This window comes from Hypanus sabinus, unplaced genomic scaffold (genome assembly GCF_030144855.1).
Source record: "Hypanus sabinus isolate sHypSab1 unplaced genomic scaffold, sHypSab1.hap1 scaffold_176, whole genome shotgun sequence".
NCBI lineage: Eukaryota > Metazoa > Chordata > Chondrichthyes > Myliobatiformes > Dasyatidae > Hypanus > Hypanus sabinus.
Window position 1 is genome coordinate 131,847 of NW_026779845.1, and position 144,179 is coordinate 276,025.

Sequence of the window (144,179 nt, forward strand, 5' to 3'; positions counted from 1 at the left end):
TGTGTGTGTTTTTTTTGCTGTCTCCTGTTGAGTATGTAAAAGATTTCCATTCCTCTCACTTCCCACTGTTTTCTTGCTATATTACGTGACTCCGCTTTTGCTTTTATCAAAAACAGGAGAAAATCTGTGGATGCTGGGAATCCAAGCAACACATACACTAAATGCTGGAGGAACCTGGGAGGCCAGGCAGCATATATGGGAAATAGTAAACAGTCGACGTTTCGGGCCAGGACCCTTCATCAGGACTGGGAACAAAAAAGATGAGACGTCAGAGGAAGCAGTGTGGGGGTTGGAGGGGTGGAAGACGTGGTAGGTGATGGGTGAAACTGGGAGACGGGGAGCAGTGAAGGAAAAATCTTCTTTGGATTTTATTTCCTTAACGATTCTCGAAAGATCATTGCTAATGCCTCCACATCACTTCAGCCACCTCTTTCAGATCTCAGGGGTGTACACCATCTGGTCCCTGTGACCTATTTACCTTCAGACCATCTCTGTATCCCAAAGAACCTTCTCCCGTGTAACGTAACTTTACACATTCTGACCACTAACATCTGGGACTTCCATATTCCTGCCAGTGTCTTCGAGAGATAAGAGTGATGTACAAGATTTATTCAGTTCATCTGCCATCACCTTGCACCCCCACCCCATTACTAGCTGTCCAGCAACATTTTTCAGTGGTCCGATATACACTTCAGCCTCTCTCTTACAATATATGTACCTGAAGAAAAATTTGGTATCCTCTTTAATATTGCGGGCTAGCTCATCTATATATTCCATCTTTGCTGCCTGACAATGACGGAAAACGTAGTTTACTTTATTAAATGTCGGCTTGTTTTTTTTAATATGTTTCAATTGCGCTTAAGCCCAAAGTGCAAAGAGATATGTGGGTAATACATGATACTTATGGGGTGTTAGCCTTCACAAGTGGAGGAATAGAGTAAGTGTCGCCAGGTAATGATGCAGCTCTATAAAACTCCAGTTCGGCCACACTTCGAGTACCGTGTCCAGTTCTGGTCGCCTCACTATAGGAAGGATGTGGAAGCATTGGAATGGGTACAGAGGAGATTTACCAGGTTGGTGCCTGGTTTAGAGAGTATGGATTATGATCAGAGATTAAGGGAGCTTGGGCTTTACTCTTTGGAGAGAAGGAGGAGACATGATAGAGAAGTACAAGATATTAAGAGGAATAGACAGAGTGGACAGCCAGCGCCTCTACCCCAGGGCACCACTGCTCAGTACAAGAAGACATGGTAAGGGGAGGGAAGTTCAAGGGGGATATTAGAGGAAGGTTTTTCACTCAGAGAGTGGTTGGTGCGTGGAATGCACTGCCCGAGTCAGTGGTGGAGGCAGATACACTAGTGAAATTTAAGAGACTACTAGACAGGTATATGGAGGAATTTAAGGTGGGAGGCTATATGGGAGGCAGGGTTTGAGGGTCACCACAACATTGTGGGCCGAAGGGCCTGTAATGTGCTGTACTATTCTATGTTTTATAATCAATACATTATTTCAGATAGGACAATCCATAATAACCATTCGGATATAATTTTACAGGATTAACAAACAGGAACAACTCCCCCAATAGATAAAACCATTCCAAACACATACGTTCCTCAACCAGTGGAGCACCTCACCACAGGCATTGTTTGTGTCATCAGTCAGACAACAGAAAGATTTTCTCTATCAATCAGCTTCCAAATGTTGCTACTCTGTCATTCGTTGCCACGCCCCGCTGCTGATTCCCTTCTCCTTATCATACATTCTTACCCCGACCATCGTCCAGAGCCACAATCTCTGCCCTGTGCAGACCCGCCTCTGGTTTCTGATCCTCCTCCACTGAACATTCGACCAATGGTTTTCCATTCTGCTTTCAGTCTTTAGAGGACAGTGTGTTTTCAACAACACTTCAGAAGCAGGGAAAATGACGCATAATGTGGAAATGAGCCATGAATAAGGAGGGCAACTCCCAAATTCATTCTTCCTCAGCTCAGAGATTTCAGGGGTAAAGAACATCTCAGACAGAACTGCAGTCAGCTCAATTTCTTCAATCTGCAGAAAATTCAGGGAAACCTCTTCACCCACAGGATGGTGACTGATTGGAACCCATCACCACAGGGAGAGCAAGAGGTGAACAACAGGGGAGGACTTAAAAGGACTGTCCTGGAACAGAATCACAGGCAGGGTCCAGCCGGCATGAGTTGACCCTCTGCTGTGCACAAGGTGTGTTATAAATTCATTACGTACCGGAGACAGAGTTTAAAATAGAACAGATTTATTTGTCTCAGATGCAGAATATTAAACTCCAGTCCCATCAAAGGTGAATGGACAGCAGAAGAAACTCCTCCCATGCCCAGTGACCAGGGTGCAGAACTGGGTGTGGTGAGCAGCAGCAATAATTGCAGAGTTCAGCACCAACAGTCACTCTCGCGAAATTGCATTCAGCAACGGTGATGGACAAATATCCAGCATGCAGCTTATTGAAACTTTCTCCCCAGTGTGAACTCTGTAGTCTGTCACAAGTATATCAATGTTTAGGTTACGACTATAGCAAACAGGGATTTGGAGTGTGGGTCTATCCAATGAGAGAAATGTTCCTTCTTGTGAGTCTGGAAGAGAGATTTTCATGGTCTTTTGCTGGGGAGAGATGAGACGATGCGAATGGAGAGAGTGGGCTCTGTTTCTTTTTTTTTGTTTTCTTAACTAACCCTATAGTCAAAGTAAGAATTATAAATCTCAATTGTTTAATCACATATTGTGTACCGTTTGTTATTTCGGGGTACAGTACTGATTTGTAACAGGGGACGCATCATGCAGCATCCACCCAAATGAGATTTCTTTAGTTTGGCCAGGCTGGGGCCGGGGGCAAATTAAGCTGCTAGCTAAAGTGAGAGTTACATGCTTAGATTACTTAGTGAATCACTTCCCACATTCACCGCAGGTGAACGGCCACTCCGCAGTGTGAACTCGATGATGCACATTTTGGTTGATTTGGCTGAGAGAAACTTTTCCCAAAGACTGACCAGTTGATCGGCCTCTACTCAGTGTGATCTCGCTGGTGTCTCTGCAGTTGAGGTGACCGAGTGAATCCCTTCCCACAGTCTAAGCAGGTGAACGGCCTCTCCCCAGTGTGAATTCGCTGATGTACCTTCAGTTGGGATGAACAAGTGAATCCCTTCCCACAGTCTGAGCAGGTGAATGGCCTCTCTCCAGTGTGAACTCGCTGATGTACCTTCAGATGCGATGACTGAGTGAATCCCTTCCCACAGTCTAAGCAGGTGAAAGGCCTCTCCCCAGTGTGAACTCGCTGATGTACCTTCAGTTCAGATGAGCAAGTGAATCCCTTACCACAGTCTGAGCAGGTGAACGGCCTCTCTCCGGTGTGAACTCGCTGGTGTACCTTCAGCTTGGATGACTGAGTGAATCCTTTCCCAGTTTGAGCAGGTGAATGGCCTCTCTCCAGTGTGAACTCGCTGATGTACCTTCAGTTGGGATGACTGAGAGAATCCCTTACCACAGACTGAGCAAGTGAACGGCCACTCCCCAGTGTGAACTGACTTGTGTACCAGTAGTTCGTGTGACAGAATGAATCCCTTCCCACAGTCTGAGCATGTGAATGGCCTCTCACCAGTGTGAACTCTCCGATGTCCTTTCAGATTAGATAAGCAAGTGAATCCCCTCCCACAGTCTGAACAGGTGAACGGCCGCTCCCCAGTGTGAACTCGCTGATGTAACTTCAGAATAGATGACTGAGTGAATCCCTTCCCACAGTCTGAGCAGGTGAATGGCCTCTCTCCAGTGTGAACTCGCTGATGTACCTCCAGTTTTGATAACTGAGTGAATCCTTTCCCACAGTCTGAGCAGATGAATGGCCAAACCCCAGTGTGAGCTCGGTGATGTCCCTTCAGTTGGGATGACAAAGAGAATCCCTTCCCACAGTCTGAACAGGTGAAAGGCCTCTCCCCAGTGTGAACTGACTTGTGTGCCAGCAGGTTGGATGACCGAGTGAATCCCTTCCCACAGTCTGAGCAGATGAACAGCTTCTCACCAGTGTGAACTCGGTGATGTTCCTTCAGTTTAGATGACTGAGTGAATCCCTTCCCACAGTTTGAGCAGGTGAACGGCCTCTCCCCAGTGTGAACCCGCTGATGAATCTTCAGTTTATCTGAGGAAGTGAATCCTTTCCCACATTCTGAGCAGGTGTATGGCCTCTCTCCAGTGTGAACTCGCTGATGTTTCTTCAGGTTAGATGACCAAGTGAATCCTTTCCCACAGTCTGAGCAGGTGAACGGCTGCTCCCGAGCGTGAACTCGCTGGTGAGCCATTAGGTCAGATGACTGAGTGAATCCTTTCCCAGAAATTCAGCAGTTGACCAGCCTCTGCCCGGTGTGGTGTGAACTAATTGGTGTGTCCACTGGTGGGAAGACCGACTGAACCCCTTCTCACACACAGAACAGGTGAATGGCCTTGCCCCAGTATAAACTTGCTGATGTCCCTTCAGTTGAAATGTCCAACTGAATCCATTCCCACTGTCTGAGCAGATGAACAGGTTCCCCCCCCACCACCCCCGTTTAAAATGGCAGGCATGGCAGTCAGTCTGATAATAGAGTGAATCCCTCCCCACAGTCTGAGCAGGAAGGATGATCGAGTGAATCCCTCCCCACAGTCTGAGCGGGAAGGATGATCGAGTGAATCCCTCCCCACAGTCTGAGCAGGAAGGATGACCGAGTGAATCCCTCCCCACAGTCTGAGCAGGAAGGATGATAGAGTGAATCCCTCCCCACAGTCTGAGCAGGAAGGATGATCGAGTGAATCCCTCCCCACAGTCTGAGCAGGAAGGATGATCGAGTGAATCCCTCCCTACTGTCTGAGCAGGAAGGATGATCGAGTGAATCCCTCCCCACAGTCTGAGCAGGAAGGATGATCGAGTGGATCCCTCCCCACAGTCTGAGCAGGAAGGATGACCGAGTGAATCCCTTCCCACAGTCTGAGCAGGAAGGATGATCGAGTGAATCCCTCCCCACTGTCTGAGCAGGAAGGATGATCGAGTGAATCCCTCCCCACTGTCTGAGCAGGAAGGATGATCGAGTGAATCCCTTCCCACAGTCTGAGCAGGAAGGATGGTCGAGTGAATCCCTTCCCACAGTCTGAGCAGGAAGGATGGTCGAGTGAATCCCTTGCTCCACTTCTTAAATATCTGGACAGAGACAGCAAAACTGGCGTGTAGTGTTCGAGATTCCCGTAGACAAATTCCTTGTCATTTTTAACCTGTAAAAAGATTTACAGAATCAATCAATGGGTGTAGGACAACATTTCAGATGAGATCACTTGAGTTGTCATGGTGTGATCTGGCAACACACTCTTACAATGAAGTTCAACCCAAGTTGCAGAGAGAAATCATCTTCTGACTGGGCAGAGTGCTGGTACCTGGAATGACCATCAAACTCTCTGATGCTCTTCCTGTGTCTATAAGAATGGGGCATTTCTGCCATCTCCAATCTGTGACCTGGCTCAGTTTGACTCTCTCCAATGGTATTATTCACTGTTCCCACTGAGCTGCATGGTTTCCTGTTCCCACAGTAACTGAAACACTCTCACACAAAAAGCCAGCAGTGCATTCCATGCACCCACCACTCTCTGTGTAAAAAAAAAAGTTACTCCTGACATCCCCTCGGTATCAATTTTCAAGCACTTTAAAACTCTGCTCTCTTGTGTTAGCCATTTCAGCCCTGGGAAAATAACCTCTGGCTATGCACATGATCAATGCCCCTCATCATCTTATACACCTAAAAAAGCTCTTAACCAAAAAAAAGGACATTTTACACATTATACGTAATCGAGTTAATCTGCACTCTCACACAATCTGTGTAGCAGGCCTGTAATGGGTAATGAAGGATTTTCTCACCAGAGCTTTTGTACATTGTCCATATGTGGTTTGCTTGCTAAACTATGCTTCAAAAAGTCAGATTTGCAAACATCACTCCACTTCTTCCCACTTGCAAATTCTCCAGCAACTTTTGCATCACCACAATGCACACAGGTAACACCAGTTTCTATATTGGACATAAATATTTCCCCTGAACCCTCCTGAGGAATTGAGGATATATAAACAAAATCATTTTGAACCTATGAAACCTCTGGCCAGAAGAATAATTGGGACTGAATAGGAATTTTGAACTGATGTGAACTCAGTTTTCAGCATTTAGCTAAGACAGGCTCATTACCAGTTCTCTGAGGCTTGCAGAGAGACACACTGAGAGCTGATAGCATTATACATTGTACTCATGTTTGAGTACGTGGAGGAGGACTCCCTGATAAGGACAGGAATGAACTTGTTTGTTATTAAATCAGGGCCTTGCAAAGGGAATAACTGACAAGGACGAGACTGTACATCCATCTGTAATTAAAACCTTGATTTAGTAAACTCTCAATTCTAAGTAATTAAGTTTTGCACCAACAGACTTGGGTGTACCAGTTCGAACAACATATTGCAATAGTAATGTATGGGCTTACTATGTACTATGTACAGGCTGTAACCTGACTAAGTCAGTCCACTTGTAGACAGTGGCAGTGCTTACGTGCCTACCCTTTGACAACTGGGTCTCAATCTCCTGCAGAAGAATGCACAACAAACTGTGGTGATGATAAGAAACTGGACTCCTGAGTTTTAATTGGACTCAACTTTTAACATTTGTCATCACGAACAGGATCCCAATGCAGGGAGTGCCAAGCAGACGGGCTGAGTAAGCGGCTGGACCACTCTGGGGACTGCAGAGACTGACCGGGTGCCCAATAGGTATTTTACCTTTTGTCACTCTCCGTTACTTCATTTGGAGGTACGGTCCCTCACCCAAGGCTGATTGCTTAGCTTGACGGGATTGGGAAAGAATCTGTCGAGAGGCTCGTATAAGGATGGCAAAATTTTGCTAAGTGGGCATGTGGCAGTACCAGGTAAATTTTACTAAGTGGGCAGGAGGCAGACATGCCAGGTAATTTCATTAATTGAGCAGGAGGTGCCAGCCGGGTAAAGTTACCTGATCGATAATTGAGCAGGAGGCTTTGTGCCGGGTAGATTACTTAGAGGACAGGGGTCAATTGCAGTCGATTGATGCGAGTGGGCCAGGAGCAGCCCTACACAATATGTCTGAGAGTTTTCCAGGCAAGGAAAAAGATTTTCAAATGTTGAGTGCAGCGCTGAATAAGAAATTGGGGAACAAAATGTGGCCACTGTGGGGAAGGGAAACTGGGATATTACATCATGAGAACAAACAGTCAATTTGATATGGAAAAAGAACTGTGGAAAGAAGTGGAAATTGTTGAAAGGGAGTGAAAGGAAAAGCAGATATGAAGTGGAACAGTATATTATTAGCAAGTTGGAGTAAGAATGCATGTGACAATGGGATAGAGGTATATACTGCAAAGATTGGGAGACACTAAAAGTGAAGTGTGAATGGGTGGATGTGCGCCAAAAACGAGAGCAGGAAAAACAACGTAAGCAAACCAATGCCGGCCCAGATAGGAGAGAAGGGCAGGAACGTCAGACAGACGTACTTTATTGACCACGAGGGAAATTGGGTTTCGTTACATTCTGATAGGGAAACAAGGGATCCCAAACCCATGTCTGTCATACTGACCCTGCTTGAGGACAGTGACCGTGATGAGGAGTGGGAACCCTCCCGTACCTCTCCTACCTTACCAGGGGCCAAGTGCACCCACTGCCCCCAAACACCAACGATGGCCGCTCGGGTAAAACAGCAGGACAGGGAAGTGGGGGGGGGGGGTGGGGTTGCCACTTTACCATGAGATCCTGAAAGGGAATACAGAGGTTTATTCCGAGACAGGGAGGGAAGAATCCAATAAAACCCCAGAGTTAATGGCTCCACAAAGACAATTCCCACCCGAATGCTGCCCAATCCACGAGCAGGAGGAGGGACAGCCCTCAGTGATACCTGTGTATGCACCCTGGAAGCCTCAAGAAATGATAATGATCATGAATCAGGCCCCAGATAGAAAAGAAAAACCAGCACAGTTTGCTCAGTGTGTCCAGAGTACTACACAAATGTTTAATGCGACTCCGCAAGATTTATTCAGTCTCTGCTGCATGATTCTCTCAGCTGCTGAGGGGAGGAAATGTAAGGCAGAATTGAGATACCAAACCTATCAGGAGTTACAGGCGGGAAACCATAATGGGAATGAACAGACAGACCAGATCATTCAAGCCTTGGAAAGGGCTCTCCAGCAACCTGTAAACATTAGTAAAGTACTTGAATGCAAACCTACCCCTGGGGAATCGGGACCAGACTATTGGGAATGATTTGTGGCCTGCTATGGCACTTTCACAGGAGACCAAGCCTTTAATAATGGGAATCTGTCCCCCCAGTTTAATGCCCTACTGTTCTATCGCTTACCAATATAGATAGCCAACATGATTAAAAATAATATGGATTGGCCTGGCAATGACCGAAATCGAATGCGACGAGCTTTGACATATCATTGCGAACCGACTTTCGAATCCCGATCAACCTTGAAGAGAACTAATATTAAAGGTGAATATGTTCAGTGGAAAGAAGGATGCGAGTGGGCTATATCTGGGGATCAGAAGAAATGAAAGCTACCACGGGACAGGTGGGGAAGACAACCCGCTTAGAAATGGACAAGCAAAGATGCTTCCTACTGTGATTTCCACCCCTCAGGAAGAGCCCAATGTAATATTGCAAGTTGCTGGAATTCCAGTTCCATTTATGATTGACATGGGGCAACCACAACCACTCTCGATCAGGAAACAGTAACAGAAAAGGGATTCCAGCTATCAGACGCTACAATCACTCTGTCTGTCTTTGAAGGCATAGGATGTACGTGTTCACATAACCAGCCACTGCAGGTGGAATTCCAGGGGAACCAGTGTGAGGTTTCATTTACAGTCACCATCAGTCGGGGGTGTAATCTTGTAGGGAGAGACGCTCTGTCTGTTGGAAGTCGAGAGCCTATGCACAGATAATGGCATCACCCTGCAACTAGCGAACAACCAACAGCTTCCCCAATTTCTGACCCCCCCCCCCCACCCCCCAGTGGTGGGCACTTAATCTGGACCCAACTGAGTTTGAACCCCTCCTGCCAGTGGCCGACTCTCATGTGACTCTGTGCTTTGACACTAGGGGGTGCTCAACCGAGGAAAGCCATATTTATGCAGCCCTCGAGGGGCAGAAGTTCCCTTTCACGGTGCTTGGACAGGTTAAAGGAAGAGAGGGCAGCTCATTACTGTCTGAAGTTCTGGATTTCCTTTTGCGACAGACAGGACTGGTGGCTGCCCATACCAGCATCAGGGTTTGCCCTGGGTTCCCTGACTACACCCTGACAAAACAAGCCTCCAGCACGAAAGGAGACTGGCAAGATTTCCTGTGGGCCATCTCCGATACTTGAAGGAGTCGGAAGTGAAGACGGGACATCTAGTAAAACTCTCTTTTAATATTGACAAAACCCAAGATGTTGTACCACATCTCTGGGCAATTTCAGGCCATGAAGTCGGCCGCACCAACTGCCCCCTGTCTGGATCACAGTGAAAGAAGGACAGACTCTCCCATCCATTCTGCAATACCCCCCCAAGCCTGAGGCAACTTTTTACGAGGATGGAATCTCTTCTGTGGATCCAGCAGGGAAACGATGCGATAGTGACGGACAGTGAAGTAACTGAACAAGCCTCTTTTGAAGCAGCTGTCTCTACCCAGAAGGCTGAGCTGTTTGCTTTGACTCGTGCCTGTATCCCAGGAACAGACAACAGTGGGAACGTTTACACAGACTCCCGTTAGGCATTTGGAATTGTACATGACTACGGGGCTCTCTGGGAACATGGGGATTCCTGTCTTCCTCTGGCCACCCCATTAGTAATGCCACCTTTGTAAACAACTTACTCACCGCTCTACAGCTACCTCGAGTTTTGGCTATTATTAAATGTGCAACCCACGCCCGCATGTCTAACCTGGTCACTGCAGGCAATGCTTTAGCAGGTTAGACAGTGAAAAGTGCGGCACAATCCTCGGTAGTTGTAGTCCGCTCGGGTTTCCGTCAAGCAACCCTCCGTGACTCAAGCAGAACGGGTTTGCCGGACATGTGGGAGGTGCGTACTTTTCAGGGGGACGCCTCTAAGGATGAGCGCAAACTGTGGTCCCAGATGGGGTTCCAGAAAGACCCCGATCTAGGTTTTTGGATCACCCCAGTGGGACAGGTTTGTGTTCCTACACAGTTTTTACCAACATTGGTCAATTATGTAAATAACTGTACACACTTGGAAAAGGAGGGAATGGTTGGTAACCTGTACACTGCACATTGGGTACGACTCCCTTGACAGGTGAAACTTTTTCGTGTCTACAAGTTGATTTCATTGAATTGCTATAGATACTGCTTGGTTATTATAGATGTGTTTAGTAGATGGGCTGAAGCTATTGCAACTACCATTAATACTGCTGTGACTGTTGTGAAGGTTTTATTATGGGAAATAATTCCCAGGTATGGCCTGCCAGAGATGCTGAGCTCTGACGATGGCCCACAATTTGTGGTGAAAGCAAACGAAGGGGTATGTAACAAACTAGCTATCCAGCAACAATTCCACTGTGTACACCACCCACGGGCCGCTGGCAGAGTGGAAAGAGCCAATGGCACTCTGAAGAGTAAACTGGCCAGACTAACAGTGGAGACTGGACTCACTTGGTTGAAGGTCCGACCATTAGCCCGATTCCACATGAGGGTTACCCCACAGGGGTAAATAGGGTTGTCACCAGCTGAAATCATTTCTGGACGGCCCACGAGGACACCCTGGGAACAAAGTCTCAGGATTAAAGGCTAAATGAATAAGAATAAGGAACCTTGGTTCTCGAGGGAACTCTGATAAAGAAAAAGAGAGATGTATGACATGTATAAGAAACAGGGAGCAAATAAGGTGCTTGAGGAGTATAAAAAGAGTAAGAAAATACTTAAGAAAAAAATCAGGAGGGCTAAAAGAAGACATGAGGTTGCTTTGGCAGTCAGGGTGAAGGATAATCCAAAGAGCTACATCAGGTATGTTAAGAGCAAAAGGATAGTAAGGGATAAAATTGGTCCTCTTGAAGATCAGAGTGGTCGGCTATGTATGGAATCGAAAGAAATGGGGGAGATCTTGTTTCTGCATCTGTATTTACTAAGGAAACTGGCATGGAGTCAATGGAAATAAGGCAAACAAGTATTGAGGTCTTAGAACCTATACAGATAGAAGAGGAGGAGGTGCTTGCTATCTTGAGGCGAGTAGATAAATATCCAGGACCTGACAGGGTATTCCCTCAGATCTTGAAGGAGACCAGCGCTGAAATTTCAGGGGCCCTGGCGGATATATTTAAATGTCGTTATCTACGGGTGAGGTGCCAGAGGATTGAAGGATAGCTCATGTTGTTCTGTTGCTTAAAAAAGGCTCTAAAAGTAATTCTCGAAATTATAGGCTGGTAAGTTGATGTTGTTAGTGGGTAAAATATTGGAGGAGTACTAAGAGATAGGATCGACAATTATTTAGATAGACAAGGTCTTATTAGGGAGAGTCAACACAGCTTTGTGTGTGGTAGGTCATGTTTAACAAATCTATTAGAGTGTTTTGAGGAGGTTACAAGGAAAGTGGATGAAGGGAAGGCAGTGGATGTTGTCTACCATGGACTTCAGTAAGGCCTTTGACAAGGTCCCGCATGGGAGGTTAGGTAGTAAATTGGATTAGACATTGGCTCAATGGAAGAAGCCAGAGAGTGGTAGTGGAGGATTGCTTCTCTGAGTGGAGGCCTGTGACTAGTGGTGTGCCACAGGGATCAGTGCTGGGTCCATTGTTATTTGTCATCTATATCAATGATCTGGATAATAATTTGGTAAATTGGATCAGCAAATTTGCTGATGATACAAAGATTGGAGGTGTAGTGGACAGTGAGGAAGGTTTTCAAAGCTTGCAAAGGGATCTGGACCAGCTAGAAAAATGGGCTGAAAAATGGCAAATGGAGTTTAATACAGACAAGTGTGAGGTATTGCACTTCGGAAGGAAAAACCAATGTAGAACAGATAAGGTAAATGGTGGGGCACTGAGGAGTGCAGTAGAACAGAGGGATCTAGGAATACTGATACAAAATTCCCTAAAAGTGGCATCATGGGTAGATAGGGTAGTAAAGAGAACTTTTGGTACAATGTCCTTTATGAATCAAAGTATTGAGTATAAGAATTGGAATGTTATGGTGAGGTTGCATAAGGCATTGGTGAGGCCGAATTTGGAGTATCGTGTGCAGCTCTGGTCACCGAATTACAGGAAGGATATTAATAAGGTTAAAAGAGTGCAGAAAAGGTTTACAAGGATGTTGCCGGGACTTGAGAAACTGAGTTACAGACAAAGGTTGTATAGGTTAGGGCTTCATTCCTTGGTGCTTAGAAAAATGAGCGGAGACTTCATAGAGGTATATAAAATTATGATGGGTGTAGATATAGTGAATGCAAACAGGCTTTATCCACTGAGGCTAGGGGAGAAAAAAACCAGAGGACAAGGGTTAAGGGTGAAGGGCAAAACATTTAAAGGGAACATTTGGAGGGGGGCTTCTTCTCAACTGGTTCTGACAGAGGCATAACTGGTTCTTCTGGGCACATTCTGTCTCACTCCCAACTATTTTGTACCTTCCTTTGCACAGGTATGTAATGTCTAAAGGACCAGTGTTTTAGTAAATGAGACTCACCAACTTTCTCCTGACTGAATCACTGGAATCTCTGAGTCAGATGGGTTCTCTCCAGTTTATGCTCTCAGTCCTCGGGTTGTTTCATTGTTGCTGTTCCCTCGTCTTCAGTCGTGGTTTTTCTTCCAATAAATCTCTCACTGCAGGTCTAACTTTAACATGTAAGATGATGAAGCACATTAACAATACAAAGGAGGACTAAACATTTCTGCTTAATGTTACTAGGAACAAAACTCACTGAAATTTAAACGTTGAAGGCAAATATAATGATCTCAGTGAACAATCTTTTATTGTCCCTCACATTTCACAAAACAATATGGGATTAGAAGGGGCCATCATTCAGTCATGGTAAGACATAAGACAAAGGAACAGAATTAGGTGATTTGATCCATCTGTTCTGCCCACCACTCAACCATGGCTGATGTTTATTCCAACACCATATTCCTGTCTTCCTCCTGTAACCCTAAACCTACTTAGCAATCATGAGTATATTAATCTCTGTCATAAATATACCCAAATGGCAGCCTCAATCAGACTCTGTGGCAACAAATTCCACAGATCAGACATCTTTTGGCAAAAAAAAATTCTCAACTGAATTTTAACAGGAAGCATCTTTATTCTGAGACTGTGCTGTCAGATCACAGACTCTCTTAACCATACGTCCCTCCACCAACCCCACCGTCCCTCTGAACTCCATCGAGCACAGGTCCAGAACCATCAAATGCTCCTCATACATAACACCCATCATCCCTGAGATTATTCATGTGAACCTTGTTAGCCACAACTGTACTGAAGACATTTCCAGGAATAACAGACAAATTGGTACCAGGATAATTGACAGGGAAAAGTTATGCTTTCATTACTGTTCTACTATCACATGTGCTGGTGCGTGGCCAAGTGGTTAAGGCATTGGTCTAGTGATCTGAAGGTTGCTAGTTCGAGCCTTGGCAGAGGCTGCGTGTGTGTCCTTGAGCGACGACACCGGTGCCAAGCTGTATGGGTCCTAATGCCCTTCCCTTGGACAACATCGGTGGCGTGGAGAGGGGAGCCCTGCAGAGACTCTAATGGAGGCCTACAAACTATCACAGCCATTTTCATTTCCAGGTTAAAAAAGGTCCATTTCATGAAATATAAACCAAGAAATAAAAAGAAACTGGAATTACCAGAAACACTCAGCAGGTAAGGAACAGCTTACAATACAATTCAATTAATAACATTTCATCAGATTGAGTTCAAACATTTTCAGTTTTTAGTGCAGATCTCCAGCACAGCTGCCTGATTTCCACTGTGCACGAGCACTCCCAGTACTCTTTGCTGCCAGTAAAATGCTGCAGTGTGTCAGCCCATCACTGTTCATAAACTAGCACCTCCACAGCAATGCACAACAGAACTGGGACCTGATGACTCTCCGACATTCCAAACAACAATAACCGATTCTGGAAATGACTCAGCGAGGCCAAAGGTACAAAAGAACACTTCACAATGAAGACAAGGTTTAGAAGAAAGTTTGCTGATATATAACATTGAGGAGGTGGGATACAAGGCAGACTGAGGATGACCCAGATGGTTGATGTATATCACTGAAACGGTGGGGGGGGGGGGGTATGAGGGGACTGGACAGAGGTTGAACAAGATGAGCAGATGGAACCAGGTGGGAGAAGGGATCAAGGACGATCACTGATGGTCCTCCAGCAACACGTAGGTACTGAATGAATAGTACATACTATTGTACAAAAGATTCTAAAATGACAGAATTAGCAAAAATAACAAGAGCTTTGCCAGATATATTTTGACCCTCACCAGATTTTTGTCAACCCACCATAGGAAGTTTCCCATCTGGACACTTCACGCTTTGCATGGTAACTACTCTGCCCATGACTGCGAGGAACTGGTAAGACCTTTGGATCCAGATCAGCACATCACAGAAACCATTCTCCCCCCTAGACTTGCCAGTCCCTTGGTAAAGCAGGCAGTGAAATCAAAGATCCCCACAACCTGGGTCATTCTCCTTCCTCACCCACCCCAGTCCGGGAGGAGACATAACAGGCATAAAGCTCCAGGACAAATGTGAGGAGCCTCAGGAAGCGCGGCGAGTTCGGGGGAAGTTAACGGGACTCAGTGACCAAAATCAGATTTCCCAACACAACATGGAGGATGCGTGACCACCCATCTGGAGATTGTGAACATGCACAAAGAGATCGTTACTTCTGCGGTTAAATGGGAGGGGCAAATGAGATCATGTGACCGGTGAGGTCTAACACCCCAGGCATAGTCTCCAGCTTCCCAGCACTCTGTGGAAATAAACAAACTTGCCCCTCACATCTCCTTTCACCTTAAATGTGTCAGACATTTCAAACCCCAGGTAAAACATAACGTCTGTATCTACTCCTCTCATAATCTTGTAATCGTCCATCCAGTCTCACCCCAGCCTGGCTGTTCTGGAGAAAAGAACACAAGTTTGTCCTGCCTCTTGTTAAAGCTCATGCCCTCTAATCCAGGCAGTTTCCTGGTACACCTCTTCTGCGCCCTCTCCAAAGCCCCGATATCATTCCGAGAATGGGGGCGATCAGAACTGTATGAAACACTCCAGATGTGGTCTAACAAGTTTTACAAACCTGCAACACAACTTCATGAGTTTTGAACTCAGGGCTTCAACTAATAAAGACAACCATGCCATTTGCCTTCTTGACCATCCGATCAATCTGTGCAGTCTCTTTCAGGGAGCGATGAACTTGGAGTCTAAGATCTTTCTGATCATCAACACTGTCCAGGGTTTTGCATTTAACACTGTACTGTCTCATACATTCAGGGCTGCAGTGCTACCAGAGCGGAGTGCCACTCCAGCACCTCTGTAAAAAACAGTCAAAATAAACAAGCCGGAAATTTAACAACGGCCGCATATTAAATAGAGGGAATCTTACAGAAGCGGGGGTTGGGAAGAGGGGGTGTTGGCTGATGGGGAAAAATACCACTAATAACTTTAGGATATTTGATCATTTTTGGTGAATTTTTTTTATTTAGGTATTTGTGAAATTCCTTCTCGCTCGACCTGTTGTCCTAGGAAGCTGGGAAATACCTGTACACAAATGCGAGCATTTTTCTGCTTTTTCAAATGGGTACCATTGGATTCCTTGAAGAAGCAGGATTAGGCAAGGTATGATCATGGAAATCCAAGTTTAAAAGTTGAAAACAATGAAAGAAAAATTCACTGCTCGCTTATCTTTGTCCTGATTTTGAGCAAATACACAAGCTAATCATCCAAAATCCTCTTCTACACCTAGATAAATTAAATCTTGTTTTACAAGCCAAATGGAATAAAAGACATTCCTAGGCTTTAAGCTAGTTTTACGTCATTTCAGCTATCATTAATAGTGGATCAACTCCTTGGCCTCGCTCCACCAACTGTAGTTGATTGAAAAGAGGCTCTTTTTCTTTTTGTGTTGACAGGAAAAAGAGTAATTTAGTGAGGCAATGAACGAGATGAAATGCATTTCCAAAACTCCCAAATGGTTGCTCTCCTCCCCGTTAACATTTATCACTTCCAAAATACAATATTTTCTATTCGTATAGATTCGATAATAATGTATGTAAAGATTCAAGCCTCTTCAATTTTTTATATATTTAAAGACCAAACAGGATCTGTAAAGGTTTAACCATGTAACACCCGACCTGTGAGGATATTGTGAGTATCAACACTCACAGGTACACTTCCCATCCAATCATTTCTGCGAGAGAAATGGTACGAGGCAGTTGCCAACCTACCGCTTTTGAGACTAATATTCAGCAATATTCGTGGCTTTAGCAATAGTTCATCAGACGTTCTTTTTCATCCTTGATTACTTGGTTCCAATTTAGGTGGCTAAAAGTGTAAAAAAAATGAATGGCTTTATTTCTGTTATTTTTATACCTCTGAGGAACACTGTGGGCCCTGCTGTCTGCTTTGACTCAGTCGTATTAGTAAGGCTACATCTGTGGTGGTCCGTGGATTACTCGCTAAAGTAAATTTTTCTCACTAACAACCCTTTGGCTTCTTAGCAAACAAAGTTATTTTACTTGCGTGATAATTATATTCTATGATAATCAGTTAAGTGCAACCGTGCAATACTTTCTCAGATAATTAAATTATTATATGTTTAATTGTGCCAGTTATATACTGAAATGTAGTGACAGGCTGTAATCTTGTTAATGTCTTAGCTATCACTATATTTCTGTGGAGCTCTGGAATTCACATATTTCTTTCATCTTGGTTTACTGCTTGACATTATAAGTAGCCCTATATATGTCACACCCAATTTGTGTACCTACTCATTACACGAATGGGGCAAGGAAGTTGTTCAGTGCATGAAATGAGCAGGTAGACAAATTGGGTGTCACACACGAGAGGTCATTGATAAGTCCGTGGACTAAGGTGGAACGAGTCAATTTTACAAAACCAAGCAATTTTCATTTACCTGAAACAGAAATACCGCAAAAGTTATTAACTTCAAACTTTCTGCAGAATCACTCAAAGAGTTGAACTACACGTGCAGGTCCCGAGAGTTGTATAACTTTAGGCCTTCTAACTTAGGCCACGAACTTATCAACCACCCCTCCGTACAGCTCTGGCACCTAAAAAATTGCCACTGCACCCCTGCTCCAGCCGTCCGGCAGAGCTCGGGCCCGGCCCTTTCCCAATGCAACCGGCCCACATTTATACAATTTCGGGATCAACCCTGACTCACCCCCGGTCGAATCGGAGAACTGCCAACAGCTACAGAGAGCAGTGCGCATGCGTTTAGCAGACGTTTCTACGCAGCGCCACCCGTGGCCGGAGGCCCGCACAGCTCCAGCAGTCTCTAGGGGTCCATGCAGAGCCACCAGTGGCCGGAGGCGGGAGGAACAACGGAGAGGTAAATCACAAACACCACAAAGTCTGCAGATGCTGGAAATTCAGAGCAACACAAAGAAAATGCTGGCGGAACTCAGCAGGTCGGGCAGCATCTATCGAAAAGAGTTTTCATTTGAACCCTCCTTCAGGACTGAGATGGGATGGGAGAAATATCTGAATAAAATCGGGGCGGGCGAGGAAATGTCTCGCTGGAAGGTGATAGGTGAAACCAGGTAGGTGGGAAAGCTCAAGAGCAGAAGAAAACAGAGTATAATAGGAGAGGAGAGTGGCGAATAGGAGAAAGGGATGGAGCAGTGGACCCAGAGAGAAGTGATAAGCAGGTGAGAAGACGTGAAAAGTCAGAGAGTCAGAGTGGGAGGGAAATTTGTTCACCGGAAGGAGAAATCGATATTCATGCCATCAGGTTGTGGGGGTGGGGGTACACAGACGGAATATGAGGTGCTGATCCTGGACCCTGAATTTAGCCTCATCTTGGCACAAGAGGAGGCGATGGGTTGACACGTCGGAACGAGAATGGGAATCGGAATGAAAATGTTTGGACATCGGGAACTCACGCTCGGAGCGGATAGTTCAAAGTTTAATTTATTATAAAGCAGTTATCCATAAACAATTGTGAGTTATTTTGTTCTTCTCCGGAAAACCACGAAACAAAAAAAGAGCATGAAAGTCGCTCCGGGAGAAAAATCAAACTCCAACCCCACCCCCGCATAAAAAAGAACGTCATCCTGATCATCAACCGCCAAACCCACCCCTCCAGACAAAAGGGAACTATAATATTGATACCCCCCCCCAAAAAAAACCTACCCCACACAACTGCGGAGGAGCCGGTGTCACCAGTGTACATGCGGCCGCATCGGGAGCAGCGGACACAACGGGCGACCCCGGAAGATTCACAGGTGAAGTGCCGCCTCACCTGGAAGGATGTTTGGACAACGGAGAGAGTTCGGCCGTCCGGCCCTTTCACTGTGATACCCCGAACTCCACATCAAATCCGTCCAAACGAATCTGGGTGAACTTTAATGACCAATAAATATAATTCCTCTCAGCGATCAGCTGTCTGAGTGATCCCCTGACTCTGAGAGGAAGGGGTATCTATGGTCCACACTGTCAGGGTGTTGAGTTCACCAGGAGACAAAGACTGCATGGACGAGAGGTTTTCTGTTGACTAATAAACTATGTGTGGACCCCGCTGGCAATTCTGGTGTTGTGACCCGAATCGAGACAAACACCACGCTGCCCACTCCACCAACAACACGGCACAGCCGGACACATAACAGGGGACTTTACATCCCACAACACTGGATTCAGTGATGAAACCCGTGATTAATGTTGTTGTCCCACTGAAAAGACCATTAAGGTGCTTTTAATTGCCAGCGCTCGCCCATAGGTGACGTCAGACAGCTCCTCCCCCCACGCGCCTGACGTCACACATGGGCTCCCCACACCGGGATCTGCCCTCACGTGCGCGGTGTCTTACGTCAACAACGCGCTGCTGTGCTCGAGCTCTATCGGTTTAACGCCTGGGCTAATAATCACGTGACCAGCCCCTTCCCCACCGCTGTCAACAGAGGATTGAGGAGCTGCGCTACTCCCATTGGTGCGAAGCGATGTCAATCACTGGTTACAACCAGTAGCGGAGGCGGACAAGCCGAGTGGGCGTTACCCCGCTGTTCGTCTCCCGCTCAAGCGCCTCCTCAGAGCGGAGAGAACCTCAAAGTAAATGTCCGCTTTCCGATTTATTTCCATTTCCCTCCGAGGGAAGTTGGGGCGTTTGTGAAGCGTCTCCTGCGGCCGGTGTATCGCTGAGAGGTAGGAGGAGACCACTCGGCCCGTCGTTAATGCTGGTTCCCTGGGGAGGGAGGGAGAGGGGGGATTTTATTGAAAGGATGAAGATGGTGAGAGAGGGGGCGGACAGGATGTTTGTCCCAGTGGGGACAGGAGGGGCTCAACTGTGGAAATGCCTGAGCCCACGGTGGTGTCGAGCAGAGGGATTCACCACATGGGGGGCAAACACCGGCAGACTGTTGCACTGCAAGCGGGGCCAATGGTCCGGGCAGAGTGACAATTATTTGGGCTTTGTCGAGATTGTACCTGGAATATGGTGTAAAATCCCGCTCCCCATACTAACACGGGTTATACAGACCAAAGAACAAACTGCCGGAGGAACTCAGTGGGTCGGGCAGCATCTGTGGAGGGAAATGGACCGTCAACATTTCGGGCCGAGATCCTCCCTCTGGACTGAGTGTGGACGGGAAATAGTCAGAGAAAAGAGGTGAGGGGTGGGGATGGGGCAAGAGCCGGGAAGTGAGAGGTGGATCCAGGTGAGGGGGAGGTGGGAAGGTGGAAATAGTGACAGGGGTGGGTGGTGAGTGGTTGGGGCAACACGGGGCTGAAGAATATGGAAATTCCATAGAGGATTAACAAAGAGGTTAGAGAATATTTGTTATAGAGAGTGCAATGAAGATTCAACTGACAGATCCCTGGAGTGGAAGGGTCATCATATGAAGAAAGATCAAATGTGATAACCCTTTCATTCAGAGAATCGAGGACGGAGAGGTGAACATTGAAATGCACAACTTCATTACCGGTTGAACTAGGGATCCCAGTCTCTGAAACAGGGGTGGGCTGCCCGGGACTGAGATGAGGGGAATTGTTTCCACTCCGAGGGTGGTGAATGTCTCGTTATGATGAGTTTATTTAATATTTTACCAAAAGAGCCACACAGCCCTACTACCGGCTCGTTATTTCAAGAAACATATAAGTATCTGGGAAACGAGAGGACCTGCAGATGCTAGAAATGGAGAGAACTACACATAAAGTGCTGGAGGAGCTCAGCATGTCAAGCAGCATCTATGGATGGGAATCAACATTCCTGGCCAAGACTCTTCTTTATGACTCGTTACCCACGTATCTGGAATATCAACAAGCAAAGACAATAGAAAGTAGTGTAAAATCCATAAAACCTTTGACAAAATTTAGTTCATGGCTTCAAAAAAACCTGCCAAACAGAGCTCAATAGGTAACAAATACAACAAAGGCAATAAACACTTGCATCAATACCGAGATTGACTTTTTTAATGAAAATATCTTGGTCCCATTTCAATCAGTAAAATTTACAAAGACAAATAAGACCTGAGTAGACAACTTTAGAAAAGTCTATTTACACGAAGTCCCACTTAGATTAACGACTACCTTGGACAGAAGGAGGAACAGGAATAACACACATGAAAAAAAAATCACACAACAGTCAGATAAAACCTAAATATATATTTTCATCAAAAATATTCAGCACTCCATGTGTGTATATGCAATCATGATAAGAAATACAGACCAGAAAGCTTTAATGAGAGGCCAACTCAGACCAATAAGTCATCACTCTGGAAGAAAACATTAACCAGTGGAATGAGTATGACCCTCCATGGGAGACATCCCAATGATCTGAGCAGACTGGATGGTGTGAAGGAAGCATCGAGCACCTGACTGAGAGTTGGAGATCCCTTCCCAGAATCAGCGGGGTTCCTTGCAGAAATGCAGGACAAGGTGTTTAAGAAAAAGAAAAAAATCTGAAATACATGGAATTCAAGCAAACAAGACACTAAATGCAGAAAATGCCAAGAGACACCAGACACAATCCAATACATTCCAGGATCCTGCAGCAGTTTAACTCAGTCTGATTACTTATGCAGGTACAATCAAGTGGCAAATGTCATTCACCAAAATCTTGCTTTAAAATACAAATGGATGAATGACCACGGTAACTTCATTAAGGCACCATAAATTCAAGCCTGATTCAGTTAAGGACATAATCTCACAATTTATATGATAATCAATACATTATTAGAGATAGGATCATCTCAAATAACCATTCAGATATAATATTACAGGATAAACAAGCAAGAATAACTCCCTCAATAGGTATAACCATTCTCAACACACACATGTGCCTCGACCAATGGGGCCTCTCACCACAGGCATTGTTCATCAGTCAGACAACAAAATTATTTTGTCTGCCAATTAACGTCCAAGTGTTGCTACTCTGTCATTCGTTGCCATGCCCCACTGTTGATTCCTTTCTCCTCATCATACGTTCTTACCAGAACCATCGTCCAGAGTCCCAAACTCTGCCCTGTGCAGACCAACCTCTGGTTTCTGACCCTGCTCCTTTGAACATCCTACTTATGGTTTCCCATTCCAATTTAAGTCTTTAGAGGACAGTGGTGTTTCCAACAACCCTTTAGAAGCAGGGAAAATGAGTCATAATGTGGAAATAAGTTGTGATTAAGGAGGTTAACGAACAATGTCATTCTTCATCAGCCCAGAGATTAGAACTGCAGTCATCTCGACTTCTTCAGTCTGCAGAGAATTCAAGGGAAACAACAGGGGAGGATTTAAATGGACTGATGTGGAACAGATTCACTGGCCGGGTTCAGCAGGCCTGAGTACACCAGTTGTGTTATAAATTCACTAAGCACCAAAGACAGAGTTTATAATAGAACTGGTTTATTTGTCACAGATGCAGAATATTAAACTCCAGCCCCATTAAAGGTGAATGTGCAGCAGAAGAAACACCTCCCATGCCCAGTGACCAGGGTGCAGAACTGGGTGTGGTGAGCAGCAGCAATAATTGCAGAGTTCAGCACCAATAGTCGCTCTCGAAATTGCATTCAGCAACGGTGATGGACAAATATCCAGCATGCAGCTCATTGAAACTATCTCCCCAGTTTGAACCTGGTATTGTGTCACAAGTGTAACACACTGTAAGGTTTCACTGCTGATGTAACAGCCTCTCTGTAATGTTTCACTGCTGAGGTAATGGCTTCCCTGCAGCAGCAATGTTTAGGTTACGACTAGAGATAACAGGGTTTTGGAGTGTGGGAATATCCAATGAGAGAAATGTTCTTTCTTGTGAGTCTGGAAGAGAGATTTTCATGGCCTTTTGCTGGGGAGAGATGAGAAGACGTGAATGGAGAGACTGGGCCCTTTTTCTTTTTTTTTGTTTTCTTTACTAACCCTCTGGTCAAAGTAAGAATTATAAATCTTAATAGTTTAATCACATATTATGTACAATTTGTTACTTCAGGTGTCACACAGACGCAAACCTATAAAACTACCAGCAACAATTAAACACACTTGGAGTCTAGTTTTGCAGTTAACAAACAAAATTTTATTGGTAACTACTAATAATAGTGAACTTAAACCAGATAATCCAAGGGTTAGCAATGTTATGCATATAGAGGTGTGAATACAGGTTTCCCCCGGTATCTAAAGCTACAGCGTTCCTATGAAACCGTTTGTAAGCTGAAATGTCATGAAGCGAAGAAGCACTCACCATTAATCTAAATGGGAAAAGATTTTGGATGTTCCCAGACCCAAAGAAAACCCACCAAATCATACCAAATAGCACATAAAACCTAAAATAACACTAACCTATAGTAAAAGTAGGAATGATAAAGTAGAAATATTGTATGTACGGTGTAGTTTCACTGAAAATCGGGAAGATAGTGAACTGAAATCGATTTGGAGAGAAAAAAAATCGGCACGTGCACGCATGCATACACAACTGCCGCACAAGGCTTCACGGTCACGGTAGTCTTTCTCGGGGTAAACTCACGTATAAAGCAGTCATCATCTTTATCATAAAAGTGAAAATCCTCTTTGGTTAGCAAAAACAGGTACTAATGTAGGTCTTTCGTAACAGTGAGCTGTCGTAAAGCGAACGTCCGAAAAACGGGAGCCACCTGTATATAAAATCCAAAACCAAGGTGGTAAACGACATTGTCTTACGATGATGTGGTAGATTCAATTTAGTTCACAAGATGGGGGGGGGGGGATAATAGACTTCTCTGTAAGAAGTCGCTTGCTTGTTCTGTGTTGGTAAAGGATCATTCTGACCTTGCTTAACCACACAGAACATAAATATTAGCTGGTCACCATAGCAACCCAGCACTTCTGCAGAAATCCAACAGCGTGTCCAAGGTCAGTCTTGGTTCTCTTTGCACTTTAAAGAGACAGTCCACAGAGAGTATGAACCCCAAGGGCAGATTACACAGGGGACACATTGCTCAGTATCCACCCAAACGAGATTCTTCAGTTTGGCCAGACTGGGGGCTATAACCCCCTCTGTTAAGCTGCCAGCACAACTGGAAGTTACATAACATTAGATGACTGAGTGAATCGCTTCCTACATTCACAGCAGGTGAACGGCCTCTCCCCAGTGTGAACTCAATGATGCACACTGGTTGTTTTGGCTGAGAGAATTTCTTCCCAAAGTCCAAGCAGATTGGTCTCTACCCAGTGTGAAGGCGCTGGTGTGCCTTTAGGATGGATGACTGAGTGAATCCCTTCCCACATTCTGAGCAAGTGAACGGCTACTCACCGATGTACCAGTAAGATGGATGACTTAGTGAATCCTTTCCCACATTCTGAGCAGGTGAAAGGCCACTCCCCAGTGTGAACTTGCTGGTGTGCCAGTAGTTGGGATGACCGAGTGAATCCCTTCCCACACTCTGAGCAATTGAACGGCCTCTCCCCAGTGTGAACTTGCTGATGTACCTTCAGTTGGGATGATGAAGTGAAACCCTTCCCACAGACTGAGCAGGTGAACGGCTTCTCCCCAGTGTGAACTCGCTGATGTATCTGCAGATGGGATGAACGAGTGAATCCCTTCCCACAGTCTGAGCAGGTGAATGGTCTCTCACCAGTGTGAACTCGCTGATGTATCTTCAGTTGGGATAACGAAGGGAATCCCTTCCCACAGTCTGAGCAGGTGATTGGCCACTTTCCGGTATGAACTCGCTGATGTATCTTCAGATGGGATAACGAAGCAAATCCCTTCCCGCAGTCCGAGCAGGTGATTGGCCACTCTCCGGTGTGAACTCCCTGGTGTGCCTTCAGTTGAGATAACTGAGAGTATCCTTTCCCACAGTCCGAGCAGGTGAATGGCCTCTCCCCAGTGTGAACTCGCTGATGTACCTTCAGATGGGATGATGAAATGAATCCCTTCCCACAGTCTGAGCAGGTGAATGGCCTCTCCCCAGTGTGAACTCGCTGATGTACCTTCAGATGGGATGACGAAGTGAAACCCTTCCCACAGTCTGAGCAGGTGAACGGCCTCTCACCAGTGTGAACTCGCTGATGTATCTTCAGATGGGATGACGAAGCGAATCCTATCCCGCAGTCCAAGCAGGTGATTGGCCACTCCACAGTGTGAACTTGCTGATGTTCCTTCAGTTGAGATGACTGAGCGTATCCCTTCCCACAGTCCGAGCAGGCGAATGGCCTCTCCCCAGTGTGAACTCGCTGATGTACCTTCAGTTGAGATGTCTGAGCGAATCCCTTCCCACAGACTGAGCAGGTGAATGGCCTCTCCCCAGTGTGAACTGACTGGTGTCTCAGTAACTTATATGTGGAAGTGAATCCTTTCCCACAGTCTGAGCAGGTGAACGGCCTCTCCCCGGTGTGAACTCGCTTGTGAGCCATTAGGACAGATGACCGAGTCAATCCTTCTCCACAAATTCCTCAGATGACCAGCCTCTGCCCAGTGTGAACTGACTGGTGTGTCCGCAGGTGGGAAGACCAACTGAATCCTTTCTCACTCACAGAACAGGTGAATGGCCTTGCCCAGTGTGAACTTGCTGATGTACCTTCAGTTGAGATGACCGAGTGAATCCATTCCCACTGTCTGAGCAGATGAATGGGCTCCCCCCATGTAAACTAATGGGCTTGTCAGTTGGTCAGATGATCGAGTGAATCCCTCCCCACAGTCTGAGCAGGAAGGATGATCGAGTGAATCTCTTGCTCCACTTCTTAAATATCTGGACAGAGACAGCAAAACTAGCGTGTTGTGTTCGAGATTCCCGTAGGCAAATTCCTTGTCATTTTTAACCTGTAAAAAGATTTACAAAATCCATCAATGGGTGTAGGACAACATTTCAGATGAGATTCCTTGAGTTGTCAAGGTGTGAGCTGGCATCACACTGTTTCAGTGAAGTTTAACCCAAGTTGGAGAGAGAAATCACCTTTAACTGGGCACAGTGCTGGTATCTGGAATGACCATCAATTCCCTGATGCTCTTCCTGTCTCTTTAAGAATGGGGCATTTCTGCCATCTCCAATCTGTGACCTGGCTCAGTTTGACTCTCTCCGTTGGTATTGTTCCCTGTTCCCACTGAGCTGCATGGGTTCCTGGCCCCAAAGTAACTGAAACACTCTCACACAAGTAGCCTGCAATCCGTTCCATGCACCCAACTCTCAGTGTAAATAAAGTTACCCCTGACATCCCCTCCATATCAACTTTCAAGCACCTTGAAACTATGCTCCCTCACATTAGCCATTTCAGCCCTGGGGTAAAAACCTCTGGCGATCCACACGATCAGTGTCCCTCATCATCCTATACATCTGAAAAAGGCTCTAAGCATAAACAAAGATATTATACATTTCTTTGAGGATTTGTTGGGAATAGACAAGGTTATGACAGTATAGATAGGGTACAGGTAAGCAGCTTTTTCCACTGAGGATGGGTGCGATGACAACCATAGGTCATGGGTAAGCGGGGAAGTGAAAATTTAATGGGAACATTTGGAAAAGCTCTTTACTGAAATGGTTGTGAGAGCGTGCAGTGAGATGCCAGCACAAGTGGTGAATATGAGTTCGGTTTCACCATTTAAAAGAAGTTTGGATGGGAGCCTGGATGGTAGGGTGATGGTTCCGGTGCAGTTAGTTGCATTAAACAGTTTAAATGTTTGTTTGGCATTGAATGGATTGGGCAAATAGCCTGTTTCCGTACTGAACTTCTCCATGTTTCTGTGACAGAGAAGCTGGCTAAACTTGCTTGGAAGGGAAAGATAGGAGTGACAACGGAGCAACAATGGCTGGAGTTTCTGGGAGCAATTCAGGAGCTGAGTGATCGATACATCCCAAAGAAGTGGAAGCTTTGTAAAGCTTTGAAATGAGAAGCCAAAGCCAACATAAAAGCCAAAGAGAGGGCAAACAAAAGAGCAAAAACTATTGGAAGCTTTTAGAAACCAACAGAAGACGACTAAAAATAAGTCTGATGAGCTCGGGGGTGGAATTATGATACTGTTGTCATTAATGAGTCTTGGTAGCACCCAACAGTCTGAGGCATTTAGAGGAACAAAATATCGGGGGCCTCAATATCTCTTGAAAACCAAGTTACCTAGTTGCACTAGTTACCTTTCAGCATACGAACTCTACACTCCCAAAAATGTCTCTTCTGAAGGCCTCCCGCTTACCAAGAACTCCTTTGCCAGAAAACGGCCTATCCCAAACCACACTTGTCAGGTCCTTTTGACACCATCAAAACTGACCTTTTATCCCCTCTGTTCTGTTCTCCTAACTAACGAATCCCCTATCACCTGTTTGACTTTCCTCTGCCAGGTAATCCCTCCCTCCCCAACAGTTTCTAAAGCGGCCCACCTGGCTGTTGTGTGAGATGGCAACAAAAGTACTCTGCGATGGCTATTTAACTTCATTCCCCTTCATGTCTCTCAACCAGTTTCCTGTGTCCTGCACCTTAGGTGTAACTCACCTCTCTTCATGTCATATCTATCACCCCCTCCAACTGGTGGATGATCCAAAATTCATCCATTTTCAGCTCCAACTCCTCAAAGTGCAGCTGGGTGCACATCTTGTAGGTGAGGGTGTCAGGGATACTGGAGTTCTCCCCACCAATGTCCCCTCTAATTTGTAATCAACAGTGTGCACATAAATCTTGTACTGTGCATTCTTTTACCCAGTGACGACATGTGCGCTGTGAATTTTATATAGAGAGGTATTCATTTTAACAGCCAGCAAATCACTGTCTGTAAGAACTGTGATCTCCTCTAGGCTCGATCCAGTTCATCTGCCCTCTCACACCATGTCACAGGCCTGTAACGGGTAATGAAGGATTTTCTCACCAGTGCTTTTGCACTTTGTCCATATGTGGTTTGCTTGCTAAATTACACTTTAAAAAGTCAGATTTCCAAATATCACTCCAATTCTTCCCTCTTGTAAACTCTCCAACAACTTTTGCATCACCACAATACACACAAGTATCACCAGTTTCTGTATTGTACATAAATATTTCCCCTGAAGTCTCCCCCAATGACTGACGGTGGTGACCTCAGTGATGGCAATCCCAATGAATATGAAGGGAAGGGCAGTAGTCTGTCTCACTGGAGTCTGGCACATTTGTGATGTGAAAGCTGCTTGTTACCCTGGGCAAAGGTTTTTGATATCATTATCTTCCAGAGAGAATGGTACAAAACATGTCGTCACGGGTAGAAAAGTCCAGAACAAAAGGAGGTGGAACAAGCAACACACACAAAATGCTGGAGGAACTCAGCAGGCCGGGCAGCATCTACGGAAAAGAGTACTAATGCTGAGTTCCTCCGGCATTTTGTGTGTGTTGCTTGGATTTCCAGCATCTGCAGATTTTCTCCTGTCAGTGATCGGAGGTAGAACAAAGGCGAATTTCTCAACTGGTGATGTAAAAGATTTTGTTCCCTTTCTCCGAGTTCCTCATCCTTGCATTTAGATAGCTGGAGCTCAGCTCTGTCTGAGAGATCCATCGGTTCCCATTCCCTCATCAGCCGGGAGCTCCCCGGGGCCCGTGTACGGATCGTGAGGCTGAGAGAGAGGGAAGAGAGCAGGACTGTCCCTGGATTGCGGACTGTGATGTCCGGATTTCACAGGAATCGTTCTGAAGTCGGTGTTTCTGAGAAAAACACGGAGAATCACTCTTACCTCCATCCGACATTTTCAAGGCCTTCAGTGTACTATGCGCATGCGTGACACTCGGGGACGTCCTCAGCCTGACGCCTGCGCATTTCATCGGTGCCTCAACGACGGCGAAATTTTTAACTCATGGCCCTATGGGTAATCACGGTGCCATTAAAGATTTGTGCAGTTACCGGTTCAAGGTCCATACCTTATTTTTTTCGTGTGTATCGAAAAATCTGCAGCTGTTTTAACGCAGAAAGCGGCTCCCATAAGCAATATACTCAATATCAACGCGTACCTAATGCCAAAGTAAAATGCAGTTATAAAACACAGGAGATTCTGCAGTTGCTTGGAATACAGAGACGCACACACACAAAATGCTGGAGGAACTCCGCAGTTCAAGCAGCAACTAAGCAGCGGAGTACACAGGCTAGGCATGCTGAAAGGGCTCGGTGTAAACGTTGTCTTTTTATTCCTCTTCACAATTGCTGTCTGTTGATTTCCACCAGTATTTTGCAGAAATTAACCACCTTTTTTTTCGATCAACCAGTTTCCAAATGCTTCTAATCTTTCTTTTGTAGCCAAATCCAGCTGGTCTGATTCCTCCTCCTCGTAAACTCTGGACCCCATCTCTCTTTGCAGCCCCAAAGCCTGACTCAATCTGGCAACTCTCTGGTTTTTGACTCTGCACCATCGAAGTTTCACTCGCTAGTCTGCTGTCAGACTTCAGAGGTGCATTGTGTTAAGAGACCGCAGGTTCGTTTACTGTGAGTGTCACGTTGAGTGCCTGAGTGAAGCGGGTCAGTGACGCGAAACACATAGGGGGAGGGAGGGAGGGAGAGGGGAAGGGGTAGAGGAGGGAGGGGGAGGGAGAGGAGAGATGGGGAGGAAAGGGGGGAGGGAATGTCAAAACCACAGTGAGCTCATCGTCTTATTCAGACTGGAGAAAATCATGCGGGTGTATAAGATGATGAGAGGCATTGGTCGTGTGGATAGCCAGAGGCTTTTTCCCAGGCTGAAACGGCTAACACGAGGGGGAATAGGTTTTAAACTGCTTGGAAGTAGGTACAGAGGAGATATCAGAGCTAAGGTTTTTTTTAAGCAAACAGTGGTGTGTGTGTGTGTGTGTGGAATGCACTGTCAGCAATGGTGGTAGAGGCGGATACAATAGGGTTGTGCTGTCTTTACGACAGTTATTTAGTTTATAATATTTTCGCTTAGTAATTCATTCAATAGTATTTTCTAGTTAGAATTAGAAGTGTTTAAAGTATATTCATTGCATGTAAAATATATCGGCATGCGATGACGTCACATCCGGTTTCGCCGCGTCTTGTGGGAAAATACCGGTTTGAAATTAGCGCGAGGGTGGGGGCTTTCCACGAGGCTCACCGGAGCAGAAGTTGTTTGCAGGCATGAGAAATCACAGTGAGAGCAACGCTGTAAGTTAATAGATAATCGATATATTGAACTAAGATGTTAATGCCGATCCTGTTAGAAGTAACGACGGTAGATAATGTTTATGCTTTCGTTAGTTAAAGAGTCGCGGATAGTTTGCATGGAAGTGTATTTAAAGTAGTCAATGGAGCAGGTAAACTCTCCCTGTATACTGCACCTCAGTGTAATGTAGTTATAGTCACCTTTGCAAGTATTTACACTTGAAATGTGATATTAAGGAAGGAACAAATACTGTATCAATCTTGTATTGTTTTATCAACAGTTTTCACCATATGTTAATGCGAAGAGTGAACAGTAAATGGTTAATCTTACTGCGATCTGGTTTTCATTGGCTGTGGTTTATCCGGACGTTAAATTCGGCGTTCGATACACCCGAAGGAGAACGTTACAAGGGTCTTTTAAGAGACTCTGAGATAGGTACATGGAGCTTAGGAAAATAGATTTCTATGATTCTGTGAAATTCAACGGAAATCTCCTATTCCACGGAGTGGTGATTAGTTGCAACCTGACACCTCAGGGAGTGTGAGAGGGGAACGGCAGGGGTAGATTTTGATATCCGGATATGGAACAGAAACATGGGCAGGAACCAGATGGGCCGACTGGACTTTGTAGCGTCCATAGTGAGTGCAGTGGAGACAGTAAGTACCTGAAACACGGGATTTGATACAAAACTGACTTATCTTTCACAGATCCACAATATTAAACACCAGTCTAGTTTAAGGCTAACATCAGCCTTACAGACTCCTCCAAGGCTCAGTGACCAGGGTTCAGTCCTGGGTGCGATGAGCAGCCGCAGAAACTGCAGAATTTGACAGTAACAGTCCCTCGTGAACCTGCAGCTGCCTTCAGTTACTGTGATGGTTAAACATTTAACACAGATATGATTTGAACTTCCTCCCTGATGTAGGAGGGTTCAGTCCGAAGATGTAGGGGAGAAGGAAAACAAAAAGATAATAAAGTTGTGTGCACCGTTAGGGATAAGCAGAGAGGAAGAGGTGGAGAGTTTCTTAAATGCATTTATTTTAATGCTAGGAGCATTGCAAGAAAGGTGGATGAGGTTAGAGCAAGGATTGATACCTGGAAATATGATGTTGTAGCTATTAGTGAAACATGTTTGCAGAAGGGGTGTGTTTGGCAACTAAATATTCCTAGATTTCGTTGCTTCAGGTGTGATAGAATCAGAGGGGCAAGAGGGGAAGGCGTTGCATTGCTTGTCCAAGAAAATATCAGGGCGGTGTTTTCACTGGATAGATTAGAGGGCTCGTCCAGGGGGACTATTTGGGTGGAATTAAGGAATGGGAAAGGTGTAGTAACACTTAAAGGGGTGTATTATAGACCACCTAATGGGGAGCGAGAATTGGATGAGCAAATTTGTAAGGAGAAAGTAGTTAATTGTCGTAAGCACAAGGTTGTGATTGTGGCAGATTTTAATTTTCCACACATAGACTGGGAAGCCCATTCTGTAAAACGGCTGCATGGTTTTGAGTTTGTAAAATGTGTGCAGGATAGTTGTTTGCAGCAATACATAGAGATACCAACTAGAGAAGTGGCAGTGTTGGATCTCCTGCTGGGAATGAGATAGCTCAGGTGACGGAGGTATGTGTTGGGGACCACATAGTGTCCAGTGATCACAATACCATTTGTTCCAAAATAATTATGGAGAAGGATAGGACTGGAACCAGGGTTGAGATTTTTGATTGGAGAAAGGCTAACTTTCAGGAGATGCAAAAAGATTTAGGAGTGGATTGGGACAATTTGTTAATGGGAAGGATATAATAGAGAAATGGAGGTCATTTAAAGGTGAATTTTTGAGGGTACAGAGTCTTTATGTTCCTATTAGGTTGAAAGGAAAGGTTAAAAGTTCGAGAGGGCCAAGGTTTTCAAGGGATATTGGAAACTTGGTTTGGAAAATGAGAGAGATCTATAATAAATATAGGCAGCATGGAGCAATTGTGGTGCTCGGGGAATATAAAGAATGTAAAAAGAATCTAATATAAAGAATGTAAAAATGTAAAAATAAATTAGAAAAGCTAAAAGAGGATATGAGGCTGCTTTGGCAAGTAAGGTGAAAATGAATCCAGAGGGTTTCTGCAGTTAAGTTAATAGCAAAAGGATAATGAGGGATAAAATTGGTCCCTTAGAGAATCAGAGTGGACAGCTATGTGTGTAGCCAAAAGGAGTGGGGGAGGTTTTGAAAATTTTATTTTCATCAGTATTCACTTAGGAGAATTATATTGAATTGTGTAAGGTAAGGGAAACAAGTAGGGTAGTTATGGAAACTAAGATGATTAACGAAGAGGAAGTACTAAAGCTTTTAAAGAATATAAAAGTGGACAAGTCTCCGGTCCTGATGGGATATTTCCTAGAACCTTGAGGGAAGTTAGTGTAGAAATAGCAGGGACTCTGACAAAAATATTCCTAATGTCATTTGAAAGGGGGATGGTGCCAGAGAATTGGCGTATTGTTGTTCTATTGTTTAAAAAGGTATCTCAGAGTAAACCTAGCAATGATGGGCCTGTAAGTTTGACATCAGTGGTGGGTAAATTAATGGAAAATATTCTTAGATATGGTATATATAATTATCTGATTAGACAGGGTCTGTTTAGGAACAGTCAACATGGATTTGTGCGTGGAAGGTCATGTTTGATAAAACATATTGAACTTTTTGAAGTGGTTACTAGGAAAGTTGACAAGGATAAAGCAGTGGATGTTGTCTGTATGGACTTCAGTAAGGCCTTTGACATGATTCCACATGGAATAGGAATAGTTAGGAAGGTTCAATCGTTAGGTATTAATTTTGAAGTAGTAAAATGGATTTATCAGTGGCTAGATGGGAGAGTAATGGTGGATAACTGTTTGTCCGGTTAGAGGCCGGTGACTAGTGGTGTGCCTCTGGGATCTGTACTGGGTCTAATGTTGTTTGTTATATACATTAATGATCTGGATGATGGGGCGGTAAATTGGATTAGAAAGTATGCAGATGATACTAAGATAGGTGGCGTTGTGGATAATGAAGCAGGTTTTTAAAGCTTGCAGAGAGAATTAAGCCAGTTAGAAGAGTGGACAGAAAGATGTCAGATGGAGGTTAATGCTGATGAGTGAGGTGCAACATTTTGGTAGGTCTAATCAAAATAGGACATACATAGTAAACAGTAAGACATTGAAGAATGCAGTAGAACAGAGTGATCTGTGGGGCATAGATAATAGAATGATGGTGAATAGTCCCCTGAAGGTGGAATCTCATGTGGATAGGGTTGTGAAGAAAGATTTTGGTATGCTGGCCTTTATAAATCAGAGCATTGAGTATAGCAGTTGGGATGTAATGTTAAAAATATACAAGGCATTGTTCAAGCCGAATTCAGAGTACTGTGTACAGTTCTGTTCACCGAATTATAGGAAAGGTGTCAATATAATAGAGTACAGAGAAAATTTACCAGAATGTTACGTGGGTTGCAGCACCTAAGTTACAGAGAAAAGTTGAACAAGTTAGGTCTTTATTCTTTGGAGCGTAGAAGTTTGAGTGGGGACTTGATAGAGGTATTTAAAAATATGATGGAGATAGATGAAGTTGATGCGGATAGACTTTTTCCATTGAGAGTCGGGGAGATTCAAACAAGAGGACATGATTTGAGAGTTAGGGGGCAAAAGTTTAGAGGTAACACAAGTGGGAACTTCTTTACTCAGAGAGTGGTAGCTGTGTGGGGGAGCTACCAGTTGAAGTGGTAGAAGCAGGTTCGATATTTTTTAAAAAATGGATAGGTATATGGACGGGAAAGGAATGGAGGGTTATGGGCTGAGTGCAGGTCGGTGGGATTAGGTGAGAGTAAGCTTTCAGCACGGACTAGAAGGGCCGAGATGGCCTGTTTCCATGCTGTAATTATTATATGGTTATATAATAACCATCCAGAAATTATATTACAGGATGAACAAGCAGGACTAACTCCCTCAAGAGATATAACCATTCCCAACACCCACATCTCCCTCGACCAATGGAGCACCTCACAACAGGTATTGTTTCTGTCATCAGTCAGACAACCTAATTATTTTCTGTCAATCAGCTTCAAAATGTTCCTATTTTGTTATTTGTTTCCACTTCCTGCTGCTGATTCCCTTCTCATAATACGTTCTTACCCCAACCATCTTCCAGAGCCACAAACTCTACCCTGTGCAGACCTGCCTCTGGCTTCTGACCATGATTCTTTGAACATCCAACTGATGGTTTCCGATTCTAATTCCAGTCTTTAAACGACACTGGTGTTTTCAACTATCCTTTGTTAGTAGGAAAAATGACCCATAAAATGGAAATGAGTCGTGATTATTGAGGTTAACTACCAATGTCATTCTTCCTCATCCAGAGATCTGAGGGGTGAAGAACATGTCAGACAGAACTGCAGTCAGCTCAACTTCTTCAGTCCACAGAGAATTCAAGGGAAACCTCTTCACCCACAGAGTGGTGACTATTTGGAACCCATCACCACAGGGAGAGTGAGAGGTGAATAACAGGGGATGATTTAAAAGGACTGTCGTGGAATTGAATCTCAGCAAAGTCCAGGCGGCCTGAGTTGACTCTCTACTGTGCACTACGTGTGTTATAATTTCACTAAGTACCAGAGACAGAGTTTAAAATAGAACTGATTTATTTGTCACAGATGCAGAATATTAAACTCCAGTCCTATTAAAGGTGAATGTGCAGCAGAAGAAACTCCTCCCATGCCCAGTGACCAGGGTGCAGAACTGGGTGTGGTGAGCAGCAGCAATGATTGCAGAGTTCAGCACCGACAGTCAGTCTCGAAATTGCATTCAGCAACGGTGATGGACACACATCCAGTGAACGGTCTCTCCAGTGTGAACTCAATGATGCACATTTGGTTGATTTGACTGAGAGAATCTCTTCCCAAAGTCCGAGCAGGTGTCTAGAGTCTCCCCGGTGTGAACTGAGTAGTGTGCTCGCAGGTAGGATGACTGAGTGAATCCTTTTCCATAGTCTGAGCAGGTGAATGGCCTCTCCCCAGTGTGAACTCGCTGATGTACCTTAAGTTGAGATGACAAAGTGAATCTTTTCCCACATTCTGAGCAGGTGAACGGCCTCTCACCAGTGTGTACTAACTGATGTCTCAGTAGGTGAGAGGACAACGTGAATCGCTTCCCACACAATGAGCAGGTGAACGGCCTCTCTCCAGTGTGAACTCGCTGATGTGCTTGTAGGTGGGATGACTGAGTGAATCCCTTCCCACATTCTGAGCAGGTGAATGGCCTCTCCCCAGTGTGAACTCGCTGATGTGCTTGTAGGTGGGATGACTGAGTGAATCCTTTCCCACAGTCTGAGCAGGTGAACGGCCTCTCCCCAGTGTGAACTTGCTGATGAATCTCCAGTTGAGATGACGAAGTGAATCTTTTCCCACAGTCCGAGCAGGTGAACGGCCTCTCCCCCATGTGAACTCGCTAATGTACCTTAAGTTTATATGATGAAGTGAATCCTTTCCCACAGTCTGAGCAGGTGAATGGCCTCTCCCCAGTGTGAACTCGCTGATGTGCTTGTAGGTGGGATGACTGAGTGAATCCTTTCCCACAGTCTGAGCAGGTGAATGGCCTCTCCCCAGTGTGAACTCGCTGATGTGCTTGTAGGTGGGATGACTGAGTGAATCCTTTTCCACAGTCCGAGCAGGTGAATGGCCTCTCCCCAGTGTGAACTCGCTGATGTGCTTGTAGGTGGGATGACTGAGTGAATCCTTTTCCACAGTCCGAGCAGGTGAATGGCCTCTCCCCAGTGTGAACTCGCTGATGTACCTTAAGTTGAGATGACAAAGTGAATCTTTTCCCACATTCTGAGCAGGTGAATGGCCTCTCACCAGTGTGTACTAACTGATGTCTCAGTAGGTGAGATGACAACGCGAATCCCTTCCCACACTCTGAGCAGTTGAACGACCTCTCCCTAGTGTGAACTCGCTGATGTGCTTGAAGGTGGGATGACTGAGTGAATCCTTTTCCACAGTCTGAGCAGGTGAACGGCCTCTCCCCAGTGTGAACACGCTGATGTACCTTAAGTTGAGATGACGAAGTGAATCTTTTCCCACATTCTGAGCAGGTGAACGGCCTCTCACCAGTGTGTACTAACTGAAGTCTCAGTAGGTGGCAAGACAATGCCAATCCCTTCCCACAGTCTGAGCAGGTGAACGGCCTCTCCCCAGAGTGAACTCGCTGATGTACCTTAAGTTGAGATGACGAAGTGAATCTTTTCCCACATTCTGAGCAGGTGAACGGCCTCTCACCAGTGTGTACTAACTGAAGTCTCAGTAGGTGGCAAGACAATGCCAATCCCTTCCCACAGTCTGAGCAGGTGAACGGCCTCTCCCCAGAGTGAACTCGCTGATGTAGCTTAAGATTAGATGACAAAGTGAATCCTTTCCCACAGTCAGAGCAGGTGAATGGCCTCTCACCCGTGTGAACTGACTGATGACTCAGTAGGTGAGCTGACAACATGAATCCCTTCCCACAGTCTGAGCAGGTGAATGGCCACACCCCGGTGTGAACTCGCTGGTGAGCCATTAGAGTGGATGACTGAGCAGATAAATGGATTCCCCCCGTGTAAATTGACAGCATGTCAGTCGGTCAGATGATCGATGAATCTCTCCCACAGTCTGAATAGGAATAATGATCGAGTGAATCACTCCCCACAGCCTGAGTAGGAATGATGATCGAGTAAATCCCTTGTTCCACTTCTTAAATATCTGGACATAGACAACAAAACAGCGTGTTGTGTTTGACCTCCCCGTAGATAATTTCCTTGTTGTTTTTAACCTGAAAAAGATTTATAGTACATCAATGGGTGAAGGACAATATGTCAGACGAGATTACTTGAGGTGTCAAGGTGTGATCTGGCATCACACTGTTACAGTGAGGTTCAACCCAAGTTGGAGAGAGAAATCATCTTCCAGCTGGGCACAGTGCAGGAATCTGGAATGACCATCAAACTCTCTGATGATCTTCCTGTGTCTATAAGAATCGGGCATTTCTGCCGTCACCAATCTGTGACCTGGCTCAGTTTGACTCTCTCCATTGGTATTATTCTCTGTTTCCACTGAGCTGCAAGAGTGCCTGTCCGCAAAGTAACTGAACACTCTCACACAAATACCCTTTGTTGACGTGCAGCTGGGATTTTCTTTTATCTATTGTCAATGTGAAGTGCCACAGTTTTGAAGCCATGTAAACATTTCCTGCCCAGATGAATGGTTGGTCCGCACAGCTGTTAAAAGGAATTAAAAGAATAATCATATTATTTCAGGTTCTTGTCACAGTCATAGAAAAGCACAACACAGAATCAGGCCCTTTGGCCCATCTAGTTTGTGTTGAACTATTTAAACTGTCTGCTCCTGTACCCCTGCCATCCAGGTGCCTATACAACCCTCTTAGAAGTTGAAACTGACCTCGCATGGACCAGCTGGGTTTTCTGCTCATTCCACACCCGGATGACCGTCAGTGGAAGAAGTTTCCCCTCATGTTCCCCTTAACATTTCACCTTTCACCCTTAACCCATGGCCTCTGGTTGTAGTCCCACCCAATCTCAGTGGAAAAAGCCAGCTTGCATTTTCCCCATCTATAACCCTCATGATTTTGGTACGTCTCTGTCAAATCTCCCCTCAATCTTCTACATTCCAAGGAATTCCAATTTTGGGGGATATTAACTTGAGAGTGGATTGGGAAAGTCAGGTCAGCACTGGATCTCAAGAGAGAGAATTTGTAGAATGTCTCTGAGACTGATTTTTAGAACAGCTTATTGTTGAGCCCACTCGGGGATCAGCTGTACTGGATTGGGTATTGCGTGATGAAACAGAGGTAATTAGAGAGATGGAAGTGAAGGAACCCTTAGGAGGCAGTGATCACAACATGACTGAGTTCCTGTGAAATTTGAGAAAGAGAAGCTGAAATCCGATGTGTCGGTATTTCAGTGGAGTAAAGGAAATAACAGTGGCATGAGAGAGGAACTGACCAAGGTTGACTGGAAAGGGACACTAGCAGGAAGGACGGCAGAGCAGCAGTGGCTGGAGTTATGTGAGAAGTGAGGAAGGTGCAGGACAGATATATTCCAAAGAAGAAGAAATTTTCGAATGGAAAAAGGATGCAACCGTGGCTGACAAGAGAAGTCAAAGCCAAAGTTAAAGTAAAGCAGAGGGCATAGAAGGAAGCAAAAATTAGTGGGAAGACAGGGGATTGGGAAGTTTTTAAAAGCTTACAGAAGGAAACTAAGTAGGTCATTTAGAGGGAAAAGATGAACTATGATAGGAAGCGAGCAAATAATATCAAAGATGATACTAAAAGCTTTCTCAAGTATATAAAGAGTAAAAGGCTTTGTGAATAGATATAGGACTGATAAAAAATGATGCTGGCAAATTGTAATGGGATATAAGGAGATGGCGGAGGAACTGAACGAGTATTATGCATCAGTCTTCACTGAGGAAGACATCAGAAATATACCAGACATTCAAGGGTGTCAGGGAAGAGAAATGTGCGCAGTCACAATTACGACAGAGGAAGTACTCAGGAAGCTGAATAGTCTAAGGGTAGATAAATCTCCTGGACCAGATGGAATGCACCCTCGTGTTTTGTAGGAGGTAGCAGTGGAGATTGCAGAGGCATTAGCAATGATCTTTCAAAAGTCGATAGACTCTGGCATGGTTCCAGACTGGAGGACTGGAAGACTGCAAATGTCACACTGCTACTTAAGAAAGGGGCAAGGGAGAAAAAGGAAATTATAGACCTGTTATCTTGACAGCGGTGGTTCGGAAGTTGTTGGAGTCGATTGTCAAGGATGAGGTTACGGAGTACCTGGAGGCATATGACAAGATAGGCTGAACTCAGCATGGTTTCCTTAAAGGAAAATCCTGCCTGACAAACCTAGTGTAATTTTTTGAGGGAATCACAAGTAGGCTAGACAAGGGAGACGCAGTGGATGTTGTGTATTTGGATTTTCAGAAGGCCTTTGACAAGGTGCCACACGAGGCTGCTAAACAAGATAAGAGTCCATGGAATTATGGGAAAATTACATACGTGGATAGAGCGTTGGTTGATTGGCGGGAAACAGAATGTGGAAATAAAGGCATCCCCATTGAGTCCTGATGAAGGGTCTCGGCCCAAAACGTGGACAGTGCTTCTCCTTATAGATGCTGCCTGGCCTGCTGTCTTCCACCAGCATTTTGTGTGTGTTGTTTTATAAAGGCATCCCATGCTGGTTGGCTGCCGGTTACCAGTGGTGTTCCACAGGGGTCCGTGTTGGGGCCGTTTCTTTTTACGTTGTGTATCAATGATTTGGATTATGGAATAGATGACTTTGTGGCTAAGTTTGTTGATGATACTAAGATAGGTGGAGGGGCTCGTTGTACTGAGGAAACAGAGAGTCTGCAGAGAGCCTTGGATAGATTGGGGGAATGGGCAAAGAAGTGGCAATTGAATTACATTGTCTGAAAGTGTATGGTCATGCACTTTGGTAGAAGAAATAAACGGGCAGACTATTATTTAAATGGGGAGAAAATTCAGAGTTCTGAGATGCAACGACACTTGGGAGTCCTTGTTAAGGATACCCTTAAGGTTAACCTCCAGACTGAGTTGGTGGTGAAAATGGCGAATGCAATGTTGGCATTCATTTCTAGAGGAATATAGAGTATAGGAGCAGGGATGTGATGTTGAGGCTCTATAAGGCACTGGTAAGATGTCACTTGTGTGCAGTTTTGGGCTCCTTATTTAAGAAAGGATGTGCTGACATTGGAGAGGGTTCAGAGAAGATCCACTGGAATGATTCCAGGAATGAGAGGGTTAACATATGAGGAACGTTTGACCACTCTTGGACTGTACTCATTGGTGTTTAGAAGAATGGGGGGGGACATCACAGAAATATTTTGAATGTTGAAAGACATGGACAGAGTGGATGTGGCAAAGTTGTTGCCCATGGTGGGGGAGTCCAGTACGAGAGGACATGACTTGAGGATTGCAGGGCGCCCATTCAGAATGGAGATGCGAAAACATTTTTTCAGCCAGAGGGTGGTGAATCTGTGGAATTTGTTGCCACCAGCGGCAGTGCAGGCCAAGTCATTGGGTGTATTTAAGGCAGAGATTGATAGGTATCTGAGTAGTCAGGGCATCAAAGATTATGCTGAGAAGGCGGGGGAATGGGACTCAAGGGGAGATTGGATCAGCTCATGTTGAAATGGAGGAGCAGACTCGATGGGCTGAATGGTCGACTGCTGCTCCTTTGTCTTATGGTGATTCCTGTGTATGCACCCTGGAAGCCTCAAGAAATGATAATGATCATGAATCAGGCCCCAGATAGAAAAGAAAATCCAGCACAGTTTGCTCAGTGTGTCCAGAGTACTAGACAAATGTTTAATGCGACTCTGTAAGATTTATTCGGTCTCTGCTGCATGATTCTGACAGCTGATGAGGGGCGGAAATGGAAGGCAGAATTGAGATACCAAACCTATCAGGAGTTACAGGCGGAAAACCATAATGAGAATGAACAGACAGACCAGATCATTCAAGCATTGGAAAGGGCTGTCCAGCAACCTGTAGCATCACTAAAGTACCTGGATGCAAACATAACCCTGGGGAAATCAGGACCAGACTATTGGGAGTGATTTGTGGCCTGCTATGGCACTTTCACAGGAGACCAAACATTTAATGATGGGAATCTGTCCCCCCTGTTCAATGCCCTACTGCTCCAATGCTTACCAACTAAGTTAGCCAACATGATTAAAACAAATAATATGGACTGGCCTGACAATGACTGAAAGAGAATGCGACGAGCTTTGACATATTATTGGGACCCGGCTTTTGAATCCCGATCAACCCCGAAGGGAACTAATATTTAAAATGAACATGTTCAGCAGGAAGGATGCGAGCGGGCTACATCTGGGGATCAGAAATGGGATCAAAAACCTACCAAGGGACAGATGGGGACAACAACCCGTTTAGAAATGGACAAGCAAGGATGCCTCCTACTCTGAGTATCATCCCTCAGGAAGAGCCCAGTGTAATATTGACAGGTGCTGGAATTTCAATTCCGTTTATGATTGATATGGGGCAACCACAACCAGTCTCGATCAGGAAATAGTATCAGAAAAGGGATTCCAGCTAAGGCACGGAACGTACGTATTCACATACCCAGCCACAGCAGGTGGAATTCCAGGGGAAGCAGTGTGAGGTTTCATTTACTGTCACCACCAGACGGGGGTGTAATCTCGTAGGGAGAGACTTGCTCTGTCTGTTGGATGTCGAGATTCTATGCACGGACAAGGATATCATGCTGTTACTGCGAACAACTGATAGCTTCCTCTGACCACCCAGTGGTGGGCACTTTATCTGGACTCCACCTCATTTGAACCCCTTCTGCCAGGGGCCAGCTCTCATGTGACTCTGTGTTATAACCCTACGTGGTGCTCAACTGAGGAAAACTAATATTTTGCACCCCTCAAGGGACAGAAATTCCCAGTCATGGTGATTGGAGAGGATAAAGGAAGAGACGGCATTGCATTTCTGGCCAAAGTTCCAACTTTCTTTTGGCGACAGACAGGACTGGTGGTTCCCCATACCACCTTCAGGGTTTGCCCTGGGTTCAAGCCAAAGAGCCGAGGGCTCCTTGCCCACACCCTGACGAAACAGGCCTCCAGCACTGACGGAGACTGGCAAAATTGGTCCTCTTGAAGATCAGAGTGGTCACCTATGAATGGAACCAAAAGAAATTGGGGGGATCTTAAATGTATTTTTTTGCTCCTGTATTTACTAAGGAAATTGGCATGAAGTCAATGGAAGTAAGGCAAACAAGAATTAAGGTCATGGAATCTATACAGAAAGAAGAAGAGGAGGTGCTTGCTATCTAGAGGCAAGTCAGAGTAGATAAATCTCTTGGACCTGACAGGGTATTCCCTCGGACTTTGAAGGAGACTAGTGTTGAAATTGCAGGGGCCCTGGCAGGTATATTTAAATGTTGTTATCTGCGGGTGAGGTGCTAGAGAATTCAAGGATAGCTCATGTTGTTCTGTTGGGTAAAAAAGACTCAAAAAGTAATTCAGGAAATTATAGGGTAACTTTGACGTCGGTCGTGGGTAAATTATTGGAAGGGGTGCTAAGCGATAGGATCTACAAGTATTTAGATAGACAGGGACTTATTAGGGTAAGTCAACATGGCTTTGCGTATGGTAGGGCATGATTAACAAGAGTGTTTCAAGGAGGTTACAGGAAAATGGATGAAGGCAAGGCAGTGGATGTTGTCTGTATGGACTTCAGTAAGGCCTTTGACAAGGTCCTGCATGGGAGGTTAGTTAGGAAGATTCAGTTGCTAGGTATACATGGAGAGGTAGTAAACTGGATTAGAAATTGGCTCAATGGAAGAAGCCAGAGAGTGGTAGTGGAGGATTGCTACTCTGAGTGGAGGCCTGTGACTAGTGGTGTGCCACAGGGATCAGTGCTGGGTCCATTGTTATTTGTCAATGATCCGGATAATAATTTGGTAAATTGGATCAGCAAATTTGCTGATGATACAAAAATTGGAGGTGTAGTGGACAGTGAGGAAGGTTTTCAAATCTTGCAGAGGGATCTGGACCAGCTAGAAAAATGGGCTGAAAAATGGCAGAAGGAGGTTAATACAGGCAAGTGTGAGGTCTTGCACTTTGGAACGAAAAACTAAGGTAGAACATACAAGGTAAATGGCAGGGCACTGAGGAGTGCAGTAGAACAGATGGATCTTTGAATACAGATACAAAATTCCCTAAAAGTGGCGTCACGGGTAGATAGGGTAGTAAAGAAAGCTTTTGGTACATTGGCCTTCATAAATCAAAGTTTTGAGTATACGAGTTGGAATGTTATGGTGAGGCGGTATAAGGCATTGGTGAGGGTGAATTTGGAGTATTGTGTGCAGTTTTAGTCACTTAATTACAGGAAGGATATTAATAAGGTTGAAAGAGTGCAGAGAAGGTTTACAAGGATGTTGCCGGGACTTGAGGAACTGAGTTACAGAGAAAGGATCAATAGTTTTGGACTTCATTCCTTGGAGAGTAGAAGAATGAGCAGGGACTTGATAGAGGTATATAAAATTATGATGGGTATAGATGGAGTGAAAGCAAACAGGCTTTTTCCACTGAGGCTAGGGGAGAAAAAGAACAGAAGACATGGGTTAAGGGTGAAGGGCGAAAAGTTTAAAGGGAATATTGGGGGGGGGGGGCTTCTTCACAACTGGTTCTGACAGAGGCATAACTGGTTCTTCTGGGCACATTCTGTCTCACTCCCAACTATTTCCTACCTTCCTTTGTGCAGGTATGTAATGTCTAAAGGACCAGTGTTTGAGTAAATGAGACTCACCAAACTTTCTCCTGACTGAATCACTGGAATCTCCGAGTCAGATGGGTCCTCTCCAGTCGGTGCTCTCAGTCCTCGGGCTGGTTCACTTGTTGCTGTTCCCTTGTCTTCAGTTGTGGTTTTTCTTCCAATAAATCTCTCACTGCAGGTCTAACTTTAACATGTAAGATAATGAAGCACGTTAACAATGAAAAGGAGGACCAAACATTTCTGTTTAATTTTTCTAGGAACAAAACTCACTGAAATTTAAACATTGAAGGTAAATATAATGATCTCAGTGAACAAGCTTTTATTGTCCCTCACATGACACAGACGATATGGGATAAGAAGGAGCCGTCATTCAGTCATGGTAAGACATAAGACACAGGAAGAGAATTAGGTGATTCAATCCATATGGTCTGCCCACCATTCAACCACGGCTGATTTTCATTCCAACACCATATTCCTGTCTTCCTCCTGTTAGCCTGAAGGTACTTAGCAATCATGAATATATTAATTTCTGACATAAATACCAGAAACACTCAGCAGGTAAGGAATAGCTTACAATACAATTCAATTAATAACATTTCATCAGAATGACTTCAAATATTTTCAGTTTTTAGTGGAGATCTCCAGCACAGCTGCCTGATTTCCACTGTGTGACAGTGAGAGGGGGGGGGGGGGGAGAAATTTCCAAACACAGTTTGAACACCAAACTCAGGGTCTATTTCTACTGTTGTAAACACGGAACAGCTCATTTACTCACAGCCTCTCCCTGTGAGGATGGAAGTGGGAATCATCCTCTCCTCAGACTGGCAGTCATTGCTTCCAAAGGAACTCCAGAAACAAACATCTGAACCAAGACCAGAAATACTCACTCAACACCTCATAAGCCCAAGCAGCTCGATCCCCAGGTCCATTTTACCTGGATGAAAAACTATGATCTCCCAGGACCCAACCTCACAGAGTCACACAGCTTAATCTGCCACTCACCGACCCTGAGAGTCTCACACATTGTCCCCACATCTCACACTGGGTAGTGCAATCCAGGATTTCCCCACAACCAATGTCGAGCTGCTCGAAGAAGGACATCCATCCAGCCCCATCTGTAGAAGCACTAACCAAAGTCCAAGCCAACACAACAACAGTTCCATTTGCCTGGAATGCCAATCACAGGATTAGAGCCCAAGCACCAACTCTCCCAGTACTCTTTGCTGCCAGTAAAATGCTGCAGTGTGTCAGCCCGTCACTGTTCATAAACTAGCACCTCCACACCAATGCACAACAGAAATGGGTCCTGATGACCCTCCGGCATTCCAGCTAACAATAACTGATTCTGGAAATGATCAGCGAGGCCAAAGGGACAAAAGAACACTTCACAATGAAGATAAGGGTTGGAAGCAAGTTTGTTGATATATAATATTGAGGAGGTGGGATACAAGGCGGACTGAGGATGACCCAGATGGTTGATGTATATCACTGAAGTGGGGTTGGGGTTGTGAGGAGACTGGACAGAGGTTGAACAAGATGAACAGATGGAACCAGGTGGGAGAAGGGATCAAGGACGATCACTGATGGTCCTCCAGCAACACATAGGTACTGAATGAATAGTACATACTATTGTACAAAAGATTCTAAAATGACAGAATTAGCAAAAATAACAAGAACTTTGCCAGATATACTTTGACCCTCACCAGATTTTTATCAACACACCATAGAAAGTTTCCCATCCAGACTCTTCAAGCTTTGCTCGGTAACTGCTCCATCTGTGACTGCTAGGAAATGCAGAGACCTTTGGATACAGAGCAGCACATCACAGAAACCATCCTCCCCCCAAGACTTCCCAGTCCCTCGGTAAAGCAGGCAGTGAAATCAAAGATCCCCACAACCTGGGTCGTTCTGCTTCCTCACCCACCCCAGTCCGGGAGAAGACACAACAGCCATAAAGCTCCAGGACAAATGTGAGGAGCCTCAGGAAGCGAGACGAGTTCGGGCAAGTTGGAGGACGAGTGACCGCCCATCTGGAGATTGTGAACATGCACAAAGAGATTGTTACATCTGTGGTTAAATGGGAGGGGCAAATGGGATCACGTGACCGGTGGGGTCTAACATCCCAGGCACAGACTCCAGCTTCCCAGCATTCTGTGGAAATAAACAAACTTGCCCCTCACATCTCCTCTCACCTTAAATGTGTCAGACATTTCAACCCTCAGGAAAAACATACCCTCTGTCCACTCTACCTATTCCTCTTGTAATATTATAAACATCCATCCAGTCTCACCCCAGCCTGCCCCTCTCTGGAGAAAACAACACAAGTTTGTCCAGCCTCTCGTTATAGCTCATGCCCTCTAATCCAGGCAGTGTCCTGGTAAACCTCTTCTGTGCCCTCTCCAAAGACCCAACATCCTTCCAAGAATGGGGGTGACCAGAACTGTATGAAACACTCCAGATGTGGGCTAACAAGTTTTACAAAGCTGCAGCACAACTTCATGATTTTTGAACTCAGTGCTTCAACTAATAAAGACAACCATTGCATTTGCTTCTTAACCACCCGATCAATCTGTGCAGTCTCTTTCAGGGAGCGATGAACTTGGAGTCTAAGATCCCTCTGATCATTGACACTGTTCAGGGTTTTGCATTTAACACTGTACTGTCTCATACATTCAGGGGTGCAGTGCTACCAGAGCTCACCGGAGAGCCGCTCCGACACCTCTGGAAAAAAGTCAAAATAAGCAAGTACTGAATTTAACAAACCCGGATATTAAATAGAGGGAACTTTACGGAAGCGGGTGTTGGAAAGTGTTGGCTGGTGGGGAAAAATACCACTAATAACATTAGGATATTTGATCGTTTTTGGTGAAATCCTGGAGCTGTGACTGCTTTTTATTTAGGTATTTGTGAAATTCCTCCTCGCTCGACCCGTTGTCCTAGGAAGCTGGGAAATCCCTGTACACAAATGTGAGCATTCTTCCGCTCTTTCCAATGGGTACCATTGGATACCATGAAGGAGCTATATTCAGCAAGGAATGAACATGGAAACCCAAGTTTAAAAGTTAAAAACAATGAAAGAAAAATTCACTGCTCACTTATCTTCGGTCTGACTTTGATCAAAAACACAAGCTAATCATCCAAAATCCTCTTCGAAACCTGGATAAATTTAGTTTTATTTTCCAAGCCAAATGGAAAACAAGACATTTCTGGGATTTAAGCTAGTTTTACGTCATTTCAATTATCATTAATAGCAGATCAACCCCTTGGCCTCGCTCCACCAACTGTAGCTGATTGGAAAGAGGCTCTTTTTCCCTTTGTGTTGAAAGGAAGAAGAATAATTTAGTGAGGCAATGAATGAGACAAAATATATTTCCAAACCTCACAAATGGTTGCTCTCCTCCCCTCTTAACATTTATGACTTTCAAAATACAATCTTTTCTATTCGTATAGATGTGATAATAATAAAGATTTAAGCTTGTTTAACTTTTTATATATTTAAAGACTAAACAGTGTCTGTATCGGTCTAACCATGTCATGTGAGGATATTGTGAGTATCGACACTCACAGGTACACTTCCTGTCCAACCATTTCTGCGAGACAAACAGTACGAGGCAGAGTTGACAACCTACAGCTTTTGAGACTAATATTCAGCAATATTCGTGGCTTTAGCAATAGTTCATCAGAGTTTCTTTTTTCATACTTGATTACTTGGTTCCAATTTAGGGGCTAAAAGTATAAAAACTGAATTGCTTTAATTTTGTTATTTTTATACCTCTGAGGAACACTGCTAAGCGCTGCAGGCCCTGCCGTCTGCTCTGACTCAGTCGTATTAGTAAGGCTACATCTGTGGTGGTCCGTGGATTACTCCCTAATCCTAAAGTACATTTTTCTCACTTAAAACCCTGTGTCTTCAAAGCAAACAAAGTTATATTACTTGCTTGATAATTATATTCTATGATAATCAGTTGTGCAACCGTGTAATACTTTGTCATATTATTAAATTAAGAATTTTATTTTTAATTGTACCAGTTATACACTGAAATCTAGTGATAGGCTAAAATCTTGTTAATGTTTTAGCTATAACTATATTTCTGTGGAGCTCTGAAATTCATATATTCCTTTCATCTGGTTTATTGCTTGACGTTACAAGAAGCCCTATATATGTCACACCCAATTTGTGTACCTGCTCATTACACGAATGGGGCAAGGAAGTTGCCCAGTACATGAAATGAGCAGGTACACAAATTGGGTGTCACAAACTAAGGGTGATTAATAAGTTCGTGGCCCAAGGTGGAAAGATTCAATTTTACAAAACTTAGCAATATTCAATTATGTCAAACAGAAATACCACAAAAGTTATTAACTTCAAACTTTCTGCATAATCACTCAAAGAGTTAAACTACACGTGCAGATACCGAACGCTGTATAACTTCAGGCCTTCTAACTTAGGCCACGAACTTATCAATCACCGCCCCCACCCCAACCCCAACCCCCCCCCCCCCCCCCCCCGTACTGCTCCAGCACCTAAAAAATTGGCACTGCACGCCCCCTCCAGCCGTCCGGCAGAGCCCGGGCCCAGACCTTTCCCAATGCAACCGGCCCCCGAGTTACACAACACCGGGATCATTCCCTACTCACCCCTGCTCGAATCGGAGAACCGCCAACAACAGAACTCGGCACCGCGCATGCGTTCAGCAGCGTTCCTCCACAGCGCCACCGGCTGCCGGAGGTCTGCACATCGTCGCCGACAGCCGGAGACCCGCACAGCGCCACCAGTGGCTGGAGATCCTACAGCGCCACCAGTGTTCGGAGGCGGGACGGACAACGGAGAGGTAAAAAAACGACAAAGTCTGCAGATTCTGGAAATCCAAAGCAATACAAACAAAATGCTGGCCGAACGCAGCAGGCCGGGTAGCAATGAGAATGGAAATCGCATTGAAAATGTTTGGACACCGGGAAGTCCCGCTTGGAGTGGATAGTTCAAAGGTTAGTTTATTATTAAAGCAGGTATCCATGAATAACGCTGAGCTTTGTTTCTCCACAGAACCACGAAACAAAGAGAGAGCATGAAAGTCGTTCACAGAGAAAAATCAAACTTCCATCCCACCCCCCACCCCCCCGGATCAAGAAGAACGGGATCCCAATCATCAAACCCCAAAACCCACCTCTCCGCACAAAAGGGAACAATAATATCGACCCACGATAAAAAAGAAAACACTCCTACCCCGCACAACTGCGGAGGAGCCGGTGTCACCAGTGTCGAGGCGGCCGCACCGGGAGCAGCGGACACAACGAACGACCCCGGAAGATTCACAGGTGAAGTGTCGCCTCACCTGGAAGGATGTTTGGACAACGGAGAGAGTTCAGCCGTCCGGCCCTTTCACTGTGACACCCCGAACTCCACATCAAATCCGTCCAAACGAATCTGGGCCAACTTTAATGACCAATAAATATAATTTTTCTCAGCGATCAGCTGTATGAATGATCCCCTGACTCTGAGATGAAGGGGTATCTATGGTCCACACTGTCAGGGTGTTGAGTTTACCAGGAGACAAAGACTGCAGGGACGGGGGGTTTTCGGTTGACTAATACACTGTATGTGGATCCCGCTGGCAAATCTGGTGTTGTGACCCGAATCGAGACAAACACCACGCTGCCCACTCCACCAACAACAAGGCACAGCCGGACACATAACAGGGGACTTTACATCCCACAACACTGGATTCAGTGATGAAACCCGTGATTAATGTTGTTGTCCCACCGAAATAATAAGAAACGCACATTTTGATTCGTTTAAATACGGTGACGTCAGACAACCCCACTCGCCTGACGTCACACATGGACTCCCCATACCGGGATCTGCCCTCACGTGCGCGGTGTCTTACGTCACCCATGCGCTGCTGTGCTCGAGCTTTATCGGTTTAAAGGCTGGGCTAATAATCACGTGACCAGCCCCTCCCCCACCACTGTCAACAGAGGAGTCAGGAGCAGCGCTATTCTCATTGGTGCGAAGCGATGTCAATCACAGGTAACAACCAGTGGCGGAGGCGGACAAGCCGAGTGGGCGTTACCCCGCCGAGTTCGTCTCCCGCTCAAGCTCCGACGCCTCCTCAGAGCGGAGAAAACCTCAAAGTAAATGTCCGCTTTCTGATTTATTTCCATTTCCCTCCGAGGGAAGTTGGGGCGTTTGTGAAGTGTCTCCTGCGGCCGGAGTCTGATGTATCGCTGAGAGGTAGGAGGAGTCCGCTCGGCCAGTCGGTTTGATGCCGGTTCCCCGGGGGGAGGATTTTATTGACAGGATGAAGATGGTGAGAGAGGGGGCGGACAGGATGTTTGTCCCGGTGGGGACAGGAGGGGCTCATCTGTGGAAATGTCTGAGCCCACGGTGGTGTCGAGCAGAGGGATTCAGCACATTGGGGGCAAACACCGGCAGACTGTTGCCCTGCAAGCGGGGCCGGTGGTCCGGGCAAAGTGACAATTGTTTGTGCTTTGTTGAGATTGTACATGGAATATGGTGTAAAATCCCGCTCCCCATACTAACACGGGTTATACAGACCAAAGAACAAACTGCCGGAGGAACTCAGTGGGTCGGGCAGCATCTGTGGAGGGAAATGGACCATCAACATTTCGGGCCGAGATCCTCCCTCTGGACTGAGAGTAGACGGGAAATAGTCAGAGAAAAGAGGTGAGGGGTGGGGATGGGGCAAGAGCTGGGGAGTGAGAGGTGGATCCAGGTGAGGGGGAGGTGGGAAGGTGGAAATAGTGACAGGGGTGGGAGGTGATTGGTTGGGGCAACACGGGGCTGCAGAAGATGGAAATTAATTCCATCGAGGATGAACAAAGAGGTTAGAGAGTATTTGTCATAGAGAGTGTGATGAAGATTCACCAGACTGATCCCTGGAGTGGTGGGGTCATCATATGAAGAAAGATTAAATGTGATAACCCTTTCATTTAGAAAAACGAGGACTGAGAGGTGAACATTGAAATGCACAACATCATTACCGGTTGAATCAGGGATCCCAGTCTCTGAAACAGGGGTGGACTACCCGGGACTGAGATGAGGGGAAATGTTTCCAATCCGAGGGTGGTGAATGTCTGTAAATCCCCACCACAGGGGGCGATTATTCTACCTAGAGATTCTACATCTTCCAACCCTATACAACCTCGTTATAATGAGTTTATTTAATATTTTACCAAAAGTGCCATACAGCCCTACTACTGGCTCGTTATTTCAAGAAACATATAATTATCTGGGAAACGAGAGGACCTGCAGATGCTAGAAATGGAGAGAACTACACATAAAGTGCTGGAGGAGCTCAGCATGTCAAGCAGCATCTCTGGATGGGAATCAACATTCCTGGCCAAGACTCTTCTTTATGACTCGTTACCCACGTATCTGGAATATCAACAAGCAAAGACAATAGAAAGTAGTGTAAAATCCAGAAAACCTTTGACAAAATTTAGTTCATGGCTTCAAAAAAAACCTGCCAAACAGAGCTCAATAGGTAACAAATACAACAAAGGCAATAAACACTTGCATCAATTCCGAGATTGACTTTTTTAATGAAAATATCTTGGTCCCATTTCAATCAGTAAAATTTACAGACAAATAAGAACTGAAGAGACAACTTTAGAAAAGTCTATTTACACTAAGTCCCACTTAGATTAACGACTACCTTGGACAGAAGGAGGATCAGGAATAACACACATGAAAAAAAAATCATACAACAGTCAGATAAAACCTAAATATATATTTTCATCAAAAATAAATAGGATTCAGCACTCATCTTTTAACTGGCCACAGTTCCGGTATCAGGCACAATATAAAACTCTCCGCTTCCCTCTCTGTATCAAAATGGATCACATCTCCCCTTCATCAGTCTGTGATTTGGCTCAGTTTGTCTGTCTCCTTCGCTTTCTGAGCATGCGCCACACCCCTACTGAGATCACAATTTATTTACACGGCTGTGACTAGAGACTTTCTGATTATTATGTCCCTCCCGGCATTTGACGGTGGTAAACTCAGAGTCAGCAATGGTATTGAACATCGGGAGTAGGTGATTAGGCTTTTTCGTTGGAGATCGATAAACTGCCGGTAGTGTGTGTCTGGATGAGTGGGTCGTTTTCAGACTGGAAGGAGGTAGCGTTTGGAGTTCCCCAGAGATCAGTCCGTGACCACAGTTGTTCACAGTTTAATGTCCCGGCGGAGGCAGCGAGATTTGAGATGTCCCAGTCTGCTGGTGACCGAGAAAGAGTGGAGTTGGGGGAGGGGAGGCTATTCACATGCAATTTCGTAGCTTTGCAATCAGTACATAGTGCACTGTGGGGCTGCAGTGGCAGGTTCCAATCCGCTAATTAGATTTGCTGACCACACTGCATTGATCGGCCGAATCCCAAATAATAACGAGGCAGCCTACAGAGAAGTCATCACCCCAACTCAAATTGAGTTTTTATCCCTTCTCCAGTGAGCCAAGAAACAAAGAGCATGAAATTCGTTCAGAGAGAAAAATCAAACTTCCACCCCAACCCCAGCATAAAAAAGAACGGCATACCGATCATCAATCCACACCCCCCCCCCCCGCGCACAAAAGGGAACAAACATTGAGCCCCCGAAAAGAAACACCCCTACCCCGCACAACTGCGGAGGAGCCGGTGTCACCAGTGTAGAGGCGGCCGCACCGGGAGCAGCGGGCACAACCGGCGACCCCGGAAGATTCACAGGTGAAGTGTCGCCTCACCTGGAAGGATGTTTGGACAACGGAGAGAGTTCAGCCGTCCGGCCCTTTCACTGTGACTCCCTGAACTCCACATCAAATCCGTCCAAACGAATCTGGGTGAACTTTAATGACCAATAAATATAATTCCTCTCACCGATCAGCTGTCTGAATGATCCCCTGACTCTGAGAGGAAGGGGTATCTATGGTCCACACTGTCAGGGTGTTGAGTTTACCAGGAGACAAAGACTGCAGGGACGAGAGGTTTTCTGTTGACTAATACACTGCGTGTGGACCCCGCTGGCAATTCTGGTGTTGTGACCCGAATCGAGACAAACACCACGCTGCCCACTCCACCAACAACACGGCACAGCCGGACACATAACAGGGGACATTACATCCCACAACCCTGGATTCAGTGATGAAACCCGTGATCAATGTTGTTGTCCCACTGAAAAGTCCATTAAGGTGCTTTTAAATACGAGCGCTCCGTCACAGGTGACGTCTGACACCCCCCACTCGCCAGACGTCACACATGGGCTCCCGACACCGGGATCTGCCCTCACGTGCGCGTTGTCTTACGTCACCCACGCGCTGCTGTGCTCGAGCTTTATAAGTGGAACGGCTGGGCTAATAATCACGTGACCACCCCTTCCCCACCGCTGTTATGGTGCGAAGCGATGTCAATCACTGGTTACAACCAGTCACGGAGGCGGACCAGCCGAGTGGGCGTTACCCCGCTGAGTTCGTCTCCCGCTCAAGCGCCGACGCCTCCTCAGAGCGGAGAAAACCTCAAAGTAAATGTCCGCTTTCTGATTTATTTCCATTTCCCTCCGAGGGAAGTTGGGGCGTTTGTGAAGCGTCTCCCGCGGCCGGAGTCTGATGTATCGCTGAGAGGTACGAGGAGAACACTCGGCCCGTCGGTTTGATGCCGGTTCCCCGGGGAGGGAGGGATTTTATTGAAAGGATGAAGATGGTGTGAGAGGGGGCGGACAGGATGTTTGTCCCGGTGGGGACAGGAGGGGCTCATCTGCGGAAATGTCTGAACCCACGGTGGTGTCGAGCAGAGGGATTCACCACATTGCGGGCAAACACCGTCAGACTGTTGCCCTGCAAGCGGGGCCAATGGTCCGGGCAGAGTGACAATTATTTGTGCTTTGTTGGGATTGTACCTGGAATATGGTGTAAAATCCCGCTCCCCATACTAACACGGGTTATACAGACCGAAGAACAAACTGCTGGAGGTACTCAGTGGATCGGGCAGCATCTGTGGCGTGAAATGGACCGTCAACATTTCGGGCCGAGACCCTCCCTCTGGACTGAGAGTGGACGGGAAATAGTCAGAAAGAAGAGGTGAGGGGTGGGGATGGGGCAAGAGCCGGGGAGTAAGAGGTGAATCCAGGTGAGGGGGGAGGTGGGAAGGTGGAAATAGTGACAGGGGTGGGAGGTGAGTGGTTGGGGCAACACGGGGCTGCAGAAGCTGGTAATTAATTCCATAGAGGATTAACAAAGAGGTAAGAGAGTATTTGTTACAGGGAGTGCAATGAAGATTCACCAGACTGATCCCTGGGGTGGTGGTGTCACCATATGAAGAAAGATCAAATGTGATAACCCTTTCATTTAGAGAATCGAGGACTGAGAGGTGAACACACTGAAATGCACAACATCATTACCGGTTGAACCAGGGATCTCAGTCTCTGAAACAGGGATGGACTGTGCGGGACTGAAATGAGGGGAAATGTCTCCATTCCGAGGGTGGTGAATGTTTATAAATCCCCACTACAGAGGGCGGTGAAGACTCAGTGATCGTCCGCACGTAAAACAGAGGCCGGCAGATGTGTGGAGTCCGAAGGGATGGAGGAAATGAGGATCGGGCAGAAACATGTGGCTGAGATGGGTGAGCAGCCGCCATATTGCTGATGGTTAGAGGGGCTGAATTGCCTCCTGCTGTTTCTCACTTGATGTTTCAGTGTTCCTGTCCAGCAAGGCTCTGGAGGAATGTGAATAGAAATTAGTGTTTAGAAACACAAAACTGATTTAAATGAAACGTGAACATTTCCTTTTTGCGTCTGAATTATGTTTTGGACCTGGATGGGAATTCAGCCGGTGACTCTGTGACCTGGACGTGGAGGGAAAAGGATCGGGGAAGATATGGTGTGGAAAAATAATCATGTATCTGGGGTGAATATGGAATAATGTGGGGAATGCGGTGGATGGGTCGGGCAGCATGTGAGGGGCGAGGAGCAGAGTCACCAGTTCAGGAGGGAGACCCTCCACCCGTCACCTGATCCCGGTTCCTGTTCACGTTTTTCTGCAGATTTGCAGCATCTGCGGGTCACTGTTCTATGTGTACGTGTAGCTTCATCTTTCCCCGTTCAGACAAGGCAGTGAGATCCGGATCTGTCACGTCCTCTCGTTGTGGGTGGACAATGTTTTTTTTTTCTCTCTGCAATACTTTCTGCATGTTTCATTCCACTGTTTTGAGATGCTGAAGTGCTGCCAATGTTTCTGGGTGTCTGACCCGTTTATGTGAGAATTTAGCCATTTGTATTTATCTGAGCTTCTCATAAATGTGTAAAGTTTAGTTCAGCTTCACTTCAGAATTTCCACCCAGTCAGTCAAATTGCTCCACACAATTAAAATAGCTTATTACTTTTTTCTCTATTTTTGTACTATATATATGTATATTCTTATTTTAAATCACAATTTTTCAAAATTATTGTTATGAATTAGGTTCTGCTGCTACCGCAGGGACAACAAATTTCACGACACATGCCGGTGCTATTAAACCTGATTCTGATATTGATATGGGAGACCAACCACCGGTCACCTGATCCCAGTTACCGCAGATCGTAATGTGAGATTGAAGTATTTTCCATATATTTGCTTTCCACAGAAATGACAACAGTTCAGTTTCCTTCTGTGGTTCCAGAGCAGAAGCTCAGTCTGTCTAATATTTCCACACAATTAAAATGGGAAATTTGTTTATTATCATCATGTACTGAGCTACAGTGAAAATCTTGCCTGATGTACCATCCAGACAGATGGATACATTTCAACAGTACATTGAGCTGATATACATCAAAATAATCACTGTAACAAAGCATTATGGCTGCAGAGAAAGTGCGGTGCAGATAGACATATGGTGCAGGGTCACGTCCAGTTACATTGTGAGGTTGAGTCCATTTTATCATTCATTTGGCTTATAACTGCAGACAGGAAGCCGTCCTTCAGCCTGGTGTTACGCACTTTAAGGCTTTTGTATCTCTTCCCAATGGGAGAGCAGGTTTGCAGCAAGAATGTCTGTGGTTGTGAGGATCTTTGAGTACATGGCCTGTTTTTCCGAGGCAGGGGAAGTGTAGGAAGAGTCCATGGAGGGGAGGCTTGTTTCTCTGATGTTCTCTGCAGTTCCTTGCAGTCATGGGCAGAGCAGTAGCCAGACGAAGGAGTGAAGTATCGACAAGGAGCTCAGAGACCTCGGCCTTCACCCTGCCTTGTGTAGCTGGATCCTGGACTTCCTGTCAGATCGCCGGCAGGTGGTAAGTGGGCTCCATCTTCTCTGTCTCTCTGACCCTCAGCACACATAAGCCACAGGGTTGTCTCTTTGGCGCCCTCCTTTACTCTCTGTGCACCCATGACTTGTGTTGCCACCCACAGCTCCAATCTGCTATTTAAATTTGCTGACAGCACTACATTGATTGGCCTAATCTGAAATACTGATAACAATCAATCAAATGCCTTCTGACAAGGGTCGGTCCAAACAAACTTTTCACGCTTCTTCAGGAGATTGGTCAGAGGAAGAGCGATAGCAGCAAAGTTCTTACGATAATATCCATCCATTCCCAGAAACCTTCTAAGAGCCTTCTCAGCAGTCAGAATAGGAACTTGAGAAATTGCCTGGACTTTTGCCCGAACAGGAGCCAACTTGCTTTGACCTACAACATAGCCAAGACAGGTCACACTGGCATGGCCAAATTCTCTCTTAGCCAAGTTAACTGTAAGGTTGTCCTAGGAAAGCCTGTCAAACTGCTTTTCTACTGCAGAGATATGCTCTTCCCAAGTGTCCCTCCCTGTAACTAAGTCATCAATATAGGTATCTGTGTGTTCTCACCCTCGAATTACAAAATCAATCATTCTCTGGGATGCTCCTGGAGCATTTTTCCTTCCAAAAGGCAAAACATTGTATTCATACAACCCAGATGGTGTCACAAACACAGAAATGTCTCTACCTCTGTCCGTCAATGGAACACACCAATACCCTTTCAACAGATCAATCTTTGTAAGATATTAGCTATTCCAACCTTATCGATGCAATCATCCACCCTAGGGATAGGATAGGCGTCAGTTTTTGTTACTGCATTTACCTTTCTACAATCAGTGCAAAATCTAACACTACCATCATGTTTGGGCACAATAATGCAGAGTGACTCCAATCTCATTTTGAAGGCCTAATAATACCATTCTCCAGCATATACTCAATTCCCTGGTCAGCCAATTTACACTTTTCGACGTTCATGCGAAGTGGGTGTTGTTTAATCGGTTTGGCTTGACCAACATCTACATCATGTACTGCGACCGTGGTTTGCTTGGGAACATCGGGAAATAAATCTTTGTACTTCAGAATTAATTCCTTCAGCTGTTGTTGTTGCTTTGGCTGCAGATGAGCCAACTCGTTATCAATGTTTTCTAGAACAACCGAGTTCATTAGCCTAACTGGGACCATGTTTGGCTTGTGAAAAGTCTCAGACGAGTCAATTGTTTCATTCTCAGGGTTACCAGATTCATTTGTTTTGACAACAATACTCACAGATGGTGCCTGCTTGTCAAAAAAGGCTTTATCATATTTATGTGCACCACCTGTGTTAGTTTACGTCAGTCGGGTGTTTTAATAACAGAATTCACATTATTAATTTGAGAGACTATCTCATACGATCTATTGAATTTCGCCTGAAGTGGATTCGTCAACATAAGGCAAGCACCTTATCTCCCACCTGGTATTTTCTTTCGCGAGCCCTGTTATCAAACCAACACTTCATTTTGTTTTGAGAAATCTTTAAGTTTTGTCTCGCTAGACTACAGGCTTGGTGTAGTTTATTTTTGAACTTCAAAACATAGTCTAACGAGTTAACATGTACATCCCCATCAATCCACGGTTCCTTTTAACAAGGTCAAAGGTCACTCTGCGACCAAATACAAGTTCAAATGGAGTAAAGCCCAGTGATTCCTGTACTGACTCTCTTTCTGTGGACAAAATCAAATGTATTCCTTCATCTGGACAAAAGCAAAAGTATCCCTTCATCCCAGTCTTTTCCATTTTCAACACAATATGTCTTAATCATTGTTTTGAGGGTAGAATGAAATCTTTCTAAAGCCCCTTCTGGTTCCGGATGGTATGCAAATGATGCAATCTGTTTTGCTCCCAATTCATAAACTACCTGCTTGAATAATGCAGATATACAAATACATCCTTGATCAGACTGTATTTCTTTAGACAAATCGAATAAAGTGAAAATCTTGGTAAGAGCCTTCACCACAGTTTTAGCTTTAATATTTCTGAGAGGCATTGCCTCTGGGAATCTGGATGTAGTACACATAATAGTTAGCAGATACTGATGGCCAGCTTTAGACTTTGGCAATGGGCCAACACAATCCACTATAACTTTGGAAAAGGGTTCACCGAATGCAGGTACAGGCCACTGGGGTGAGCTCATTAGGTTTACCCACAACTTGACAAGTGCCTTTTGGAAACTCTTATTCAGGGTAAACATAACTTCATGAATTAAAGCAAACTGATCTGCTAATCCAGCAGATTCCTGCGGAGTGGCAGCATCATTTCCATCTAAATACGTCTTTATGTCATCAGGGACGCACCTTTGGAATTCTTCAATTAAAACCAAATCTCTCAAGCTGTTAAAATCATCATTTACATGTTCAGATGTGCACCAGTGGTCAATAGACACAAATTTCTCATAAGCAAATTCCGTATATCTGGTTCACAGATTTCTTCAAATTTCTAAACTTTTGCCTGTCTGCTTCTGGGACCAACTCGTAAGCTTTGAGCACAGCCTGTTTCACTACGTCATAATATGTGGTCATAATGCGTGGCCATGTGGTTAAGGTGTTGAACTAGCGATCTGAAGGTCATGAGTTCGAGCCTCAGCCGAGGCAGCTTGTGTGTCCTTGAGCAAAACACTGAACCACACACAGCTCCTGCACATTTATAGCCCAGTGGCGATGATTGGGGCAGCATAAATAAGTAAATAATAAGCTGCTTCAGCAACTGTCAAAGCAGAATAGGGTTGCTAAGCCTTCCCCTTAAGTACACTTTGTAAGAGAATTTTCTGTCTGCTTTTCTGCCTCTTTAGCCTGAAACTGCATCTGCCTTTCCGGAGCCTCCATCTTTAATATTTCTAACTTCTATTGGAGCTCAAGCTCACGAGGTTTACATTCAGGAAACACCTCCAACTCCTTCACTTTAAACACATCCTCAGATACATAATGCTCAGCTATTATCTTCTGCATCTGTGCCCTCCTCATTGTCAATTTCACCTTAGCAAGTATTAACGTTCTAGCAATACTCAACAACTCAATCTTTCTGGTGTCCTCTAATGCCTGAGAGGTTCACACTTCCAGATATCTATCAACATCCATTGCTGCTGGTTTTCCACACACAAGTAAATCAAAAGGGATTTCCCCAATGAAATTGATAATTAATCAATCCTTAAATTTGTCATATCCCAGACACAGCCCCATTTTGTTACAAACCATAATGCTTTAGAAATGAACCAACAGCAAAAGACTACTCCCAGTGGCCACACATTTTAATTCCACATCCCATTCCCATGCTGATATGTCTATCCATGGCCTCCTCTATTGTCAAAATGAATCCAAACTCAGGTTGGAGGAACAACACCTTATATACCGGCCGAGTAGCCTCCAACATGATGGCATGAACACTGACTTCTCTAACTTCTGTTAATGCCCGTCCTCCCCTTCTTACCCCATCCCTGACATATTTAGTTGTTTACCTGTTCTCCCCCTCACTCTGGTACTTACACCCCCACCCTTTTCTTTCTCCCAAGGCCTCCCTTCCCATGATCCTTTCCCTTCACCAGCTCTGTATCACTTTCGCCAATCACCTTTCCAGCTCTCAGCTTCACCCCCACCCCCTCAGGTCTTCTCCTATCATTTGCATTTCACCCTCCCCTCATTACTTTCAAATCTCTTACTATATTTCAGTTAGTACTGTCGAAGGGTCTCGGCCCACAACGTCGACAGTGCTTCTCCCTTCTCCCTGCCTGGCCTGCTGTGTTCTATCAGCATTTTTTTTGTGTTTGTATTTCCAGCATCTGCAGATTTCCTCATGAGTGTTATGTGTATGTATGTGTGTAAATATAACTCCCAAACTTCTGAGCTCAGGGGAAACAAGGCTTGGAGTCTGGAGATGTTAAAGTATTAAAGTTCAATTCATTCACAGAATAGGTGATGTGAGAGAGATATTTTTGTAATCCAGGGTAAATGTTGAGAGAAGGCAATTATGTTGTATTCCACAGGTTCCATGGTGGTAAAAAGAGAGAACAGTCGCTCTAGATTTTATCCATCATCTTTACAAATGTACATACGAATTATCACCTAAAGTGAATTGTCATAAGTGGTATCATCAAATGAATGACCACGCCACAGCCAGGCAAGGCTTAACACATAAGTCGTCTCCACAGGATATCCCAAATCAGATCCACTCCTGTGGATCAAATGAGGTGACAACCACACATTCGATGTACGGTGAATCGATAATTAGCCCACCCTTGTGAGCGAAGGAAAGTTCCAAACAGTGATCCTTGGCTACTAGTTCCCTGGTTTTGATCCTTCCATTTTTCCTCCTTTGTCTCCGTCTGACTCTGAGTGTCTGTGTCCTCAGTTAAAACTAAACAAGCTGCGAGCGATGTAAACAAGCTGCAAGTCAGACTGATTCACTTTCTTAATTTCTCTCTCTCTCTCTCTCTTAAAATGACAGTCTACAGCAAACAAAACCAAAGGATTCATAACAATGGCCTCTCCTTACTGTGAACTGACTGGTGTGCCAAGAGGTGGGATGACTGAGTGAATCCTTTCCCATATTCTGAGCCTCTCTCTAGTGTGAACTCGCTGATGACTCTGTAGGGTGGATGACTGAGTGAATCTCTTCCGACAGAATAAGCAGGTGAACGGCTTCTCCCCAGTGTGAAGTCGCTGGTTTCTCTGCAGGGTGGAAGAGTCAGTGAATCCTTTCCCACACACTGAGCAGGTGAACGGCATCTCCCCACTGTGAACTCGCTGGTGTCTCCGTAGGTTGGATGACCGAGTGAATCGCTTCCCACATTCTGAGCAGGTGAACGGCTTTTCCCCAGTGTGAACTCGCTGGTGTCTCCGTAGGGTGGAAGAGTCAGTGAATCTCTTCCCACAGTCTGAGCAGGTGAACAGCTTCTCCCCAGTGTGAATTCGCTGATGTACCAGTAGGATGGATGACACAGTGAATCCTTTCCCACAGACTGAGCAGGTGAATGGCTTCACCCCAGTGTGAACTCGCTGGTGTCTCTGTAGGTTGGATGACTGAGTGAATCCTTTCCCACAGACTGAGCAGGTGAATGGCTTCACCTCAGTGTGAACTCGCTGGTGTCTCTGTAGGTTGGATGATAGAGTGAATCCTTTCCCACAGACTGAGCAGGTGAAAGGCTTCTCCCCAGTGTGAACTCGCTGGTGTCTCTGTAGGGTGGATGACAGAGTGAATCCTTTCCCACAGACTGAGCAGGTGAATGGCTTCACCTCAGTGTGAACTCGCTGGTGTCTCTGTAGGGTGGATGACAGAGTGAATCCTTTCCCACAGACTGAGCAGGTGAATGGCTTCTCCCCAGTGTGAACTCGCTGGTGACTCTGTAGGTTGGATAACTGAGTAAATCTCTTCTCACAGACTGAGCAGGTGAACGGCTTCTCCTCAGTGTGAATTTGCTGATGTACCAGTAGGCGGGATGACAGTGTGAATCCCTTTCCACAGTCTGAGCAGGTGAACAGCTTCTCCCCAGTGTGAATTCGCTGATGTACCAGTAGGGTGGATGACAGAGTGAATCCTTTCCCACAGACTGAGCAGGTGAACGGCCGCTCCCCAGTGTGAACTCGCTGGTGAGCCATTAGGTCAGATGACAGAGTGAATCCTTACCCAGAAGTTCAGCAGAAGACCAGCCTCTGCCCGGTGTGAACTGATTGGTGTGTCCACAGGTGGGATGACCGACTGAACCCCTTCTCACACACAGAACAGGTGAATGGCCTTGTCCAGTGTGAACTTGCTGATGTACCTTTAGTTGAGATGACCGAGTGAATCCATTCCCACTGTCTGGGCAGGTGAATGTCCTTTTTCCTGTGTAAAATGATGGGCATGCCAGTTGGTCAAAATCACCGAGTGAATTCCTCCCGACAGTCTGAGCAGGAAGGGTGGACAATTGGATCCCTTGCTCCACTTCTTAAGTATCTAGGCAGAGACAACAAAACTGGCGTGTCGTTTTTGAGCTTCCTGGAGATGAATTCCTTCTCATTTTTAACCTGTAAAAAAATTTACAAAATCCATCAATGGGTTTAGGACAACATTTCAGATGAGATTACTTGAGTTGCCAAGGTTAGATCTGGTATCACACGGTTACAGTGAGGTTCACCCTAAGTTGGACAGAGAAATCATCTCCTGACTGGGTAGAGTGCTGGAACCTGGAATGACCATCAATTCCCTGATACTCTTCCTGTCTCAATAACAATGGAGCATTTCTGTCGTCTCCAATCTGTGACCTGGCTCATTTTGACTCCCTCCATTGGTATTATTCCTGGCTCCTGCTGAGCGGCACGTGTTCCTTGTCCCACAGTGACTGAAACACTCTCATGCAAATTGTCTTTCTTGACATGCAGCTGGGATCTTCTCTTGTGTATTATTAACAAAATGCCACAATTTTAACGCCATTTAAAAAATTCCTGCTGAAATGACTGGTTGGCCGCACATCTGTTAAAAGGACTTAGAGTGAATTTTTGTATTATTTCAGGTTCTTGTCGCAATCATAGAAAATTTCAACACAGAAACAGGCCCTTTGGGCCATCTAGTTTGTGCTGAACTATTTAAACAGCCCACTCCCACACCCCTACCATCCAGGTATCTACACAAACCTCTTAAACGTTAAAATCGAGCTCGCATGCACCACTTGTGCTGGCTGCTCATTCCACAGCCGGATGACCCTCTATGTGAAGAAGTTCCTCTCATGCTCCCCTTAACATTTCACCTTTCACCCATAACCCATGGCCTCTGGTTGTAGTCCCACCCAATCTCAGTGGAGAAAGCCAGCTTGCATTAACACTATGTGTGCCTCTCTATCACAATCAAATCTCCCCTCAATCTTCTACATTCCCAAGAATAATGCCCTGATTTGTTCAATCTTTCCTTATAATCCAAGTCCTCCAGACATGGCAACATCCTTGTGTATTTTCTCTGAAATCTCTGAACTTCTTTTACATCTTTCCTGTAGGTAGGTGACCAAAACTGCACATAATACTCCAAATAAGGCCTCACCAATGTCTTCTACAAGTCAACATAACATCCATCTATTGTTGTCACTACTGTGGTTCATGAAGGGCAATGGGCTAAAATATTTCCTTCCATCCCTATCTAACTGTGATACCACTTTCAGTGAATTAAGGACTTATATTCCCAGGTCCCTTTCTTCTACAACACTCCTCCGTGCCCGATCAGTCACTGTGAAAGACCTCCCTTGGTAGGTCAGACCAAAGTGCCACGACTCACACTGGTCTGCATTAAATTCCATTTTCCATTTCTCAAACCATTTTCCCACCTGGCCCAGATCACACTGCAAGCCATGAAAGTCTTCTTGCAGCTGCTAAACCCCCAGTCTTGTTGTCATCCACAAATTTTCTGATCCAGTTAACCACACTATCATCCAGATTACAGATATAGATGACAAACAACAACAGATCCAGCACTGATCCCTTTGGCACACAACTAATCACAGGATTACAGTTATAGAGGCAACCATCTGCTACTACACTGTGGCTTCTCCCAAAGACAGTGTCTCATCCAATCTACTGTCTCATCTAGAATGCTGAGTGACTGAACCTTCTTGACCAACCTCCCATATGAGACTTTATCAAGTGCCTTGCTAAAGTCCATGTAGACAACATCTACTGCCTTGCCTTCATCCACTTCCCTGATAACTTCCTCGAGAGACTCTGAAAGATTGGCTAGAGCCATACTGTCTATCCTTTATCAGTCCACATCTATCCAAATACTTACAGTATATACTTGGTTCCTGCACCCACATTCCAATAACTTTCCCAGTTCTGATGTCAAGCTCACCAATGGATAACTTCCTAGTTTATTTTACAGCCTTTCTTGAACAGCAGAACAACATTGTCTGTCCTCCAATCCTCCAGTACCTCACCTGTCACTAAGGATGATTTAAATATCTGTGCTTGGACCCCAATAATTTCTGCACTTGTCTTCCGCAGGGTCCAAGTGAACAACTTGTCAGGCCCTGGGGATTGATCCACACTAATTTGCCTCAAGACAGCAAACCCCTCCACCTCTGTAATCTGTACAGCGTCCATGAAGTTGATGCGGCTTTGCCTCACTTCTCTAGACTCTGTGTCCATCTCTTGAGTAAATACGGATGCAAAAAAAATCTCCCCAAGTCTAGGCTATCCTTCACGTGGATTACCATTTTGATCTTCCAGAGGATTAATTTTTTTTCCCTTGCAATCTTTTTTGCTCTTAACATATCTGCAGAATCCCTGAGGATTCTCCTTCACCTTGTCTGCTGGGGCAACCTCATGCCTTCTTTTATTTCTTTCATAAGTGTTCACTTGAATTTCCTGTATTTCATAAGTACCCCATTTGCTCCTATCTGCCTGTACCTGGTATGCACCTCCTTTTTATTGATCTGGGAGAGGAAAGCCAAAGAGGTGATAGATCTGCATGGAGGGAGGTGGGGGTAAGGAGTGCTAAACTAAAGTTGCAGGGGGAATGGGAGCCTGAATAACAGAACAGATGGTGGTGGGGTTGTGGAGAAAGATGTTGTTCAGGCCTCAGACAAATTTCAGGAATGAAAAAGTTGAGCATGGTGCAGTGAATATGCTGAGCCCTGTATATTTCAATACAGGGAGCAGTGCAGGAAAGGTGGATGAGTTCAGTGCATGGATCAACACCCAGAATCAACACTAGGACCTGGCAACTGTGGATTGGGACAGGCTGCTTTATGGCAAAGGTGTGCTTGGTAAATGGGAGGCTTCAAAGCAAAATTTTGAAAGTAGTAAGCGGGTATGTCAGAATAAAAGGTAAAGATAGAACTGTAGGGAAACTTGGATTGCACGAGATATTGAGACCCTGGTAAAGCACAAAATGGAATTGCATAACAGGGATAGGCAGTCAGTTTCTTATGGAGTATAAGAAATGCAAGAGAACACATAAGAAATCAATCAGGATGGCTAAAAGATGGCATGAGGTTGCTGACACAGAAAAGGTGAAGGATAATCCTCAGGGATTCTAGTGATAGATTAAGAGCAAAAGGATTGCAAGGCACAAAGTTGGTCCTCTGGAAGACCGGAATGGCAATCCACGTGTGGAACCAAAGCAGATGGGGGAGATCTTAAATATTTTTCCATCTCTCTTAACTCAGGAGATGGACAAAGGGTCTTTGGGAGTGTGGAAACTCGGCATTAACCATTTCAACCCTGGGGGAAAAAACACTCCTCTGGCCACTCACATGCTCAATACCCCTCATCATTTTATACACCAAAAAATGTCTCTAAATATAAACAAGGAAATTATACATTGCACAATCTACTTTCCACGATTCAGTACATTTACACAGACAGGTGTGTAAAAAGGGCCCAACGAATATCAGCAACAAAAAGGCCCAATTCACCAGAACCACAAACTGTTCCTGCTGCTATCATCCAGGACACGGTACCACAGCAAAAGGGCCAACAGGCTTCGGGACATCATCTTCTACCAGGCCATCAGACTGATTAATTCATGCTGATACAATTGCATTTCGATGTTATATTGACTGTCCTATGTACAAACTATCTATTATAAATTACTATAAATTACACATTGCACATTTAGATGATGTAAGGTAAATATTTCTACTCCTCATGTTTATGAAATATGTATCTAATAAAGTCAATTCAATTCACCCTCTCCACTATCTGTTCTGTCATTCTGGCTCCCATTCCCCCTACAACTTATTTTAACCACATCACCCCCTCCCCTGCTCACTACCACTAGCAAGTCTTACCACTAGGATATTCGTCCCCTCTTGTTCTGTTCCTCTAACTAACGAATCCCCTATCAGTCTTTTGACTTTCCTCTGCCAGGTAATTCCCCCCACAGCTTCTGAAGTGGTCCACCTGTTGTTGTGTGAAATGGCCAGAAGAGTACTCTGCGATGCCTATTTAACCTCATTCCCCTTCCTGACTCTCACCCAGTTTCCTGTGTCCTGCACCTTGGGAGTAGCTCACCTCCCTTCATGTCATATCTATCACCCCCTCCAACTGCTGGATGATATGGAATTCACCCATTTCAAGCAGCTCATTGAAGTGCAGGGTTACAAGTTGCAGCTGGATGCACATCTTGTAGGGGAGGGCATCAGGGACACTGCAGATAAATCTTGTACTGTGTATTTTTTACCCAGTGACAAGATGTGCACAGTGAATTTTATATAGAGAGGTATTCATTTTCACGGCTAGCAAATCACTGTCAATAGGAACTTTGATCTCCTCTGGGTTTGATCGAGTTCATCTGCACTCTCACACAACCTATGTAGCAGGCCTGTAACAGGAAATGCAGGAGTTTCTCACCAAAGCTTTTACACATTGTCCATATGTGGTTTGCTTGCTAAATTACACTTTAAGAAGTCAGATTTCCAAATATCACTCCACTTCTTCCCACTTGCAAATTCTCCAGCAACTTTTGCATCACCAAAATGCAAACAGGCATCACTAGTTTCTGTATTCTACATAAATATTCCCCCTGAACCCTCCCCCAATGACTGACGGTGGTGAACTCAGTGAATGAAATCCCAATGAATATGAAGGGAAGGGCAGTAGTCTGTCTCACTGGAGTCTGGCACATTTGTGAAGTGAAAGCTACTTGTTGTCCAGGGCAAAGGTGTTTGATATCATAATGTACCCAGAGAGAATGGGACAAAACATGTTCTCACCGGTAGAAAAGTGCAGAACTAGAGGAGGTAGAGGAAGCAACACACACAAAATACTGGAGGAACTCAGCAGGCCAGGCAGCATCTACGGAAAAGAGTACTAATGCTGAGTTCCTCCGGCATTTTGTGTGTGTTGCTTGGAATTCCAGCATCTGCAGATTTTCTCTTGTTTGTGTTGGAGGGAGAACAAAGGTGATTTTCTCAACTGCTGATGTAAAAGATTTTGTTCCCTTTCTCCGAGTTCCTAATCCTTGGATTTAGATAGCTGGAGCTCAGCTCTGTCTGAGAGATCCATCGGTTCCCATTCCCTCATCAGGGAGACAAGCTGTTGGAACTTCAGCGTGTGCCTGCTATAGGCTGCAACTCTTCCATGCCCAAAAGGTACGGTTGATCTCATCATCGGCACGCAGTGCACAACGGATGTGTGACTGTCACTTCGTATCATCCATATGTGTGGATTTGCTGGAGTATCCTGTGGTATCACTTTTGTTGGCCCTTACCTGGAATCGGGGTGTTCTGTGGTAATCACTTGAAGACGATATTCCTGTGACTGTCACCTGGTGATATTTCTAAGTGGATTTCGGAGCTAATCGACGGATAAGATCTTCGGCGACTGTTATTTCGTTTACCCAGCGTGGAATGTGTGTGGAATTCTTCGTAATTGCCTTCTCTCTACATTCCCTTTATTAGTAACTACGCTATACAACAATATAAATGCAGATATATCAAACAGGTTAGCAATGATTGTGTGTGTGTGTGTGTGTGTGTGTGTGTGTGTGTGTGTGTGTGTGTGTAAATAGGAAAGCCAAGCTTCTTCACGCCTCGGGGTGAATGGATACCGTCTTCCGGTGATGAGTGAAGTTCGGTTCAGTTCGTGGGATTGAGTCGGGGAGTGATGGAGAGAGAGAGAGGGAGAGTTTTGAGTCTTCAGGTAAGCTGACGCCGTCGATAGTCCCTTCGTCCTCCGAAATCCTTTGGAAGTCACCGACTGTGACCACTATAAATGGGACCGTTCTTCAGTGGTGGAGTTATTAACCCAGGCGAGGGATGGACACACGAATAACTCCCCACCGGTCACAGCCTTTTCACACTGCGAGAGCCACTGTTCGATGCTCCGGATCGATCTTCCAAAGCCCAACTTTTTCTGTGGACACAACAAAGCTCATTCAGTGTCCAAAACCATGTGTCTGGAGGTCTATCAGCGGACCTCCTACTTATCTCATCGTGCTGAGCCCCAGCTGTCCATCAAACAGTTCCTCCCTTCTCTCTCTGTAAGAACACAGAAGCTGACAGTGTCCTTGTAAAAGTGTCAACAAGCTTGCAGAGAAACCATAACATCGTCTCTGAGCAGTCTTCCTCTCTAACTCTCTCTCTCTCTCTCTCTCTCTCACTCTCTGTCCACCTTCCCTCCCTCCCTCTCTCTGTGTCCGGTGTTGAACATCTCCCTCTCTCTTTTCAAAAATACAGTTCATAAGGGTAATTCAGGACCCCGTCACTATAATAATGAAGAGAGTGGTTTTAACATCGAAACCAGACTCCGTTAGTGATCTATTGCTGCTGGCACGTAACAATTGCAACAACCCAGCTGTCTGAGGCACAATCCTTTAAAATTGGTGAAAATGACCCAAAACGTTGAAAAGAGCGGGTAAGAAGGAGTTTAACCAACTTCGTCCGGAGCCCTGAACAACGTCACAACCACAGTGAGCTCATCGTCTTGTTCAGCCCGGAGACAATCATGCAGGAAATTCATTCAGGTGTATAAGATGATGAGAGGCATTGGTCGTGTGGATAGTCAGAGGCTTTTTCCCAGGGCAGAAACGGCTAACACGAGGGTGAATAGGTTTAAGCTGCTTGGAAGTAGGTATAGAGGACATGTCAGAGCTAAGTTTTTTAAACAAAGAGTGGCGTGTGTGTGGAATGCACCGCCAGCGACGGTAGTAGAGGCGGATACAAAAAGGTCTGTTAAGATAGGTACATGGAGCTTAGGAAAATAGATGGCTATGCGGTAGGGTAATTCTAAGCAATTTCTAGAGTAAGTTACATGGTCGGTACAACATTGTGGGACAAAGTATCGATAATACGTTGTAGATTTCTGTGATTCTATGACATTCAAGGGAAATCTCCTATCCCACGGAGTGGTGACTAGATGCAACCTGTCATCTCAGGGAGAGTGAGAGGGAAACGGCGGGGGTAGATTTTCATATACTGATATGGAACAGAAACATGGGCAGGGACCAGCTGGGCTGAGTGGCCTCTCAAGCGAGACACGGGATTTGATACAGGATTTATCTTTCACGGGATTTATCTTTCACAGATCCACAATATTAAACACCAGTCTAGTTTAAGGCTAACATCAGCAGAACAGACTCCTCCAATGCTCAGTGACCAGGGTTCAGTCCTGGGTGCGATGAGCAGCCGCAAGAACTGCAGAATCTGACAGTAACAGTCCCTCATGAACCCGCAGCTGCCTTCAGTCACCGTGATGGTTAAACATTTAACACGGAGCTGATTTGAACTTCCTCCCTGATGTGAAGTTTCTGGTGTTGCAGCAGCTGGGATGATTGAGTAAAACTCTTTGCTCACTCCAGACAGAAATGTGGCCTCTATTTATTGCGAACTCACCGGAGCATCACAAGGTGGGTTAACTGAATGTGTCTCTTCACATACACGGAGCAGGTGAACGTCCGCTTCCCAGTGCGAAGCTGTTTGTGTATCTGCGATGGCCGACTGAATCCCTTCCAAAATGAGAGCCAGTGAATGACGTCACAGTGCTATAACGTCATGGCGATGTATCCAATCAGATCACGGACATGGACACGTGATCGGGCTCTCCTTGTCGCGAGTGGGGCGCTGTCTTCTCCAACATCTCCGCCTCCACATTCAAGGACCGGAGGCATTCAAGCGATGGTGACCTGACAGATACAGCAGACTAACGTGTTTGTGAGTCCCATAGACAATTCCTTTGCCTTTTCTACACTGTTAAAAGCTTACAAAGCTTGGAGGGTGAAGGACAACATTTCAACTCAGATAATTTTACTCTCCATGGTGCCTTCTGAAAAAAACTGTCACAGCTCAGAACAAGTTGGAGGAACAAGACTTCATCTTCTAACAGGCTACAGTTCCGGCATCAGGAACAATATCAAACTCTCCGCTTCCCTCGCTGTATCAAAATGGATCATTCCTCCCCTTCATCAGTCTGTGACTTGGCTCAGTCTGTCTGTCTCCTTCGCGTTCTGAGCATGCGCCACACACCCACTGAGATCACATTTTATTTACACGGCTGTGACTAGAGACTTTCTGATTATTATGTCCCTCCCGGGATTTGACGGTTGTAAACTCCGAGTCAGCAATGGTATTGACCCTCAGGAGTAGGTGATTAGGCTTTTTCGTTGGAGATCGATAAACTGCCGGTAGTGTGTGTCTGGATGAGTGGGTCATTTTCAGACTGGAAGGAGGTAGCGTTTGGAGTACCCCAGAGAGCAGTCCCTGACCACAGTTGTTCACAATTTAATGTCCTGGCGGAGGCAGCGAGATGTGAGATGCCCCAGTCTGCTGGTGACGCAGAAAGAGTGGAGTTGAGGGAGGGGAGGCTATTCACATGCAATTTCGTAGCTTTGCAATCAGTACATAGTGCACTGTGGGGCTGCAGTGGCGGGTTCCAATCTGCTAATTAGATTTGCTGACCACGGTACATTGATCCGCCGGATCCCAAATAATAACGAGGCAGCGTATAGAGAAGAAGTCATCACCCCGACACAGTCATGTCAAGAAAACAACCTCTCCCTCATTGTAACGAAAACAAAGGAGCTGGTTGTGGATTACAGGAGGAATGGAGACAGGGAACAAATTCAACATTTCCAAGTCTGTTATTGACACACATGCACATTTTAGTATTGATCATGACACAATGTATTTTAAATATTGTTAATGACATAAAACATATTTACAGATTGTTACTGACAGAGAACCGTATAACTTCTGTTCCGCGTATTATTTGAATGTACTTGCCTGTGATGCTGCCACAAGTCAGTGTTTCTCTGTTCCTGTACCTTCCCGTACTTGAGCACTTGGCAATAAATTCAACAGGACCTGAGAAATCTCAGTGAGATTTGATTAGTGATGATCATCTTGGCAGCTCGGTAGGTCGAATGTATGAGACAGTACACTGTTAAATGCAAAACCCTGAGCATTGTCGATGATCAGAGGGATCTTAGACTCCAAGTTCATCGCTCCCTGAAAGAGACTGCACAGATTGATCCGGTGGTTAAGAAGGCAAATGACATGGTTGTCCTTATTAGTTGAAGCATTGAGTTCAAAAGTCGGGAAGTTGTGTTGCGGCTGTTACGAGCCTGCGGTCGTACTGTGACTGTTTCTTTAAGAGCGCCGGCCGGCGTGAGGAGGCGGGACTATGACGTCAGTCACAGGCTGACAGCGCTGACTGTGGACTGAACCGTAAGAGAGAGAGAGAGCGATCTGCAGACAGGCAGTCGGCCAGTCTAAAAAAGAGAGAGAGAGAGAGAGAGAGAGTGAGAGAGAAAGAGAAAAAAGCTGATCGCTTCAGTTAGTCGCAGCTGAGGCTTGGAACTCTCCTATGCCCACAAGAGTGGGTTGATCATCGGTACACGGAAACACAACGAACGTCTGTGGCTGTCACTTCGTATAATCCATAGGAGTGGGTTTTGGAATATCTTGTGTTAACCCTTACCTGGGTATGTTGTGTGGTAACCCCTGGAAGACGGTAACTCGTCTGTGGACGGATTCAGCGGATAAGAACTTCGACGGCGGTTGGTTGAAGTAACGGCCGTTTCTCTACGTTTCACCCTGGATTACAAATATCTCTCTCCCATCATTTATTCCGTGGATTACTGAACTTTCCTACTTTACCATCTCAGGACTCTAAGCTTTGTTCCCTCAGGCTCGATAATCTGTGGGTTATATTTACACACATATACACATAACACTGTTAATTTCCCTTCATTTCGTTAAGTTACTATATTATAAGTCGATACTACTAAAGATAATGGTTTTAACATCAAAACCAGACTCCACTGTGAACTCTAGTGCTGCTGGTTCGTTTCTAAAACGCCACAGTTTGGAACACAGTTTTATAGAACTAGTTAGACCACATCTGGATTGTTTCATACTGTTCTGGTCGCCCCGATTCTCGGAAGGATGTCGGGTCTTTGGAGAGGGCACAGAAGAGGTTTACCAGGACACTGCCTGGATTAGAGGACATGAGCTATAACGAGAGTTTGGACAAACTTGTGTTGTTTTCTCCAGAGCGGCGTAGGCTGGGGTGAGACTGGATGGACGTTTATAAGATTACGAGAGGAATAGATAGAGTGGATAGACGATATATTTTTCCTGGGGGTTGAAATGTCTAATACATTTAAGGTGAGTGGAGATGTGAGCGGCGTTTGCTTCTTTCCACAGAGTAGTGGGTAAACGGACATCTGTCTGGGGGTGAGAGACCAAAGCGGCCACGTGATCCCGTTTCCTGTTCACGTTTCTCTGCAGATCTGCAGCATCTGCGGGTCACTGCTCTACCTATACGTGGAGCTTTATCTTTCCCCGTTCAGACAAGGCAGTGAGATCTGGATCTGTCACGTCCTCTCGTTGTGGTGGACAATATGGTTTTTTTTTCTGCAATATTTTCAGCATGTTTCATTCCACTGTTTTTACCTGCTGAAGTGCTGCCGATGTTTCTGGGTGTCTGACCCACTTATGTGAGAATTTAGCTTTTTATAATTATCTGAGCTTCTCATAAATGTGTGCAGTTCAGTTAAGCTTCACTCCACTACTTCCAAAGCAACAACCCAGTCAGTCAAATAGTTCCACACAATTAAAATAGTTTATTACATCTTTTTTTCATTTTGTACTATTTATATAATTTAACAATGTGATAGTTATATTCTTATATTAAATCACAATTGTTAAAATCTATGGTCAAAAATTAGGTTCTACTTCTGAACGAATTTCATGACATATGCCGGTGCTTTTAAACTTGATTCTGATATTGATATGGGAGACCCACCACCAGTCACCTGATCCCACTTACCGCAGATCGTAATGAGAGATTAAAGCCTTTTCTATTTATTTGCGTTCCTCAGAAAGGCAACAGTTCAGTTTCCTTCTGTGGTTCCAGAGCAGAAGCTCAGTCTGTCTAATATTTGCACACAATTAAAATGGGGAATTTGTTTATTATCATCATGTACTGAACGACAGTGAAAATCTTCCCTGACGTACCATCCACACAGATCGATACATTACAACGGTACATCGAGCTGATATACGATAAAACAATAACTGTAACAAACATTATGGCTGCAGAGAAAGTGCAGTGCAGATAGACATATGGTGCAGGGTCACGTCGAGTTACATTGTGAGGTCGAGTCCATTTTATCATTCATTCGGCTAATAACTGCAGACAGGAAGCCGTCCTTGAGCCGGGTGGTTCGCTTTAAGGCTTTTGTATCTCTTCCCCGATGGGGGAGCGGGTTTGCAGGAAGAATGTCCAGGTTATGAGGTTCTTTGTGTACATGCCCTGCTTTTCTGAGGGAGAGGAAGTGTACGGAGAGTCCATGGAGGGGAAGCTTGTTTCTCTGATGTTCTCTGCTCTCCAAAGTTCTCTGCAGTTCCTTGCAGTCATGGGCAGAGCAGTAGCCATACAAAGGCGTGAAGTATCGACAAGAAGCTGAGACATCGGCCTTCACCCTGCCGTGTGTCGCTGGATCCTGGACTTCCTGTCAGATCGCCGGCAGGTGGTAAGAGTGGGCTCCATCTCCTCTGTCTCTCTGACCCTCAGCACACATACCCCACAGGGTTGTCTCTTTGGCCCTCTCCTTTACTCTCTGTGCACCCATGACTTGTGTTGCCACCCACACCTTCAACCTGCTAATGAAATTGGCTGACAGCACTACATTGATTGGCCTAATCTGAAATAATAACTTTCAATCGATCAAATGCCTCCCGACAAGGTTCGGTCCAAACATACTTTTCACGCTTCTTCAGGAGATTGGTCAGAGAAAGAGCGATAGCAGCAAAGTTCTTACGAAAATATCCATCCATTCCCAGAAACCTTCTAAGAGCCTTCTTATCAGTCAGAATAGGAACTTGAGAAATTGCCTGGACTTTTGCCCGAACAGGAGCCAACTTGCTTTGACCAACAACATAGCCAAGACAGGTCACAGTGGCATGGCCAAATTCACTCTTAGCTAACTGTAAGGTCGTCCTGAGAAAGCCTGTCAAACGGCTTCTCTACTGCAGAGATATGCAAGTGTCACTCCCTGTGGCTAAGTCATCAATATAGGCATCTGTGTGTTCTAACCCTGGAATTACAGAATCAATCATTCTCTGGAATGATCCTGGACCATTTTTTCTTCCAAAAGAGAAAACATTGTGTTCATACAACCCAGAAGGTGTCACAAATGCAGAAATTTCTCTACCTCTGTCCGTCAATGGATCACACCAATACCCTTTCAACAGATCAATCTTTGTAAGAAATTTAGCTTTTCCAGACTTATTGATGCAATCATCCTCCCTAGGGATAAGAGAGGATTCTGTTTTTGTTACTGCATTTACCTTCCCATAATCAGTGCAAAATCTAACACCACCATCAGGTTAAGGCACAATAACGCAGGGTGAGCTCCAATCTGATGCCAAAGGACTAATAATACCATTTTCATCATATATTCAATTCCTTGCTCAGCCAATTTACACTTTTCGACGTTCATGCAATATGGGTGTTGTTTAATCGGTTTGGCTTGACCAATATCTACATCATGTACTGCGACTGTGGTTTGCTTGGGAACATCGTGAAATAAATCTTTAAACATCAGGATTACTTCCTTCAACTATTGTTGTTGCTTTGGCTGCAGATGAGCCAACTTGTTATCAATGTTTTCTGGAACAACCGAGTTCATTAGCCTAACTGGGACCATGTTTGGCTTGTGAAAATTCTCAGACGAGTCGATTGTTTCATTCTCAATATGTTTTGACAACAACACTCACAGACGGTGCCTGCTTGTCAAAATACGGCTTTATTATATTTATGTGTACCACCTGTGTTAGTTTACGTTGGTCGGGTGTTTTAATAGCATTATTCAGATCATTAATTTGAGAGACTATTTCAAGCACCTTATCTCCCACCTGGTATTTTCTTTCTCAAGCCCACTTATCAAACCAACACTTCATTTTGTTTTGAGAGATCTTTAAGTTTTGTCTCACTAGACTACAGACTTGGTGTAGTTTATTCTTGAACTTCTAAACAGAGTCTAACAAGTTAACATGTACATCCCCATCAATCCACTGTTCCTTTAACAAGGACAAAGTTCCCCTCACTATAAATTTTAAAAAGGGTTCACCGAATGCAGTTATAGGGCAGAGTGGGGCCACTGGGGTGACCTGATTCGGTTTACCCACAACTTGACAAGTGTGACAGCTTCTGCAAAAGGTCACAACATCTTTCCTCAAATTAGGCCAGTAGAATTATTACATAACTGTTTACAGTTTTATTCACTCCAAAATGTCGACCTAATGGCATACTGTGGGCCAAAGTTAAAATTTCAGCCATATAACTTTAGGAACTACAACTTGGTGAACAATTTCCCATTCCTCACTCGCTGGTATAGCAGGTGGCCTCCACTTCCTCATTGACACTTCATCATGAGATAATACCCTACTGGCACATTCTTAATCTCATCATCTGAGAGGGCTGTTTCTTTTAAAGCTTCAATCTCAGGGTCTCGGTTCTGTTCTGCTATAAACTCCTTCCTAGACAGGGATAAATCTTTCTCATCAGACTTACGACTGAATCCTGTTGAAACAATGAAGGCAGAAATTCCCTGACAAGTCATCATAACCTGAATCCCGATTTTGGCTATCATGGGTATCAGAATCATGCTGCACAGATTCGTCTGCGTCGGCATACTTTTAGCCATACTTTGAGTTCCTGCGCAGGAAGGATAAATGTTAAAATCCATCTGTGGGTCGTCAGCGGTTGTCTTAGTTGTCAACAGCGCTGCAGGAACAATTTTAGGTCATTCCCGAACAGCAAACTAACATCTTCCAATGGTAAAATGGAGTATAATCCAATTTTAACAGGTCCCAAAAGCAACCCTGACAGTAAAGTTACCTTGTACAATGGCACAGAAACCATGCTACCCCCAAAGCCTTTAATAAGATTTACTTCATCAGTGTTCGTCTCATCACCAAACTTTAGAATGCTGTCTAATATAAGTGACTGAGAATCCCCAGTAACTCGAAGAATTTTTGGTAGTTGGGTTGACCCTTCCTTTACTAATACAAACCCATTTGACATAAAATGATCAAAAGCCTTCTTAATTCAGTCAGAGTTCTCAGTCCATAACTGAGCCTCAACAGAATGTTCAGAACCCTGTGGGTTTATAGGTGCGTCAACAAACTGAACACCGGCATTTGGGACTGGCTTCTTTTCATTTTTCTTATTCAGGATAGAACAATTAGCCTTCACATGACCAGCTTTCTTACAATAGTAACAAGCAAGACCAGAATATTTCTCTTTCAACTGCTTCCCTTCATCCTTACTCTTGTCACTAGTCCCAGCTGTAATTTCTGGTTTACCCTGGTGATCTCTGGCACTCTTTTGGAAGCTCTTATTTGGGATAATCTTAACCTTATGAGTAAAAGCAAACTCATCTGCTATTCTATCAGACTCCTGCAAATTGGCAGTATCCTTTTCATCTAAATATGTCTTTATGTCGTCAGGAGCACACCTTTTGAATTCTTCAATTAAAACTAACTCTTTCAAGCTATTAAAATCATCATATACTTATCATCATCATCATATATGTGCACCAGCAATCAAAACACACAGACTTCTCATAAGCAAATTACATATGTCCGGTTCACAGATTTCCACAAATTTCAAAACTTTTGGGACCAACTCGTAAGCTTTGAGCACAGCCTGTTTCACTATGTCACAATCAGCTGCTTCATCAACTGTCAAAGCAGAATAGGCTTGCTAAGCCTCCCCCTTTGTAAGAGAACCAACCCTCTTTTGGCCACTTTAAATTCTAAGCAACCTTCTCAAAATGCTGTAAGTATTTATCAACCTCTTTCTGATCAAATGGAGGTACCAATTTAATTTCCTGACTAGCCTCAAACTTATTACCAGAGTCTAACGCTAGACCCCTTTGCTGAAACCACTGTATCTTTTCCAGCTCGAATAGCCTCTGTCTTTCTGCTTCCTCCTTCTGTTTTTCTGCCTCCTCTCTGATTTTCTGCCTCTCTAGCCTCAAGTTGCCTCTGCCTTTCCGGAGCCTCCATCTTTAATTTTTCTAACTTGTCCTGGAGCTCAAGCTCACTAGGTTTACTTCCAGGAAACACGTCCAACTCCTCCACTTTAAACACACCCTCAGATACATAATGTTCAGCTATTACCCTCTGCATCTGTTCCCTCCTCATTGTCAATTTCAACATAGCAAGTTTTAACCTTCTGGCAAGACTCAACAACTCAATCCGTCTGGCATCCTCTAATGCCTCAGAGGTTCCCGCTTCCAAACAATAATCAGCATCCGCTGCTGATTTTCTACACACAAATATATCAAAAGGGACTTCCCCAATGAAATCGATAATTAATGACTACGCCCCCATAGCTGTTCATATCCCAGATGCAGGCCCCAATTTTGTTATGAATCGTAAAGCTTTAGAAACGAATCAGCACCAATAGACTACACCTGGAACAACACACACAAAATACTGGTGGAACACAGCAGGCCAGGCAGCATCTATAAGGAGAAGCATAGTCGACGTTTCAGGCCGAGACCCTTCATCAGGACTGCCTGAGACTGCCTGACAAAGGGTCTCGGCCTGAAACGTTGACAGTGCTTCTCCTTAAAGATGCTCCCTGGCCTGCTGTGCTCCACCAGCATTTTGTGTATGTTTGACTTCCAAGCATCTGCAGGTTTCCTCGTGGAGACTACACCAGGAGTCTGTTTTTGATCTTAAAACTATCTTTATTAGAATCGACTTATAATATAGTAACTTAAGCAAGATAAACAAAAGTTAACAGTGTTATGTGTATATATGTGTGTAAATATAAATCCAAAACTATTGAGCTTGGGGGGGACAAGGCTTGGAGTCTTGAGATGGTAAAGTATGAAAGTTCAGTTCAACCACAGAATAGGTGATGAGAGAGATATATGTAATCCAGGGTAAATGTCGAGAGAAGGCAATTATGTCGAATTCCACAGGTTCCATGGTGGTAAAACAAGAGAACAGTCACTGTAGATATTATCTGTCATCCTTCCAAATCCACATACTAATTATCACCCAAAGTGACTTGTCACAAGGCGTATCGTCTTCAAGTGAATTACCACACCACACCCAGGCAAGGGTTAACACATCGGTGGTCTTCACATGATACCCCAAATCAGATCCACTCCTATGGATCAAACGAGGTGACAACCACACATTCGATGTATGATGAATCGATAATTAACCCATACTTGCGGGCATAGGAAAATTCCAAACAGTGACCCTTGGCACCTATTTCCCTTGTATCGATCTTTCCATTTTTCCTCCTTCATCTCCGTCTGACTCTGAGAGTCTGTGTCCTCAGTTAAAACTAAACAAGCTGTGAGTGATGTAAACAAGCTGCAAGTCAGACTGATTCACCTTCCTAATCTCTCTCTCTTAAAATGACAGTCCACAGCAAACAAAACCTAGGGATTCATAACAACTGACTGGTGTGCCAGTAGTTGGAATGACTGAGTGAATCCTATCCCACATTCTCAGCAGGTAAATGGCTCCTCTCCAGTGTGAACTCGCTGATGTCTCTGTAGTGTGGAAGAGTGAGTGAATCTCTTCCCACATTCTGAGCAGGTGAACGGCCTCTCTCCAGTGTGAACTCGCTGATGTTCCAGCAATCTGGATGAGTTATTGAATCTCTTCCCACAGACTAAGCAGATGAACGGCTTCTCCCCAGTGTGAACTGACTGGTGTCTCTGCAGGGAGCGTGAGTGACTGAACCTCTTCCCACATTCTGAGCAGGGGAATGGCTTCTCTCCAGTGTGAACTCGCTGATGAGTCTGCAGGTCGGATGAGCGAGTGAATCTCTTCCCACATTCTGAGCAGAGGAACGGCTTCTCCCCAGTGTGAACTCGCTGGTGTTTCAGAAGGTTGGATGACAGAGTGAACCGTTTCCCACATTCTGTGCAATTGAATGGCTTTTCACCGGTGTGAGCACTCTCATGTCTCTGTAGGTAGGATGACTGAGTGAATCCCTTCCCACATTCTGAGCAGGTGAACGGCTTCTCCCCAGTGTGAGCTCGCTGGTGTCTCTGTAGAGCGGATGAATGAGTGAATCTCTTCCCACATTCTGAGCAGGTGAACGGCTTCTCCTCAGTGTGAGCTCGCTGGTGACTCTGTAGGGCGGATGAATGAGTGAATCTCTTCCCACATTCTGAGCAGGTGAATGGCCTCTCTCCAGTGTGAACTCGCTGATGACTCCGTAGGTTGGATGACTGAGTGAATCCCTTCCCACATTCTGAACAGGTGAACGGCTTCACCCCAGTGTGAATTCGCTGATGACTCTGTAGGTGGGATGACACAGTGAATCTCTTCCCACAGACTGAGCAGGTGAATGGCTTCTCCCCAGTGTGAACACGCTGGTGACTCCGTAGGTGGGATGACTGAGTGAATCCCTTCCCACAGACTGAGCAGTTGAACGGCTTCTCCCCCGTGTGAACTCGCTGATGTCTCTGTAGGCGGGATATCAGAGTGAATCCTTTCCCACAGTCTGAGCAGGTGAATGGCCTCTCCCCAGTGTGAACTGGCAGATGACTCTGTAGGTGGGATGACTGAGTGAATCTCTTCCCGCATTCTGAACAGGTGAACAGTTTCTGCCCAGTGTGAAGTCGCTGATGTCTCTGTAGGGTGGATAACTCACGGAATCCTTTCCCACATTCTGAGCAGGTGAACGGCTTCTCCCCAGTGTGAACTCGCTGATGTCTCTGTAGGCTGGATAACTCACTGAATCCTTTCCCACATTCTGAGCATGTGAATGGCTTCTCCCCAGTGTGAACTCGCTGATGTCTCAGTTGGCTGGATAAAGCACTGAATCCTTTCCCACATTCTGAGCAGGTGAATGGCTTCTCCCCAGTGTGAACTCGCTGATGTACCAGTAGGTTGGATAACTCACTGAATCCTTTCCCACATTCTGAGCATGTGAATGGCTTCTCCCCAGTGTGAACTCGCTGATGACTCTGTAGGCTGGATGACCGACTGAATCCCTTCGCACAGACTGAGCAGGTGAATGGCTTCTCCCCAGAGTGAACTCGCTGATGTACCAGTAGGTTGGATAACTCACTGAATCCTTTCCCACATTCTGAGCAGGTGAATGGCTTCTCCCCAGTGTGAACTCGCTGATGTACCAGTAGGTTGGATGACCGAGTGAATCTCTTCCCACAGACTGAGCAGGTGAAGCGCCTCTCTCCAGTGTGAACTCGCTGGGGACTCCGTAGGTTGGATGACTGAGTGAATCTCTTCTCACATTCTGAACAGGTGAACGGCCTCTCCCCAGTGTGAACTCGCTGGGGACTCCGTAGGTTGGATGACTGAGTGAATCCCTTCCCACAGACTGAACAGGTGAATGGCTTCTCCACAGTGTGAACTCGCTGGTGAGCCATTAGGTCAAATGACTGAGTGAATCCTTTCCCAGAAATTCAGCAGATCATCAGCCTCTACCAGGTGTGGTGTGAACTGACTGGAGTGTCCACAGGTCCAACTGAATCCTTTCTCACACACACAACAGATGAATGGCCTTGCCCAGTGTGAACTTGCTGATGTACCTTCAATTGTGATAACTGAGTGAATCTATTCCCACTGTCTGAGCAGGTGAACAGCCTTTCTCCTGTATAAGATGACTGGCTTGCTATTTGGTCAAATGATCAATTGAATCCCTCTCCACAGTCTGAGCAGGAAGGATAGTCGATTGAATCCCTCGCTCCACTTCTTAAATATCCAGACAGAGACAGCAAAACTGGCGTTTTCTGTTTGAGATCCCCGGCGAAAAATTCCTTCTCGTTTTTAACCTGTGAAAAGATTTACAAAATCCATCAATGGGTTTAGGATAACATTTCAGATGAGATTACTTGAGTTGCCATGGTTTGACTTGGTATCACACGGTTACAGTGAGGTTCAACCCAAGTTGGACAGAGAAATCATCTTCTGACTGGGCAGAGTGCTGGTATCTGGAATGACTATCAATTCCCTGAAGCTCTTCCTGTCTCTATAAGAATGGGGCATTTCTGCCGTCTCCAATCTGTGACCTGGCTCAGTTTGACTCTCTCCATTGGTATTATTCCCTGTTCCTGCTGAGCTGCATGGGTGCCTGGCCCCACAGTAACTGAAACAGTCTCACGCAAATTGTCTTTGTGGATGTGCATCTGGGAATTCTTTTATGTATTATTAACTTAAAGTGCTACAGCTTTAACACCATATAAAAAAATTCCTGCTGAGATGACTGGTTGGTCCGCACAGCTGGTAAAAGGGGTTAGAGTGAATTTTTGTAATACTTCAAGTTCTTGTAGAAAAGTACAACACAGAAACAGGTCCTTTGGGCCATCTAGTCTTGTGCTGAACTATTGAAATTGCCCCTCCCACACTCCTACAATCCAGGTACCTACACGAACTTCCTAAATGTTGAAATCGAGCTCGCGTGCACCACTTGTGCTGGCTGCTCATTCCAAACCTAGATGACCATTTGTGTGCAGAAGTTTCCCCTCATGTTCCCCTTAACATTTCACCTTTCACCCTTAACCCCTGGCCACTGGTTGAAGTCCTACCCAATCTCAGTGGAGAAAGCCAGCTTGCATTTACACTATCTATGCCCCTCTACCACAATCAAATCTCACCTCAATCTTCTACATTCCAAAGAATAAAGTCCTGACCTGTTCAATCTTTCCTTATAACCCAAGTCCTCCAAACTTGACAACAGCCTTGTGAATTTTCTCTGAAATCTTTGAATCTCTTTTAAATCTTTCCTGTCAGTAGGTGACCAAAACATCACACAATACTCCAAATTAGGCCTCTTTTACAAGTCAACATAATATCCATCTATTGTCAGGATTTGGTTCACGAAAGCCAATGGGCTAAAATCTTTCTTTCCGTCACTATCTAACTGTGATACCACTTTCAGTGAATTAAGGACTTGTATTCCCAGGTCCCTTTCTTCTACAACACTCCTCCGTGCCCGACCAGTCACTGTGAAAGACCTCCCGTGGTATGTCAAACCAAAGTGCATCAGCTCACACTGGTCTGAATTAAATTCCATTTTCCATTTCTCAAACCATTTTCCCAGGGGGTCCAGATTGCACTGCAAGCCATGATAGTCTTCCTCGCTGTCCACTACACCACCAGTCTTGGTGGTCATAAATCTGCTAATCCAGTTAACCACACTATCATCCAGATTACTGATATAGATGACAAACCACAACAGATCTAGCACTGATCCCTGTGGCAACCACTAGTCACAGGCCTCCAGTCAGAGAGGCAACCATCTGCTACCACACTCTGGCTTCTGCCAAAGACAGTGTCTCATCCAATTTACTATCTCATCTTGAATGCTGAGTGACTGAAACTTCTTGACCAACCTCCCATATGAGACAAGCGCCTTGCTAAAGTCCATGTAGACGACATCCACTGCCTTGTCTTCATCCACTTTCCTGATAACTTCCTCGAGTAGCTCCATGAGATTGGTTAGACATGACCTACCATGCACAAAGCCGTGCTGCCTATACTTAATCAGTCCACATCTATCCAAATACTTATATTTCCGGTTCTTGCACATAAGTTCCAGTAACTTCCCCACTATTCACTACTAGTCACCACTCCGTGGGTTTGGAGATTTCCCTTGAATTTCATAGAATCATAGAAATCTATAGCACATTACAGACCCTTTGGCCCACAGTGCTGTGCCGACTATGTAACTTACTCTAGAAGCTGCCTGGAGTTTCCCTAGTGCATAGTCCCCTATGTTTCTGAGCTCCATGTAACTATCTAAGAGAGTGTTAAAAGTCCCTGTTGTATCCGCCTCGACAACCGCTGCTGGCATTGCATTCGACACATCCAACACTCTCTGTGTAAAAAACCTACCCCTGACATCCCCTCCGCATATATTTCCAAGCACCTTAAAACTATGCCCCATCCTGTTAGCCATCTTAATGCTGGGGAAAAATCCTCTGGCTATCCACACACTCACTGCCCCTCATCATCTTATACACCTAAAAAAGGCTCTAAACATAAACAAGGAAATTTTACATTGCTCTGAGGATTTGTTGGAAGTAAACAAAATTATGAGGGTATAGATAGGGTAAATGCAAGCAGCTTTTTCCACTGAGGTTAGGTGGGACGACAACCAGAGGTCATGGGTAAGTGGGGAAGGTGAAAATTTAATGGGAACATTTGGAAAAGTTCTGTGCTGAAATGGTCGTGAGAGTGCAGAATGAGATGTCAGCACTAGTGGAGAATATGAGCTCGATTTCACCATTAAGAGAAGTTTGACAGGTACCTGGATGGTAGGGGTATGGAGGGTGATGATCCCGGTGCAGGTAGTTGCATTAGAGAGCTTAAATGTTTTTGGCATTGACTAGATGGGCCAAATAGCCTGTTTCTGTACTGAACTTCTCCATGTTTCTGTGACAGAGAAGCTGGCCAAACTTGTTTGGAAGGGAAAAGGTAGGAGTGGCAATGGAGCAGCAATGGCTGGAGTTTCTGGGAGCAATTCGAGAGCTGAGTAATCGATACATCCCAAAGACGTGGAAGCATTGGAAAGGCAGCAGGGCACAACCGTGGGTTAAATGAGAATCCAAAACCAACATAAAATCAGAGGAGAGGGCAAACAAAAGAGCAAAGGACCATTAGGAAGCTTTTAGAATCCAACAGAAGACAACTAAAGGAAAGTCAGATGAGTTCGGGAGTGGAATTATGAAATGACTGTCATTAATGAATTTTGGTTGCACCAACAGTCCGCGGCATTTAGAGGAACGAGATATCCAGGGCCTCAATATCTCTTGAAAACCAAGATTCCCTGCACTAGTTACCATTCAACTTTTATTTTGTCAGACACATACAAACTCTACACCCTTAAAATTTCACTTCTGAAGAACTCCCACTTACCAAGTTCTCCTTTGCTAAAAAACATCCTGTCCCAATCCACACTTGTCAAATCCTTGTAAGTATCATAAAAATTGGATTTCTCCAATTTAGAATCTCAAGAGAGGTCCAGGCCTCTGCTTTTCTGTATTTACTTGGAATCTCATGATCAGTAGATACAAAGTGTTCCCATACACTAATTTCTGTCACTCGCCCTAGATCACTTCCCAATAGCTTATTGCACACTTCTACATCGGGAATTTTACATACTGATTAAGGTAGATTTAATAAGCTCTACCCCATCTAGTCCTTTTACAGCCTAGGATTCCAGTCAATAAACGGAAAGTTAAAATCACTCACTTTAACAACCTTTGTTTCTTGGCATAGTCCGCAATCTCTCTACAGATTTGTTCCTTGAAATCCCTCAGACTGTTGGGCGCAAGCAAGTCCAAGTAATGGCTACAATATCGTAATCTCATGTCCTGAGGTCTGAATGACATCTGTTTGGTGTCAAAAACAGAACCTTGCCCTCAATGTCACTGAAACAAAGGAGCTGGCTGCAGACTACAGGAGAAATGGAGATAGGCTGACCCAGGATCTGGGGTTGAGAGGGTGAACAGCTTTAAGTTCCCTGGCACACACAACACCGAGGATCTCACCGGGTCTGTACATACTGGCTGTGTGGTGAAAAAGGCACAACAGCACCACTTTCACCGCAGGCGGTTCAGGAAGTGTGGGACGGGGCCCCAAATACTAACAACTTTCTACAGGGGCACAATTGAGAGCATCCTGACGGGCGGCATCACTGCCTGGTATGGGTGCTGTACTTCACTCAGTTGCAGGACTCTGCAGAGAGTGGTGCGGACAGCCCAGCGCATATGTAGATGTGAACTTCTCACTATTCAGGACATTGACAAAAACAGGTGTGTAAAAAGGGCCACTGTGTAAAAAGGATCTTTGGGGACCAGAGTCACCCCAACCACAAACTGTTCCAGCTGCTACCATCTGGGAAACGGTACCACAGCCTGAAAGCCAGGACCAACAGGCCCAGGGACAGCTTCTTCCACCAGGCCCTCTGATTGATTAATTCATGCTGATACAATTGTACTTTTATTTATCCTGACTGTCCTGTTGTACATACTATTTATTATAAACTAAAATTAACATTGCACACTTAGACAGTGACATAACATAAAGATTTCACAACTCGTGTATGAAGAATGTAAGTAATAAAGTTAATTCGATTCAATTCAACCTCTCCACTATCTGTTCTGTCATTCTGGCTCCAATCCTCCCTGCAACTTTAGTTTAACCACCCACCCCACAGGGGAGCACCAGCAAGCCTTGCCACTAGGATATTCGTCCCTTTCTAGTTCTGTTCCACTAACTAACAAATCCCCTATCACCCCTTTGACTTTCCTCTGCCAGGTAATTCCCCCCAACAGTTTCTAAAGTGTCCACCTGTTGTTGTGTGGGATAGCAACAAGAGTACTCGGCGATGGCTATTTAACCTCACTCCCCTTCCTGACTCTCACCCAGTTTCCTGTGTCCTGCACCTTGGGTGTAACTCACCTCTCTGCACGTCATACCTATCACACCCTCTGACGCTTGGATGATGCGGAATTCATCCAGTTCCAGCTCTAACTCCTTAAAGTGCAGCTGGATATACACCTTCTACGTGAGGGCGTCAGGGACACTGGAGGTCTCCCCGCCTTCCCACCAATATCCCCTCTAATTTGTAATGACCAGTGTGTGCAAAACCTTGTACTGTACAATTTTTACCCAGTGACAACAACATGTGCAAACTGAATTTTATATAGAGAGGTATTCATTTCAACAGCGAGCAAATCACTGTCAGTAAGAACTTTAATCTCCTCTGGTTGAGTCTTGATTGAGTTCATCTGCACTCTCACACAACCTAAGTAACAGGTTAATGAAGGATTTACTCGCCACAGCTTTTGCAAACCACCTATTTGTGATTTTCTTGCTAAATGATGCTTTCAATTTCAGATTTCCAAATATCACTCCACTTCTTCCCACTTGAAAATTCCCCAGCAACTCTTGCATCACCACAACACACACAGTATTGTACATAAGTATTTCCCCTGAAGTCTCACCCAGGTGACTGACAGTGGTGAACTCAGTGATGGTAATGCCAAGGAATACTGCCTTTAAGGGCAGTAGTCTGTCTCCCTGGAGTCTGGCACATTTGTGATGTGAAAGCTACTCGTTGGCCAGGGCAAAGGTGTTTGATATCATTATTTAGCCAGACAGAATTGGTGGAAGCATGTTCTCACTGGTAGAAAAATGCAGACCGAGAGGAGGTAGAACAAGCAACACACACAAAATGCTGGAGGAACTCAGCAGGCCAGGCAGTATCTATGGAAAAGAGTACTAATGCTGAATTCCTCCAGCAATTTGTGTGTGTAGCTTGGATTTCCAGCATCTGCAGATTTCCTCTTTGTGATTGGAGGTAGAACAAAGATGATTTTCTCAACTGGTGATGTAAAAGATTTTAGAGCCACAGAATAGAACACTACAGCAGAGTACAAGCCCTTCAGCCCTCCATGTTGTGCCAACCCATATAAACCTTAAAAAAAAGAACTAAACCCACACTACCCCGTAACCCTCCATTTTTCTTTCATCCATGTGCCTGTCCAAGAGGATGTTAAATACCCCTAATGTTTTAGCCTCCACCACCATCCCTGGCAAGTCATTCCAGTCACTCACAACCATCTGTGAAAAAAAAACTTACCCCTGATGTCTCCCCTAAACTTTCCTCCCTTAATTTTATACATATGCCCTCTGGTGTTTGCTGTTGGTGCCCTGGGAAACGGGTACTGACTATCCACCCTGTCTATGCCTCTCGTAATCTTTTAGCCCTCTATCAAGTTCTAGACCAGGCATGGGCAAACTACGGCCCGCGGGCCATATGCGGCCCGTTAAGCTTTTTAATCCGGCCCGCAGAACTTGATGAAATTATATTAATAAACCTTGTTAACGTCTTTTCCCCGCAATTCTAGCGTTTTCCCAATAGATGACGCACTCTATATACATTGACCTTTGTTGAGGTGCAGCGTATTACTCCACATTTGCGCTTTACTCTTTGTTCGGCTCGACCTATTTGTGTGAACAGGCGTTCAGCGTCATGAACATCAACAAAGCCAGCCACAGATCCAAGTTAGCTGACCAACACCTCAGATCCATCCTGAGAATCGCCACAACAAAACTAAATCCAGACTTTGATGCGCTAACTAAAAAAGGAGACCAACAACACTGTTCCCACTGAAATTAAAAATAAGTTTCTTCGTTGTGTTATGTAAAAAATGCATTTGAAAATATTTTTTTCAATAAGCCTTACATGTTACATGTCATTCCTGTTAAGTGATGGACACGAGTAGTACGCAGGTGCACGTACGTTCTCAAAATAAAAAATGCGCTCCAGATCAAATAACGCGCTCCGCATACTGGCACGCTGGCATTGTTCTGTCTTTGTGCTGGTCGTTGTTGAGTTTTGGCACAGTGGACAATTGAATAAGAAGGAGCAGGACAAGTAGACCTGCATCTCCTACCGGTTTTGAAATAAAGACAGTCAGGAGGAGAGTGATGATGATAATATCTTGAAGGATAACAGAATTTTCAGTGCTTTAAAATAATAACTGTTACTATTTAAAAAAGCTGTATTTTATTAATTTAATTTTCAATGTTTTAAAAGTCATTTCAATAAATAGCTAAATACCATGGGACTTCAAAGACAGATATTTTGTTGTAATGCATTTGTTCATTTTCAATTGAAATTAAAGCACATGTCTTCTACATATCCCATGATATTTTATTTTCTCTTATGAGGTGTATTACCAAAACACTCCGTCCATCTGCTCCTGGTCTGGCCCCCCTGTCAAATTTTAGAACCCTTTGTGGCCCACAAGTCAAAAAGTTTGCCCACCTTTGATCTAGACCTTTCATATTATTTCACATTTCATAAAGATTGAAACAGAATAGGCTGAAACACAATGTTCAAAAGTGCTGGCGTTCAATCCACTTGGTGCATTGACTCATTACATTTTTTGGGTGTATGTTTGTCAGAAACACATCCAACAGATTTCCCATCAGAAGTGCAGGTAAATTCTGGACCTAATTTCAAATGAGCCACTGAGCACTCTGAAAAAAAGGTGCGGCAGAGGCCGATTTCTCCCCTGTGCTTTTATTTTCAGTGTGAACTATGTAACATTGATGGTGATTAATGATCATTACTTTCAGGCGACAGCCCTCCAAACATGTGACGAACCACAGTAAAACTTAGTGAACCTGCCATGGTTGGGTCTTGGGTGTCGGACCAGCAGATTTTCTGTATTATTAGATGTTCTCATATTAATACATCATACCTCAATTCCAAATCACTGTTTTTAGACATCACATTATAGAATGATATGTTCCACATAACCTGCAAGTTTAAAAGAAGCTCAGAAAATAAGGTCAAAGTAAGTTTCAAAGGCATCTGGGAAACAGAAACGTGCAAGTTTAAAGGGAGCAGAGATACCTGACTGACCTGCATGAGGTGTTGAGCTACCTAAAATGCATTCTTGAACGTATAGTGTAGATTTAAAGCATTAATTGGATTTAAATTATTTTATTAAATTAACATTATCTTGGATCTCTTAATCGTAATTCACATTTAATGTAGGATTAACCTTTCTGCATTTGGATAACTACAATTTTTGTTCTTTTCTTTCGAAAAATGCAGTCACATCATAACACTATTCAAACTTCAGACCAAAAGTCTTCTTTTTCCCCCTTCTATTTTTTCCCAGGAAAAAAATAGTATAAACTTTTTGCTATTTAAAATTGGTAACATTTATCAATTCATGCTGTTGTTTAAAATTAAATTGCTTAACTCCATGAAGCAAACTTGCAAGTTCACTAGCTAATAAAGAATTGAACAAAGAGGATTGTATATTTTACGCATAAAGCAGCATAATATCAATGCTCCTACATCATAAATTGGGAGACAAATGTACACATCCCAACCTTATTAGGTATTTGTACTCAATTTTTCCCACAGATGGTGAACTGCTAATCTTGGCTGGTTCATCAGGCACAGCATGGAGTAGATTTGAAGGGAGGTGGAGTGGTTTGTGTATTTGCAGCAGTGCTGGGAGGAAAAATCAGCATGAATGATGAATGTCTTTAATGTCCCTTCCTATAAAATGCTCGCCAGATGTTTCACGCTTATTTGACCTTGAGCTTTTTTTCTAAAACCATATTACACTTTAGTCATGATTACTTAGAATTTCAAAATCTCTTTTCCAGTGAAAATAATAAGTGGGAAGGGGTATAACTTAAAGATCCTATATATTCAGTTTAATCCACCCCGTTCTAATGAAATGTTTATTCAGTTATTTATGCTATTGACAAGGCTCTGAATAAAGCAAATGAGGACCAATAGGTGTGATCCATTCTTACAACCAGTTCAATGGCATAATTTTAAACTCACTTCTCCAAGTTTTCACATTTAGGAGCAGAATCACAAGAAGAGGTGGCAAATGACCAGGGAAAGCTTCACACAGAATCACAGAATAATTATTATAAAATTATTGTTGGCATGAAAGGAGATCATCAACCAGAACTATCCTTTCAACACCAATCCTTTTCTCTTGCCCTGCATCACTGCAAAAATTCACTCTCATTTCCTTTCCAATTCTATTTGAAAGTACCATCTTAGTCTTCGACAGTACTGTCCTGTGGATATCCAGTAACTGTGCTCTGGAAGTCCAATCCAAAGTAGAATCTTTGCTAATCTACAATGCTAGCAATGTACCTCACCATACTTTATCCCTATTTTCTAATCACAGGAAAGACTAAGTACTAATTTAAAACAAAGGCTAAGATTTAAACTTTCATCTTATGGTGATGATCATCTAATGTTATACTGCTATATATAAATAAAAGGGGTGATAGATAAGTTTGTGGCCTAAGGTAGAAGGAGACAATTTTAGAAAATCCAGCACATCTATTTTTCAACATAGTCCACTCCTACATTTACACACTTAGTCCAGCGGTCGTGGAGCGTACGGATCTTGCACCTCCAGAAAGTGTCCACAGATGGGTTTTGTTCCCTTTCTCCGAGTTCCTAATCCTTGCGTTTCGATAGCTGGAGCTCAGCTCTGTCTGAGAGATCCATCAGTTCCCATTCCCTCATCAGCCGGGAGCTCCCCGGGGCCCGTGTACGGATCGTGGGGCTGAGAGAGAGGGAAGAGAGCAGGACTGTGCCGGGATTGCTGGCCACGGTGTCCGAAATTCAAAGGAATTAACCCGAAGTCTGTGTTTAAGATAAAAACACGGAGAATCACTCTTACCTGCATCCGACATTTTCAAAGCCTTCTGTGTACTGCGCGCATGCGTGAAACTCAGGGACTTCCTCAGCCTGACGGCTGCGCATTTCATCATCGCTTCAGCGCCGGCGAAATTCTTAATGAATGGCCCTATGGGTAATCACGGTGCCATTAAACATTTGTGCAAGCACCGGTTCAATGTCTGTACCTCATTCTTTTCGTGTGTATAGAAAAATGTACACATCCCAATCTTATTAGGTATTTGTACTCAATTTTTCCCACAGATGGTGAACTGCTAATCTTGGCTGTTTCATGAGGCACAGCATGGAGTAGATCTGAAGGGAGGTGGGGTGGTTTGTGTATTTGCGGCAGTGCTGGGAGGAAAAATCAGCATGAATGATGAATGTCTTTAATGACCCTTCCTATAAAATGCTCGACAGATGTTTCACGCTTATTTGACCTTGAGCTTTTTTTCTAAAACCATATTACACTTTAGTCATGATTACTTAGAATTTCAACATCTCTTTTCCAGTGAAAATAACAAGTGGGAAGGGGTATAATTTAAAGATCCTATATATTCAGTTTAATCCACCCCGTTCTAATGAAATGTTTATTCAGTTATTTATGCTATTGACAAGGATCTGAATAAAGCAAATGAGGACCAATAGGTGTGATCCATTCTTACAACCAGTTCAATGGCATAATTTTAAACTCACTTCCCCAAGTTTTCACATTTAGGAGCAGAATCACAAGAAGAGCTGGCAAATGACCAGGGAAAGCTTCACACAGAATCACAGAATAATTATTATAAAATTATTGTTGGCATGAATGGAGATCATCAATCAGAACTATCCTCTCAATTCCAATCCTTCTCTTGCCCTGTATCACTGCAAAAATTCCCGCTCATTTCCTTTCCAATGCTATTTGAAAGTACCATCTTAGTCTTTGACAGTACTGTCCTGTGGATATCCAGTAACTGTGCTCTGGAAGTCCAATCCAAAGTAGAATCTTTGCTAATCTACAATGCTAGCAATGTACCTCACCATACTTTATGTCCAGTAATTTAACCAAGATTCCGATTTTCTAATCACAGGAAAGACTAAGTACTGATTTAAAGCAAAGGCTAAGGTTTCAACTTTCATCTTATGGTGATGATCATCTAATGTTATACTGCTTTTCCATATACATATATATATATATATAAATAAATAGATAGATAGATAAATAAATAAATAAATAAATAAGGAATGACAGATAAGGTTGTGGCCTAAGGTAGAAGGAGTCAATTTTAGAAAATCTAGCACATCTATTTTTCAACATAGTCCACTCCTACATTTACACACTTAGTCCAGCGGTCGTGTAACATACGAATCTTGGACCTCCAGAGAGTGTCCACAGATGGGTGATGTAAAAGATTTTGTTCCCTTTCTCCGAGTTCCTAATCCTTGCATTTCGATAGCTGGAGCTCAGCTCTGTCTGAGAGATCCATCGGTTCCCATTCCCTCATCAGCCGGAAGCTCCCCGGGGCCCGTGTACGGATCGTGGGGCTGAGAGAGAGGGAAGAGAACAGGACTGTCCCGGGGTAGCTGGTCACGGTGTCCGAAATTCAGAGGAATTAACCCGAAGTCGGTGTTTAAAATAAAAACACGGAAAATCACTCTTACCTTCAACCGACATTTTCCAGGCCTCGTGTGCTGCGCGCATGCGTGATACTCGGGGATATCATCAGCCTGACGCCTGCGCAGTTCATCAGTGCTTCAGCGCCTGATAAGATTTATTCGCGCAGGGCCTTTTGGGTAAAACCGGTGCCATTAAACAGTTCTTGAAGTACCGGTTCAATGTCCATATCTTTTTTTTTCGGGTATATAGAAAAAGTCTGCAGCTTTTTTAACGCAGGAAGCGGCTCACATGAACAATATACTCAATATCAACGTGTATTTAATGCCAAAGTAAAATGTGGATATAAAACACAAGAGATTCTGAAGTGGCTGGACATACAGAGATGCGCACACACACAAAATGCTGGAGGAGCTCTGCAGTTCAGGTAGCAACTAAGCAGCGGAGTCCACAGTCTAGGCATGCTGAAGAGGATCGGTCTAAAAGTTGTTTATTTATTCCTCTCCACAATTGCTGCCTAATCTTTTGATTTCCACCAGTATTTTGCAGATACTAACAATCTTTTTTTTCGGTCAACCAGTTTCCAATTTTTTCTGATTTTCCTTTTGTAGCCATATCCTGTTGGTCTGATTCTTCCCTCTCCTACTCCTCGTAAACTCCAGACCCATTCTCTCTCTGGAGCCGCAAAGCCTGACTCAGGCTGGCAACTCTTTGGTTTCTGACTCTGCACCATCGAAGTTTCACTCGCCAGTCTGCTGTCAGACTTTAGAGGTGCATTGTGTTACGAGACCGCAGATTCGTTTACTGTGAGTGTCGCTTTGAGTGCCTGAGTGAGGCGGGTCTGTGACGTCAGACAGGCGCTGCAGCAGAGACAGAGAGACAGAGGGGGGAGGAGAGGGAGGGGAGAGAGATAGAGGGAGACAAAGAGAGGAAGAGTGAGAGAGACTTCAGCTCGTCACTGCTATGCCCAAAAGATTGGGTTGATCATCGGCACGCAGTGCACAACGGATGTGTGACTGTCACTTCGTATAATCCATATGTGTGGATTTCCCTTACCCGGAATCGGGGTGTTCTGTGGTAACCATCCGAAGAAGATATTCTTGTGACTGTCACCTGGTGATATTTCTAAGTGTATTTCGGAACTAATCGACGGATAAGATCTTCGGCGACTGTTATTCCGTTCACCCAGCGTGGAATGTGTGTGGAATTCTTCGTAATTGCCTTCTCTCTACATCTTCGTGTGGATTTACAAATCTCTCCTCTCACTCGCTTGTTCCGTAGATTACTGAACTTTTCCACTTTACCATCTGAGGAGTTTAAGCATTGTTTCCCAAGTTTGATAGTTCGGAATACGTACAACACCGTTAATTGCTGTTTATTTCGTTCAATCTTTTAGATTTGGAGTAGATACTAATGAAGAGAGTGGTTTTAACATCGAAACCAGACTCCGTTAGTGATCTATTGCTGCTGGTACGTAAAAATTGCAACAACCCAGATGTCTGAGGCACAGTCCTTTAAAATAGGTGAAAATGACACAAAACATTGAAAAGAGCGGAGAAGAAGGAGTTTAACCAACTTCGTCCGGAGCCCTGAACAACGCCACAACCACAGTGAGCTCATCGTCTTGTTCAGCCCGGAGAAAATCATGCAGGAAATTCATGCAGGTGTATAAGATGATGAGAGGCATAGGTCGTGTGGATAGTCAGAGGCTTTTTCCCAGGGCAGAAACGGCTAACAAGAGGGGGAATAGGTTTAAGCTGCTTGGAAGTAGGTACAGAGGAGATGTCAGAGCTAAGGTTTTAAAGCAAAGAGTGGTGTTTGTGTGGAATGCATTGCCAGCGATGGTGGGAGAAGCGAATACAATAGAGTATTTTAAGAGTCTCTTAGACAGGTACACGGAGCTTAGGAAAATAGGTGGCTATGCGGTAGGGTAATTTTAAAGCAGTTTCTAGTGTAAGTTACATGGTCGGCGCAACATTGTGGGCCAAAGCGTCTGTAATGTGTTGTGGATTTCTATGATTCTCTGAAATTCAAGAGAAATCTCCTATCCCACGGAGCGGTGACTAGTTGTAACCTGTCATCACAGGGAGAGTGAGAGGGGAACGGCAGGGGTAGATTTTAATATACTGATATGGAACAGAAACATGGGCAGGGACCAGATGGACAGAGTGGCCACTCTAGTACATTGTGAGTGTGTTAGAGACGATAAGAACCTGAGACACGGTATTTGATACAGAGCTGATTTATCTTTCACAGATCCACAATATTAAACACAAGTCTAGTTTAAGGCTAACATCAGCAGAACAGACTCCTCCAATGCTCAGTGACCAGGGTTCAGTCCTGGGTGCGATGAGCAGCCGCAAGAACTGCAGAATCTGACAGTAACAGTCCCCCATGAACCTGCAGCTGCCTTCAGTCACCGTGATGGTGAAACATTTAACACGGAGCTGATTTGAACTTCCTCCCTGATGTGAAGTTGCTGGTGTTGCAGCAGCTGGGATGATTCAGTAAAACTCTTTGCTCACTCTGGACAGAAATGTGGCCTGTATTTAGTGTGAACTCACCGGAGCATCACAAGGTGGGTTAACTGAATGAGTCTCTTCGCACACACGGAGCAGGTGAACGGCCGCTTCCCAGAGCGAACCTGTTGGTGAATCTGCGATGGCCGACTGAATCCCTTCCAAAATGAGAGCCAGTGATTGACGTCACAGTGCTCGGAACGTCATGGCGATGTATCCAATCAGATCACGGACATGGACACGTGCTCGGGCTCTCCTTGTCGCGAGTGGGGCGCTGTCTTCTCCAGCATCTCCGTCTCCACATTCAAGGATCGGCGACATTCAAGCGCTGGTGAACTGACAGATACAGCGGAACTAACGAGCTGTTGTGTTTGTGAGTTCCAGCATGAAAGTCGTTCAGAGAGAAAAATCAAACTCCCACCCCAACCCCAGCTTTAAAAAAGAACGGCATCCCGATCATCAATCTACAAACCCCACCCCTCTGGACAAAAGGGTTCTTTCAGGTTGGAGAGGGGTGTGGAGTTTTGAAATCAATTCCTTGTGGTGCCACCATCGTTAATTTAGCATGAGCGGAGTGGTGGATCACACAGCACGGAAACAGGCCTTTGAGCCCCCCCCCCCCCAAAGGAAACAACCCTACCCCGCACAACAGCGGAGGAGCCGGTGTCACCAGGGTAGCTGAAATCTGGAACTCACTGCCCGAGGTGGTGGTGGAGGCAGGTCCCTTCACAACATTTACGAAGAGGATGAGCATTGAAACTGCAGAGATACAGTCGGCTGTGAACCAAGTGCTGATAAATGGGACCAGTGTAGACAGTGAGTGGATGGTCAGAACAGGTATGGCCGGCAATGGCCTGCTTCCGTGCTGTGCGATCCGCCACTCCGCACATGCTAAATTAACGATAGGGACACCGCAAGGCATTGATTTCAAAACTCCACACCCGTCTCCAACCTGAAATAAACCAGACTGCACCCCTTTCTCACCTCTGGGAATATCTGTTTCTGTCAAAGTAGCATAGAGATTGGTCACTTCTGCTAAACAACTGGCAACTGATGAAGTTCCTGTGTCTTCTTGCATTAATGTTGCTCCCTTACAGCAAAACTAACCCTCTCACTGTGTCAGAATCAGTGATTAAATCAGACCCCAAACACTGTGCTTTCATCCCTGCACGTTATAACTGGAACCATCTCACTGAGGGTCTGATGGAGCCATAGGATCACATCTCCTCTGCTTCTGACATTTCAAATACCCTCAGAATGGTTTTCTGATTCAGTCTGAAGGTTATGGTACATTCAGTTCGTCATCAGACCTGAAAAATCATGTCTTCCCGCAGCTGGTTCCACCTGTTGGTGTGTCCTCTTTCGTCCACCTCCAGGGAAGCTGCATCACCACACAGACTCCTCACTTGAGAATACACACAGTGTATTCTGTTGACTAATACACTGTGTGTGGACCCCGCTGGCAATTCTGGTGTTGTGACCCGAATCGAGACAAACACCACGCTGCCCACTCCACCAACAACACGGCACAGCCGGACACATAACAGGGGACTTTACATCTCACAACACTGGAGTCAGTGATGAAACCCGTCATTAATGTTGTTGTCCCACTGAAAAGTCCATTAAGGTGCTTTTAAATGCCAGCGCTCGCCCACAGGTGACGTCAGACACAGTTCCCACGCGCCTGACGTCACACATGGGCTCCCCACACCGGGATCTGCCCTCACGTGCGCGGTGTCTTGCGTCACCCACGCGCTGCTGTGCTCGAGCTTTATCGGTTTAACGGCTGGGCTAATAATCACGTGACCAGCCCCTCCCCCACCGCTGTCAATAGAGGATTCAGGAGCTACGCTATCCCATTGGTGCTAAGCGATGTCAATCACTGGTTACAACCAGTCACGGAGGCGGACAGGCCGAGTGGGCGTTACCCCGCCGTGTTCGTCTCCCGCTCAAGCGCCGACCGCCTCCTCAGGGCGGAGAAAACCTCAAAGTAAATGTCCGCTTTCTGATTGATTTCCATTTCCCTCCGAGGGCAGTTGGGGCGTTTGTGAAGCGTCTCCCGCGGCCGGAGTCTGATGTATCGCTGAGAGGTAGGAGGAGACCGCTCGGCCCGTCGGTTCGATGCCGGTTCCCCGGGGAGGGAGGGATTTTATTGACAGGATGAAGATGGTGAGGGAGGGGGCGGACAGGATGTTTGTCCCGTTGGGGACAGGAGGGGCTCATCTGTGGAAATGTCTGAGCCCACGGTGGTGTCGAGCAGAGGGATTCACCACATTGGGGGCAAACACCGGCAGACTGTTGCCCTGCAAGCGGGGCCAATGGTCCGGGCAAAGTGACAATTATTTGTGCTTTGTTGAGATTGTACCTGGAATTTGGTGTAAAATCCCGCTCCCCAGACTAACACGGGTTATACAGACCAAAGAACAAACTGCCGGAGGAACTCAGTGGGTCGGGCATCATCTGTGGAGGGAAATGGACCGTCAACATTTCGGGCCGAGACTCTCCCTCTGGACTGAGAGTGGACGGGAAATAGTCAGAGAAAAGAGGTGAGGGGTGGGGATGGGGCAAGAGCCGGGGAGTGAGAGGTGGATCCAGGTGAGGGGGAGGTGGGAAGGTGGAAATAGTGACAGGGGTGGGAGGTGAGTGGTTGGGGCAACATGGGGCTGCAGAGGATGGAAATTAATTCCACAGAGGATCATCAAAGAGGTTAGAGAGTATTTGTTATAGAGAGTGCAATGAAGATTCACCTGACTGATCCCTGGAATGGTGGGTCATCATATGAAGAAAAATGAAATGTAATATCCCTTTCATTTGGAGAATCGAGGACTGAGAGGTGAACACTGAAATGCACAACATCATTACCAGTTGAACCAGGGATCCCAGTCTCTGAAACAGGGGTGGACTACCCGGGACTGAGATGAGGGGAAATGTCTCCACTCCGAGGATGGTGAATGTCTGTAAATCCCCACCACAGAGGGCGGTGAAGACTCGGTGATCGTCCCCACGTAAAACAGAGGCTGACTCATGTGTGGAGACCGAAGGGGTGGAGGAAATGAGGATCGGGCAGGAACGTGTGGCTGAGATTGGAGAGCAGCCGCCACCTTGCTGATGGTTAGAGGGGCTGAATGGCCTCTTCCTGCTGTTTCTCACTTGATGTTTCAGAGTTCCTGTCCAGCAAGGCTCTGGAGGAATGTAAATAGAAATTAGAGTTTATAAACATAGAACTGATTTAAATGAAACGTGAACATTTCCTGTTTGGGTCTGAATTATGTTTTGGACCTGGATGGGAATTGAGCCGGTGACTCTGTGACCTGGAGATGGAGGGAAAAGGATCGGGGAAGATATGGTGTGGAAAAATAATCATGTATCTGGGGTAAATATGGAATAATGTGGGAAATGCGGTGGATGGGTTTGGCAGCGTGTGACGGGCGAGGAGCAGAGTCACCGGTTCAGGAGGGAGTCCCTCCACCCGTCACCTGATCCCGGTTCCTGTTCACATATTTCTGCAGATCTGCAGCATCTGCGGGTCACTGTTCTATGTGTACGTGTAGCTTCACCTTTCCCCGTTCAGACAAGTCAGTGAGATCCGGATCTGTCACGTCCTCTCGTTGTGGGTGGACAATGTTTATTTCTCTGCAACACTTTCTGTTGTTTCATTCCACTGTTTTGTGGTGCTGAAGTGCAGCCGATGTTTCTGGGTGTCTGACCCGTTTATGTGAGAATTTAGCCTTTTGTATTTATCTGCGCTTCTCATAAATGTGTAAAGTTTAGTTCAGCTTCACTTCAGAATTTCCAAAGCAACACCCAGTCAGTCAAATTGCTCCACACAATTAAAATAGCTTATTGCATTTTTTCCATTTTTGTACTATATATATGTATATTCATATTTTAAATCACAATTGTTAAAATCTATTGTTCTGAATTATTTTCTACTGCTGCCGCAGGGACAACGAATTTCATGACACATGCCGGTGCTATTAAACCGGATTCTGATGGGAGACCCACCACCCTGATCCCAGGGACCACAGATCGTGATGTGAGATTGAAGCATTTTCCATATATTTGCATTCCTCAGAAATGACAACAGTTCAGTTTCCTTCTGAGCTTTCAGAGCAGAAGCTCAGTCTGTTTAATATTTCCACACAATTAAAATGGGAAATTTGTTTATTATCATCATGTACTGAGCTACAGTGAAAATCTTGCCTGACGTACCATCCACACAGATAGATACATTCCAACAGTACATTGAGCTGATATACAACAAAATAATCACTGTAACAAAGCATTATGGCTGCAGAGAAAGTGCAGTGCAGATAGACAAATGGTGCAGGGTCACGTCCAGTTACATTGTGAGGTTCAGTCCATTTTATCATTCATTTGGCTTATAACCACAGACAGGAAGCCATACTTCAGCTTGGTGTTACGCACTTTAAGGGTTTTGTATCTCTTCCCCGATGGGGGAGCGGGCTTGCAGCAAGAATGTCCAGGTTATGAGGTTATTTGAGTACATGGCCTGCTTTTCCGAGAGAGTGGAAGTGTAGGAAGAGTCCATGGAGTGGAGGCTTGTTTCTCTGATGTTCTCTGCTCTCCAAAGTTCTCTGCCGTTCCTTGCAGTCATGGGCAGAGCAGTACCCATACGAAGGCGCGAAGTATCGACAAGAAGCTCAGAGACCTCGGCCTTCACCCTGCCTTGTGTAGCTGGATCCTGGACTTCCTGTCAGATCGCCAGCAGGTAGTAAGAGTGGGCTCCATCTCCTTTGTCTCTCTGACCCTCAGCACACATACCCCACAGGGTTGTCACTTTGGACCCCTCCTTTACTCTTTGTGCACCCATGACTTGTGTTGCCACCCACAGCTCCAATCTGCTAATTCAATTTTGCTGACAACAGTACATTGATTGGCCTCATCTCAAATACTGATAACAATCAATCAAATGCCTTCTGACAAGGGTCGGTCCAAACAAACTTTTCACGCTTCTTCAGGAGATTGGTCAGAGGAAGAGCAATCGCAGCAGAGTTCTTACGATAATATCTATCCATTCCCAGAAACCTTCTAAGAGCCTTCTCAGCAGTCAGAATAGGAACTGGAGAAATTGTCTGGACTTTTGCCCGAACAGGAGCCAACTTGCTTTGACCGACAACAAAGCCAAGATAGGTCATACTGGCATGGCCAAATTCACTCTTAGCCAAGTTAACTGTAAGGTTGTCCTAGGAAAGCCTGTCAAATAGCTTTTCTACTGCAGAGATATGCTCTTCCCAAGTGCCACTCCCTGTAACTAAGTCATCAATATAGGTATCTGTGTGTTCTAACCCTCGAATTACAAAATCAGTCATTCTCTGGGATGTTCCTGGAGCATTTTTCCTTCCAAAAGGCAAAACATTGTATTCATACAACCCAGATGGTGTCACAAATGCAGAAATTTCTCTACCTCTGTCCATCAATGGAACACACCAATACCCTTTCAACAGATCAATCGTTGTAAGAAATTAGCTTTTCCAGCCTTATCGATGCAATCATCCACTCTAGGGATAGGATAGGCATCTGTTTTTGTTACTGTATTTACCTTTCTATAATCAGTGCAAAATCTAACACTACCATCAGGTATGGGCACAATAATGCAGGGTGACTCCAATCTCATTTTGAAGGCCTAATAATACCATTCTCCAGCATATACTCAATTCCCTGGTCAGCCAATTTACACTTTTCTACGTTCATGCAATTTGGGTGTTGTTTAATCAGTTTAGCTTGACCAACATCTACGTCATGTACTACGACCGTGGTTTGCTTGGGAACAAAGGGAAATAAATCTTTAAACTTCAGAAATAATTCCTTCCGCTGTTAACCATATAAACCATATAACAATCACAGCACGGAAACAGGCCATCTTGGCCCTCCTAGTCCGTGCCGAACCCTTAATCTCACCTAGTCCCACCTACCCGCACTCAGCCCATAACCCTCCACTCCTTTCCTGTCCATATACCTATCCAATTTTACCTTAAATGACACAACTGAACTGGCCTCTACTACTCCTACAGGAAGCTCATTCCACACAGCTATCACTCTTTGAGTAAAGAAATACCCCCTGGTGTTTCCCTTAAACTTCTGCCCCCTAACTCTCAAATCATGTCCTCTAGTTTGAATCTCCCCTACTCTCAATGGAAACAGCCTGTTCACGTCAACTCTATCTATCCCTCTCAAAATTTTAAATACCTCGATCAAATCCCCCCTCAACCTTCTACGCTCCAATGAATAGAGACCTAACTTGTTCAACCTTTCTCTGTAACTTAATTGCTGAAACCCAGGTAACATCCTAGTAAATCGTCTCTGCACTCTCTCTAATTTATTGATATCTTTCCTATAATTCGGTGACCAGAACTGTACACAATATTCCAAATTTGGCCTTACCAATGCCTTGTACAATTTTAACATTACATCCCAACTTCTGTACTCAATGCTTTGATTTATAAAGGCCCGCGTTCCAAAAGCCCTCTTCACCACCCTATCTACATGAGACTCCACTTTCAGGGAACTATGCACAGTTATTCCTAGATCTCCCTGTTCCTCTGCATTCCTCAATGTCCTACCATTTACTCTGTATGTTCTATTTGGATTATTCCTGCCAAAATGTAGAATCTCTCACTTCTCAGCATTAAACTCCATCTGCCAACGTTCAGCCCATTCTTCTAACCGGCATAAATTTCCCTGCAAGCTTTGAAAATCCACCTCATTATCCACAACACCTCCTACCTTAGTATCATCGGCATACTTACTAATCCAATTTACCACCCCATCATCCAGATCATTTATGTATATCACAAACAACATTGGGCCCAAAACAGATCCCTGAGGCACCCCGCTAGTCACCGGCCTCCATCCCGATAAACAATTATCCACCACTACTCTCTGGCATCTCCCATCTAGCCACTGTTGAATCCATTTTATTACTCCAGCATTAATACCTAACGACTGAACATTCTTAACTAACCTTCCATGTGGAACTTTGTCAAAGGCTTTGCTGAAGTCCATATAGACTACATCCACTGCCTTACCCTCGTAACTTCTTCAAAAAATTCAATAAGGTTTGTCAAACATGACCTTCCACGCACAAATCCATGCTGGCTACTTCTAATCAGATCCCGTCTATCCAGATAATTATAAATACTATCTCTAAGAATACTTTCCATTAATTTACCCACCACTGATGTCAAACTGACAGGTCTATAATTGCTAGGCTTCCTTCTAGAACCCTTTTTAAACAATGGAACCACATGAGCAATACGCCAATCCTCCGGCACAATCCCCGTTTCTAATGACATATTAAAGATCTCCGTCAGAGCTCCTGCTATTTCTACACAAACTTCCCTCTAGGTCCTGGGGAATATCCTGTCAGGACCCGGAGATCTATCCACTTTTAAATTTCTTAAAAGCGCCGGTACCTCCACCTCTTTAATTGTCATAGGTTCCATAACTTCCTTACTTGTTTCCCACACCTTAGACAATTCAATATCCTTCTCCTGTTTCACTATGTCATAATATGTGGTGCGTGACCATGTGGTTAAGGTGTTGAACTAGCAATCTGAAAGTCATGAGTTTGAGCCTCAGCCAAGGCAGCTTGTGTGTCCTTGAGCAAAGCACTGAACCACACACAGCTCCTGCACATTTATAGCCCAGTGGCGATGATTGGGGAAGCATAAATAAATAAATAATAAGCTGCTTCAGCGCTGTCAAAGCAGAATAGGCTTGCTCAGCCTTCCCCTTAATTACACTTAGTAAGAGTATTTTCTTACTGCTTTTCTGTCTCTCCAGCCTGAAATTGCCTCTGCCTCCATCTTTAATTTTTCTCACTTGTACTGGAGCTCAAGCTCACTAGGTTTACATTCAGGAAACACCTCCAACTCCTCCACTTTAAACACCCCCTCAGATACATAATGTTCAGCTATTATCCTCTGCATCTGTGCCCTCCTCATTGTCAATTTCACCTTAGCAAATATTAACACTTTAGCAATACTCAATAACTCAATCCTTCTGGTGTCTTCTAATGCCTGAGAGGTTCACACTTCCAGATATCTATCAACATCCATTGCTGCAGATTTTCCACACACAAATAAATCAAAAGGGATTTATCCAATGAAATCGATATTAAATCAATCCTTAAATTTGTTCATATCCCAGACGCAGGCCCCATTTTGTTACAAACCATAACGCTTTAAAAAAGAACCAGCAGCAACAGACTACTCCCAGTGGCCATACATTTTATTTCCACATCCCATTCCCATTCTGATATGTCTATCCATGGCCTCCTCTACTGTCAAAATTAATCCAAACACAGGTTGGAGGAATAACACCTTATATACCAGCTGGGTAGCCTCCAACCTGATGGGATGAACATTGACTTCTCTAACTTCCGTTAATGCCCCTCTTCCACTTCTTACCCCATCACTGACATATTTAATTGTTTGCCTGTTTTCCATGTCTCTCTGGTGCTTCCCCCGCACCTTACTTTCTCCTGAGGCCTCCTGTCCAATGATTCTTTCCCATCTCCAGCTCTGTATCACGTTCGCCAATCACCTTTCCAGTTCTTAGCTTCATCCCACCAACTCCTGTCTCCTATCATTTCGCATTTCACCCTCCCCCCACTACTTTCAAATCTCTTTGTATCTTTCCTTTCAGTTAATCCTGACGAAGGGTCTCAGCCTGAAACATCGACATTTCTTCTCCTTATAGATACTGCCTCGCTTGCTGGGTTCCACAAGCATTTTGTGTGTGTTGTTTGAATTTCCAGCATCTACAGATTTCCTCATGAGTGTTATGTGTATAAATCTGTAGAAATAAAACTCCCAAACTATTGAGCTCGGGGGAAACAAGGCTTGGAGTCTTGAGATGGTAAAGTATGAAAGTTCAGTTCAACTACAGAATAAGTGATGAGAGAGAGATATTTGTAATCCAGGGTAAATGTTGAGAGAAGGCCATTATGTCATATTCCACAGGTTCCATGGTGGTAAAACGAGACCAACAGTCGCTGTAGATTTTATCTGTCATCCTTCCAAATCCACATACTAATTATCACCCGAAGTGACTTGTCATAAGGGGTATCATCTTCAAGTGAACTACCACACCACAGCCAGGCAAGGGTTAACACATAAGTGGTCTCCACAGGATACCCCAAATCAGATCCTCTGCTATGGATCAAATGAGGTGACAACCACACATTCGATGTATGGTGAATCGATAATTTGTCCACCCTTGTGGGCGAAGGAAGGTTCCAAACAGTGACCCTTGGCCACTAGTTCCCTGGTTTCAATTCTTCCATTTTTCCTCCTTTGTCTCTATCTGTCTCTGAGTGTCTGTGTCCTCGGTTAAAACTAAACAAGCTGCACGCGATGTAAACAAGCTGCAAGTCAGACACATTTGCCTTCTTAATCTCTCTCTCTCTCTCCACAGCAAACAAAACCTAGAGATTCATAACAATGGCCACTCCCCATTGTGAACTGATGGTGTGCCAGTAGGTGGGATGACTGAGTGAATCCTTTCCCACATTCTCAGCAGGTGAATGGCCTTTCTCTAGTGTGAACTCGCTGATGTCTCTGAAGGCTGGATAAATTAGTGAATCCCTTCCCTCAGACTGAGCAGGTGAACGGCTTCTCCCCAGTGTGAACTTGCTGATGTACCAGCAGGGTAGATGACTGAGTGAATCCCTTTCCACAAATTGAGCAGGTGAATGGCTTCGCCTCGGAGTGAACTCGCTGGTGACTCCGTAGGTGGGATGACTGAGTGAATCCCTTCCCACATTTGGAGCAGCTGAACGGCCTCTCCCCAGTGTGAACTCGCTGATGAATCAGAAGGGTGGAAGAGTCAGAGAATCCCTTCCCACAGACTGAGCAGGTGAACGGCTTCTCCCCAGTGTGAACTCGCTGGTGTTTCAGTAGGGTAGCTAACTGAGTGAATCCCTTCTCACAGACTGAACAGGTGAACGGCTTCTCCCCAGTGTGAACTCGCTGATGTACCAGTAGGGCAGATGACTGTGTAAATCCTTTCCCACACTCTGAGCAGGTGAACGGCTTCTCCCCAGTGTGAACTCGCTGGTGTACCAGTAGGTTAGATGACTGATTAAATCTCTTCCCACATTCTGAACAGGTGAACGGCTTCTCCCCAGTGTGAACTCGCTGGTGACTCTGTAGGGTAGCTAACTGAGTGAATCCCTTCTCACAGACTGAGCAGGTGAACAGCTTCTCCCCAGTGTGAACTCGCTGGTGTCTCTGTAGGGTAGCTAACTGAGTGAATCCCTTCTCACAGACTGAGCAGGTGAACGGCTTCTCCCCAGTGTGAACTCGCTGATGACTCTGTAGGTGGGATGACTGAGTAAATCTCTTCCCACATTCTGAACAGGTGAATGGCTTCTCCGCCGGGCGAACTCGCTGGTGTCTCTGTAGGGTAGCTAACTGAGTGAATCCCTTCTCACAGACTGAGCAGGTGAACGGCTTCTCTCCAGTGTGAACTCGCTGATGTACCAGTAGGGTAGATGACTGTGTAAATCCTTTCCCACACTCTGAGCAGGTGAACGGCTTCTCCCCAGTGTGAACTCGCTGGTGAGCCATCAGGTCAGATGACTGAGTGAATCCTTTTCCCAGAAATTCAGCAGTTGACCAGCCTCTGCCCGGTGTGGTGTGAACTGATTGGTGTGTCCACAGGTGGGAAGACCGACTGAATCCCTTCTCACACACAGAACAGGTGAATGGCCTTGTCCAGTGTGAACTTGCTGATGTACCTTCAGTTGCGATGACCGGGTGAATCCATTCCCACTGTCTGAGCAGGTGAAAGGCCTTTCTCCTGTGTAAATTACAGGCGTGCCAGTTGGTCAAATGACCGAGAGGATCCCTCCCCACAGTCTGAGCAGGAAGGGTGGTCAATTGGATCCCTTGCTCCACTTCTTAAATATCTAGGCAGAGACAACAAAACTGTTGTGCCGTGTTTGAGCTTCCTGAAGACGAATTCCTTCTCATTTTTAACCTGTAAAAAGATTTACAAACTCCATCAATGGGTGTAGGACAACATTTCTGATGAGATTACTTGAGTTGCCAAGGCTTGATCTGGTATCACACTGTTACAGTGAGGTTCTACCCAAGCTGGACAGAGAAATCATCTCCTGACTGGTCAGAGTGCTGGTATCTGGAATGACCATTAATTCTCTGATTCTCTTCCTGTCTCTATAAGAATGGGGCATTTCTGCCGTCTCCAATCTGTGCCCTGGCTCAGTTTGACTATCTCCGTTGGTATTATTCCCTGTTCCCACAGAGCTGCATGGGTTCCTGGCCCCTCAGTAACTGAAACACTCGCACGCAAATAGTTTTTCTTGACTTGCAGCTGGGATCTTCTTTTATGTATTATTAACTTAAAGTGTCACAGTTTTAACGCCACATAAAAATTCCTGCTGATATGACTGGTTGGTTCACACAGCTGTCAAAAGGGGTTAGAGTGAATTTTTGTATTATTTCAGGTTCTTGTCACAATCATAGAAAATTTCAACATGGAAACAGGCCCTTTGGGCCATCTAGTTTGTGCTGAACTATTTAAACAGCCCACTCCCACACCTCTGCCATCCAGGTACCAACACAAACCTCTTAAATGTTGAAATCGAGCTCACATGCACCACTTGTGCTGGCTGCTCATTCCACAGCCGGATAACCGTCTATGTGAAGAAGTTTCCCCTCATGTTCCCCTTAACATTTCACCTTTCACCCTGAACCCATGGCCTCTGGTTGTTGTCCCACCCAATCTTCATGGAACAAGCCAGCTTGCATTAACACTATCTGTGCCTCTCTATCACAATCAAATCTCCCCTCAATCATCTGCATTCCAAGGAATAAAGTCCGGATTTGTTCAATATTTTCTTTAACCCAAATCCTCCAGACATGGCAACATCCTTGTGAATTTTCTCTGAAATCTCTGAACTTCTTTTACAACTTTCCTGTAGGTAGGTGACCAAAACTGTACACAATACTCCAAATTAGGCCTCACCAATGTCTTCTAGAAGTCAACCGAACATCCATCTATTGTTATCAGTACTTTGGTTCATGAAGGGCAATGGGCTGAAATCATTCTTTCCATCCCTATCTACCTGTGATACCACTTCCAGTGAATTAAGGACTTGTATTCCCTGGTCCCTTTCTTCTACAACACTCCTCTGTGCCCGACCATTCACTCTGAAAGATCTCCCTTGGTAGTGCAACAACTCACACTGGACTGCATTAAATTCCATTTTCCATTTCTAAAACCATTTTCCCACCTGGTCCAGATCGCACTGCAAGCCATGATAGTCTTCTTGCACTCCACTGAACCCCAGTCTTGTTGTCATCCACAAATTTGCTGATTCAGTTAACCACACTATCATCCAGATTACTGATATAGATGACAAACAACAACAGATCCAGCACTGATCCCTGTGGTAACCACTAGCCACAGGCCTCCGGTCAGAGAGGCAACCATCTGCTACCACACTCTGACTTCTCCCAAAGACTGTGTCTCATCCAATTTACTGTCTAATCTCGAATGCTGAGTGACTGAACCTTCTTGACCAACCTCCCATATGAGACTTTGTCAAGTGCCTTGCTAAAGTCCATGTAGACAACATCCACTGCCTTGCCTTCATCCACTTCCCTGATAACTTCCTCGAGAGACTCTGAAAGATTGGCTAGAGCCATGCTGTCTATCCTTGATCAGTCCACACCTATCCAAATACTTACAGTATATACCTGGATCCTGCACCCACATTCCAATAACTTTCCCAGTTCTGATGTCAAGCTCACCAATGTATAATTTCCTAGTTCATTTTTACAGCCTTTCTTGAACAACAGAACAACATTGTCTGTCCTCCAATCCTCCAGTACCTCACCTGTCACTGAGGATTATTTAAATATCTGTGCTAAGGCCCCAATAACTTCTGCACTTGTCTTCCGTAGGGTCCTAGTGAACAACTTGTCAGGCCCTGGGGATTGATCCACACTAATTTGCCTCAAGACAGCAAACCCCTCCACCTCTGTAATCTGTACAGGGTCCATGAAGTTGATGCGGCTTTGCCTCACTTCTATAGACTCGGTGTCCATCTCTTGAGTAAATACGGATGCAAAAAAAATCTCCCCAAGTCTATGTTATCCCTTCATATGGATTACCATTCTGATCTTCCAGAGAATTATTTTTTTCCCTTGCAATCTTTTTGCTCTTAACATATCTGCAGAATCCCTGAGGATTCTCCTTCACCTTGTCTGCTGGGGAAACCTCATGCCTTTATTTCTTCCATAAGTGTTCACTTGAATTTCCTGTATTTCATAAGTACCCCATTTGTTCCTATCTGCCTGTACCTGGTATGCACCTCCTTTTTATTGATCTGGGAGAGGAAAGCCAAAGGGGTGATAGATCTGCATGGTGGGAGGTGGGGGTAAAGAGGGTTAAACTAAAGTTGCAGGGGGAATGGGAGTCTGAATAACAGAACAGATAGTGGTGGGGTTGTGGAGACAGATGTTGTTCAGGCCTCAGACAAAGTCAGGAATGAAAAAGTTGAGCATGGTGCAGTGAATATGCTGAGCCCTGTATATTTCAATACAAGGAGCAGCGTCGGAAAGGTGGATGTGTTCAGGACATGGATCAACACCTGGAATCAACACTAGGATCTGGCAACTGTGGACTGGGACAGGCTGCTTTATGGCAAAGGTGTGCTTGCTAAATGGGAGGCCTTCAGAGCGAAAATTTGAAAGTACAAAGCGGGTATGTCAGAATAAAAGGTAAAGATTGAAACTGTAGGGAAACTCGGATTGCAAGAGATATTCAGACCCTGGTAAAGCGCAAAATGGAATTGCATAACAGGGATAGGCAGTCAGTTTCTTATGGAGTATAAGAAATGCAAGAGAACACATAAGAAATAAATCCGGATGGCTAAAAGATGGCATGAGGTTGCCGTCACAGAAAAGGTGAAGGATAATCCTCAGGGATTCTAGAGATAGATTAAGAGCAAAAGGATTGCAAGGCACAAAGTTGGTCCTCTGGAAGACCGGAATGGCAATCCACGTGTGGAAACAAAGCAGATGGGGGAGATCTTAAATATTTTTCAAACTCAATTTACTCAGGAGATGGACAAAGGGTCTATGGGAGTGTGGAAAAGTGGCATTAACCATTTCAACCCTGGGGGAAAAAACACTCCTCTGGCCACTCACACGCTCAATACCCCTCATCATTTTATACACCAAAAAATGTCTCTAAATATAAACAAGGAAATTATACATTGCACAATCTACTTTCCACGATTCAGTACATTTACATGGCCAGGTGTGTAAAAAGGGCCCAACGAATATCAGGGAGCAACAGGCCCAATTCACCCCAACCACAAACTGCTCCTGCTGCTACCATCCAAGAAACGGTACCACAGCCAAAGGAGCAACAGTCCCCGGGACATCATCTTCCACCAGGCCATCAGACTGATTAATTCACACTGATACATTTGCATTTTAATGTTATATTGACTGTCCAATGCACAATCTAGCTATTATAAATTACTATAAATTACACATTGCACATTTAGATGGAGATATAAGGTAAATATTTCTACTCCTCATGTTTATGAGGTATGTATCTAATAAAGTCAATTCAATTCACCCTCTCCACTATCTGTTCTGTCATTCTGGCTCCCATTCCCCCTACAACTTATTTTAACCACATCACCCCCTCCCCTGCTCGCTACCACTAGCAAGCCTTACCACTAGGATATTCGTCCCCTCTTGTTCTGTTCCTATAACTAACGAATCCCCTATCAGCCTTTTGACTTTCCTCTGCCAGGTAATTCCCCCCAACAGCTTCTAAAGTGGTCCACCTGTTGTTGTGGGGGATGGCTACTGCAGTACTCTGCGATGGCTATTTAACCTCATTCCCCTTCCTGACTCTCACCGAGTTTCCTGTGTCCTGCACCTTGGGTATAACTCACCTCTCTTCGTGTCATATCTATCACCTCCTCCAACTGCTGGATGACCTGGAATTCACCCATTTCAAGTTGCAGCTCATTGAAGTGCTGGGTTACAAGCTGCACATCTTGTAGGTGAGGGCATCAGGGACACTGGAGGTCTCCCCTCCTTCCCTCCACTACCCCTCTAATTTGTAATAATCTCCCCTCTAATTTGTAATAACCAGTGTGCAGATATATCTTGCACTGTGCATTTTTTACCCAGTGACAAGATGTGCACAGTGAATTTTATATAGAGAGGTATTCATGTTCACAGCTGGCAAATCACTGTCAATAGGAACTTTGATCTCCTCTGGGTTTGATTGAGATCATCTGCACTCTCACACAACCGATATAGCAGGCCTGTAACAGGAAATGGAGGATTTTCTCACCAAAGCTTTTGCACATTGTCCATATGCGATTTCCTTGCTAAATTACGCTTTAAAAAGTCAGATTTCCAAATATCACTCCACTTCTTCTCATTTGCAAATACTCCAGTAACTTTTCAATCACCAAAATGCAAACAGGCATTACTAGTTTCTGTATTCGACATAAATATTCCCCCTGAACCCTCCCCCAATGACTGACGGTGGTGAACTCAGTGAATGAAATCCCAATGAATATGAAGGGAAGGGCAATAGTCTGTCTCACTGGAGTCTGGCACATTTGTGAAGTGAAAGCTACTTGTTGCCCAGGGCAAAGGTGTTTGATATCATTACGTACCCAGAGAGAATGGGACAAAACATGTTCTCACCGGTAGAATAGTCCAGAGCAAGAGGAGGTAGAGGAAGCAACACATACAAAATACTGGAGGAGTTCAGCAGGTCAAGTAGCATCTGCGGAAAAGTGTCCTAATGCCGATTTTCTCAACTGGTGACGTAAAAGATTTTGTTCCCTTTCTCCGAGTTCCTAATCCTTGCATTTAGATAGCTGGAGCTCAGCTCTGTCTGAGAGATCCATCGGTTCCCATTCACTCATCAGCCGGGAGCTCCCCGGGGTCCGTGTACGGATCGTGGGGCTGAGAGAGAGGGAAGAGAACAGGACTGTCCCGGGGTTGCTGGTCACGGTGTCCGAAATTCAGAGGAATTATCCCGAAATCGGTGTTTAAGATAAAAACACGGAGAATCACTCTTACCTGGAACCGACATTTTCAAAGGCTTCGGTGTACTGCGCGCATGCGTGAAACTCAGGGACGGCCTCAGCCTGACGCCTGCGCAGTTCATCGGCGCTTCAGCGCCGCCGAAATTCTTAACGCATGGCCCTATGGGTAATCACGGTGCCATTAAACATTTCTGCAAGCACCAGTTCAATGTCCATATCTCATTTTTTTTTATGGGTATAGAAAAAATCTGCAGCTGTTTTAACGCAGAAAGCGGCTCCCATAAGCAATATACTCAATATCAACGTATATCTAATGCCAAAGTAAAATGCAGATATAAAACACAGGAGATTCTGCAGTTGCTGGAAATACAGAGACGCACACACACAAAACAATTCAGAGAGCAACTAAGCAGCGGAGTACACAGGCCAGGGATGCGGAAGGGGCTCTGCCTAAAAGTTTTCTATTTATTCCTCTCCAAAATTTCTGCCTGATCTGTTGATTTCCACCTGTGTTTTGCAGAAATTAACCACCTATTTTTTTCGACCAACCAGTTTCCAAATACTTCTAATCTTTCACTTTTAACCACATCCTGCTGGTCTTATTCGTCCTCCTCCTCTGGACCCCATTTCTCTCTGGAGCCCCTGAATCAAGCTGGCAACTCTTTTGTTTCTGACTCTGCACCATCGAAGATTCACTCGCTAGTCTGCTGTCAAACTTCAGAGGTGCATTGTGTTACGAGACCGTTTACTGTGAGTGTCACTTTAAGTGCCTGAGTGAGGCGGGGCTGTGACGTCAGACACAAGCTGCGGTAGCCTGAGGGAGCGGGAGCGGGAGAGGGAGACAAGCTGTTGGAACTTCAGCGTGTGCCTGCTATAGGCTGCAACTCTTCCATGCCCAAAAGGTACGGTTGATCTGATCATCGGCACGCAGTGCACAATGGATGTGTGACTGTCACTTCGTATCATCAATATGTGTGGATTTGCTGGAGTATCCTGTGGTATCACTTTTGTTGGCCCTTACCCGGAATCGGGGTGTTCTGTGGTAACCACTTGAAGACGATATTCCTGTCACTGTCACCTGGTGATATTTCTAAGTGGATTTCGGAGCTAATCGACGGATAAGATCTTCGGCGACTGTGATTTCGTTTACCCAGCGTGGAATGTGTGTGGAATTCTTCGTAATGGCCTTCTCTCTACATGTTCGTGTGGATTTACAAATCTCTCCTCTCACTCGCTTATTCCGTGGATTACTGAACTTTTCAACTTTACCATCTGAAGACTTTAAGCATTGTTTCTCAAGCTTGACAGTTTGGGAGCTATATATCCGCATTACACTGTTAACTTCTGTTTATTTCCTTTAATCTTTCATATTTGGAGTAGATACTGTTAGGTACCCCGTGACGGGTCAAAGAACCAGCAGAAATAGAAAACACCGTGGAGTCTGGTATTGCTGTAAACTAATGCTGTTTATTAGTATCTACGCGATACAGCAATATAAATGCAGATATATCAACCAGGTTAGCAATGATTATATGTGTGTGTGTGTGTGTGTGTGTGTGTGTGTGTGTGTGTGTGTGTGAGAGAGAGAGAGAGTGTGTGTGAGTGTGTGTGTGTGTGTGTGAGTGTGTGTGTGTGTGTGTGTGTGTGTGTGTGAGTGTGTATGTGTGAGAGAGAGTGTGTGTGAGTGTGTGTGTGTGTGTGTGTGTGTGTGTGTGTGTGTGTGTGTGTGTGTGTGTGGAAATAGGAAAGCCAAGCTTCTTCACGCCTCGGGGTGAATGGAGACCGTCTGACGGTGATGAGTGAAGTTCGGTTCAGTTCGTGGGATTGAGTCGGGTAGTGATGGAGAGAGAGAGAAGGAGAGGTTTGTGTCTTCAGGTAAGCTGACGCCGTCGATAGTCCCGTCGTCCTCCGAAATCCTTTGGATGTCACCGACTGTGACACTACAAACGGGACCGTTCTTCAGTGGTGGAGTTATTAACCCAGGCGAGGGATGGACACACGAATAACTCCCCACTGGTCACAGCCTTTTCACACTGCGAGAGCCACTGATCGATGCTCCTGATCGATCCTCCAAAACCCACCTTTTTCTGTGGACACAACAAAGCTCATTCAGTGTCCAAAACCATGTGTCTGGAGGTCTGTCAGCGGACCTCCTACTTATCTCACCGTGCTGAGCCCCAGCTGTCCATCAAACAGTTCCTCCCTTCTCTCTCTGGAAGAACACAGAAGCTGACAGTGTCCTTGTAAAAGTGTGAAAAAGCTTGCAGATAAACCATAATTCATTCTCTCTCTCTCTCTCTCTCTCTCTCTCTCCAATGATTACAATACAACAACCATAACTACATCAGCACTCATGAACAGAACTGAACTATATACTTTTCTATGACAATTCATTTACCCCTAGACATCGATAGAGCTTCTTTATTATTGCTTGTTATTATTCCTACACTTTTAGGTTTATTACTGCTAACTTGTTTTATATGTATATTCGCATTATTGATATGGTTTTGCTTATTTTTATTAATAAACACCTTTAGTTTGGTACCACCAGACTCCAACAGATTCTTCTTTCTCTGCTGTTTAAATACCCAGTTACGGGGTACGTAACAAATCTCCTATCTCATAGAGTGGTGACCAGTTGCAACCTGTCATGTCAGGGAGAGCAAGAGGGGAACGGCAGGGATATATTTTCATATACCGATATGGAACAGAAACATGGGCAGGGACAAGATGGGCCGAGTGGCCTCTCCAGTGAGACACGGGATTTGATACAAACTGATTTATCTTTCACAGATCCACAATATTAAACACCAGTCTAGTTTAAGGCTAACATCAGCAGAACGGACTCCTCCAATGCTCAGTGACCAGGGTTCAGTCCTCGGTGCGATGAGCAGCCGCAAGAACTGCAGAATCTGACAGTAACAGTCCCTCATGAACCTGCAGCTGCCTTCAGTCACCGTGATGGTTAAACATTTAACACGGAGCTGATTTGAACTTCCTCCCTGATGTGAAGTTGCTGGTGTTGCAGCATCTGGGATGATTGAGTAAAACTCTTTGCTCACTCCGGACAGAAATGTGGCCTCTATTTATTGTGAACTCACCGGAGCATCACAAGGTGGGTTAACTGAATGAGTCTCTTCGCACACACGGAGCAGGTGAACGGCCACTTCCCAGTGCAAAGCTGTAGATCTCGGTCTTCGGTCTTGACCCGAAACGTTGACTGCTCATTTACACGGATGCTGCCCGACCTGCTGAGTTCCTCCAGCGTCTTGTACGTGTTGCTTTCCCCACAGCATCTGCAGTGTACTTTGTGTTCAAGCGCTGGTGAACTGACAGACAGAGCGGAACTAACGTGCTGTTGTGTTCGAGATTCCCATACACAAATCCTTTTAATTTTCTACACTGTTAAAAGTTTACAAAGCACGTCAGTGGGTGAAGGACAACATTTCAACTGAAATAATTTTAGTCTCCATGGTGCCTTCTGATTAAAACACTGTCACATCTCAAAACAATTTAGAGGAACAAGATTTCATCTTCTAACTGGCCACAGTTCCGGAATCAGGGTCAACATCAAACTCTCTGCTTCCCTCTCTGTATCAAAATGGATCATTCCTCCCCTACATCAGTCTGTGACTTGGCTCAGTCTGTCTGTCTCCTTCGCATTCTGAGCATGCGCCACACACCCACTGAGATCACATTTTATTTACACGGCTGTGACTAGAGACTTTCTGATTATTATGTCCCTCCCGGCATTTGACGGTGGTAAACTCAGAGTCAGTAATGGTATTGAACATCGGGAGTAGGTGATTAGGCTTTTTCGTTGGAGATCGATAAACTGCCGGTAGTGTGTGTCTGGATGAGTGGGTCGTTTTCAGACTGGAAGGAGGTAGCGTTTGGAGTACCCCAGAGATCAGTCCCTGACCACAGTTGTTCACAGTTTAATGTCCTGGCGGAGGCAGCGAGATGTGAGATGTCCCAGTCTGCTGGTGACGCAGAAAGAGTGGAGTTGGGGGAGGGGAGGCTAATCACATGCAAATTCGTAGCTTTGCAATCGGTACATAGTGCAACGTGGGGCTGCAGTGGCGGGTTCCAATCTGCTAATTAGATTTGCTGACGGCACTACATTGATCGGCCGAATCCCAAATAATAACGAGGCAGCGTATAGAGAAGTCATCACGCCGACACAGTGGGGTCAAGAAAACAATCTCTCCCTCATTGTGACAAAAACACAGGAGCTGGTTGTGGATTACAGGAGGAATGGAGACAGTGAGCAAATTCAACATTTCCAAGCCTGTTATTGACACAAAATGCACATTTTACTAGTGATAATGACACAATGTATTTTATATATTGTTGATGACATAAAACATATTTATAGATTGTTACGGACAGAGAATCGTATAATTTGTGTTCCGTGTGTTATCTGAATGTACTTGCCTGTGATGCTGCCACAAGTCACTGTTTCTCTGTACCTGTACCTTCCCGTACTTGTACACTTGGCAATAAATTCAACAGGACCTGAGAAATCTCAGTGAGATTTGATTAGTGATGATCATCAGCTCGGTAGGTCGAATGTATGAGACAGTACACTGTTAAATGCAAAACCCTGAACAGTGTTGATGATCAGAGGGATCTTAGACTCCAAGTTCATCGCTCCCTGAAAGAGACTGCACAGATTGATCGGGTGGTTAAGAAGGCAAATGGCGTGGTTGTCTTTATTAGTTGAATCACTGAGTTCAAAAGTCGGGAAGTTGTGTTGCGGCTGTTACGAGCCTGCGGTCGTACTGTGACTGTTTCTTTAAGAGCGCCGGCGTGAGGAGGCGGGACTATGACGCCAGTCACAGGCTGACAGCGCTGACTATGGACTGAACCATAAGAGAGAGAGAGCGATCTGCAGACAGGCAGTCGGCCAGTCTAAAGAGAGAGAGAGAGAGAGAGAGAGAGAGAGAGAGAGAGAGAGACTGGAAAAGCTGATCGCTTCAGTTAGTCGCAGCTGAGGCTTGGAACTCTCCTATGCCCACAAGAGTGGGTTGATCATCGGTACACGGAACCACAACGAATGTGTGTGGCTGTCACTTCGTATAATCCATAGGAGTGGATTGTGGAATATCTTGTGTTAACGCTTGCCTGGGTATGTTGTGTGGTAACCCCTGGAAGACGGTGTTCCTGTGACAGGTCACTTTCGCTGATAACTCGTATGTGGACGGATTCAACGGATAAGAACTTCGTCGGTGGTTATTTTGAAGTAACGGCCTTTTCTCTACGTTTCACCCTGGATTACAAATATCTCCCCCCCCCCCATCGTTTATTCCGTAGATTACTGAACTTTCCTACTTTACCATCTCAAGACTCTGAGCTTTGTTCCCTCAGACTTGATAGACTGGGGGTTATATTTACACATATATACACTTTATTTCGTTAAATTACTATATTATAAGTAGACACTAATAAAGAGAGTGGTTTTAACATCCAAACCAGACTCCAGTGTGAACTCTGTTGCTGCTGGTTCGTTTCTAAAACGTTTCAGTTCGTAACACAGTTTTATAAAACATCTGGAGTGTTTCATACAGTTCTGGTCGCCCCCATTCTCGGAAGGATGTCGGGGCTTTGGACAAGGGCGCAGAAGAGGTTTACCAGGACACTGCCTGGATTAGAGGGCATGAGCTATAACGAGAGGCTGGACAAACTTGTGTTGTTTTCTCCAGAGCGGCGCAGGCTGGGGTGAGACTGGATGGACGTTTATAAGATTACGAGAGGAATAGATAGAGTGGACAGAGGATATATTTTTCCTGGGAGTTGAAATGTATAATACATTTAAGGTGAGAGGAGATGTGAGCGGCAAGTTTCCTTCTTTACACAGCCTAATGAGTAGCTGGAGTGGGTAACTGGAGTCACTGCCTGCAGTGGGAGACCAAAGCAATCACGTGATCCCATTTCCTGTTCACCTTTTTCTGCAGATCTGCAGCATCTGCGGGTCACTGCTCTACGTGTCCGTGTAGCTTCATCTTTCCCCATTCAGACAAGGCAGTGAGATCCGGATCTGTCACGTCCTCTCGTTGTGGTGGACAATATGTTTTTCAGCAATATTTTCAGCATGTTTCATTTCACTGTTTCTACCTGCTGAAGTGTAGCCGATGTTTTTGGGTGTCTGACCCATTTATGTGAGAATTTAGCCTTTTCTATTTCTCTGAGCTTCTCATAAATGTGTACAGTTCAGTTAAGCTTCACTCCACTACTTCCAAAGCAACAACCCAGTCAGTCAAATAGTTGCAAACAATTAAAATAGTTTATTAAATCATTTTTCATTTTGTACTATATATATATCATTTAACTATGTAATATTTATATTCTTATTTTAAATCACAATTGTTAAAATCTATTGTTGTGAATTAGGTTCTACTGCTGTCGCAGAGACAACGAATTTCATGACATATGCCGGTGTTATTAAACCTGATTCTGATATTGATATGGGAGACCCACCACAGGTCACCTGATCCCAGTTACCGCAGATCGTAATGTGAGATTGAAGCCTTTTCCATTTATTTGCTTTCCACAGAAATGACAACAGTTCAGTTTCCTTCTGTGGTTCCAGAGCAGAAGCTCAGTCTGTCTAATATTTCCACAAAATTAAAATGTGTAATTTGTTTATTCTTATCACGTACTGAGATACAGTGAATATCTTGCCTGACAGACCATCCACACAGATCGATACATTACAACAGTGCATTGAGCTGATATACGGCAAAACAATAACTGCAACGAAGCATTATGGCTGCAGAGAAAGTGCAGTGCAGATAGACACATGGTGCAGGGTCACGTCGAGTTACATTGTGAGGTCGGGTACATTTTATCATTCATTTGGCTTGTATCTGTAGACAGGAAGCCGTCCTTGAGCTCGTCATGACTAATAACTGCAGGCCTTCCTTTTTTTCTCACTTTCTCGTGGCACTAGACAGTGATGTCCATTAGGCCCTTTATTTTTTAAACTTGTATTGGAGCCTTTAGCTATAACACTACGTGAAGCTAAAAATATTCTCGGTATCTCTATGAATGGAACTATACATAAGATTTCCCTTTATGCAGATGATCTTTTGGTTTCTATTTCAAATCTTGAGGAATCAATTCCTAATCTTTTGGAAGCACAAAGATTTTGGTGAATTTTCAGGATATAAACTTAACTTGAATAAAAGTGAATTGTTTCCATTAACTGTCCATGTTAGTATATATAATGATATTCCTTTTAGAATTGTTAATACATTTAGATATGCAGGTATTGTAATTACTAAAAAATATAAAGAACTCTATAAAGCGAATGTAGTTCCTTTAATCGACTCCATGAAACAACTATTTTCTAGATGTAATCCACTTACTCTTTCTTTAATAGGTCGTATTCATGCTGTGAAAATGATGATTGTACCTAATTTTTTTATATATTTTCTAAAATATGCCTGTCTTTTTCTTTCTTCTTACAATATTTTTATTCAGAAAAAAAAGATGTACACAGTGCAACACATAGATACATCTCAACATGTGTACTTTCATATATTGTAATAAACTTGATCAAAATGTTATAGCATAACACATAAAGGTATACCACTCTGTGATCAAAAATTTAAAGATGGGTCATACATCATAAAAGAAATTTTTTATATATAAAAAATCAACCCCCTAATAACTACCGAAGGAAAAAAATTGATAGATGACAATGGATAATTAGAAAAAAGAAAAAAAAATTCACTTAAGAAGAGAAGATAAAAATATACATAACATTCTGTGCACTGTTAAACTTTATAAATTGGAAAAGTAATTTAGGAAAGGTCCCCAGATATCATAAAAAGATTGTTTCGAATTTAAGACTAAGCAGCGGATCTTTTCTAAATTTAAATACCACATAATATCACGTAGCCATTGAAGATGTGTAGGAGGGGTAGACTCCTTCCATTTAAGCAAGATTGCTCTCCTTGCTAAAGGAGAGGGAAAAAATAAAACCTGTACGTTAGGAATATTTAAAGTTATATGTTCATTTGCAATAATACCAAACAAGGCAGTAAGGGGCAAGGCAGTAATTGGTCATTTGACCAATTGTTAAATAAATTTGCACTCCCAAAATCACATTTTTACAGATATCTTCAAATTAGAGATTTTCTACGTTTCCAATTAGTTACTTTTCCGCTAGGTCCTCATAAAAATTTACTGGACGATCTTTTAAATGTAAAACCTTTTGTTAATGGTTCTATTACAGGTATCTATAAATTGTTGATTGATTCCAGACAAGACTTTTTAGTTTAAATAAAAAAAGCTTGGGTGGATGACCTAAATTGTCAGATTTCTGATGATAGATGGAATAAAATTCCTAAACGGGTTAATAAATCATCTTTCTGTGCTCGTCATTCTCTTCTACAAGTTAAAGTGGTTCATAGAGCTTACATTTCTAAACAGAAGCCCTCAAGTTTTTACCCGAATGTTTCTCCACTTTGTAATAAATGCAACTCTGCTGATGCCTCTTTAATCCATATCTTTTGGTTTTGCCCTACAATTGAAAAGTTTTGGCGGGAAGTATTCCATACCTTTTCACAGCTTTTTAGGCTCCAATTTGATCCAAATCCCCTTACTGCCTTGTTTGGTATACCTATCATTTTAACTAAAAAAAATTTCGATCAAATTGACTCTCTTATTTCTTCCTTTATTTGGAACAATAAGAGACCAAGAATTAATAAGTATCATTTACAAAAGATGGTGGACTTGCACTTCCTAATTTAAGACTGTATTATTGGGCTGTGAATATTAGACAATCATGTTTTCGTTTATATTGTCTTGATAATGTAACCCCCTGGGTCGCCTCAGGCTCGCTCAGCTCGTTTCGTCTAGGGGGAGCAGCCTTCGGCCCCGCCAAACTGGGTAATCAGCTGGTGTGGATGCTGTGTGATGTCCCCGCCTCACCCAAAAAAAGACAGTACACCATATGCGATTAAATGAGTACAATTTATAAAGGTTACTATAACTAAGTGATTAATAACGATACAGTATATATGAAGAGAAAATTAAAGAAAAGGCGCCAAACTTATCAAAGTCCAAACCACTTCGTGCACAACCGTTGGAGCTCAATTTCTGAAGTCTTCTGGCCACCATTCGATCCCCTCCGAACTCCTCGACTCGCAGCTCAGGACCCTCCGAACTCCTCGACTCTCCAAACAGCTCAGGACCATCCAAGTGGTCAACCAAGCACATCTAGCTTCACCCCCCCCCCCCCTCCTCGAATCTCCCGGCCGCGGACCCCCCTTTGGGGTCCGATCCTCGCCCAGCTTAGAGCATTGCGTCCTCTCTCTCGACCCCCTCGCGCCGATCTGCCCAAAAGCCCGTCAACAAAAGCTTACAGACTCAGAAGAAAGAACATTAATCCCCATTTGGTTTACAAAGGAATACCATTCTCGGTATCAGTAAATTAGCATTCCTGCTAGTTAACAAAAAGAAACCCTTTCCCAACAATAACAAAGAAAAAAGAAGAAACCCCCTTTACAATAAGAACCAAAAACCATTATGGGTTGATTTGGAATTAAAAGCTGTTAAACAATTTCATTTAACTTCAATATTAGGACCTCCATTACTTCTACAGCTCTCTAAAATTCCAAATTTAAATTATTACCTGGTTATTAAACAATCCCTACGGATTTGGGTTTAGTTTCGTTTTTTCAAAAAAAAACAACAAATTAAGTTGTCTTGTTTTTATATCGAAACTTTTCATTTATACCTTCAACACCTGTCCACATTTTGTCTCCTATGGAAAAATGAAGGGATCCTTTGAGAGTTAAATAACAAATTTTCTCTCGCTCATACACATTTTTTGCAATATGTTCAGATGGAACATTTTTTACAACAATGCTTACCCAAGTTTCCATATTTACAAGAATCTGATTTCTTAGATACCATTTTGAAATTGAATCCCTTAGTGAAAGGTTTCATTAGCAGAATGTATAATTTATTTTTGTTACAAAAAGAGAACTTATCACTAAAGATTAAACAAGATTGGGAGAGAGAACTTACCTCTGTTAATGAAGATTGGCTTCGAGTTTTGAAAAACGGAAATTCTTCTTCTATATGTGCCAACCATTGTTTAATTCGATTTAAAATTGTTCATCTTTATTATCTAACAAAAGAGAGACTATCTAAAATATTTCCTTGTATAGACAAATGCTGTGATACATATAAAACTGAAGTAGCTACTTTATTACATATGTTCTGGTCATGTTCATCATTAAAATCGTTTTGGAAATCTTTATTTTCAACAAGTTCTAAAGCTCTGAAAATTAATTTACAACCTAATAGGTTGACTGGTCTATTTGGAATAGTTCCACATCATATTCAGGGTATTTCATCTTCAGATCAACATGTAATTGCATTTGTTACACTACTGACAAGAAGGGCTATTTTATTAAAATACAAAGATATTTCTTCCCCTACATTAATTGAATGGTTTTCACAAGGAATCTTATGTCTTAGTTTGAAAAAAATTAGTAGAACTTTTGATCCTCGATTCGATTTTGAGAGAAGATGGGGTTCTTTGCCAAATATTATCATTTAATTTTAATTATGCTATATGGTTTCCGTCTGATTTTATTTTTTTATAAATATGAACTGACGGTTGATGATTCTATTTTCATATGTAGATGATGGTTAAACGTATTGCTCCGGGGGGTTGATTCCTAATGGGTTTTTTCCCTTTTTTGTTGTTAGTGGGTTCCCCCCTAGTTAGATGGGGTTCTTTATTTCCTTCTTTTTCCTATATATACTTTCCATTTTTATATTTTACGATTAGTTTTTTTCAGCTTTATTAATTTTATAAATATTAATCTATTGAAGTTTTGTATCATTCTATAGCTGTAGAAGATTATGTACTAGTAAAAAAGATTCTAAAAATGAAAAATGATAATGACAAAACACTCACTATAACAAAGCATTATGGCTGCAGAGATAGTGCAGTGCAGATAGACATATGGTGCAGGATCACGTCGTGTTACATTGTGAGGTCGAGTCCATTTTATCATTCATTTGGCTTATGACCACAGACAGGAAGCCGACCTTGAGCTGGGTGGTTCGCGCTTTAAGGCTTTTGTATCTCTTCCCCGATGGGGGAGCGGGTTTGCAGCGAGAATGTCCAGGTTGTGAGGATCTTTGAGTACGTGGCCTGCTTTTCCGAGGCAGGGGAACTGTAGGAAGAGTCCATGGAATGGAGGCTTGTTTCTCTGATGTTCTCTGCTCTCCAAAGTTCTCTGCAGTTCCTTGCAGTCATGGGCAGAGCAGTAGCCATACGAAGGCGTGAAGTATCCACAAGGAGGTCAGAGACCTCGGCCTTCACCCTGCCTTGTGTAGCTGGATCCTGGACTTGCTGTCAGATCGCCGGCAGGTGGTAAGAGTGGGCTCCCTCACCTCTGTCTCTCTGACCCTCAGCACACATACCCCACAGCGTTGACTTCTTGCCCCCTACTTTACTCTCTGTGCACCCATGACTTGTGTCGCCACCCACAGCTCCAATCTGCTAATTAAATTTGCTGACGACACTACATTGACTGGCCTAATCTCACATAATAACGAGGCAGCCTACAGAGAAGAAGTCATCACCCCGACACAGTGGTGTCAAGAAAACAACCTCTCCCTCATTGTGACAAAAACAAAGGAGCTGGTTGTAGATTACAGGAGGAATGGAGACAGGGAGCAAATTCAACATTTCCAAGTCTGTTATTGACACAAAATGCACATTTTACAATTGATCATGACACAATGTATTTTACATATCGTTAATGATTTAAAACATATTTACAGATTGTTACTGACAGAGAATCGTTTAATTTGTGTTCCGTGTGTTATCTGAATGTACTTGCCTGTGATGCTGCCATAAGTCAGTGTTTGTCTGCACCTGTACCTTCCCGTACTTGTACACTTGGCAATAAATTCAACAGGATCTGAGAAATCTCAGTGAGATTTGATTAGTGATTATCATCTTGGCAGCTCGGTAGGTCGAATGTATGAGACAGTACACTGTTAAATGCCAAACCCTGAACAGTGTCGATGATCAGAGGGATCTCAGACTCCAAGGAGGCGGGACTATGACGTCAGTCACAGGCTGACAGCGCTGACTGTGGACTGATCCATAAAAGAGAGAGAGAGAGAGCGATCTGCAGACAGGCAGTCGGCCAGTCTAAAGAGAGAGAGAGAGAGACTGGAAAAGCTGATCGCTTCAGTTAGTCGCAGCTGAGGCTTGGAACTCTCCTATGCCCACAAGAGTGGGTTGATCGTCGGTACACGGAACCACAACGAATGTGTGGCTGTCACTTCGTATATTCCATAGGAGTGGGTTTTGGAATATCTTGTGTTAACCCTTGCCTGGCTATGTTGTGTGGTAACCCCTGGAAAACGGCATTCCTGTGACAGGTCACTTTCGCTGATAACTCGTATGTTGTCGGATTCAGCGGATAAGAGCTTCGTCGGCGGTTCCTGGATCCCCAGCGGAACTGGTAATCAGAGAGACCTGAGTTGATCCTCATGCGGTTACATTCGGTAGTGGTTTGCATTTGTGGTCACATGGAGATTGGCCTTCTGGGGGAAATTTTAATTTGAGACTAATCCAGTTCTGGGAGGACGCCACCCGAAATGGGACGGCGACCCAAATTGGGATGCTGATTACATGTTAAGACGATTTAAACGATTGAAGGAGGTGGTTAAAACGACACCAACCTCCAAAGAAAAGGAGATTAAAAGGGCTGAAAAGAAACCTGCCTCTGGACTTTATCCACAACTCCCCGTACCGGCCAATGCCCCATTGGCACCCAATAGTGAAATAGACAATTTAATAATGACGACGACGGCCTTGGGACGACCCGTACCCTCTCCCTGCAGCCCCCATGCCAGAGATTCAGGCAGCTGACACCCCCCAGCGGGGCAGACATCACCCTGACGAGAGAAGGGTCTCAGGAAAGAGGAATTGAAGGAAGTGTCAGCAGGACCAGAGGGGGAAAAACGCCAGAAAAAGCAAAAAAAAAAGCAGGAAGAGAGAAAAACAGAATGAAGGATGCGCTTTTAACAGACACCTTCATTGTATCTAAAACAGCCCCGTTTCCCCTGCTGGGACCACAGGCCATTTATAAATTAGGGGCAACGCTGCACTGTACAGCTGAAGGTATTTACACGGAGCTCCCTCAAATTAGGATCCCTGAAATGCTAAAATTAATGAACGGGCGAGAAAAGGACAGTTCAGGACCCATACTCTACTGTCGGCAGCTAGATAGCAATCCCTATGCTTGTCAGGTTCAGAGACTGTCTGACACATTGATAGGACGGGCCAACCCCTACATGTAAAATCTGCAATTCTTGATTAACAGCAGCCGGGAAAAGAAGCAGCTCCATTGCACGGTCTATTACTGTTTACAGACTGACCCAAACTGTGCACGCTTATGTAAACGGTAAAGGCGAAGGCAATACCGTGTGTGTATATTGGTCCCGAGGGATTAAGGCTCCTAGTAGTTTTAGTGGAAGATTAGGAGAAATGATTCCGACCTCAATGCCTCATTTGACAGTGGCCATAAAGCCACCAGCAAAGCCTAAAGATATCGGGAGGATGATAAAACGATTGGCCAGAAAAAAAAAACAATGCTGTTTATATTATAACTCTGCCAGTATTGGGACAAGAATCGCGAATAGAATTCTATAACGAAAAGGAGGGCAGAAAAATGATAAAGTCCGAGAGCTGGGAAACATCCTTTGAAAAGCAACCACCACCAGCAGAAGACCCTGTACTTCCCGCTAGAGCCTCAGAGCGGGTGTAGGGAACCTCTGAGCCCAACATAAAACATCATGTGGGAAAGACCCAAACCGCTCCGGCGCATAAAGTTAACCTAAAAAAAAGAATGTGCCACTGTTCTGTATTAAACAGTACCGTATGGCGACTGAAGCCGAAGAAGGTTTCGTTCCAGTAACTGACTCATCTCAGCAAGGGGTGCTAGTGAAAACATAAAGCCTGTGTAACCCTATATTACCTATTCAAAAAAAAACGGGCAGGAGTAATGAGTGCCATTTTGTGCAGGACCTCAGAGCCATTAACAAGATATTCATCCCTATTGCTCCGCTGGAGCCGCACACCAACATTATGCTTAGGTCAATACCTGTGGGAGCGATTACCTTTACTGTAGTCGATCGGTGCTCAGCATTTTTATCCACACATTTGCACGAGGATAGCCAGCATTTATTTGCCTTTACTTATAGGAATGCGCAATACACGTGGACACGTCTGCCCCAGGGATATACCGAAAGCCCCGCAGATTATGCTGCAGCAGTTAAAAATAATTTTGCCGAATGGAAGCTGTCTGAATATTCCACGCTGATTCAGTATGCCGACAACATCCTGACAGCATCTGCTACAGGGCCACCATGTCTGACAGATTCTTTAACACCCCTTGAACTTTTGGCGGGAAGAGGGCACAGGGTGGCTGTGGAGAAAATGCAGTTTTGCCAAAAGACTGTCCAATACCTTGGATTCCTGCTCAGTGAAGTTTGGCGAAGTTTGGGAAGGGATCGAATAAAAGCAATAAAGAAGATCCCGGTCCCCAAAACAAAACAAAAATGACGTTCTTTGTTTCCTGGGCATAGTAGGGCGCTGTCGACAGTGGATTCCCGAATACCGGGAGAGGGATGCAGTAGTGCGTTCTGCTGCATTGAATGATCTTTATTGTCATTATACATAGGTACAATGAAACTCTGTTTGGCTTCCTCTCCGGCAAACAGAGCGGTAGATAAAAACAAGACTGTAATATAAAAACAGTATTAAATGGTTAAGTAGCAGAAAATAAGTTGCAGCAGCAGCAGAATGTCACAGTAATGCACAAAGTGCCGTTAGTGCAAGTATTTGATTCCTTGTGCGTGCTCATAGTTTCAGTCATTGCTCTGTGGAACTGGTGTGACGGAGGCCACGGCTCTGGGGTAGAAGCTGCTTCTCAGTCTATTTGTGCTGGTTTTTACTGTACTGAACCTTTTGCTGGACGGCAGCGGGTCAAACAGGGAGTGGCCGGGGTGTGTGGTGTCTCCGGTTAACCTGATTGCTTTCCTCCTGAGTCTGCTGGAATAGACGGTGTCCAGTCCTGGGAGCTCCATCCTGACAATTCTCTGGGCCGCCTTCACCACGCGATGCAGGTTTTGTCGCTCAGCGGCTGTGCAGCTGTCATACCCACACCGTGGCGCTTTTGGCCAGGATGGTTTCAATTGTGCTTCTGTCGAAGTTAAGCAACAACTTGTCTGGGGGGGGGGGTACATTGAAAACGGAGAGCCTCATCGTGGAATGGCCACCCGAAAGGGACAAAGCCAACCATGACCTTAATGCAATAGTAGAAAACTCTATTCCTTTTGCATTGGATCGCCCGTGTACTGTGATGGTACCTCTTGCTGTAATGCTGTTGAATTCAGCAGCGACTCCGCATTTTACCACGGCTAGAAGGACAGGTTATGAGCTGATTCTTCTCTCTCGATGCAACTGAACGTACAAAAGATCTCCGGCTATTAATCCAGCTACTTTTGTTATGTCACCATCTGCACAGCAGGATGGGGATGGCAAGCCACTACTACTCCCACACCAGACCGGAGAAGCGACCCTATTGATAATCCTGATTTAATTCTTTTGCACCGCCCAAGAGATGATCTGTTCCTGGCAGGGTATGCTGTAGTAACTCCCCACGAGGTAACAGAAGCTTCCGCCTTGACAACAGGATCATCAGCGCAGGCGGCGGAACTCTCTGCCGTTACCCGAGCTCGCTTGCGTTTTGGCCGAAGGAAACGCTGCCGATGTTTATTCCGACTCACGTTATGCGTTTGGGAAGCACATGACTTTGGACAATTGTGGTAAAATAAAGCATTCATCACCTCCTCGGGGAAAACGATTCAACACGCCTCCTTCGCACTGAACCCTTCAGAAGCTGTACAGTTGTCACAGACTTTAGTGATAATTAAGTGCGAGGCGCACACCTCATCCCAGAATGAGGTCTCCAAGAGAAATGCAGACATGGTAGCTAAACAGGTGGCCCTTCAGGGACAAACTGCGCTACAGACCCCTCGGGTTGAATCGGGAGGGAAGGAGCTCCCTGTATGTATCGACGTCCAGCAGTTGCAGGAAGCCCAAAATCTTGCCTCACTGGAAGAGAACTGTGCCTGGAGCCGATCTGCACGTTACCGGAATACCGGGCTGTGGCGTCACCCAGACGGCCGAGTATTGTGCCCGCATAGTTTATTTTTGCCCCCGGCTCGCCTGGCACATGGCCAGAGGAGGGATGCAGCATGTCATCACTTAACAGTGGCACGCCCCTGCAAATTGACCTGTACATATGCCTGCTGAAAGGAGGTTTAAATATATACTGCGAATAGTAGACGTGTTTTTCAGATGGGCGGAGGCCGATCCAACTAGGAGGAATGATGTAAGAACTGCGGTGAGCATATTGATGAAAAAAAATATATACCTAGGTTCGGAATTTCCCCAGGGATAAATAGCGACAGGGGAACCCATTTTACAAATAAATTAGTACAGGGACTGTAGAAAGCCTTGGGGTTCCAGAAGAAATTGCGTATCCCCTACCAGCCTCAGTCCTTGGGTATGGTGGATGCAGCAAACGGGGGAATAAAAGCGGCTTTGACAAAAGTTGTCAGACAAACGGTCTCGGATGGCCAGAGGCAGTGCTCTTAGTAACGTACACTCTGCAAAATCAGAAGAACAGAAATACAGGACATACCCCTCAAGAAATTTTGATGGGGCGGCCTATTACAACAGGACCTCCCATGACCCCAGAGATGGTAGCGCTAATATGATGTGATGAGAAGACACTGAAATACGCACAGGCCTTGTGTCAGGAGGCAGAGAAATTGTATGACAGTGTCCGTCAAGCCCATGCACCTTTAACTGAAGGTAACATTCTGCGTTAAACCGGCAGATAGAATATATGTGAGATCAATGATTAAAGATTTTTTATCTCCCGGGTGGAAAAGCCACCTCCTAGCGCTGCTGACGACCCGTACAGCCGTTAAGATGAAGGAAAAAAACCTAATTAAACACATACCAGCAGGTGCAAGTTGCACCACGACGAGGACGAAATAAAACACTGAACGAGTGACATCTTCCCCGGGAGAGAGAGGAACGGTGCTGAGAACCAAGAACCAAGTGCTAATGGGAGACTGGAACATAAATCTATTCTAACCAGCACCTCATTTTATATACATAGTGACTGGTTATGAACAAAATATATACTCAGCAGAGGACTAACGTGAATGAAGTAGGGGTAATTATCATAATGGGGGTGGGATTGATTGATTATCTAACAGCGTCGAAGGGCAAGTACAAAGAAAAAGGAAAGTGGAGAGGAAGCACTAGCCTGGGAAGGAGGGGTCTGTGCGTTAGTAGGGAAAGAATGTTGCACCTACATACCCGATGCTTCAGAAAATATGACCCACGTGTTAGAACATATGACCCAGCTGCGAGATGGAATGCACAGACTGAACTCTCAAGCACCTCCAGTAGGCTGGGATTTCTTTAAGTAGGTTAAATCAGTGTTAGGAGAAGGAATATTTTCCTGGCTACAGCCCCTCTCTTATGGCCTCATTGCCCTAGTAACGAAATTGTGGGAAATAATAGAGGGATAGTTTTCTGGCTGGGGAAGCTGGATAACGCATGGAACAATTATAGTGGCGATGATATGTGATTTAGGGTGTCGTGTATGTGAAGCATTGCGATTGTGCGGTTATCGATTAATGAAAAGAGCCTGGTCTGTCTCTGAAGGTGTCCCTATGGTACCTCAAATGATGAATGACACAGCCATCAAGGAGCACTGGTGGGGTGAAGAGGTGTACCCAGGGAAGGAGAGACCATCTCCCCATGGATATTAACCCCCTTATGAGAAGGAGGAGGAAATACCCCGGTAAGAAATGTTAATTTAGATATGAATGGACAATAAACAGGACTGGTCAAAGAACACTGAGGCTGTCTACAAGAAGGGTCACAGCCGTCTCTACTTTCTGAGGAGACTGAGGTCCTTTAACATCTGCTGGACGATGCTGAAGATGTTCTACGAGTCTGTGGTGGCCAGTGCTATCATGTTTGCAGTTGGCTGCTGGGGCAGCCGTTTGAGGGTAGCAGACACCAACAGAATCAACAAACTCATTCGTAAGGCCAGTGAAGTTGTGGGGGTGGAACTGGACTCTCCGACGGTGGTGTCTGAAAAGAGGATGCTGTCCAAGTTGCATGCCACCATGGACAATGTGTTCCATCCACTCCATAATGTACTGGTTAGGTACAGGAGTATGTTCAGCCAGAGACTCATTCCACCGAGATGCAACATTGAGCTTCATAGGAAGTCATTCACGCCTGTGGCCATTAAACTTTACAACTCCTCCCTCGGAGTGTCAGACACCCTGAGCCAATAGGCTGGTCCTGGACATTTCCACTTGTAATAATTTACCTATTATTATTTATTTATTTATTTATAGCGAGATATATAACGGTGTGACTATAACGAAACCCAATTTCCCTCGGGATCAATAAAGTATGTCTGATTTTGATTAAAAAGGAGGGAACTGTGGAAGAAAATATCAAGGCCTTACATTGGAATGGGCATTGAGGGACTAATGATTTGTCTTAAAATGTGAATTCGAAGTCTGCATTTATTTATCTGTAACTAATGTACTCTGTGTGACTGAAATATGCCTCGCAACCAAGAGGTAAAAATAAATGTATTTGCACTTCTTTGTTCTGAGAATGTTCATATGTCTGCGGTTGAGCCAGTTTGCCTGACATATTTTTTTGAGAACCAACGTTTAAGTAAAATGTCTAGCTGCTCAAGGACATATTTTTGCTATTTCGCTATTCGGTAGAATTGCGGGAGTTCCTCCTTCAGGTTTAACGGCTTCTTGTCACGTATGCTTGGGGTATAAATGTGAGTGTAATCTTCCGTTGGGCAGAGCCGCGGAGCTCCACTTTTAGGAGCCTGTACTCTCCAGATATCATGTGCCAATAAAGATTTCTGAAGCAGATGCTTTCTGAGTCCGACTGATCCGTAGTACTTTTCTGCGACACTCTTGAATATTACTGGCTAGCGCACCTATGTATTCCATTTTTTTCCTTCTTAATTATTTTAGTTGCATTCTGCTGGTTTTTAAAAGCTTTCCAATCCTCTTAAATTCCCAGTAATTTTTGCTCTATGCCTTCTCTTTGGCTTTTATGTTGTCTTTGGTTTCTCGAATCAGCCACGGTATTGTAAACTTACCTTTAGAATACAACTTCCTCTTTGTGATGTATATATCCTGTGCCTTCTGAATTGCTTCCAGAAATTCCAGTCATTGCTGTTCTGTTTTCCTTCCTGCCCGTGTTCTTTCCAAATCAATTTTGACCAATTCCACTCTCATGCCTCTCCAATTCTCTTTCTTCCACATCTGAGTTTAGTTTCTCCTTCCCTCATGTCAGGGTGAATTTGATCATGTAAAGATCACTTGCCCCTAAGGGTTATTTAAACTTAAGTAACCTAATTAATTCCTGTTCATTACAACACCCAATCCAGAATAGCTGATCCCCAAGTGGGCTCAGCCATGAGCTGCTACAAAAAAACATCTTGTAGGCATTCTAGGAATTTCTCCTCTTGAGACCAACACCATCCTAATTTTCCTAATCACCTACATGACAATCCCCCATGGCTGTAATAACGTCGCTCGTTTGGCACGCATTTTCTATCTCCCATTGTAATTTGTGGACCACATACTTACTACTGTTTGGAGGTCTCTATACAATTCCCATCAGGGTTTTTTTTCATACATTTGCTGTTGCTTAATTCTACCCACAGATTGTACACCGCCCAACCCTATGCCACCTATTTCTAATGATTTTATTTGACATTTTACCAACTGAGCAGCACAAACCCACTACCAGCTTGTTCTTGGCTTGTTCTTTTAGGAAACACATAAATATCTGGGAAACAAGAGGACCTGCAAATGCTAGAAATCTAGAGAACTCCAAAGTTCCATTTTAACTTCATCATTCCATGGCCGTCACAATCCTCCGACCTAAACATCATCGAAAATCTGTGGATAGACCTCAAAAGAGCAATACATACAAGACAGCCCAAGAATCTTAGAGAAGCAGACACCTTTTGCAAGGAAGAATGGGCAGAAATCCCCCAAACAAGAATTGAAAGTCTCTTAGCTGGCTACAAAAAGCGTTTACAAGCTGTGATATTTGCCAAAGGAAGTGTTACTTGCCATGCAGGGTGCCAAAATTTTGCTTTAGGCCCTTTTCCTTTTTTGTTATTTTGAAACTGTAAAATATGGAAATAAAGAAAAGTAATCTTGTTTAAAATATTTAAGAAATGTGTCATCTTTAACCTTATGCTTTTTGGAAATCAGGTCATCTTTTCCTCGCCTAGCTATTCACAGTAACAGAAATATTGACCACTGGTGCCCAAACTTTTGCACGCCACTGTACATGAGAGGCCAACTCAGAATAATGAATCATCATTATGCAAGAAAACGTTAACCAGTGAAATGAGTATGACCCTCCATGGGAGACATCCCAACAATCTGAGCAGACGAGATGGTGACAAGGAAGCATCGAGCACATGACTGAGAGTTGGAGTCCTCTTCCCAGAAACAGAGGGATTCCTTGCGGAAATACAGGACAAGGTGGGTAACAAAAGGAAAACAAATTGAAACTTCATGAAATACAAACAAACAAGGCAGTAAGTGCAGAAAATGCCAAGAGAAACGAGACACAATCCAACACATTCCTTGGATCCTGCAGCAGTTTAACTCAATCTGATTACTTACGCAGGTACAATCAAGTGGCAAATATCGCTCACCTAAATCTTGCTTTAAATACAAACTGATGAATGACCACTGTAACTTCATTAAGGCACAATAAATTCAAGCCTGATTCAGTTAAGGACATAATCTCACAATTTACATGATAATCAATACATTATTTCCGATAGGATAATCTCAAGTAACCATTTGGATATAATATTACAGGATAAACAAGCAGGAATAATTCCCTCAATAGGTATAACCATTCTCAACACACACATGTGCCTCCACCACAGGCATTGTTCGTGAGTCAGATAACCATATTATTTCGTCTGCCAATTAGCGTTAAAATGTTGCTACTCTGTCATTCGTTGCCACGCCCCACTGTTGATTCCTTTTTCCTCATCATACGTTCTTACCCCGTCCAGAGCCCCAAACTCTGCTCTGTGCACCTCTGGTTTCTGACCCTGCTCCTTTGAACTTCCAACTAGGCTTCCCATTCCAATTTAAGTCTTTAGAGGACAGTGGTGTTTCCAACAACCCTTTAGAAGCAGGGAAAATCAGTAATAATGTGGAAATAAATTGTGATTAAGGAGGTTAACGAACAATGTCATTCTTCATCAGCCCAGAGATTAGAACTGCAGTCATCTCGACTTCTTCAGTCTGCAAAGAATTCAAGGGAAACCTCTTCACCGAGAGAGTGGTGACTGTTTGGAACCCATCATTACAGGGAGAGTGAGAGATGAACAAAAGGGCAAGATTTAAATGGACTGATGTAGAACAGATTCACTGGCCGGGTTCAGCAGGCCTGAGGACAATAGTTGTGTTGTAAATTCACTAAGCACCAAACACAGAGTTTAAAATAGAACTGGTTTATTTGTCCGAGATCCAGAATATTAAACTCCAGTTCCTGACTGAGAGTTAGGACACCTCTTCCCAGAAGCAGAGGGGTTCCTTGCGGAAATACAGGACGAGGTGGGTAACAAAGGGAAAACAAATCGAAACTTCATGAAATACAAACAAACAAGGCAGTAAGTGCAGAAAAGGCAAAGAGAAACCAGACACAATCCAACACATTCCAGGATCCTGCAGCAGTTTAACTCAATCGAATTGCTTAAAAAGGTACAATCCAGTGGCAAATATCATTCACCAAAATCTTGCTTTAAACTACAAACTCATGAATGCCCTCCATCACTTCATAAAGGCACCATAAATTCAAGCCCAATACATTTTTAGTCAAAAAGTACAATTTATATGATAATGAATATATTATTATTTCAGATAGGACAATCCATAATAAACATCTGGATATAATATTTCAGGATTACCAAGCAGGAACAACTCCCTCAATAGATATAACAATTCCCAAAACACACGTGTTCCTCGACCAGTGGAGCACCTTACAAGAGACATTGTTTTTGTCACCAGTTAGACAAATAAATGACTTTTTCTGTCAATCAGCTTCCATATGTTGCTACTCTGTCATTCATTGCCACACCTCGTTGCTGATTCCCTTCTCCTCATCATACGTTCTGACCCCGACCAGAACCCCAAACTCTGCCCTGAGTGGACCTGCCTCTGGTTTCTGACCCAGCTTCATTGGACATCCAACAAATGGTTTCTGCTTTCTGTCTTTAGAGTACAGTAGAGTTTTCAACAACCCTTCAGAAGCATGGAAAATGACCCATAATGGTGAAATGAGCCCTAAATAAGGAGGTTAACTCCCAAAGTCTTTCTTCCTCAGCCCAGAGATTGGAGGGGCAAAGAACATCTCAGACAGAACTGCAGTCAACTCCACTTCAGTCTGCAGGAAATTCAAGGGAAACCTCTTCACCCACAGAGTGGTGACTGTTTGGAACCCATCCCACAGGGAGAGCAAGAGGTGATCAACAAGGGAGGATATAAAAGGACTGCCATGGAAGAGAATCACTTGCAGGGTTCAGCAGGCCTGAGTTGACTCTCTATTGTACACTAGTTGTGTTATAAGTTCACTAAGTTCTGGAGACAGAGTTTAAAAGAGAACTGGTTTATTTATCACAGATCCAGAATACAGTATTAAACTCCAGTCACATTAGAGGTGAATATGCAGCCGAAGAAACTCCTCCAATGCCCAGTGACCAGAGTGCAGAACTGGGTGTGGTGAACAGCAGCAATAATTGCAGAGTTCAGTACCGATAGTCACTCTCAAAATAGCATTCAGCAACGGTGATGGACAAATATCCAGCATGCAGTTTCCTGAAACTGTCTCCCCACTGTGAACTCAGCAGTGTGTCACAAGTGTAACACTGCTAATGTAATGGCTTCTCAGTAATGTTTCACTGCTGAGGTAATGGTTTCACTGTAGCAGCAATGTTTTGCTTATGACTGGGGAGGACAGGTTTTTGGAGTGTGGGGCTGTCCAACGACAAAACATGTGTGTCTGGAAGAGAGTTTTTCGTGGTCTTTTGCTGGGGAGTGATGAGAAGATGCGAATGAAGAGAGCATGCCCTTTTTCTTTTATTATTGTTTTCTTTACTAACACTATGGTCAAAGTTGGAATTATAAAGCTCAATTGTTTGATCACATATTGTGTACTGTTTATGTCAGAGTACTAAAATGTAACAGGGGACATATCACGCAGTATTCACCCAGCGAGATTTATTAAGTTTGGCCAGGCACGGCCTCTACCCAGTGTGAACTCGCTGGTGTCTCTGTAGATGAGATGACTGAGTGAATCCTTTCCCACAGTCTGAGCAGGTGAATGGCCTCTCCCCAGTGTGAACTCGCTGATGTCTCTGTAGATGAGATGACTGAGTGAATCCTTTCCCACAGTCTGAGCAGGTGAATGGCCTCTCCCCAGTGTGAATTTGCTGATGTACCTTCACTTGAGATGGAAAAGTGAATCCTTTCCCACAGTCTGAGCAGGTGAATGGACTCTCCCCAGTGTGAACTGACTGGTGTGTTTGTAGGTGGAATGACTGTATGAATCCTTTCCCACAGTCTGAACAGGTGAATGGCCTCTCCCCAGTATGAAGTCGCTGATGTACCTTCAGATGAGATGACGATTTGAATCCCTTCCCACAGTCTGAGCAGGTGAATGGCCTCTCCCCAGTGTGACCTCGTTGATGTACTTGTAGATGTGATGACTGAGTGAATCCTTTCCCACACTCTGTGCAGGTGAATGGCCTCTCCCCAGTGTGACCTCGTTGATGTACTTTCAGTTTAGATGGGCAAGTGAATCCCTTCCCACAGTCCGAGCAGGTGAACGGCTGCTCCCCAGTGTGAACTAACTGGTGTACCAGTAGGTGGGATGACTGAATGAATCCCTTCCCACACTCTGAGCATGTGAACGGCCTCTCCCCATTGTGAACTCTCTGATGTACCTTCACTTGAGATGGAAAAGTGAATCCTTTCCCACAGTCTAAGCAGGTGAATGGCCACTCCCCAGTGTGAACTGACTGGTGATCCATTAGGTCAGATGACTGAGTGAATCCCTTCCCACAGACTGAACAGGTGAATGGCCTCTCCCCAGTGTAAACTCGCTGGTGAGCCATTAGAACAGATGACTAAGTGAATCCTTTCCCACAAATTCAGCAGGTGACCAGCCTCTGCCCAGTGTGAACTGACTGGTATGTCCACAGGTGGGAAGACCGTCTGAAACCCTTTTCACATACAGAACAGGTGAATGGCCTTGTCCCAGTGTGAACTCGCTGATGTACCTTCAGTTGAGATGACCGAGTGAATCCCTCCACACTGTCTGAGCAGGTGAACGGCCTTTCCCCTGTGTAAAATGATAGGAAGGCCAATTGGTCAGATGATCCAGTGAATCACTCCCCACAGTCTGAACAGGAAGGATGACAGAGTGAATCCCTTGTTCCACTTCTTAAATATCTGGACAGAGACAGCAAAACTGGCTGTTGTGTTCAAGATTCCCATAGACAACTTCCTTGTCACTTTTAACCTGTAAAAAAATTAACAAAGTCCATAAATGAGTGTAGGATAACATTTCAGATGAGATTACTTGAGTTGTCAAGGTGTGATCTGGCATCACACTGTTACAGTAAAGTTCAACCCAAGCTGGATCGTGAAATCATCTTCTAAATGGTCACAGTGCTGGCATCTGGAATGACTCTCTGATGCTCATCCTGTCTCTATAAGAATGGGGCATTTCTCCCATCTCCAATCTGTTACCTGGCTCAGTTTGACTATCTCCATTGGTATGATTCCCTGTTCCCACAGTAACTGAAGCACTCTCACACAAATAGCCGGCAGTGCACTCCACGCACCCACCACTCTCTGTGTAAAACACTTACCCCGACATCCCCTCGGTTCCTATTTCCAACCACCTTAAAACTATGCCCCCTCATGCTAGTCATTTCAGCCTGGGAAAAAAACCTCTAGCGATCCACACGCTGAATGCCCCTCATCATCTTATACACCTGAAAAAGGCTTGAAACATAAACAAGGAAATTAAACACTGCCTTGAGGATTTGTTAGAAGGGTTCAAAATTATGAGGGTATAGATAGGGTAAATGCAAGGAGCTTTTTCCACTGAGTCTGGGTGGGATGATAAGAAGAGGTCATGGGTAAGTGGAGAAGGTGAATATTTAACAGGAACATGTGGAAAAGCTCTTTACTGAAATGGTTGTGAGAGTGTGGAATGAGATCACAGCACAAGTGGTGAATATGAGCTCGATTTCACCATTTAACAGAAGTTTGGATGGGAGCCTGGATGGTAGGGGTATGGAGGGCAATAGTCCCGTTGCAGGTAGTTGCATTAGACAGCTTAAGTGTTTTTAATGGCATTGACTAGATGGGCCAAATAGCCTGTTTCTGTACGGAACTCCTCCATGTTTCTGTGACAGAGAAGCTGTTGAAGCTTGTTTGGAAGGGAAAAGGTAGGAGTGACAACGTAGCAGCAATGGCTGGAGTTTCTGGAGCAATTTGAGAGATGAATGGTAGACACATCCCAAAGAAGTGGAAGCATTGGAACGGCAGGAGAACACAACCGTGGCCATAAAATCAATAGAGAGAGAAAATCATAGAGGAAATTATTGGGAAGCTTTTAAAAGCCAGCAGAAGATGACTGAAAAAAAAGTTGGATGAGCTCAGGGCATGGCATTATGATATTCTAGTCATTAATGACTCTCGGTAGCACCCAAAAGCCTGAGCCATTTAGAGGAACAAGATTTCAGCGGCCTCAGTATCTCTTGAAAACCATGGTTACCTGCACCAGTTAACATTCAACTTTTATTTTGGCAGGCACATGCAAACTCTGCACCCTCAATTGTTCACTTGTGATCAACTCCATTGCCAGGAAACAGCCAGTCCCAAACCACACTTGTCAGATCCTTTCTGATACCATCAAAATTGAACTTTCTTCAGTTTAGAATATCAACCCATGGTCCAGACCTCTCTTTTTCCATATTTACTTGGAACCTTATGTCATTACAAAGTGTTCCCATACACTAATTTCTGTCACTTACGATGGATCATTTCCTAAAAGTTTATTGCACACTTCTATGTTGGGAATTTTACATACTGATTAAGGGCACATTTGATAAACTCTACCCCATCTAGTTCTTTTACATATGGGAGTCCCACTCAATATATGAAAAGTTAAAATCACTTCCTCTATCAAACTTTGTTTCTTGGCATTGACGGCAATCTCTGCAAAGTTCGTTCCTCTAAATCTCTGAGTGTTGGGTGCAACCAAGTCCCAATAATGGCTACAATATCACAATTCCCTGTCCTGAGCTCATCGGGCTTTCCTACGATGCTTTGTGCATTGTGATATACACAGCTCAGCACAGTCATTGCACCACGCTCAACCTTTCGTCTGCTGACTCTATCTGAGGTCTGAGCAACGTCTGTCTGGGTGTCAAGAAAGCAGCCAGTGCTGCACTCTCACACAAACTATGCAGCAGGCCTGTAGCAGGTTATGAAGGATTTTCTCACTTGAGCTCAAAGTCACAAAAACAATGGAACTGGTTGTGATCTACAGAAGGAATGGAGATGGGCTAACCCCTATTGGTATCAATGGATCTGGGGTTGAGAGAGTGAACAGCTTTAAGTTCCTCGGCATTAACATCACCGAGGATCTCATGTGGTCTGTACATATCGGCTGTGTGGTACGTGTCCGTAAACCTCTTTCACCTCAGATGGTTGAAGAAGTTTGGTATGGGACCAAAATCCTAAGAACTTTCTACAGGGGCACAATTAAGAGCGTCCTGACTGGCTGCATCGCTGCCTGGTATGGGTACTGTACTTCCCTCAATTGCAGGACTCTGCAGAGAGTGGTGTGGACAGCCCGGTACATCTGCAGTTGTGAACTTCCCATGATTCAGGACATTTACAAAGGCAGGTGCGTAAAAAGTCCTGAAGGATCATTGTGGACCTGAGTCACCCCAACCACAAACTGCTCCAGCTTCTACCAACCGGGAAACGGTACGGCAGCGTACAAGCCAGGACCAGCAGGCTCCTGGACCACTCCTTCCACCAGGCCAACAATTTAATTTATGCTGATACAATTGTGTTACTGTTATAATGACTGTCCTACGGACAAACATTACACATTTAGATGGAGAAGTAACATAAACTTTTCTACTCCTTATGTATATGAATGATATAAGTCAATTCATTTCACCCACTTCACTATCTGTTCTGGCATTCTGACGCCAATTCCCCCTGCAAATTTGGTTTCACCACACACCCTCTCCACCACACAGTAGCAACAGCAAGCCTTACCACTAGGATATTAGATCTTGCCTAGTTTTAATTCCCAAACTAACAAATCCCCTATCAACCATTTGACTTTTCTCTGCCTGGTAATCCCCCCTACAGTTTAGAAAGTGTTCTACCTGTTGTTGTATGAGATGACCCCAAGAGTACTCTGTGATGGCTATTTAACCCCATTCCCCTTCCTGACTCTCACTCGTTTAATGTGTCCTACACCTTGGGTGTAACTCACCTCTCTTGATGTCATAACTATCAACCCCTCTGACTCCCAGATGATCCAGAATTCATCCATTTCCAGCTTCAGCTCCTTAAAGCTCAGGGTTACAGGCTGCAGCTGGATGCACATCTTGTAGGTGAGGGTATCAGGGACACTGGAAGTCTCCCCTCCTTCCCACCAATGTCCCGTCTAATTTGTAATGACCGGTGTGCTGAAACACCTTGTGCTGTGCAATTTTTACACACTGACAACAAGACGTGCACACTGAATTTTACACAGGGAGTTATTTATTTTAACAACTAGCAAATCACCGTTGATAGAACCTTTGATCTCCTCTGGGTTTGATCGAGTTATCTGCACTCTCACACAAACTATGTAGCAGGCCTGTTGCAGGTTATGAAGGATTTTCTCACTAGAGCTTTTGCACACCGTCCAGATGTGATTTGCTTGCTAAATGATACTTTAAAATGTCAGATTTCCAAATATCACTCCACTTCTTCCCACTTGTCAATTCTCCAACAACTTTTGCATCGCCACAATACACACAGGTAACACCAGTTTCTGTATTGTATATACATATTTCCCCTGAACCCTCCCCCAAGTGAGAGATGGTGTTGAACTCAATGTGGCAATGCCAGTGAACATAAAGGGAAGGGCAGTAGTCTTTCTGTCTCACTGGAGTCTGGCACATTTGTGATGTGAAAGCTGCTTGTTGCCCAGGACAAAGGTGTTTGATATCATTATGTACCCAGAGAGAATGGGACAAAACATGTCCTCACCGGTAGAAAAGTGCAGAACGAGAGGAGGTAGAAGAAGCAACACACACAAAATGCTGGAGGAACTCAGCAGGCCAGGCAGCATCTACGGAAAAGAGTACTAATGCTGAGTTCCTCCGGCATTTTGTGCGTGTTGCTTGGATTTCAAACATCTGCAGATTTTCACTTGTTTACGATTGGAGAAAGAAAAAAGGTGATTTTCTCAACTGGTGATGCAAAAGATTTTGTTCCCTTTCTCCGAGTTCCTAATCCTTGCATTTAGATAGCTGGAGCTCAGCTCTGTCTGAGAGATCCATCGGTTCCCATTCCCTCATCAGCCGGAAGCTCCCCGGGGCCCGTGTACGGATCGTGGGGCTGAGAGAGAGGGAGGAGAGCAGGCGAGTCCCAGGATTGCGGACTACGACATCCGGAGTTCACAGCAAATGTCCCTCAGTGGGTATTTAAGATATCAACCCGGAAAATCATTCCTACCTTTACCGATCCTCCGGAGCGCCTTTGTGTACAGCGCGCATGCGTGCTATTTGGTGACGTCATCGACCTTGATGCCTGCGCATATGATCGTTGCTTCAGAAGCAGCGAAATTTTAAACCGAGGGGTTCATGGGTAAGCGAGGTGCCATTAAACATTCCTGCTAGCACCGGTTTCATGCCCACACCGCGGGGTTTTTTCTGTGTAGAAAACTCAGTAGCTGTTTTAAAGTAGAAAGCAGCTCCCAAAAACAATGTACTCAATATCAACAGGCATTCCATTTAACTAAAGCCTCTCGGACAACCTTCTTTCAAAGGCAGATATAAAACACAAGAGATTCTGCAGTTGCTAGAAATACACACACACACACACACACACACACACACACACACACAGACACACACACACACACACACACACACACACACACGATGCTGGAGGAACTGTGCAGTTCAGCTAGCAACTAAGCAGAGGAGTACACAGTCTAGGCATGCTGAAGGGGCTCAGCCTAAACGTTGTGCATTTATTCCTCTCCACAATTGCTTCCTGATCTGTTGATTTCCAGTATTTTGCAGAAATTAACCACCTTTTTTTTCTCAATCAAGCAGTTTTTAAATGTGTCTGATCTTTCATTTGTAGCCACATCCTGCAGGTTCGGTTTGTCTTCTTCCTCCTCCTTGTAAACTCCAGGCCCCATCTCTTTCTGGAGCCCCAAATCCCTGACTGGCAACTTGGTTTCTGACTCTGCTCCATTCACTCGCTAGTCTGCTGTCAGACTTCAGAGGTTCATTGGAACAACCCAGCAGTTCGAAGCGAAGTCTCTGACTCTGCTCCATTCACTCGCTAGTCTGCTGTCAGGCTTCAGAGGTTCATTGGAACAACCCAGCAGTTCGAAGCGAAGTCTCTGACTCTGCTCCATTCACTCGCTAGTCTGCCGTCAGGCTTCAGAGGTTCATTGTAACAACCCAGCAGTTCGAAGCGAAGTCTCTGACTCTGCTCCATTCACTCGCTAGTCTGCTGTCAGGCTTCAGAGGTTCATTGTAACAACCCAGCAGTTCGAAGCGAAGTCTCTGACTCTGCTCCATTCACTCGCTAGTCTGCCGTCAGACTTCAGAGGTTCATTGTAACAACCCAGCAGTTCGAAGCGAAGAACTTTGAAATTAGTGAGAGTGACCCAAAACATTGAAAAGAGCGGAGAAGAAGGAGTTTAACCATCTTCGTCCTGAGCCCTGAACAACGTCACAACCACAGTGAGCTCATCGTCTTGTTCAGCCCGGAGAAAATCATGCAGGAAATTCATGCAGGTGTATAAGATGATGAGAGGCATTGGTCGTGTGGATAGCCAGAGGCTTTTTCCCAGGGCAGAAACGGCTAACACGAGGGGGAATAGGGTTAAGCTGCTTGGAAGTAGGTACAGAGGACATGTCAGAGCTAAGGTTTTAAAGCAAAGAGTGGTGTGTGTGTGGAATGCACCGCCAGCGACGTTGGTAGAGGCGGATAGAATAGGGTCTTTTAAGAGACTCTTGGATAGGTACATGGAGCTTAGAAAAATAGAAGGCTGTGCAGGAAGTTAATTCTAGACAGTTTCTAAAGTTACATGGTCGGCACAACATTGTGGGCCAAAGCGACTGTAATGTGTCGTAGATTTCTATGATTTTATGAAATTCAAGGGAAACCTCCTATCCCACAGAGTGGTGACTAGTTGCAAACTGTCATCTCAGCGAGAGGGAGAGGGGAACGGCAGGGGTGGACTTTCATAAACTGATATGGAACAGAAAAATGGGTAAGGATCAGATGGGCCGAGTGGCCTCTCTAGTGTACATTTTGAGTGTGATAGAGACAGTAAGTACCTGAGGCACGGGATTTGATACAAACTGATTTACCTTTCACAGATCCACAATATTAAACACCAGTCTAGTTTAAGGCTAACATCAGCAGAACAGACTCCTCCAATGCTCAGTGACCAGGGTTCAGTCCTGGGTGTGATGAGCAGCCGCAAGAACTGCAGAATCTGACAGTAACAGTCCCTCAGGAACCTGCAGCTGCCTTCATTCACCGTGATGGTTAAACATTTAACACGGAACTGATTTGAACTTCCTCCCTGATGTGAATTTGCTGGTGTTGCAGCATCTGGAATGATTGAGTAAAACTCTTTGCTCACTCCGGACAGAAATGTGGCCTCTATTTATTGCGAACTCACCGGTGCATCACAAGGTGGGTTAACTGAATGAGTCTCTTCACACACAATGAGCAGGTGAACGGCCGCTTCCCAGTGCGAAGCTGTCGGTGTATCTGCGATGGCCGGATGAACCCCTTCCAAAATGAGTGCCAGTGAATGACGTCACGGTGCTATATCATCATGGTAAGGTATCCAATCAGATCACGTACATGGACAAGTGTTCGGGCTCTCCTTGTAGCGAGTGGGGCGCTGTCTTCTCCAGCATCTCCGCCTCCACATTCAAGGACCGGCGGCATTCAAGCGCTGGTGAACTGACAGATAGAGCGGAACTAACGAGCTGTTGTGTTTGAGATTCCTCTGCACAGATCCTTTGACTTTTCTACACTGTTGTAAAATTAAAAGGCATGTCAGTGGATGAAGGACAACATTTCATTTTTCAAAATGGTCTTGACGCGAGCGGTGTAATTTTGTGAAGGTTTATAGCCTTTGTTATACAACACAGCCATGACTTTTTTAAAACTTAAAACGTCCAATTAATATCTTGGGCAAATAATCAAAGACCAGCCTTATCTTATCATCATCAAAGTTAATCATACCTAACCGACGAGATGGCGAATTATAGTAAACTTTCATTTCAAGAAACGCAATGATCACAGGTCGAGGTTCCTGTTGAGAAGAGGATTTAAACACTGGGGCTCGGTGTGCCCGGTCTATTCCAGGCGGAGTCTGGACCCACAATTCGTATATTGTTCCTCCTTGATCTACTCTCAAGGCGACAATCTATTGTCTTAGAGATTCAACGATTTTCGATTATTTATCTCCGAACTTCCCCAACTCATCCGTCTTAGTATCGACTCTCGTTACAGCATCCTCATGTTCCTGAATTTGAGTAGTCTGTTCCTGCAACGTGTTTTGAATAGTCTGCAGCAGAATCTCCATCCGTTTAAGCTCTGTGGTAGCCTTTAAACACCCATCCGAATGTGGTTCAGACGTTTCGCTCTGAGCTTTCCGAATTAGCTCCGCAATAGCTTCCCCAGTCACAGAAGGATCCGCTTCTTTTTACCAGTAGTTTTAGCACGAGACATCAACGCAGATTGGACTCAGTAACTTAAAAAGAACGAAGCTGTTCGAGAAACACGTCACTCTATGCAAGGCCAGTAGGAGGGGAAGGACAGCATTTCAACTCAGATCATCTACTCTCCATGGTGCCTTCTGATAAAAACACTGTCACAGCTCCAAACAATTTCGAGGAATAATACCTCATCTTCAAACTGACCGCAGTTTCGGCACCAGGCACAATATCAAACTCTCTGCTTCCCTCTCTGTATCAAAATGGATCCTTCCTCCCCTTCATCAGTCTGTGACTTGGCTCAGTTTGTCTGTCTCCTTCGCATTCTGAGCATGCGCCACACACACACTGAGATCACATTTTATTTACACGGCTGTGACTAGAGACTTTCTGATTATTATGTCCCTCCCGGCATTTGACGGTGGTAAACTCAGAGTCAGCAATGATATTGAACAACGGGAGTAGGTGTTAGGCTTTTTCGTTGGAGATGATAAACTGCCGGTAGTGTGTGTCTGGATGAGTGGGTCGTTTTCAGACTGGAAGGAGGTAGCGTTTGGAGTACCCCAGAGATCAGTCCCTGACCACAGTTGTTCACAGTTTAATGTCCTGGCGGAGGCAGCGAGATGAGAGATGTCCCAGTCTGCTGGTGAGGCAGAAAGAGTGGAGTTGGGGGAGGGAAGGCTATTCACATGCAATTTCGTAGCTTTGCAATCAGTACATAGTGCACGGTGGGGCTGCAGTGGCGGGTTCCAATCTGCTAATTAGATTTGCTGACGACACTCCTTTGATCGGCCGAATACCAAATAATAATGAGGCAGCCTACAGAGAAGAAGTCATCACCTTGACACAGTGGTGTCAAGAAAACAATCTCTCCCTCATTGTGACAAAAACAAAGGATCTGGTTGTGGATTAGAGGAGGGATGGAGACAGGGACCAAATTCAAATTTTGCAAGTCTGTTATTGACACAAAATGCAGATTTTAATATTGATCATGACACAATATATTTTATACATTGTTAATGACATAAAAGATATTTACAGATTGTTACTGACAAAGAATCGTATCATTTGTGTTCCGTGTGTTATCTGAATGTACTTGCCTGTGATGCTGCCACAAGTCAGTGTTTCTCTGTACCTGTACCTTCCCGTACTTGTGCACTTGGCAATAAATTCAACAGGACCTGAGAAATCTCAGTGAGATTTGATTAGTGATGATCAACTTGGCAGCTCGGTAGGACGAATGTATGCGACAGTACACTGTTAAATGCAAAACCCTGAACAGTGTTGATGATCAGAGGGATCTTAGACTCCAAGTTCATCGCTCCCTGAAAGAGACAGCACAGATTGATCGGGTGGTTAAGCAGGCAAATGGCATGGTTGTCTTTATTAGATGAAGCATTGAGTTCAAAAGTCGGGAAGTTTTGTTGCGGCTGTTACGAGCCTGCGGTCGTACTGTGACTGTTTCTTTAAGAGCGCCGGCGTGAGGAGGCGGGACTATGACGTCAGTCACAGGCTGACAGCGCTGACTGTGGACTGAACCATAAGAGAGAGAGAGAGAGAGAGAGAGAGAGAGAGATCTGCAGACAGGCAGTCGGCCAGTGTAAAGAGAGAGAGAGACTGGAAAAGCTGATCGCTTCAGATAGTCGCAGCTGAGGCTTGGAACTCTCCTGTGCCCACAAGAGTGGGTTGATCATCGGTACAGGGAACCACAACTAATGTGTGTGGCTGTCACTTTGTATAATCCATAGGAGTGGATTTGGGGATATCTTGTGTTAATCCTTGCCTGGGTCTGTTGTGTGGTAACCCCGGGAACACGGTATTCCTGTGACAGATCACTTTCGCTGATAACTCGTATGTGGACGGATTCAACGGATAAGAACTTCGTCGACGGTTATTTTGATGTAACGGCCTTTTCTCTACGTTTCACCCTGGATTACAAATATCTCTCTCCTATCATTTATTCCGTGGATTACTGAACTTCCCTACTTTACCATCTCAAGACTCTGAGCTTTGTTCCCTCAGGCTTGATAGTCTGGGAATTATATTTACACATTATAATTATATGTATACACATAACACTGCTAACTTTTCTTTATTTCTTTAAATTACTATGTTAGAAGTAGATACTAATAAAGAGAATGGGTTTAACATCAAAATCAGACTCCAGTGTGAACTCCGTTTCTGCTGTTTCGTTTCTAAAACGTTACAGTTC

General features: G+C 44.6%; 2 protein-coding genes and 2 pseudogenes across 9 annotated transcripts; all 4 read right to left on the reverse strand.

The window, feature by feature from the left end:
* Nucleotides 1-3,203: 3,203 nt before the first annotated feature.
* On the reverse strand, nucleotides 3,204-43,443 carry LOC132387355 (zinc finger protein 239-like). Of its 7 annotated transcripts, XM_059959722.1 has the most exons (5): nucleotides 17,438-17,497; nucleotides 16,479-16,575; nucleotides 12,720-12,868; nucleotides 5,142-5,265; nucleotides 3,204-5,060 (listed from the first exon to the last, which is right to left on the reverse strand). In XM_059959722.1, exon 5 carries the CDS (start codon nucleotides 4,320-4,322, stop codon nucleotides 3,342-3,344), a length of 981 nt encoding a protein of 326 aa, XP_059815705.1. In that variant the 5' UTR covers nucleotides 4,323-5,060; nucleotides 5,142-5,265; nucleotides 12,720-12,868; nucleotides 16,479-16,575; nucleotides 17,438-17,497; the 3' UTR covers nucleotides 3,204-3,341. The 7 variants fall into 7 exon arrangements, with proteins under 7 accessions (XP_059815705.1, XP_059815703.1, XP_059815706.1 ...); XM_059959720.1 differs by having other exon boundaries at nucleotides 3,204-5,265; XM_059959723.1 differs by having other exon boundaries at nucleotides 3,204-5,265; nucleotides 12,720-12,864; nucleotides 17,438-17,485.
* On the reverse strand, nucleotides 23,211-28,479 carry LOC132387353 (zinc finger protein 239-like). 2 transcript variants are annotated; one of them, XM_059959711.1, is made up of 3 exons: nucleotides 28,350-28,479; nucleotides 23,981-25,489; nucleotides 23,211-23,342 (listed from the first exon to the last, which is right to left on the reverse strand). In XM_059959711.1, exons 2-3 carry the CDS (start codon nucleotides 25,081-25,083, stop codon nucleotides 23,264-23,266), a joined length of 1,182 nt encoding a protein of 393 aa, XP_059815694.1. In that variant the 5' UTR covers nucleotides 25,084-25,489; nucleotides 28,350-28,479; the 3' UTR covers nucleotides 23,211-23,263. The 2 variants fall into 2 exon arrangements, with proteins under 2 accessions (XP_059815694.1, XP_059815695.1); XM_059959712.1 differs by lacking the exon at nucleotides 28,350-28,479 and adding an exon at nucleotides 27,151-27,300.
* On the reverse strand, nucleotides 34,162-62,528 carry LOC132387345 (zinc finger protein 850-like; annotated as a pseudogene).
* Nucleotides 62,529-76,998: 14,470 nt separating this feature from the next.
* Nucleotides 76,999-144,179, reverse strand: part of LOC132387346 (zinc finger protein 208-like) — a 220,438-nt pseudogene continuing 153,257 nt past the window's right edge.

Excerpts from the sequence above, each read along its gene's own strand:
- LOC132387355 (XM_059959726.1), bottom strand. The coding sequence starts at position 4,322 with ATGGCTCACCAGCGAGTTCACGCTCGGGAGCAGCCGTTCACCTGCTCA.
- LOC132387353 (XM_059959711.1), bottom strand. The coding sequence starts at position 25,083 with ATGGCTCACAAGCGAGTTCACACCGGGGAGAGGCCGTTCACCTGCTCA. Across the intron at positions 23,343-23,980 it reads TCCATCTTACTGGTACATCG|GTGGCTCCCGTTTTTCGGAC; the intron begins GTGAGTAGCCGT and ends TTTTATATACAG.